Below are 112,035 nucleotides of genomic sequence, written 5' to 3'. Positions count from 1 at the left end.
AGACTTCCCTACTGCGTCGGCCCCTGAGCCCCTGGGCGGCTCGCTACAATGCCTTTTTCTTGTTTTGTTTTGAATTCCACTGGTTCCAAGGGTTGCTAGATAGCCTTATCGCTGGGCTGATTTCAAAGGACAGGATTTTTACAATTCAGGACCACAGCTTGAACAAGTATAAGCTTTTTAGGTGACGTTTTTTCTTGGCGCATTTGTAAGTGACACGGGGCCGGATGCCAGGAATCCGCTCCACTGTGTTCCTGCAGGAGTTTCAGACTTGACTCTTAGGTCATTAACTTTCGTCAGGGCACAAGGCGCAGTTTTAGTCGCCGATTCATAGAGACTCAGGCTCCAGAGCTGTCTTGAGAAGGGGAAAGGCCTGCTCGGGTTCGACCCCCAGACCTCCTGGCCCCCCTCTCCTGGAAATGGAAGGCAGAGAGTAGGAGACAGTCGTAAGAATTCAGAAGAAAGCACTATGAGGCTGAACAAAAGGCTCAAGGACCAGAAAATTACAATCATAGAAGTAATGTAAATAATTCCGGGGAAAATAGTTTTTCCTATTCCAGGAGAGGGGACACTAGGGGCCTGGGGACAGTGCCTTTAGTTCAAGGTCAGACAGGGGAGTGCCTTGAAAACCAGGGGTGTGGGCGTTCAGGAACGTCACAGTCACTTGTGGGGTGACTGTGAAGAAAGGAATCTTCCTTATTTTGGTTCCAGGAGATACAATGCCAGCACTTTGAACGTAGCCACGGTTTTTCTTTAATGTACTCTTTGCCCACTTTTAGAAAAGACCCTTATTTCGAATCCAGTCCTTTTGTTTCTCGAAAGAAACCTGGGTTTTGGTTATTTAATAGCCCCCACCCAGGCCCCGTGGGCCTCACAGACATTCCTGGGGAACGCCTCACCCGCTTGCCCACGTGTGTCCCCGGGAGCGGGGGGGAGGCAGGCACACAGGAGGTGGGAGGGGGGGATGGTGTCATTTCTTGGTTCCAGCTAAGTCAGTGCAACCTTTGGAGAAGACATCTTGTTTTTATTTCATCTCTGAAATGCAAACTGCAGGCTTTCCCTTGTCCTCGTGAATCTCATCATCTTGCCATGAGAACGTATCTGGTCCAAATTTCAGCATGGGAAGCACAGGCCTAAGTAAGAAAACATTCAGGTACCCAGGCAGCTGCCTGTTGCCCATAGATGGACTGTTCACACAGCTATTAACGGCAGCGGCAGCATTCCTGGGCCCAGGAGCCCGGCCAATAGCTTACTTGCACAGGCTTTGTGACAAGAAAGTCTGAGTAGCCAGGAAGTGGGATGTTTGCAGGGAAAAGTACTCCAGTCCCTCTGGGTCAGAACACGTCCACCTTGCAGAAAGCAAAGCTTTAATAAATCAAAAATATTTCGATAGTGAATGTTTCGTGTAACTATTTAAATAAATCAGCCTTACTGTGAAGCCTTGATGAATGATGATGCATATGTTTATTGAAATGGAAAGATAGGGGCGCCTGGGTGGCTCAGTCATTAAGCGTCTGCCTTCGGCTCAGGTCATGATTCCAGGGTCCTGGGATTGAGCCCCACATCGGGCTCCCTGCTCCGCGGGAAGCCTGCTTCTCCCTCTCCCACACCCCCTGCTTGTGTTCCCTCTCGCACCGTGTCTCTGTCAAATAAATAAATAAAATCTTAAAAAAAAAAAGAAATGGAAAGATAGTCATGCCATCCTGTCGAGCTGTATACTACCTGTCGGTAGTATCACCCAATTTGTTGTCTGTATTCCTATGCCTACAAGACAATTGTGAAGGTAACGTATTCTCTAGGTGGTTAGGTTTGTTTCGTTTGTGCTTGCCTGTATTTTCCATTCTGTGTATTAAGGAAATAATACGTTTAAAATAAAATTAAAAATTCAGTTTTTTTTTTTTTTAAAGATTTTATTTATTTATTCATGAGAGATAGAGAGAGAGAGAGGCAGAGGCAGAGGGAGAAGCAGGCTCCTGGCTGAGCAGGGAGCCCGATGCGGGACTCGATCCCAGGACCCTGGGATCATGACCTGAGCTGAAGGCAGACGCTTAACCGACTGAGCCGCCCAGGCGTCCCTAAAAATTCAGTTTTTGAGAAAAAGGGTATATTAATATCCGGGACCTAAAAGGGGAGCATTTGAAGCCATGGGTACGTATCTAAGTCAACAAAGGAATTTGGTCAGAAAATAAAGAAACAGATTTAGACCCATCAGCTGTTTGGAAATTTGAAGAACCTACTAACCCAGGCACGCTATCTAGTTCCTTTTTTCACTCATCAACCTTAAGAGTTGAAGATGGGAATGTGAGAAATTCATTTACTGAAGTATGACCATGTGATTGATACAGTTGGCGAAATTTTTTTTTTTTTAAGATTTTATTTATTTGACAAGAGACCTAGTGCGAGAGGGAACGCAAGCAGGGGGAGTGGGAGAGGGAGAAGCAGGCTTCCAGTGGAGCAGGGACCCCGATGCGGGGCTCAATCCCAGGACCCTGGGACCATGACCTGAGCCGAAGGCAGACGCTTAACGACTGAGCCACCCAGGCGACCCGTAGTCGGCAAACTCTTGAAATGTCATTCCACAGCCTGCCATGGTAGAAACACTAGTGTTTGGGTAAGAAAAGTGTTAAATCTAGTCAACGACCCATAGTTTAGGGGGAAATGTTTGTATTTAAAGATTAAAGTTCTGGGGAGAGGGCAGCTGGGGGGCTGGGGGGTGCGGACAAAAAAGATCAAACTTCAACCATTAAAGTTTTAAAAATTTACCTCTTCCACAATCATGAAAATGGTCTCTGCCTGAGTAACTTCTTCATGATAAAGTAATTTAATGAGATTTAACAAATAATGGTACCATTTCATTTTAAACATTCAAACTATGCAATTTTGATATCTGAATTCTAATTTTAGGCAGACAGGACCAGAGGTCACTGAGATCATTTTACAAAAGCCACTGTTATCCTCCTTCCCGCCCCCCTTTGCGAACATTTAGGAACACATACTTTAGCATTTATACCATCAAAAAAGAGATTGCGCCTTTTTTCCTATCATACACCCTGATTCTTCTCTGCTTCTGGATCACCTAAAGTGTGGCTTGTAATAAAACTTACTCTATGTAAACTTTTAAGGAACGCTACAGTATTCCCTATTTATTAAGTGCATTATATATGTAAATAATACGGTAGATCAAAACATTTCAACACTATCTGGCATAGTGTTAGCTATTAATGTTTATGGTTTACCGGTATGAGCCATAACACAGCAAGTTCATTTGATCTCTGTGTATAAGTTATTTTTCTTGCTATATAAAGAGCTGACAATACATGGTTTAAAAATTATTTATTAATGACTTAAAACTATTCATATATATATATATATATATTCATACAGTGGTCAAGGTACTAAAAGTTGAAACAAGACAATTTGGGGGAATTATCACGTTTTTTTCTTCTCCTGGAGATGGAAGTGGGAAAGTCAGAAAATTGCAGCTGGGAACGATCCACAGGAATTCCATAGTATTAAAGCTGAACAAAAAGCTGAACCACCAACAAGCATTTCTGGGAAAGACAAACCTTTGGTTATGTTCATGCCCGCACTCAAGCACTGAGTTATAATGGGAGGCAGAAAGCTTTCCTGAATGTTCCCCAAATGAATGTAGTGTAGCTGGTGAGATTTAGAAAGGTGAAACTGTATTTGGTAACCCAATTAAAATAACTACATTCTCCAGTTACTTACTGGGAAACTGGTATTCTTAGTATTTTAAAACTTGTCACAACCTGTCTAACATTGGTTTTTTTCTTCTTTTCCAAATAACTATAATCATCAGATTATAATATATATATATATATATATATTTTTTTTTTTTTTTTTTAGGCAGAAAACAAGGAATCACAGACTCCCAAGAATCTGGCTACTGTGGCTAATGCTCTTGCATTAATCCTTGAATTCAATTTGCCCCCTGGAGCCCACGTGTAGTGTCCTCTCAGGAGGACACCTGAGAAATAGACTAGATAAACCAACTACATTTCCCCACGTGTACATATTATGCTATTGAATCTGGGTCAGTTATTGGTATTCTAGTCCTTCCCTGAGTCTAGGGATGGGATGGTAGATATAATGTCTAAATCTCCTCCAAAGGGCTAAATTTCTAAGGGGAATCAAAGGACGGAGGCCAAGAAGGTCCTCCATGAAAATATTGGAGTGGCAGGCAGGGAAACAAGCAGACTACATCAGGTAGTACTGGTCACATCTGTGTACTAAGAACTACTATTTATGAATCACTTACTCAAGAAATACCTATTGCGGGACGCCTGGGTGGCTCAGGTCATGATCCCAGGGTCCTGGCATTGAGCTCCACATGGGGCTCTCTGCTCAGTGGGGAACCTGCGTCTCCCTCTCCCTCTCCCTCTGCCTGCAGCTCCCCCTGCTTGTTCTCTTTCTGTCATATAAATAAATAAAATCTTAAAAAATATATATATATATATATATGTATATAAATATTGAATACCTATTCTGAGCAAAAGTTATCACTGTTACATGACACAACCCAGGTCTGGAATGTTCTTTCCTCAGTGTGACTGAGTGGTTCCATTCAATATAGATCCCTGAATTCTAGGGTTTTGTCTTCAAGTCCATTATTATTATGAACAAATTCTTTATTTCACTGTCTTAATGGGAAGGGGATTTAATATTTCCTACGTGAAAATTACACCGTTGCCAACAATTATCAGTTACAAAAATTCCCTCTTATTTGTACTTCACCTCCAGTCAATATTCTTTTTGGCATTTACACCTTTAAACTGACAATATGATAATATCCTTCATGGTGGCCCTTTCTTACTCAGGCAAAACAAGTTGCTCCTGGTAATCTGGCCCTGGGCAATGCTGGCTGACCTCAGGGCATTTGCTCTGGCCACAGTGATCAGGTAACATTCTAAATCTAGCTAAATCACCTGAATGTGACAACTCTCTATGAAGCTGTTGGTGATGTTTCCGCAGGCCAAGTCCAATGTCTGTTTTTGGTAACCCAATTAAAATAACTACATTCTTACTAATCTTTCTAACTTTCTAGAGCACCTCAATTTGTTATCCACGCTGGGGAGTCCTCCAATCCGGTAAGGCATTGCTGAAATAACATTAAAAGATAACAACAACAATAGTAAACTACCATTTATGGAGAAAGGAACTACGATAAAACCTTTATAGTTTAGGAAGCTGAGGCTCAGAGAAGTATTTCTGAGATAAACCCAGTCTCTTAACCAGTAGTTTCCTTCAGAATTATCTTAATCTAAACAGCAACAGTCAACCAGCGAGGCATTCACTCCCTTAGAAATAATCTCCTAGAGGTTCTTCCAATCATCTTTTCTGATTTACTGGGTCCAGAAGTCGGTTTCCTGATTCGAATTTAAAATTTTACGTCCCTCCTCTTTAACGCAGTTCGCCTTCGAAGCTACCAAACGTTATTGAACATTTATAGATTTTTTTCCTTTCAAATGGTTATCAAAAATGTTCAAAAATGTCAGGCCTCCAATGGTAATTTTATCAGAGCAGATAATTTTCAACTAAGTGTTCAGAGTCAATCGATCTTCAACATATAAAGTTGTAAAACACTCTGCGGCCCAGCATTTAAACACCGCAAACTCAATCAAGCGCCAGTAAAATCATTGTCAATACCAGGTCTCTCAACCACGTTTTCCCCTCACCCCACTGGTGTAATGCTGTGAGGACTACGTTCGGAAGATAATTCAATTAGAGAAGACAGGGGTAGTCCCAAGATCAAGCAGAGAGGAAAGAGAGAGAGGAAAAAAGCGAATTTAAGACTAACACCTTCCAAAACACTGATAACCCTGCCACAGAGTTTTTAAAAACGCAGTCACTCGACACCCCAAAGCGGATCCTACAGACACCAGGAGATCCTCAGTCCCGCCGTCCCAGGACCCCCGGGACAGGAGCCGGCCAGAACACCCCGGCCGCGAAAACAAGTTCGCCCCGCCGGGTCCGAGCCCAGGCGGCGGCCGCGACGTCAGCGCCCGTCGCCCCCGCCGCGGGGACCACGGCCCCACAAAGGGGCACGAACCCCCAAGCCCAAAAGGAGACGGCAGCCGCTGCCGCCGCCCTCCTCGACCGAGGCCGTCAGCCCCGCCCCCACCCGCCGGGGCGACCCCCGCCCCTCGCCCTCGCCCCCGCCCCCGCCGAGGCCGCGGCGCTACCACCCGCGCCGCCCCTCCCCCACCGCAGAGCCAGCGCGAGCCTCCGCACCTCCCCCGCTCCGGCAGCCTCAGGTCCCGGAGACACCGCCCCCACAAACCGGGCTGCAGCCGCGGAGCCCTATGGGGGCTGGAGTCCGCGAGGCGGCCTTTGTGCGCCTCAGAGGCGGAGCTGGGACTACTACTCCCACAATGCTCCGCGCCCGCCCCCGCGCCTTCGGCTTCCCGTCGCCCACAGACTACATTTCCCGACAGCCCTCGCGGCTCTCCCGCCCTCCCTCCCGAGACACGAGCCGAACTGGGCGTCAGGTCGGGGAGCGGGTCGGGTTCCCGCTCGCCGCCGCCGCCGCCCCCCGCAGAGACTCTCCCGCCTCTCCCACCGCGCCGGCCGGAGGAGCTGCATCGCCAACTCTGCTCGGCCGTGGAACCGCCGGCCCGGGAGCACTGAGCCCGGGACGCAACGCGCCGAGCCCCCTCGTCACCTCCAGCCGGGGCGACCCCTCCCGGGTCCGCCCTCGCTCTGCGCGGCCGCCGGCGCCCCCAGCCCTGAGCGGCTCGGTGGCCCGGCGCCCGCATCCCGGGCCCCTGCACTCCCGTAGCCGCCGCCCCCCACCCTGAACATGGACTCCGACTCTTGCGCCGCCGCCTTCCACCCGGAGGTGAGTGAGGGCTGCGTCCCGACCGCCCCCGACCCACCCCCACTCCCGTCCTGCGCTCCCGGCAGCCGGACCCCCGCCGGCCGACCGCCGCCCTCCCCTCCCCCAGCCTTCCCTCGTCGCCCCCTTGGGCGCCCAGCCCCGCCCCCCACTCGGGCCCGCGCCCCGTTCTCCCTGCCGGCCCTCGCCTCGGCGTCCCTGCCGCGGGTGTCCGCGTCCTCCCGGCGCCTCTTCCCTCGGGCCGCCGCGCCCACCCTTCCCCGGCCTCGCGTAGCCCCGGGACCTGTCTGGGCCCCCGGCCTCTCCCCGCCGGCTTGGCTTACTCCTCCCCGGCCCCCGGGGGCTCGGTCCCAGCCGCCGCCGCCTCGCGTTCCCGCTTCTCTTAGGAGCCCCTCCCCCCTCCCGGAGGGGCTCGCGGTCCCCCTCGGACGGGGACTCCGCTCCGCGCGCCCCCGCCTTCTCCCTTAATCCCCGGGCCCGGTAGCCCGCGCCCCGCCCCCTGACTCCCGCGCGGCCCCCGCCCCCTCCGGCGCCGGGGGCCTAGTCCTGCCGGTCCCCACCCCCGTAAACACCCGAGTCGAGCCCCCCACCCTCGGCACTCTCTCCTCCCCCTCCGGGGCCCCCGCCCCCCGGCCGCGGGCTCTCTCGCCCCGCCCCGGCTCCCCCTCCTTCCGGGGATCGGCCCTCGGTTCTCCCGGGCGGCCCCTCCGGCGCCCCCGCCTCGGTCCCTTCTCCCCCCGGAGGCCCGCGGGGCTGGGGTGCGGGTCCGGCCGCGGGCGGGTGGGGGAGGCGGCGCCGGGCGCGTTCGCCCGCTGCGCTGCCGCCTCAGGGGTTCGCGGGCCTCCCGGCCCCGGACCCCGAATCCTGCCCGGCTTTCCGCGCCCCCTCCCCCGCGGGGTGGGCCCCGCACCTTCCGGGGCCGAGTGTCGGCGGGGGGCGGCTTCCGCGGAGGGCGGGGAGGGGGCCGCACCGCCATCTGCTTTTCCTAAAGGCGGCGAGGCGGCGAGGCGGGCGGGGCGGGCGGGGCGGGGGTGGCGCGGGTCCCTCCGCCCCGGGCCCGAGGGCGCCGCCGCCTCCCGCTCCACGTCCAGGCCCCTGACCCACTTGTGCGTGTTCCCCGCCTAAATAAAAGTTCTCCCCGAGAGTTTGAGGGCCGAGGGCTGCGGCCGGAGCGCGGGCGGTCAGTTCTTCCCGGGGGTGGGGGCAGGGTCTCTCCGACGCAGGAAATGCCGGGGACCGCTCCGAGGCGGGTGCTCCGCCAACCTGCGCGCCCCTCGGGGTCCGACTGGCCGGGGGTGGGGGGCGGAGGTGGTCTGCTAGAACCGAGTTGAGAAAATAAGAAGTGGAGCCCTTTGGAAGGAAACCTGCGGGCAGCACGCCGGCCACCGGGCCGCTTTCTTGGCCCTCGGTCCTGGGGAGGGGCTGGGTTGGGTCCAGGAACCCACCCCCCAATTTCCTGTCCCGCGTTCGTCCTTGCAGGGTGGTGGGACCCTGGGCCCTGGAAATGGTAGCGGAGCACGTAAGGATGAGGTTGGGGTGGGTACTAAAGTGCTTAAAGGAGACTTCAGTAAACAACGCTAGTCGAATAAGCCGAAATAAAGCAGAGTTGTTTTGCTTAGTAGCAAATAAGGGTTCTTTCTCCCGGAGCTGCTGTTCCTCAGGAGAAAAACCCTTCTTGTTGAGGGCATTTCTAGATTGAATGGAGACAGGACACACAAGCCAAAACCCTCTCGTATTTCATCCTCAAGGTGCAAGTAAACCCAGCCCGAGCATTTTTTTTTTTTTTAAGATTTTATTTATTTATTTGACAGAGAGACGCAGGGAGAGAGGGAACACAAGCAGTGGGAGAGGGAGAAGCAGGCTTCCCGCAGCGCAGGGAGCCAGATGTGGGGCTCGATCCCAGGACCCTGGGATCATGACCTGAGCCGGAGGCAGACGCTTAACGGCTGAGCCACCCAGGCGCCCCCCCAGCCCGAGCATTTCTGGTTTATTTTCTGAGTCCGAGAACATTCGGGTTCTGGCCCCCTGGATGTTGGGTGTTGCAGCAGGGGAGGGAGAAGTGGGGAGTGCTAGGAGGAGGGGGCCACACAGCCCTGGCTGGGGAGGGTTCAGGCCTGAGCGAGCTTTGTAGGATCAGGAGCAGTTGACTTCTGAAATCACTTAAAATACTTTGATTACAGCTGCAGCTGGACTTTATTTTCAAAATGGAAAATCTGTAGCAAAAAAGTAGTTATTAGAGCTCCTGATAGGCCTCCAGAGCGTGATAGATAATGTTGGAAAATGCCACGGGAGCACTAAGAAGTAGACTTTTCTACGTTTTTATCTCCTGCCCAGTTTCCCAGTGTGCTTGGCATAACATCACAATCCCCCTCCCTCAGCCTTCTGAGCGCAGTGTTAGTTCTTGACCCAAACCTACCTTATCTTGTTTCTTAGAGTGTTTGTAAATGTAGCAGTATATTTTCGAGTGGTTGACAATAAAAGCTCCAGCTGGCTTAGTTTTGTTTCTGGATTCCACCTACAAGTGCCTACTCTCAAGTACACCCCTTTTCTCGCCTGCTAACAGGAGTGCTCCCCCAGTTACAAGAGGCGCAGGACTGTGGAGGATTTCAACAAATTCTGCACCTTTGTCTTGGCCTATGCCGGCTACATTCCTTATCCAAAGGAGGTAATCTTCAGTGCTTCTGCTGGCAGTGAAACCATTGGCCGGGTGGGGGTTTGGGAGGGGGCTGCTGGGGGATGCCAGACGGCTGTCAGGTAGAAACCTTTCTTAAAAAGTTAGCCCAGCCTGGGAGGTGGTTCCTAAAAGTCTGATAGAAAACGCAGGCTTGTCTAGAAATGATTTAATAAACTTGGAGTGTTTGTTGGTTTGCAGATAACACGTTTGATGTCCATCTGCTCTGAATCTCCAGGGCTTATTGAGTGCCTACAGTGGCTGGGCGGTGTTCTTGGCCCTTACAATATATGAGAGGGGTGCTGTTGTTGATCCCCATTTTACAGATGCGGATGCTGGGGCCCAGGCCTGGGGTTCAACCGGATGGTTGGGCCTGGTCCACACTGTCCTTCCTGGTGAGCAGCTCCCCGGTTGCTGTGCGCACCATATTACAGAATCTTCAGGGACTTGGGGCCAAAATCCTGAATTTTAAAGGATTTTTTTTTTTTCTTGCTAAAGGGTAGGACTGAGGACCACTATTGTCACGGTGCTCAAACTTGTACAGGGCTAAAAAGAAAGGAATATGGTATTTCTGGGAGACCAAACCCCAGCATTGGCTTATCGTTTCTGTTTGCTGTGTACGTGGATAAATGCACTCTTTGTGCCACGCAGAATGTTGCCACTATTTGCAAATAAAATGCTTGAATGGTCTGAAGGAGCCGTAGGGATTAGCTCACTGCTTTGGGGCAGTTATTACCTAGTTTGATTTTGTAATATTTGGGGGTATCTCCAGTTTTTAGAAAGAGTGTCAGGAAATTCTCAAAACTAATTTAAATTCATTTAATTAAAAAAAAAAAATGCAACCCTTGGGGCCGCAAATGGAAGGGAGATTTTATAATCTGAGAAAGATAAGGGGGTATGAGAGGGTGTTGTTGGCATCTTTCTAGATATTTACTGGGCATCAAATGAGTTCCTGGCTCTGGGACAGGGGCTGAGGGCTCAGCAAGGGAAGGTTTTCCTCCTGGTGGGTTCACATTCTATCTGGAAGGTCATAGTAAAGTACTCATGACACCATTCCTAAAGAGCACTGCTTACGAGAGCCGAGAAGGTCACGGTTCTGATAGCCCTCGTCTGTAGTCCTGACCTGGCTGGAGGGTGGGGGTGCGGAGCCTGGGAAGCTCTGCTTGGGGCCAGCCCTTGTTGCCGGGGACTAGTCACACCACTCGGCCCCGGCTACCTGTGCTTCTGTCCTTTCAGGAGCTCCCTCTGAGGAGCAGCCCCAGCCCTGCCAACAGCACAGCTGGCACCATTGACAGCGACGGCTGGGACACGGGCTTCACTGACATTGCGTCGGCCGTGCCCCTGCCGGTCTCCGACCGCTGCTTTGGCCACCTGCAGCCCACCCTCCTGCAGCGAGCCAAGCCCAGTAACTTCCTGCTGGACAGAAAGAAGACCGACAAGCTGAAGAAGAAGAAGAAGAGGAAGCGAAGGGACAGCGACGTGCCCGTGAAGGAGGGGTACATGGGGAGCCTGTTGAAGCTGGAAGCCGCTGACCCCTACGTGGAGACCCCCACGAGTCCCACCCTGCAGGATATCCCCCAGGCTCCCGGCGACCCCTGCTCGGGCTGGGACTCCGATACTCCTTCCAGTGGATCTTGTGTCACGGTGTCACCTGATCAGGTCAAAGAAATAAAAACTGAAGGCAAACGGACTATTGTCCGGCAGGGAAAGCAGGTGGTGTTCCGGGACGAGGACAGCACTGGCAATGATGAGGACATAATGGTGGACTCGGGTGAGTGGCCCCTGAGGGGGTCCGAAGAGCGGTCCCTTCCCTGGAGGGTGACAGCAGAGTGTGCCCACCATCCCTAGAGAGAACGGTATCGGAAGGTGGACACTGAGATGTTTGGGAAGGGGGTGATTGCAGCTAGAAACAGCTGAGATTCCAGGACAGGCCTCAAAATAGAAAAATACATACAGCTTCTCAGTAAACATCTCACGGTTAATTCCTGGTGCCACACATTTCAGTGTCCTTGGTCACGCATTTACTCCACTGCCCTGCCCTTCAGTGGGTGTGTGTTGAGGATCAGGCTTCACTGCAGCTCAGCTGCTCTGCCCCCCGCGCCCCCGGGGGCTGGGGGAGGGACCTCGCTGGGGGAGGGAGTGCAGGCAGTGTTTGCTCTCTTCTTCACACACGTGTCTCTCCCTTCAGATGACGACTCCTGGGACCTCGTCACCTGCTTCTGCATGAAGCCGTTTGCTGGCCGCCCTATGATAGAGTGCAACGAGTGCCATACCTGGATTCACCTGTCCTGTGCGAAAATACGGAAGTCCAATGTTCCGGAAGTGTTTGTCTGCCAAAAGTGCCGGGACTCCAAGTTTGACATCCGCCGCTCCAACCGTTCCCGAATGGGCTCGCGGAAACTGTTTCTGGACTGACTGTTGGTGAGCGAGGAGAGCATGGGCGAGGAATCAGAAGGGACGAGGGGCCTTTTGGCTCCTCTTAGTTGAGCACAGAACTCTCAGCTCTGGTGCGGGCAGACCCCTGCCATTCAGGTGCCTAAGCAAAAGGGCGGGCTGTCCGGGGTAGGACCTGTATCTGCCAGTGACTGAATAAAATCCTTGTTGGCCAAAGCTGCTGCTAGAGCTGTGTTCTCTGCAGTGGAGGGGGGCTCACCACCCAAGTACAGTGGGTTCGGTTCAGCTGAAAGTGAGGGTACGTGGTAGTTATGAATTCTTGCTATCATTGTTAACAAACTCCGCCGGCTGGAACCAGCGCTAGCTGTTTTCCTGCTTCCGCTGTCTTGGGAGAGGAGATGTTCAGTTTCCCAGGCCTGTTAATGAACAGCCATACGTGTAAGCTTTTTCCCAAGTGTAAGTCTTTGACCGTAAGTGTCTGTACAGCAACCATCGAGCTGCCCCTACCTTCGTGGCCTGCCCTCTCCCTGCCTTAGCTGCTGTCTGTTTGTCCCTGCAGGCTGCCAGCTAGAGTCCTCTGGTCTCACTCTGAGCGGAGCCCTGCGGCGGTGGCTAGCTAGTGATCCCTCGGTTTCCTTCTGTTTGTTTAAAAGGGACAGTGTGTGGCCACTTCTTGGCGGAAAAGGGGTTGGTTGGGGGGGTTGAGGTGGCCCGTGTTCATAACTCAGTTTCCTGTTTTGCACGATGTAAAAAACCTGTCTTTTTTGCACGATATAGCCAAAAGTATTGGCAGATTTCTGCCGGGGTGCCCTTTCCAGTTGGTGTATGAGGTCTTAGGGGTGCCCAGGCGAGCTGTTTTCAAGCGAGAGGGCACTTGGATTCTGTCCTCCTCTCTTTCCCTCACCTTGTTCCAGTAGCAACGTAAAGCTTAGGCAGTCACGGGAACGGCGTTCCTCTACTTCGTGAGGTAGAGAAAACTCGAAGGGAAGGCCTCTCCTGTGGTTGATTCTTAGGATGCCCTCAGACAGGCTGGCCTGCTGGTTTCCCGGGGCAAGGTTAGGATTTGACGCCTTTTTTGTTTTTTGTTGTTTTGTTTTGTTTTGAAATTGGCGAGTGAGCGGTATGGTAACATTGGCCTCCAGGAATATACCACTGAACTGTGCAGACTTCCTTCGATCTGAACTGGGACCCTGGACCGGGGAGCCTCCGGTGCCAGCCCGGCCTGGAGAAGCCCAGGAGTTTGTGCCTGTAGCTCGCACAGGGCTCTGTCCGAGGGCCGTGTACCCTGGGCTGCCGCCGGTGGCTCTGGGGCCTGCAGGGACAGGAAGGCTCCCACTTTCTCCAGAGTTGACAGTGCTCTTTAGCAGTTCAAATACTTTTCTCAAAAACTTTTTTTTTTTTGGTAAGTAGATGGGTGTGTTTTCATACACATTGTTTCTCGTGAAGCATGAAAAGGGAAGAATGCCCAAGTTGGTCCTATTTATTTACAGCAGGGTGGACCCCCAGTCTCTCTGCTGGGGTCTTCATGTGGCACCTTCGTGCTGGGCTCCCCGGGGCACAAAGGGGGCTTGAACTCGAATTGGCTGATCGGAGCCCATGTTCTGCGCTAGTATCGTTCATGCTTCACCAGCCAGCTGCTTTTTGTTGTGTTTTGTTTTTAATTCTGTTGGTTATATTAACACAGAAATAGAGAGAAATAGTTTCTGAAACCCAGTTTATCGTGAAGATCCCCAAGGGAGAAGTTCTGCTGTAGAGAAAAACAGTAAGAAGCGGGCTTAGAAACCACCTTCTCCTCAGACAGCTGTCTGGCTCTGATGAGGGCAAACGTCCAGGAAAAGTTGGAGAGGAATTTGCCAAAGATCTGCCCCATGACATTGCCTGTCCAGTGTCTTCACCATGAGAATAGCCAAAGTTCCAAAGTGTTTTTCTTTTTTAAAAAAACTCCACGAAGTTTTAAAAGTGCATTTAAGAATATGTGTGATTTTAGAGCGGAACTGCCAGGCCTGGCGATTGCTGTATTGCTTTTAGAAGGTTGGATGCCTGGTGACACCTCTGGAAGGTACTCAGTAGTCCTTTCGATCTGTTTCCTTCCTTTCCTTTTTGTTCTTTTAACAGATCTCCATCCCTGTGGGTGGTGTCCTAGGAAGTCAGGACACCTTGGTTTTTGTGTTTGCTTGAGCTGGGCAGCTGCAATCAGCTTTATGCAAATTAGGCATGGCCCATCTAGGGGCTCCTGGTTGGTGGCTAATAAAGTGAGGGGAGGGAACGATGTCACCCCAAGAGTAAGCCTCTCCCATTGGCATTGGCCAGGCCAGACACTTAACATCGTTTACATGGTTCTGTGTGATTATAAAGTTTATGTGTATAAAGCGAAGCTGTTTCTGTGAAACTGTATATTTTGTAAATAAATATATTGCTACTTTGAGGTTCATGCCTAGCTTCAGGTGTTTGTTTTCTCTGGGGGAGGACAGTGGTGTTTCTGCTCCCTTCATCCCCTCTCCCAAACCATGATGACATAGAGACTTGGGGAGGTAAAGTCTGAGTTTGGTTTAGCAGGATGAAGCGTGCCCACAACCTTTCATACACTTTTCTAGTAAATTCTCCAGGATCAAACCACAGTATGAATAGACATGAATAGCTTTCGCAGTTTCATCATGCTGTGGATTAGCTTAAGCCCCAGTGAGTGGTTACCTGCTTTGTTAAAAGCTGCAGCCTCCTCCGAGGTTCTGCAAGCAGATTTGCGGTCTCCCAGGGGTGCTCATTCTGCCCCTTTACACTTGGGGGTCCCCATCGCCTGTCCTCTTTCTCTCACTCAGCTGTGTCTGCCCGTCTCTAATCTGGGACCCACTAGTAGTCAACTAGTACCTCCTTTTGAGCAGCCAGAATCTACGCACCAACACCTCTTAGAATCTTGGAAATCCTGGCCGGGTTGGGCGGTGAGCCCTGCTCTGGTTTCCAGGTGTCCGAGGCTGTTGGTGGGTGTGCCTTGGCTCGTCAAAGCGAGGAGGTGAGGGCCCCGGGCTTTCGCGAAGGGGTGGGGCTCGCACCGGCGGCGCTGTTGGGGCTGTCGGGCCGGGGCTGACTCTGGAGCACCCCTTGTCGTGGTACCCCGGAGCCCACCTGACTCGGGTGATGCAGGTCACAGGGAGCGCGCGAGGAGGTGACCCGGGAGCAGAAAGGAGGCGGGCGCGCCTCCGCCTTCCGGCGGCCCCCGCCCGGCCCGCAGGCCCCGCAGGCCCCGCAGGCCCCGCCCCGCTCGCCGGCCCCGCTCCCTGGCCCCGCCCCGCCCGCAGTCCAGCTCAGGTCCTCGGGCCCCGCCCCCCGACCGGCCCGCAGGCCCCGCCCCGCTCGCCGGCCCCGCCCCGCCCGCGGTCCAGCTCAGGTCCTCGGGCCCCGCCCCCCGCCGGGCCCCGCCCCGCAGGCTCGCCGCCGCCATCTTTGTTAGGGGCAGCTGGGCCTGGCGTCTAGAGATGCCGAAGTCGTGCGCGGCCCGGCAGTGCTGCAACCGCTACAGCAGCCGCAGGAAGCAGCTCACCTTCCACCGGTGAGGGGCGGGGGCGCCGTGGGGCGCGGGTGCCCGGCTGCCGACCCGCCTGGCCCGGCCGAGCGGCCGCGGCCCCCGCCGGAGCCCGAGGCCTGGCGCGCGGGGCGGGGACGCCAGGGCCGCTGCCCGGCCGCGGGGGAGGCCCCAGGGCGTGCGGCTGGCCCCTTCGCGGACGGGCCGGCGGCGCGGGGACAGGCGGGGTGGCCGGCGGCCGGGCGCCGCCTGGCCGGCTTGGGCGCGTGGGGAGCCTGTCGGAGAGGCTGAGCACGGCCTTCCCGCGGTCGCTCGGGGCGGTGGCGTGTGGAGGAGGCCGGGTGCGCCGCGCCCCGCAGCGCCTAGCACTCGCTGCAGTCCTGGGGGTTTCGCCCCCCACCCCCGGACTTGATCTTGTTCACAGATGCAGCCCGGAGCGTAGCAGGTGCTCGGCACCTACTGGCTGATGCGTTTCCGAACGAACGAGCGACGGTGGCGCCCGTCGGTGTGCCTGCCGTGCGCTGGCCACTCGGCTTGTCCCCGGCCCGGCCTCCTGTCGGGAAGCAAGGGGGGGGTGGAGGAGCGAGAACGGTCCAGGGTGTCGGGAGAGTGGGGCCGGCCGCGCCGATTGGCGGGAGGTTTTGGAGTCTGTCGTCACGCTCCCAGGGCTCCCAGAGTCGGCCCTGATGGGTACTGGGCCCCTGCCCCGGAGAGCTCAGGTTCCAGCCTCTGCCCCTTAGAGCACGACCCCCGGGGCCAGCTGCACTCTCTGTCTCCACTGCCCTCCCATCACCATCTTCCTTCGCAAAGTGAAGGTCTTCATGGAAGGAATAAGACCTACAGAAAAGCACACAAATTACAAGTCCACAGCCCAGCCCATTCCGCAAAGCGAACACTTGTGTGACTGCTGCGAATCCGAACATCACCAGCCCCTAGGGAGCCCCCCGCTGCACCCCCTCCCAGCCCCTTGTCCCCTCTCATCCCCAAGGGCGGCCGGAGAGTGGGGCGCTTTGGCCTGTGTTGAACTTGGCACGCGGAGTCCAGCACCATGGTGCTTCCCTTGTGTCTTCTACTCACGGCTGTGAGTCACCTGGGCGTCCTTCCTCCCCATCTCTCGAGGTGCTCCGCTGAGTGAATATACCAGAACTGACTTGTTCTACAGTTAAAGGGCATTTGGGGGCCCCCGTATCTTGGCCATCACAAGCACAGGACTGGGGACAGTTTTGCTGGGACGAGTCTTCCTGTGCATGTGTCTCTCTTCGCTTCCGTTGGGCACATCCCAGGAGTGGAATTGCCTCCGGCTACCTCTGCAATTCATTCCAGTCGGACTCTGGCCCCCGCCACTCCTGCAGAGGAGCTCTGCCAAGTCCCCGCTGGCCCGGCTCAGTGCTGGTCCATCCTCACCCAAAGCAGCTTCTCTGCAGCATTTGGCACGGCCGACCACTGACCTCTTGTGACTCTCTCCCACTTGGCTTCTGGGGCCCCCCTTTGACCTCTTCCTCTGTCACAGTGTCCCTTCTCGGACTCCTTTGCCGGATCCTCCTCCTTTCCAGCGCTAGCCTTGGAGCCCTTTGGGGGGGGGGGGCCATGGCCTTGTGTCCTCCCCATCCACACTCACTCCCCAGGGCTCCAGTTTCCCCCAGGCTTCACCACCCTTTACACAGGGACGGTCCCCACGCTGACGTCTCCTGACACGTGTCCCTTGCTGCTGCACTTCAGCACTTGGTCATGTAAAAGGCACTTCAGATTTAACAAACAGAACCTAAATTCTGATCCCCCAGGCCTGCCCCTCCGACAGTACCTCCCCTCCCATCTTAATACACGAAACTCCTTCCTTCTCTTTATTTTGCGGCTCACAAGCAAACCTTATTGCACCAGCTTTCGAAATGCATCCCCGGTCTGCCTGCTCATGACCCCTCCGCTGACACCCGGGTCGCAGCCACCAGCTGCCCACCCTCCTCTGTCACCCTCGGCCCAGAGCTTCCAGGGACTGCCCACCTGCCCGAGGCTGCCTCCTGAGGTCCTCACCCCTGCTCTTGCTCCCACCCTCTCAGCCAAACCCGCCTCTGACCACGACCCCGACATGCTGGGGGCCCCGTCACAGTGCCTTGGCACTTGCTCTTCCTTCTGATACGCACATGGCTCGCTGTCCTTCCTGCGGCTTCTGCTCAGATGTCACCTCTCAGGAGGCCTTCTTGACCACTTCCTACTTGATTGCGACGCAGTCTATGTCTGTTTGGTTTACTGTCCGTTTTCCTGTTCTAGAATGTAGGCTCTATGAGGGTGAGACTTATTCGTTCCTACTTCCCAGAGCCAGGGGCAGGGCCTGCACACGGCGGACTCCCCAAGGCACTAACAGGCTTGCCCTGCAAGTGTACCTTCGGAAGGTTTCCTGGCCACGTTTGTGGCCCCACATTGCCTACTGAGAATGCTGTAAACAGGCATGACAGAAGCTTCCAGAAATTGGATGTGGTTTAACAGAGCGAGGTCACTGAATTTTCCAAGGTGTCCAGTAAAATGCCATGTGGTGTTTTCAAAATTCCACACAACTCTGCCGTGCCAACCTGAGCCTCGCAAATTCCTTCATGTCTCCCTTGCCTCCTAGGTTCCCGTTCAGCCGCCCAGAGCTGCTGAAGGAATGGGTGCTGAACATCGGCCGGGGCAACTTCAAGCCCAAGCAGCACACGGTCATCTGCTCCGAGCACTTCCGACCCGAGTGCTTCAGCGCCTTTGGAAACCGCAAAAACCTGAAGCAGAATGCCGTGCCCACGGTGTTCGCCTTTCAGGATGCCGCGCAGGTGAACACGGCACCACCTCTAATGTCTTCAGCTCCAGCCTGCAGGGGTGCAGCCAGCAGCTGGGGCGGGCGTGGTGTTTGCAGGCTGAGAAGTGCGGTGAGGGCAGCCCCCCGGGGTTCAGAGCCCAGCTGCCCTGCTGGCCATGACCTTTGCTGTAGGTCATTTGCAATTTAAAGCCCCTTTAGGGGCGCCTGGGTGGCTCAGTCCTTAAACGGCTCAGGTCATGATCCCGGGGCCCTGGGATCGAGCCCTGCGTCGGGCTCCCTGCTCAGCGGGAAGTCTGCTTTTCCCTCTGCCTGCCACTCCCCTGCTTGTGCTCTCTTTGTCAAATAAATAAATAAAATATTTTTAAAAAATTAAAAAAATAAAGCCCCTTTAAAAATAGATCACGCATGGGGCACCTGGGTGGTTCAGTTCATTGGTTAAGTGTCTGGCTCTTGGTTTCGGCTCAGGTCATGATCTCGGAGTCGTGGGATCGAGCCCCGGGTCAGGCTCTGTGCTGAGTGTGGAGCCTGATGGAGGATTCTCTCTCTTTCTCTCTCTCTCCCTCTTCCCCCTGCCCCGCCCCCCCAAATCACGCCCTGCAACCAGAAGCTGAAGCAGCTGACTGGCAAGTGCACCAAAAGCTTGGTCCTCTATGCATTTCATTTTTTTTTTAAAGATTTTATTTATTTATTAGAGCACAGGCAGAGGGAGCGTCAGGCAGAGGGAGAGGCAGGCTCCCCGCTGAGCCGGGAGCCCGACGCGGGACTCGATCCCAGGACCCTGGCATCGTGACCTGAGCCGAAGGAGACGCCTCACTGACTGAGCCCTCCAGGCGCCTACATGCATTTCGTTTGCTGGGCGTCCCGTGGCTTGAGGCTGCACGGTGAAGACCTTCCCAGTGGCCGGTGGTGGCTGTCTTGCATTCAGACCTTGTCTTTTTCTTCCGAGTAGGCAGCGGGGGCCGGGAGCTGTGGTCAGGAAGCCCGACACCATGCCGCTCCCACGCAGCAGGTGGCGCGCCGGCTGAGAGCTCTGGGCCGCGCAGGGAAGGCTGCTGCAGGGGGAGAGCCGGAGGGAGGCCGGGGGGCCGCGGGGCCCAGACTTGGAGCTGGCAGGGGTTGGGGCCCGCTCGCCGACAGCGTCAGCTCTGGCTGGTTGGAGGGTGGCAGGGGCCACGGTTTGTCGGGGGAGGGGAGAAGGCGCCCTCCGGCTGGAGCCCCTGGTGTCGCGTGTGCCGTCGGGTTGGCCTGAGCTGAAGGGGGGCTGTGGTCGCGAGGGCGGGTGGCCTTTGCAGGCCCGGTGGGCTGAGAGGGTGGCGGCCGGCAAGGGCCAAGCCCGCTGAGCCCCCGGGGGACGGGGTGCCCTGATTCTCTGAGTTTGGCCCTGTGCATCTGGAGTTTGATTTCCCAGCGGGCCATTGGAGTGGCCGTGGCTCCTGTGGGGCGGCTCGGGGGAGAGCTCCCGGACTGCTGGACGTGGAGGCCCTGAGGGGGATTATCTTGAATTTCCCAAGTCCCAGAGGTGTACTGAGTCGCAGAGTGCGGGCGTCACCCTGGGCACGCAAGGCCAGCCGGTACCCGTGGGGGCCGATGGTACTGGCAGTGAGAGGGGAGGCGGTTACAGGGGTGAGGAAGCCTGAGCACATGTGCCCAGCAGGCCCTGCGTCGGGGCGCCTGCCCTCCGTCCGAACTTTGTGCCCGTCTGCGGGCTCGTGGCCTCCTGTCCAAGTCCATGTTCCCGTCCCCTGGAGGAGGGCCCCCCGACCGCTGTCCATTGTCCCCCCGCTCGCCTGGCTTCCCGTCGGGCCGGCTCCTTGTGGCTCCGGGGGGGGGGGGGTGGCACACGTGCGTTTGCTCTGACTCAGCTTCTCTCTCTGGTCGGCTCCCTGAGGGCAGGGGTTTGTTTCACAGCTTTACTCCCGACGCCGAGGAGGTTTCGTTGTCGCCGACGTGGAAGGCCTTTTGTTTTCAGGTGATACGTATTTGATTTTTATTGCGGTCAGAGCACGTAACGTGAGATCTAGCCTCTTGACCCACTTCCGAGTGTACGGTACGTGCTGTCAACCACGGGCACGGGGCAGGGCGGCGGGGTCTGGAACCTCATCGTCCTGATGGCCTGACGCTGCCCTCTGACCAGCCCCCTCCTCCGTCAGTGCCTGTTGCGAGTGGAGCTCGAGCACTTCTCATGCATTTGTGGTGAGATGTGAAGTGAGCTTAGTTTAACAGCTTGGGGGGCTGTCGGTGCCCGGCGCCAAGAGCTAGGGGTAGGGGCCGCTGCTTCCGGCCCCGTGGCTGGGGGCTCGGCCCCGGGGATGCCCGGGCACTGGCAGCAGGCCCTGAGTCAGAGGTTCTCGCCTAGGTGGCTGCCGCGCCTTGAGTCGAATTTGAGTCACCTCCTATGGGCCTAGAGTGTCAGGCCCTGGGGGACACAAAGGAATCAGGTCCCTGGCTTCACGGGGCCTGTTCCCGGGCCTCTGACCTAAGATTTGGGGACAGCTTCGGGGAGAGTGAGCCAGTGGGTGGTGCCGGTTCTGGGGGTGACCTGCACCCCCGGGGAGCCTGTGGACAGCGCTGTGTGTCTTGCAGCTGGTGAGGCAGAACGCGGACCCGGCCGGCGGGGGTGCACACGTGGACTCCTACAAGGAGGAGGTGAGTGCTCTGGCACGCCCCGAGTCAGGACCGAGGCCTCGGCGCAGACGCCGGGGGGGGCACGTGCCCCCCCGAGCCCCGGCCTGCACGGCTTGGTCATGCTCTCCTCACAAACCAGGGTTCGGATTCTGTGCTTTCCTCCCTGTTCGACAGCGGGCAGCCCAAGTTGCCTGGGGGGCTGGCTCGGCCCGCTTCCTGAGGTCTGATCCCAGGCCCGGGCCCGGGGAGCCTGTTGGTTTCTGCCGGGGCCTGGCCGCGGCCCCCGCCGGGAGAGCGGAGAGCGGGAAGGGTTCCCGGTGGGCTGCCCACTTCTGCCCTGCTGTCCCCAGGTCGTGCCCGAGGCGGGGCCGGCAGAGTGCGGCCCGGGGAGAAGGACTGCCAGTGCCCTCGAAGCGCTGCCCCCGAGCGCTGGCGGCGCCACGGAGCAGGTAAGGCCCGGGGCCTGGGGCCGAAGGCAGCAGGTGGTTGGCCGGTCTCTGCACACGGGGATTCGCTTCGAGCAGAGTGAGGCAAACTGGTGCCCAGGCCACGAGCGCCCCGGCCCGCGGCCCGGCCCTCAGGAGCCCTGTGCGGAGTCTGCGCCGGCCTCCGCGGCCCCCGCCTGTCGCCGTCCCGCGGTGGCAGCCCTGCTGGGCCCGGGCTCGCCTCCGCCTTCACGCGCCTCTGTCCTCAGGGCTTGCCGCAGAGACCGCAGGGAACCCCGGGCCCCGGTCCGCCGGCCAGCCCCACACAGCCGTCCGACCACAGCTACGCCCTCCTGGACCTAGATGCCCTAAAAACAAAACTCTTCCTGACCCTGAAGGAGAACGAAAAGCTCCGAAAGCGCCTGAAGGCCCAGAGGCTGGTGATGCAGAGGATGTCCGGCCGCCTCCGCGCCCACCGAGCGGGGCAGCCGCGAGCGCCGAGCCGAGCCGGGCGGCCAGGCTTCCCTGTCAGCGCCTCTGGGGCTCGGGCCGTGGCCGCTGAAGCGACAGTGAGGCAGGCCAGGCCCACCCCCAGCCACCTCAGGGGAGGTGCAGCCGCGCCGGCCCGGGACAGGAGCGGGACGGTGGGCCGGACAGACTCGGTCCTCCCGGAGGGGCCGGGGCCCAACTGTCCTTCCAACGAAAGCTGGGCGGGGGTCTCCAGCACCACAGCGTGAGGAGGCGTCCTGAGCCGAGGGGGTGGAGTGCGTTTCCCGAGGGGCGGCGGGGCCCAGGGAAGGACACGAGAGGGGGTGACGGCGCGGTGGCTGAGACTGGCCTCTGTTCTGAGGCGGGCCTCCCGGGGCCTGGCGTGAGTGATGGACAGAATAAAGTGTCTTCCTACGCTGCAGGTTTTCCTCCTTTATTTATAAACTCGGACAGGGGTCCCGTGTTTCTCGGAGTTTGTTACACCATTTGCTTTTACAAAAGACCTGCATTAGTCCCTGCTTTCGCTAACCCAAGGAAATCGGAGGGGGGTTTTCACTTTTACGACAAAAGGCGTAAAGCAGAAGATGCAGTCGGTGAGGATTCTGTTCCCCGGGAACTAGGCGTCTGCGCCTCTGGGCTTCAGCTCCGTTTTATGCAGCCCTTGGTAAGATGTGTCCGAAGGTTTCCGAAAAACCTGAGAGGTGATTTTTTTGGATCTGGGAACACTCAGACCAAACCAAACCAAACCAAACCAAATGACACCACACGACCTCCAGGAAAACAAGGATCCTAGCCTAAGTCACCTCCTGACTCTGGACTCCTGTTCCTCAAGCAGAGTCTAATGCGGAAAACTGAACCACGGCTTCCAGTTCAGCCTCATGGTTAAAAACGGGGCTTCGACAGTGACGGCCAGAGGATGGAATGAGGGTGTGAGGAGGGGGGCTCTTATCACTTAGGTATTTTGCTCACCCCTGAAAACGCACATACAGATGCACTGAAACACTATCCCCAGTTTTCAGGAAAGGTTTATTGTGGTAAGAGAGCGCCTTCTGTACAGTCCGTTTCAGACAAAATGAAGAGAATCGGGGCCCAAAGAGCCACCTGCCGTGGAGGGACGAACGGCCGCGTCCAAAGTCAGAGTTCACGCCACCTTATTGCACGATTTACATTCAGAGCTGCAGCTCAGAGAAAAACTTTATCAAATGGAGATAAATATTCCAGAATTTACGACCTGAACTGTTTTTGAAAACTGGAGGAAGGGGGTATCAGCAATTACTCTGGTACCACCGCAGAGCCTGATTTTAGCAGTAGCTGCGGGGCTGGGGGGTGGGGCGCTGTCAGACCCACCACCAGCCAGGGCCTCCCGGCTTCGAAAATGTTCTGCATCCACAGAAGAGGCAAGTGAAGGAAGAGGGGCTTGGGAGGCGCCACCAGTCCCCCCCCCCCGAGGAGGGAGTGGGGCGGGAGGAGGCGTGGGAGCAGCTGCGCCACCTGCTGGCCGCGCACGAGAAAGCAAGCGAGGCTCCGGCTGGCCTTGCTCTCCCAGCATGGGGGGGATTTGGCAGGACCCGGAGCCAGGGTCCTTTCAGTCCCCGGCCCATGCTTGCCCTCTCCTCCAAGCCTCCCTCCGTTCCTGAGCTCCAGTGTCGGGGGGGAGGGCGGCAGAGGCAGGTCAGGCTGAGCCATGGGGGCAGGCTGCGAGGGACATGGCTTAGCTCGCATCTGCCTTCTGCCACAAGGACACAGGTGGCCCCTGGGAGGAAGTGACCGGTGACAGGGCTGGGCCCTGGGACCGGGGGATTATACCACTCTGTCCCAAGCCACGTGCCAGTGGAATGATTCCAGAAGTTCGGGGGGGGGGGGGGGGGGGAGGAAGACATTAATTTCCAAAACCATTCGTTCTCAGATAAAAAGCAGATTTATAAACCCACACAATCCTCTCCAGCTTCACTGAATAATATTTCAGCAGGAAAAAGTGGTTTTTGGGAAGTTGACTAACAGACGCTCACTTGTTCTGGAGACCTCTGCTCACGAGAACAACTTCCTTCCTTTCCATTTTGTTTTCCATGCTCAGTGTGGATTTTAGGAAAAGTAGTTCACAGTCCTACGTGTGAGGGCAGGATGTTCCATAAATACCTCAAGACCGAGCGCTACTGGGTGGCTGCAGTCGGCACGTGGGGCTCGGGAGCCTAGAGTGAAATGACCAGTGCCCAGGGCCCTTCCCTCCAGGGACATGATCCTTGGGAAACAGCCACAGGCCGTGCCGCGGTTCTGGTCCAGGTGGGGCTGCCTCAGTCCTACTTACAACACCCATGAAAGCGGGGTGTCTGTGTGTCCCTCCACATAATTGATACGGTACCACCTTCTTTAGGAATAATATAAAATAAACACATCTGATGTCTGGGTTTTTTCCCTGCTTCTGAATTTGGAGACTCCTAGGAAAGGATTTTTTGCAGCCTCTTGTAAATCTGGTTTCTCAAGCAGTTTATCCATCTGTATCGATCCTGTGAGCTGTGAAAGACAAGACAAACTGAATGTATCAAAAGGCAACTGTTTCCATGCCCTCTTCCACCGAAGGGGTTCAGCCACCACCTGACCAGAGGCAGAATACAAGCTGCGGAGATTCAAATGGTTCTGGAACATACAGAAGCAGCTGGGTGTGCTTCCGGCCCAGCCACCCAAGCTGCAGTTTCCAAGCAAAGAGCTCACTGGAGTCCCACCGGGGAAGGGCGGCCGCCACCCCTCCTCAGGGCATCCCATCACGGGCTCTGAGCAAGTCACTCGCTCCCAGGCGGGTAACACGGCGAAGCTGGCTGTCACTCCACACTCTGGTGTCCCCGGTCCCCATCAGTGGTTGAGGGCCTCCCCCTGGTCCGTGCACAGGGCAGGCGACTGCAAAGGGGCAGCTACTCACACTGCTTTGGTATCCTAAGCGCCTCGTTGTCCAGCGCCATCACCTGGTGCAGGACGCCTCGGAACTGGTAAAGCACTTTCAGGTTCTTCTCCTCACCTACGCACGGGTCGTAGAAGCCGGGCAGCCCCGCCTGTAACAAACACAGTCTCACTCCACGGGACCCAAGACTGTTGTTTCAAGCCCAGCACCACTGCTGCCTGCTGCCACCTGAGGATCAGCGTGGAAGGGCCTTGACCTTCCTTCCCTCAGGAGCCGTCCACGGAAGATGCACACCGCGGAGCTGAGATTGTCAGAAAGTTGCCTGTTTAGCCCTAGGCTTCCCTCGCAATACAGACCCCTTCTCCCACGTTCGAGACCCCTGTCTTCACAGAAGCCCCGCCAGGACTCCTGAGAGAGCGAGGTGTTTGGCCTGAGCTGATCTGCATTTTAGTTTGCCTTTACCGTCCCCACCCCTGCGCTCCAGCATGAGCTTCCAACGTGCTACAGACTCACACTCTTTCTAGAACAAGGCAAGGAATGAGGAGAACGTAAGCTCCGTGAAGACAGGATGCGTGTTTTGTTCGCTGCCCTACCTGGCACACAGTAGGTGCTCAGGAAATCCTTGCTGCGGGGACGGGTGACGTGAACAGCTCCAGTGTGACTATAATTCGGGTGCTGGGCAGCAGGCCAAGCCAGTGCCAGCGACACGAACGGTTCCACCGCAACGAAATGGCCATGCCAAGGTGCCAGGCCGCCCCCCTCCACACAGGCCTTTCGTGTCTGAACCCCGCGGGCAGGCCCCGTACCTTGGAGGCCTCCGTGAGGATGAGCTTCGAGTCCTTCACCAGGCACTGCAGGGGCACGGTCACATCAATCACCTTCACCTTCTCGCTCTTCCTGCTCTTGTCGTTGACGAACTTCCCGTACCAGGCATTGACGATGATGAGCCCTGAGGATGGACGCAGTCTGAGCAGAGGCGGGTCTCTCACAGCCGGGCCGCAGGAGCGCCGTGCCCCTTTGAGACCCCCAGCGCCCACCCCGCCCCGAGAGAGGCCAGGCCTTCTCACCCATTCTGGACTCTTCCGCCTCAATTATTCTTCGGACAGATTCCTGCATCAACCGAACCTGCAAAGAACAAGGAGGGCCACTGTCAGGGTCCCTCCTGGGCTCTGCCTCTGGGTTCAGCTGTAGCATAAGCATGGCCACATTTTCGCCCCTCTGTTCACAAAGAACCCAGTGGTACCCCTGCATTTATGCCAGATATTTCTGTTCTGTCACCTAACAACAGTTCACTCAAAGGGAAGAAAAAGAGGACAGACAGGGCCCTCCGGTTCTTAGAAACACCTTGTTATGCATTTCGAGGGTAACTGCATCTCATCTTCAGGACCGGGCCTGGAGGTCCCGGTATTGTATCCCGCAGGGATTAGAAAGAGTGAAATGACCAGTGAAGCTGCCGGCCCCCGAGGCCCACGTGCAGAGGGCACCGTGATCCCCGAGCCCCGGTGAGAGGCGTGCAGCCGGAGTCACCCAGAGCAGAAGGACTTCGGGGACACGCCTGCGCAGCACTTACAGCCGCTTCTGCCTCTTGTTTCTTCTGCAGAATGTCGGTGGCTGTGCTTTCCCTTTGCTTTTCCAACTCCCTAAAGCGAGAAAAACACAAGCCACATGTTAGCGCGGACTGAGACAACAGAGCGCGTCGCTGGACCTGCGCCCAGCGAACAGTGTGAGCTCTCCCTGCATTCCTAGCTCTGGAGCTTTAGCAAATCTTTCCAAGCCCATCTCCAGCAAATCTGTTCGTTTCGGGCCTCTGCGGCTGCCCTTTCTTTTGTCCCTAGATGGCTCTCCCCTACCTCCTCACTGAAGCACATAGGAGGCCCGCTGCCGTGGGAAGCAGCCCCCACCTGAGAGGAATCTCAGCAGTGAGGGGTTGGAGAGCTGAGGACCACAGGGGAGGCCACCTTCTGGGACTATCATAGAACACTTGAGGTGGGGACAATGTTTACTGTTTTAGGTACAAAATATACCTTTTTCTTACGTAGCAAAGCACTGGGACTCCGGGCAGCGCAGCCCTGTCCCGTCAGAAGCCCTGACCCCACACACTCTTCTTTCTAGGCCTCAAGCCTCCTGGGGAAGCAGGGCCCTGAACTCCAGGGATTCAAACGCTGGAGGGGCCCCAAAGAGGAGATTCTCTGAGCTCAGCGACTTGTTACATCAGACTGTTGTAAGTAATGAATCTCAACCACCTCTCAGATGGAATGCTATCCCCCAGTGTGTTGTCTACAAGAAACTGCAAAATAAATGAATGTTTCTGTAATTTCCAGGACTGTGGTTAATGCACGCCTGTGTCTAAGAACTCAAACCCACTCCTGTGGAACTCAGTGCCAGGAAAAGAAATGGTTAGAATGAGGACGGGGGCCTTTCTATTTCCTGTGGTCACAGTGTAGAGTCTGCACAATTTTGTAAACTAGCTCTAACCCTTTCTGGAAGTAGGAGGGACGAGTGAAGGGGGCCCAGCAGCAGGGCCGCTAATGAGCCCAGTCAGCACCGACCGAGCACCCACTATGGGCCGAACGCCATGCTGAGGCTTCACATGTACGAATTAATTTTCCTAGTGACCCTCTGAGTAGGTTCTATAATTATCATATCCATATAAAACACAGGAAAACTGAGGCACAGAGTTGTTTACTGATGTCCCCGTGACATGTTAGGAACTCACTTCTCTTTTTGAGCCCTGAGGTATGGTTTGATGACCAGACGGTGAAGAGCAAAGTAGACCACGAGCGGCCCCACGGTGGCATAGAACACGGCGCTGGGAAGAAGCTGGTCCGTCAAGTGAATAGGGAAGAAGTAAGTTTGACTGGCCCTGTTTAGCCTGAAAACAAAAACGAAACAGAACACCCAAGATGAGTCAGGTTTCCAGGGAAGGGTAACGGAGGTCTCAGCCACAGGACGAGAACGCTCAGATACACAGAACGCCAGGTACAGCTGGTGTCATAATCTACACACCTTTTGGTCCCTATTCCAAAGTTTAGCTGCTAGACTTGATGTCTGTGACAGAAGAAAGGTCCCCTACCAGCTAACCTCACGGGCAAAGCAGTGACTATCACTTGTCCAGAGTGAAGGTGGTCTTAGAAGACAGGAGCGGGCACCTCCTGGGGTCCTGGAGACAGAGACCTCTCCGCCCTCAATTTATCTCATCGAAAAAAGTGGGTGAAGACTTCCAAAGTTGGCAGATCAAGGAGGTTCTGCTTCTAGTAATGGCTGAGTGGCTCCTGTTGGACCAGCCATCCCACAGGTAACCACTGTCAACGAAGACCACAAGCAACAAAGACTCGCGGGGACTGGAGAGCAATGCAGGCCAGCGGGTACACAGGAGGGCTGAGAGTCTAGAGCATGCAAAGGCACTGGTTTCCTGTTTTTTTTGACAGCTTTGAGCCCAAGGGCAAGTCTTAGCTGCTACCGTGTGGATGGTTAACACTGGAAAGAAATCTGCAGTCCTAGGAGATTGAAGACCCAGAGCTCAGAGTCTGAGGCAACCATAGCAGCTGGGAAGTGGGGGTCCCCCAACAAGGGAAATCAGAGCCCCAAGTTCTTTGTATAAATGTGGCACAAATCCCCAGCCTATCCCGGTCTATCAGTGGCCTTGGCTACAGGTGAAGTAATTGTGCTGTTCTAGCTGTTGCCACACACTGAGTCCCAGCTCACAGTCTGACTTCTGCCAAGTTAATTACCTTTGAAAAAGAAAAATCAACACTTCTTTGGGAATCGTAACAGAATAGACTCTCTACACTGTACTATTCACAATACCCAAGGTACAATACAAACGACTCTGTATACTTAGGTATATAACAAGCGAAAAAGGTAACGAACCAAGACTGACCCCAGATGACCCAGATACGGGAACGAGCAGGTAAGGATTTTAGAGCACTACTTTATGCCCAAAGACAGTATGCACTGCATGGGCTTTAACAGCAGACTGGAGGTGAGAGCAGTCCGTGAACTTGTAGACAGATCAAAAGAAATTATCCACTATGAAGAACAAAGAGAAAAATATTGAAGGCAAATGGGCAGAGCCTCAGAAACCGCTGGAACTACATCAAGAGGTTTAGAGGTAATTAGGGCACCAGAGAGGAGAGAATGGGGCAGGAATTAAGATTTGAAGAACGGCCTAAAAGTTCCAAATTTGATGTGGGACATAAATTTACAGATGCAAGGAGTTTAGCAAACCCCACGCAGCATAAATACAACAAAACCCACATGTAGGTACATTGTAGGCACAAACCGCTGGGAAAAAAAAAGTTAAAAAAAAAAAACCAACCCCAAACCAAAGCAAAACAAAAAGTTAAGTATGTAGGGATTAAAAAAAAAAAAAAAAGACATCGGGGCGCCTGGGTGGCTCAGTCGCTGGGCGTCCGCCTTTTGCTCAGGTCATGGTCCCAGGGTCCTGGGATCGAGCCCTGAATCAGGCTCTCCCTGCTCAGCGGGGAGCCTGCTTCTCCCTCTCCCACTCCCCCTGCTTGTGTTCCCTCTCTCGCTGTGTCTCTGTCAAATAAATAAAATCTTTAAAAAAAAAAAAAAAAAAAGACATCCTACTCAGGGGGATGATGAATCAAATGACCACTGATGTGTCATCAGAAAGACTGGTGGCCAGAAGCTGGTAGAATAACATCTTCAGAGCACTGAAAGCACAAATCTGTTAACCCTGAATTCTGTATTCAGGGACAATGGCCTTCAGAAGAAAAGCAACTCCAGAATTGACAAAGAACACTCAAAACGTAAGAAACCAAACAACCCAATAATAAAATGGACAAAAGATTTCAAGGAAGGCTTTACTAACAAAAAAAGATACGGGTGGTGAGTAAGCACATGGAAAGATGTTCACCATCTGGGACATCAGGTAGACGCAAATCAAAACCACAGCGGGACCCACTTACGTGCCTGCTGGAGCAGCCCGAGCGAACAAAGACGACCCTAGCAAGGGCTGGTGAGGGTGAGGAGCCACGGGGCTCTCTCAGGCTGCTGGGGGGAAAGTACTTTCTTATCAAGGAGAGCACACACCTCCCATTCGGCTCAGCATGCCTGCCCCTAGGTATTTACCCAAGAGAAATGAAAACTTATGTTCACACCAAGCCTGTATGTGAATGTCTACTGGCTTTATTTGTAATTGCTAAAAACTGGAAATAACTGAAATGTCTGTAAACTGATAAGCAGATAAACTGTGGTGGATCAACACAATGTAATGCCAAGTAACAAGAAAAAGGGACACACTACTGATGTACGCAGCCATAAGGACATATTTCAAATGCATTATGCTCATGAAAGAAGCACAAAAGGCTTCATACTGTATGATTCCAATTATATGACATTTTGAAAAAGGCAAAAATATAGGGAGTGAAAACAGACCAGTGGCCAAGGGCCTAGGAGACCTCACAAAGGCCAGGAGGCAATTTTGTGGGACAATGGAAATGTGCTATATCTTGATTGTGGTGGTGGTTACATGACTTATGTGATTGTCAAAACTCCCAGGATTGCACAATAAGACAGGTGAAATTTTTTTTTTTTTAAAGATTTTATTTATTTATTTGAGAGAGAGCATGAGATGGGGGAGGGTCAGAAGGAGAAGCAGACTCCCTGCTGAGCAGGGAGCCTGATGTGGGACTCGATCCCAGGACTCCAGGATCATGACCTGAGCTGAAGGCAGTCGCTTAACCAACTGAGCCACCCAGGCGCCCAAGACAGGTGAATTTTAATTTATGTAAATTTTACATCAATAAAGCTTGACTTTAAAAATTACAGCAATGATTACAGCTTAGTTCTGGGGTAGGAATGCCCACAATGAAATTATTTTAGGTTAATATAATGCAAAATAAAAATAAAACGATACATCTAGATAAAATATAATAAATTAACAAGATATAAAAGCAGAAATAAAGAAAAACTAGAGATATTTTCTTGGTAAAGAATACTAAGGTCATCACTGATAGACCTACACTATAAGAAAAGCTGAAGAAAGTTCTTCAGGCCAAAGAAACAAATAGCAGAAGGAAAATCAGATTTTTAGGAGGGGATAAGGAACACTGGAAATGGTTAAAAAAAAAAAAAAAAAGTGGGCAAACATGACTTTTCCCCCTCTCAATTTCTTTAACGCATATACATGTACAAATATATACATATAAAACTATTTAAAGCCAGAATTACATAACTCTGGTGGGGATTATAATGTGTGTAATTCTAATGCATATGGAAAGTACAGCATAAAGAACATGGGGAGGGGAAATGGCCCTAGAGGTTTTCAAGGTTCTTTCACTTTATATGAAGTAATACAATATGAAGTCTAAACAAATGATAAAAGGTTAACAATACGTAATCTCCAGAGCAACCACTAAGAAAAAAAACCCAACACAAAGAGGTATAGCTAGGGAACCTGGGTGGCTCAGATGGTTGAGCATCTGCCTTCGGCTCGGGTCATGATCCCAGAGTCCTGGGATCAAGTTCCGTGTCAGGCTCCCTGCTCAGCGGGGAGCCTGCTTCTCCCTCTGCCTGCCACTCCCCCTGCTTGTGTTCTCTCTCTCTGACAAATAAATAAATAAAATCTTAAAAAAAAAAAAGTATAGCTAAAAAGCCAATAGGTAAATCAAAATGGAATGCTAAAAATATTCAGTAAGAGAAGACAGAAGATGGTTAGAAGAACAAGAAATTAGAAGGGAAGAATAGAAGACAAATCATAAATAACAGGCCTAAATCCAACCATACCAATAATTACATTAAATATTAATGGACCAAGGGGCGCCTGGTTGGCTCAGTTGCTTGAGCGTCTGCCTTCGACTCAGGTCATGATCCCAGGGTCCTGGGATCGAGCCCCACACTGGGCTCCCTGCTCTGCGGGAAGCCTGCTCTCTCTCACTCCCCCTGCTTGTGCTCTCTCTAATAAATAAATCTTAAAAAAAAAAGAAAAGAAAAAAAATATTAATGGACCAAACACTCCAATTAAAAAGCAAGAAACTGTGAGAACGGATATATGCTATGAGACACCCTGTGTATATGAACATAGTGACAGGTTAAATGTAAACAGAAGAGGATAAACCACAGAAACAGTAAGCATAAGAAGGCTGTAGTAGCTATACGACTATCAGATAAAGCAGACTTCAAGTCAAAGAGCGCCGCTAGAGATGAAATTCACGAAGCCAAAATTGACAAAGGAAGAAACAGAGAATTCTAAACTCATATGAGGCTGAGGATTTTAACACTACTTCTCAGCAACTGACAGAAATCTGGTCCAAGTCAATAAAGTCACAGAACTTCTGGTTTCTGATGAATGTTGTCAACCACCTTGACCTGTTGGTATTTACAGAACCTATGACCAACAACTGCAGAATACATGTTCTTTTCAAGTGCATGACTGCCGGGGTCAATTACATCATGGGCTATAAAAAAGTCTCAATATATTTAAAAAGACTAATCATACAGAATATGTTCTCTGACCAAAATGAAATTAAACTGAAATCACTAATCAGATATACAGAAAAATCCAAATATTTAGAAATAAAGCAATATATTTCCAAAAGTGAAATTAGAAAATAGTTTGAATTGAATGACAATGATACAACATCTCCAAATTCATGGGATGGGGTAAAACAGGGTTTAAAGCCTTAAATGTTTATAATATAAAAGAAGAAAGGTTTCAAATTAATAACCTAAGGCTGGGCTTTAAAAATCTAGAAAAGGCAGCAATGTGAAACCAAAGTATGGAGAAAGAAGAAAGATCAGAAATCAATGAAATAGAAAACAGATAAACAATAGAGAACATAACAAAGCCAAAGCTGGTTCTTTGAAAGGTTAAGTGCTCCATCCAGACTGGTTAAGAAAAAGGGAGAAAGAACACAAATGACCAGCATGAGGAATGAAGACAGAGATCATCTATAGAGATCTAGATATTAAAAGGGTAAGGACTTTTTTTTTTTTAAAGATTAGAGAGAGAGAGAGACAGCAAGAGAGGGAACACAAGCAGGGGGAGTGGGAGAGGGAGAAGCAAGCTTCCCGCCGAGCAGGGAACCCGATGAGGGGCTCGATCCCAGGGCCTTGGGATCATGACCCAAGCTTAAGGCAGGGGCCCAATGACTGAGCCACCCAGGTGCCCCAGGGTAAGGGCATATTATGAGCAACTTCATGCTAACAAATTCGACAGTCGAAATGGACAAATTCCTTGAAAAAAACATAGTAACAAAGCTGACACAAGATTAAAGAGAAAACTGGAAAAGCCCTGTATATGTATGTATCAAGGAATCCATTATCAAAAATCCCCCTACAGGGGCGCCTGGGTGGCTCAGTCGGTTAAGCATCTGCCTTTGGCTCAGTTCATGATCCCAGGGTCCTGGGATCGAGCCCCACGTCGGGCTCCCTGCTCAGCGTGCGAGTCTGCTTCTCCCTCTCCCTATGTCGCTCCTCCTGCTTGTGCTGGCTCTCTCTTTCTCTCCATCAAATAAATAAATAAAATATATATAAAAAAACCAAAAACCCTCCTACAGAGAAAATTCAGTCTCAACTGATGGCACTGGTGAATTCTATGAAACCTGAGGAATAAACCATTCTTGGAGCGCCTGGGTGGCTCAGTAGGTTGGGCATCTGACTCTTGATTTCGGTTCAGGTCATGATCTCAGGGTCATGAGAAGGGAGTCCCATGTTGGGCTCTGCGCTCAGTGGGGAGTCTGCTTGAGATTCTCTCCCCCTCCCCTTTGCTCCTGCCCCTGCTTGTGTGTGTGCACGCTCTCTCAAAAAAGAACAAACCATTTTCACACAAAAACTTTCAGAAAACAGAGGAAGAAGGAATACTTCCTAACTCATTTTATCAGGCTGCCATAACTCATTCCAAAATCTGACAAATACATAATAAAAAAAAGAAAATTACAATCCGCATCCCTTATAAACACAGATACAAAAATCCTTAGTAAGATATTAGCAAATGAAATCAAGCAACATATAAGAAGTATTATATGTCATGATCAAGCAGAGTTTTCCTCAGGAATATAAGGTTAGTTTAACATTAAAAATTACTGATTCGCCAAATAAACAGAATATAAGAGAAAGTTAGCAAAGTAAGATAATCTGTTATTGTTGAACTCTGGGGCCTTCCAGAAAACTTCAGTTTATACAGCAATACGATCGGGACAATTCAGCCTGCTGACATGGGAAACTCGGCTGAAGTGAAAATGTTTCTTTCCGAGGAGGGAGAGTGGCATTCTTGGGATGAAAATTCAATTCAGATTATGTCCTGCAGTATCTTCACGGGAGAAGTATTTCACAACAGAAACGGAATCAGAAAACTGTGTCTCGTTAGTGGTCCCAATTTGGGAATAAAAGGGATTAGAATGCAGACAATCTGTCTGTGTGTGTGCCCTTTACTAAATCTCAGGGGTCCTCAGATCACTGACAGGAGAGAGGTCCGACATGGCTCTGGTCCTGGTGACCTGCTTTGGCTCTCATCTCCAAATGGAGATGAGGTGTGATGTGTTTCCTTCCTGTCTCTGTTCTCTCTCCCTCCCCTCTTCTGTCTCTTTGTCCATCCGTCTGTTATCTCCCAGAGCTCTCTCAACTGCCTGCTCCAGGAGTGTGGTCAGAATACAGTGGACACAGTTAAAGAGCTTCTGATGAAGGCCAGGGAGGTGGACGGACGATCAGAGGGAGATGGTGCAGTGGAGGATAAACAAGGGAAACTTTGGAAAGGGTTCACCTGGGGCAAAGTGAGGGGTACTGCTCTTAGGGGGTGACGAGGGATGGTGTTGGCAATTAGGTGACATCTGAGCAGAGACCTGAGGGAATCGAAGGAACCAGCCATGCTGGCATCTGGGGACTGAGGAATAGCAAGCACACAGTCTGGTCACAGGAGAGGGGTTGCTGTTGTCTGGAACAGCGTGGAGACCAGCGTGGCTGGAGTGAGAAGAGGCAGAGGGGAGAGGAGGGGTCAGCAGGAAGTGAGGTTCTGATCACAGAGGGTCCCAAAGGGCTCTGGCTTTTGCCCGGGATTGACGGAGTCACCGAGGGCTTCAGCAGAGAGCGACAACCCTGACTTCCATTCAAAGGTCCTGCCTGTGTGGAGAGCAGGGTCACGAGGTGGTGAAGGAGATGGGTCAGGAGGTACCGCAAGTAATTCAGACACCAGACAGTGGGGGGAGAGAGGGGGTGAGGAATGGCCACGTTCAGGAGCTGCGTTCTGAGGACAGCTGAGATGGTTTTGAGGTGCATTAACTTTGGTGTGTGGGAAGAAGAGTGACCAAGGCCAACTGCACAGAACAGCTGGAAGGCTGGGGCTCTGCTGACCGAGGGAGGCTCTGGGCAGAGCAGGTTTGGAAGCATCGGGAGTTGAGATGGGACGTTTGAGATGCTGGTGGAGATGCAAGCAGCGATCTGTAAGAGCAAGGAGGATACAGGGGCTGGAGGTCTGGCGGGCGGGCCAGGCCGGAGCGATAAATGTGAGCGTCGTTCGGTGCAGGAAGGTGCTCCAAGCCAGCAGGCTGAGGGGCCACCTGGGGACGGTGTCTACACAGACAAGGATCGGGTCCCACCGTGAGGCCACCATACACAGGTAACCAGCCAGTGAGGTTCGCGGACGGCACAGAGAGGCCGGCAGGCCGGAAGGCACGCCACCGGAGCAGGGGAGGCGGGTCCGTGCGGGTGGGGACCGGTACAGGGGATACGCTGAGGCGCCTGGGCGGGTCACGCGTGCCATCAGCGGTGGCAAGGAGTGGGCGTGCAGGGCCGGCTCCAGGGCCGCCCCGGGAAGGGAGAGAGGCAGTCGGCCGGTGGAGGGTCCCTGCCAGCAGGGATGCAGACCCTCAGCGCACACCGGGCTTCCGGACCCCTAGACACTGGCTTACACGCCGCAGACAGACGCAAGCGCATCTTTAAGAACAACGTTAGGAAGCAAAGTCTCTTTCATCCTTAACGCGGGTGAATTACAAGCTGCCACACAATCCTCGGCCACAAAGATCCAGCCCCACTTACTTGACTTTGAGAGAAACGCCCTGAGGAACTCCGACGCTGACGGCGGCGCCTAGGACGCTGTGCCGGGAGATCTTGCGCTCGGCTCCATACTCCACCACCGTCCCGAAGAAGCCCGCCCTGCAGGGAGCGCGGCCTGAGCAAGGGCCCCCCCCCCCCCCGGCGCCCCCCCCCCCCGGGCGCCCCCCCCGCCCCCCGCCCCCCCGCCCCCCGACGTGCCGCAGGCCTGCTTCCGAGCAGCCCGGCCGGGACTTACTTCAGCGATCCTTTCACGCGCGTCTGGTCGTCATCCTGGAATTTGTGCTGATAGCTGATCAGTGCAAAAGAGTGAGGGATTCCAAGCTGGGGAGACGGGGGGAGACGGGGGGAGACGGGAAGGCGCCGCTGAGCGCCCGTCGTGGGCAGGCCTCTCGGGCAGGGGCCACGACCTGACTGTGAAGATTGACTAGCGGCCAGTATTTAGAAACTGCGGGAGTTCACGCAAAAACCCAGTTTCCTGACTTCGCACGGAAACACCACATTCCGAGGCGAGGAGCCCGCGATCCGACGCGGCTGCAGGCGGTGGGCGCCGAGGAGCAGCTCCCTCCTGAGGCGGGGGCCCCTCACGCCGTGTCCCCGGACACCACGGTGGCGCCTGAGTGCGCTCCGGGGTCACTGACCAACCCGGGCTCTCTCCCATCCTGATTCTGTGGGCTTCTACTAGATACAGGTATCCCCTGTACCTGGCCGTCCCCGGCGAAGGGGGCACTTTGCTTTGGGATAACGGGAACACAGCTACCCTGGAAGCGTCAGGACAGCATCTCAACACCCTGAGCGTGTGTGCACAAAACCAGCCTCTCAGGGCCGCCACGGTGCTCAGATCTGGGGAGGGTGGCCAGGGTGAGGGACGTCGGGGGCACACGAGGGAGCCGCTCTGCCCTCACCTGCAGGGCCACAGTGAAGTGGCTGGTTTTGGTGTCCCGGACGATGCTCGTGTTCATGGCCGACTGGATACCCCACCGCCACTGCAGATAGCCCACCGTGTTCTTGTCCAGGTTCCGGGCTAGCACAGTGGTGAGGCCCGGCCGGATTCCACGGGATGAAAACTGCAGAGCACAGTTTGTCGTCACAAAGCTGGGGGGACACACAGATGGAAAGGGTCCTGGATGACACCTGGTTCTCAGCTGTTCTTGGCCCCTTCCTGTCAGGCTGAGCCCCAGCTCACGCTCCCTTCCATGAATCCCAAGCCGGCGCCCCGCAAGGAAACTGGACATCGAGCCTCTCTCCTTGAGAGGGAGTGAGAGGGTGCCTTGCTGCAATCTTCCTAGTAACCCTCCCTGCTGATGTGCACGGCCCACCTGATCCCATTCTACCGAAAACCACTAGGTCCAATCCTTCTGCAAGTCAGAATCACCTCGGGGTCGGGGGGAAGGCTGCACACTGGAATCACCCGGCTGATCTAAAAAATACTGATAGTCGGCTCCCATGCCCTGGCATTCCGATGTACAGGCTTGGAGTGTTAAAAGCTTGCCAGGTGATTCTAATGTGCGGCAAAGTGGGAGGACCTCTGACCCAGAGACCATCCCAGACCAATGAAGTCAGAGTTTCAGGGCGGGGGGCCGGGCATCAGTAGATTCTTCAGGATCACCCACGTGATCCTGGTGTCCACCCAGGGCCAGGCACTTGGAAGGCTAGTACAGCAAACCGCTTGCCTGGAAAGGCATCTGAAGTTTGTTTCCAAGGGAGTCAGCCCCACCTTCTGGTTAAAAAGGGGTATTTCATTTTGACGACAAAGGAATTCACACCACTTTACCCGAAGAGTTAAAAGGTGAGCAAACAGCCCAACATTCACCAGATTGCCAAAGTCTGGTTTCTTTCTCTTTCCTAAGCTCGAGAGGTGTCACTTTTGCCATTAAATAATAACAAATACGAGCACTCTGATCATATTGCTCTTGTAAACTTCCAGCAATTCCCCACGAATTGAGAATTTCCTTCTCCCCTCCACAGGGCCCGCAACCCAAACGTTCCCTTATTTCTTTCAAGTCACACCGGGTGCTAGCTGCGTTTTTCTGCTTCAGCCACAGGGGTCAGGGGAGGCAAGCGGGGAGGAGAGAGACCAAAGTCATCCTAGAATTTCAAGAGAGACAGTGGCATTTAAAAGAATCAACATGTAAGGACCGAGATCCTTGTTTAATTAAAGTAGTAAGACTTAGTCTTTTTATCCAGCATGTCCTAGAGAAAGACTGATTTGAGAGAGAGAAGAGAGATCAGCAAGGCAGGCACTGTCCTGGGAGACAGACAACACTCCACAGGCTGTCTGCCTTTTCGGGGCTGACGCTACACCCCCAACCAACCTTGTGATCACTAGTCCGGCCCTGCAAATAGCCTGGCCCTAGGATCAGGGCACCCTGAAGAGCAGATGCCGTACACTGACAAACTGGCATCCCTGTTTATACATCTGCATTCTCAAGTCTGATACACTCTGGGCACGATGATGACATTCAATTTCCAAACCTGTAAAGGCCGATGACCAGCAAGCCCGAGCCCCCCTCCCTGGTGACTACTCAACAGATACTCTGAGGCTCAACCAGAACAAGATGGCCAACAGCTTTCCCTCAGTGAAGTGTCTCCTGAATGTGCTGATCTAAGAATGACCTAGATGCTTGATAAAAGTACGGATTCCTGGGCCTCCCAGAGGACCCGACTCAGCTGGTGTGGGGAGTGGGGCAGGACTCTGTGCTCTCAGTCGGCAGCAGGGGAGACAGACCTTCGCAGACAAGTGCTTGGAACGTGTTAGGACAACATGTATGTATACTCTTTGTCTAAAGTGGTTAAAAGTGCAAATCCTCGTCTGACCCACTGACTCCAAGTCCTGCAACAGAAGCCTGTGAAGCCATGTTCTCACCCGCACACGGATGACCCCCCACACTGGGCCGGGAGCGCCTGTCGCTGCCTTCAGGCTGTGTGTTCGCAAGCTTGGTCTCCACCTGTCCCAGATGCCACACCCACTTTCTCAAGACCTTCCATACCCCATGTCCCACCCACCTGGGAACGTGCCTTTCCTACCCGACTGGAGGGCAGGGACTGGTCTTACCCCATGGGACGGGGTGGGTGTGCAGATGGAAGTGAAAAGCTTTCTTTTCAAACACAGACTCCATCCCAGGACTCCTTTATTTTCTCCCCCACAGTAAAGAGAATTTTATTTTACCTTCCACCCAGTTCTTTTAGCTGAGCTCACACAGGTAACCCAACACGGAACTAAGGACACCTCTGTGGTTCTAGAAGGGCAGCGAGTTACAGTTCTAGGAGTGGGATGTCACTGCAACAGCAAAGATGAAGGGGAGCTGGGGAGGGGGGGGGTGTCCCTTAACCCTCCAGCGTCTGCACATCTTGCTGATGACCAGGCAGTCTCACCAGTGCCTCACTGTTTAATACAGACCCTTTCCAGAACTTAAAACACATTCTCGGGGACAAAGAAATGATCCACAAGTTCATCAATACTTCAGGCCACTGACCAGCTTCCCTGAAGGTGCTTTCTCTCCAGTCTCTCCAGGCTCTCACAGCCCCCGGTGAACAGGCAGGAGCCTCATTCCCACAAAGGAGGAGACTGTGGGCCACAGAGCAGAAGCCAGGCAGCAGACGACCCTTCCCCACACCCGCCAGTCCAGAGTCTGAGCCACAGGCACCCTGCTTGGGCTCTCCGCCAGCGCCGCAGGATCTGCCCCTGGTGACCTTGCAGGACAGAAGAGGTAACTCCAGATGACCTTGACAAAAAGAATACACAGGTTCTAGTCTGCTAAATCCACAAAGACCATCAAAGAGGATTTCTCTATATTTACCATCTTGGGGTGAGATTACGGAACAGCTTCAGACCAAATAAAGGTCCCTGCAGATCCCCGGCTCCGAATTCTAACTGTTCAAAAGAGGAAAAGAGAGTGTGTTAGCAGGGTTTACTCTCACAGCAGCAACCCGTGTCTCAGGGAAGCACCCCCGGTTATAATTCCTTCTTTTAATTCAAAGCCACTGGCCCTTGCCAGGGCTCTGAAAGTAGGGGCTCAAAGATTTTGGAACCCAATGTGGGGCTTGATCTCATGACCCTGAGATCAAGACCTGAGCCAAGATCAAGAGTCGGATGCTTGGGATGCCTGGGTGGCTCAGTTTGTGAAGCGTCTGCCTTCGGTTCAGGTCATGATCCCAGAGTCCTGGGATCGAGTCCCGCATCAGGCTCCCTGCTCAGTGGGGAGCCTGCTTCTCCCTCTGCCTGCCGCCCCCCTGCCTGTGCTCTCTCTCTTCTCTGACAAATAAATAAATAAAATTAAAAAAAAAAAAGAAGAGTCGGATGCTTAACCAACTGAGCCACCCAGGTGCACCTGGAAGATTCTTAAGACCTCATCCTAACCTTCACCAAATGGAGGACTGTTTCCACAGATCCAAAGGAGGCAGGTTTCAGAAAGGACCCCTCCAAAGGAAACACTGGTGGCCTCCGATGGTCTCCCTCGCTCAGGTCAGAAAGGGAGACCAGCTTCTGTGCCCGGCCATCCGCAGAGCCGCCTGCTGCGGTCGGGTGCGGGGCCCCCTCCCCTGCAGCGCCGGCTTCCTTGTGTTCCCGATCTGCTCTGCTTCATCGCCTGCGGCTCTCACAGGTGACTGGAGATGGTCCTCAGGGGTCTAGAGTTAACCCATCAGCAGTCCCACACTCAGCCTTGGAAGTCCAGCCCGTTCTGGCTGCCTCATTTACCAGTCTGGGTGACTTTCAAGGCAACTCTTCAATGTTAATTTGACGCAGTTCAATTTGCTCAGCAGAGCTGGCTGTCAAATGGCCGCCGATCAGTGGACCAGAGCACTGATACGGCACCTGCCTTCCGAATTGGGCAAGAAAAGGGAAGAGCCTACAGGTTTCTGCTGAAGAGGAACAAAGATGCAGAGCTTCTCGAGGTTGTGTTGCTGTAAGTTGGCATCTCAAGGGAAATCTTCCTGCTCTATCCTACCTCTGAGCTGTCCAGCAGACAGGGGATTCTGTCTCCAGTAGGAGACAGGTTTTTCTCTTGGGGACAGTCACCTCATGCCAAGTTTGACATCTGGTACCCTGTTGTACAATGATGTGGCCAACCTAGGTCTTTTTGAGGGTTGGCTTTTAGAATGTGAATGTTCAGAAGTCAGGCTTTGCAGCGGATAACATAGACCCTGCCCGTCGACCTTCTTACCTCTCCCCATCCCTTTGCGGACGTGACTCGTCTAAGCGCGAAGTTAATGGAACCCCCTCCATTCCCATTCTGGGTTGAGAGGCTTCCAGAGAGGATGGCTGTGTCTGTAGCTGTCAAGGGTGCCTAGGAAATGATATTTGCTGGTAAGGAATGAGTCAAAGCACTAAGAAGCACAAGGACAGCAGTCTAACAAATACACTTCAAGTGTATGGCCAAAGGTGCAGGTGACCATGGCTTCAGGGTCTAGGGATGCACGAGGACCTCAAAAGGTTCACTTCTCTCCCACTTGGCCATCTGAACTGCATGTGGTCACCAAGGTAATGCTTTGCAAAAGCTTTACTAGGCAAATTTCAAAAAACCAGGGGAAAGACAAGGGCTAAATGCTGGTTCTTAGTGTACTGACAGCATCAGATGGCACAGTGGCTTCATCATGTGCCTTCCCTCCCATTGTGGGATGTCTGGGACTCTCCAGTCCTTGTTCGCCACCAGCACTGGGGAACGGACTGAATCCATGGTCCTACTAGCCAACCCTGGAAGCTCCACCAGAATGGCAAGTTTCCCAGAGTTAGGACTTCATCTTCTGGGTGGATGCACTTGAGAATAAACAGAGTTGAGGAGGCAGAGACCAACTATAAGCCTAAGCAGACCCGCTCACCACTGCTGGGCAGAAAGATGACATTTTAGTGATCCTGGGTTCAGCTGAATATTGTATTTTTTGCGCATGACAGAGTGTGCCTTAAAACTAAGACTGATTCTTGGAATTACCCATGGAGATCTGCTTTCTCGCCCAAATCTTCCCGACCTGGGCCTCTACTTCTCCCAGACCACTTGCACTTCTGCTGGGGGAGCCCTGCGACCTTGGGAGTTAAGTGCCCCCTGGCACTCATGCTGCTAACGGGTCAGCAAAGCAGTAACAAGCAAGGTTGTGCCTGGAACTTCTTTTTTTCTAGTGGCTAATTGCATCCTTTCATAAATAAAGATGAGAAAAACCACAGCTGCTCAGTGTGCTGCGCCTCGTTAACCTGAGCCTCACTGCACTCGGGTGTGTGTGTGTGTGTGTGTGTGTGTGTGTGTGTGTGTGTCTGGGCTTCACCTCAATGGACTGGGATATGTGCATCTTGTTAATTTCAATCTGTGGAAAGCCACTTCCGGACACATCTTCGTACTCCTCCTCATAGCGATCAAAAAGGTCAGTGGCATCGATGCCAACACTGATGGTCCCCTGGGGCAGAAAAACAAGCAGTCAGAGCAGGGGTGGTATTTGTGGAATGAAAGACAATCTACACTCTGGCAGCCGACGGTCCCCTGGGTGTGGGCGGGACTCCACCATGAGGCCCACGGAGCATGAATGTCACAGTTCACACCGAACTGCGGCAGAGTGTCACCGACTGCTGGGGTCAGAAAGCCAGTCACGTTGGCAGGCAAATGACAAGACAAGTGTTAGGAAAAGAAAAAACACCCACACAACTTGATTTTTAGGGCCCAAATAGGACCGACTTCATGGCTCTAAACAGATCACCTCCAGATTTAACCAGTGAATGCAGAAACCACCTAGACACGAGCCCCATGAATTAAACATTTTAATGTTTGATTCTCAACACTTTTTTTTTTTAAAGATTTTATTTATTTATTTGAGAGAGAGAACATGAGAGGGGGGAGGGTCAGAGGGAGAAGCAGACTCCCTGCCGAGCAGGGAGCCCCGATGCGGGACTCGATCCCGGGAACTCCAGGATCATGACCTGAGCCGAAGGCAGTCGCTTAACCAACTGAGCCACCCAGGCGCCCAATTCTCAACACTCTTAACATCATAAAACTACCTTAAAACTCTTTAAAACAGGGGCGCCTGGGTGCTCAGTTGTTAAGTGTCTGCCTTCGGTTCAGGTTATGGTCCCAGGGTCCTGGGATTGAGCTCCGTGTTAGGCTCCCTGCTCAGTGGGGAGTCAGTTCCCCCCTCTCCCCGCTGCTCCCCCTGCTTGTGCTCTGTCAAATAAATAAAACCTTAAAAAAAAAAAAAAGTGCAAACAAAATCAATTATGAATGAATGGGAGATTGAAAAATTGTTTCACCTTCTAAAATTAATTTGAGAAATAAGCTATGAGAAACAGAATACCATATTCTCTCAAGAAATGTGAGGCTAAAATTTGCTGACTGATATAAAATGCTCCATACTCGGAAAATCAATGTTTATTATTTTTTTTAATCATCGTAAGATTTTTCAAATGGGCATATATCTTAATCCCACATATAAAAACCTGACCACACACACATTTTTATTCAGTTCCCTGCAGCCCATTTTAAAAAACGGTATTGAGGCTGAATTTATATGTAATAACACAAACTGCACCCACCTAAAGTGCACATTTTGGTGAGTTCTGACAGACATGTAGACTTGTGAAACCAACCTCCGCAATCACGACACAGAACATTTCTGTCGCCCCAAAAGCAGAGTGGGAGCATGTGTTTTTCTCCCCGAGAAGGGGACACGCGAACAAAGACGTGAGGGGGAAGGCAGGGAGGAGGGCGCTGGGGCTGGAGCAGAGGAAGCACAAAGCAGAAGAGGAGGCTGCGGGTGGTTGTGGTGGGTGATCCGTGGACGTTGTAGCGAGGAGCACAGGAGAGGGGGCTCTATCCAGCAGATGACCAGTTGAACCCTACTGTTTCTGGTGGTTTAGCAATTATCCCAAATTTTCATTTTTAAACCAAATATTACCACCATCATCAACAGTTCCCTTAAACTAAGAAGCCAGACTGGGTTTGGTGCCTAGGCCTTCACTTGGTACCTCCAGCCTCCACCGTCTCGTCTAGCGGTGTGTGGGGTGCCACCGCCTCTCTTCTCTTCCCAGGTGAAATGTGAGCATCCCTTCACCCTCAGCCCAGCCCAGACACTTGCTGGTGTGGTGGCCAGGCAGTCACCTCCTCCCAGTCTCAGCTGGTGTGAGAAGTAGGAGATGCCGTTGCCCGTCTGGTACAGCAGGCCCGCGGCATGAATGAAGCTGGGGGCAGTCATGTGCACGGGAACGTGCAGGTGCATAGGAACACGTGTGGGAAACAGAGGTGGGCCGGTCCTGCAGGAGAAGGTAGTAGAGAGCAGTCTGAATACTCTTGCCACAGTGTTTTTCTTCTACTGAAAGGTATCATCAGGAGGTGGCATATTTTCTGTGAAGGGTCACCGTAACTATTTTAGGTGCTGTGGTTCCTTACAGTCTCTGTTGCAGATTCATCTCTGCTGTTGGAAGGGAAAGCTGCTCAACTACCCAGCAAGGGACTGACCCTGGCTGTGTTCTAGTTCCAGTAAACAGAGTAAACTCTGTTTATTCACCCTGAAATCTGAATTTCATACAATTTTCATGTCTCAAAATACTACTTTTTCTTCTTTCCTTTTTTTTTTTTAGATTTTATTTATTTATTTGAGACAGAGAGAATGAGAGACAGAGAGCATGAGAGGGAGGAGGGTCAGAGGGAGAAGCAGACTCCCTGCCGAGCAGGGAGCCTGATGTGGGACTCGATCCTGGGACTCCAGGATCATGACCTGAGCCGAAGGCAGTCGCTTAACCAACTGAGCCACCCAGGCGCCCCATCTTCTTTCCTTTTTTTTTAAGATTTTTATTTATTTATTTGACAGAGAGAGATAGCGAGAGCAGGAACCCAAGCAGGGGGAGTGGGAGAGGGAGAAGCAGGCTTCCTGCCGAGCAGGGAGCCCGATGTGGGACTCGATCCCAGGACCCTGGGATCATGACCTGAGCCGAAGGCAGACGCTTAACGACTGAGTCACCCAGGCGCCCCTTTTTCTTCTTTCTTAAAAAAAAAAAAAAAAAAAAAAAAAGCTCCAGTGTGGAGCCCAATTCAGGGCTTGCACTCATGACCCTGAGATCAAGACCTGAGCTGAGATCGAGTCAGACACTTAATCCACTGAGCTACCTAGGCGGCCCCCCTTTTGATTTTTTTCAACCATTAAAAAAATGTAAAAACCATTCTTAGTTTTTAAGTCACATAAAAATCGGCGGTAGGCCAAATTTGCAACTCCTGATGTAAATCTGTAGGACATTTGTTTTTTTTGGGTAATACTTTCTTTTTTGATAAATTCTTCAGGCAGGAATAAAATTAAACATAGTGTATGTTTAACAACAACAAAAATACGCACTCAATTTCCATTTTCTCAGGAAATTGATGAATTTGTAACTTCTATGAGATGTTTTTCAGTACTGATCATCCATCCATAGTGTTAATTCAGACCGTATGAAAATCAAGTCTTACATCTGCTCAACAAACTCCAGTGTCTTTAGTCTTCCCTAATAGTTAGCTGTTCTTTATTTTAAAGACCACGCCCGAAAGTGAGGTGTAGCAGCAGGGACTTACAGGTAACTGTGGATCAGATGGTAGTTCCTCTCCGTTAATTTCACTCATTTTTCCATTCTAAGGTTTATACCACGCACATAAAAGATAAAGCAATGGCTATTTATGCGTTCGTTCTATTAGCAAAAGAACCTCACAGCTGCTAACGATGCCAATTTTATGTCAGTGTTAACCAGATGCTTCAAACAGAAAATCAGTCAATCTTAATAATGGTTTGATTTGAATTATAAATGTACAGTATTGTCACCAAATACATATTTCTTATTTGTATTTACAGGGTTCCTGGCTCACTGCTCCTAAAACCCATGCAATTTCTGGTGATAAGGGTGATAAATGTATCCTGTTATGTTAATGACGGTGGCTTTTGGTCTCCACCCAAGGGCGGGGGCTGGTTGCCAGGGGGACCAACCAAGTGATTAGAGGGCTGGAACCTTCAAGTTCTGCCCCCAGCCTCCAGGGAGGGAAGAGGAGCCAGAGGTTGAAACAGCCAATGGCCAATGACTTAGTCAATCTTGACAATGCAATGAAGCCTCCATAGAAATCCAGAAGGACCAGGTTCGGAGAGCTTGAGGGTTGGTGGGCACAGTGGACGTACAGGGAGAGCAGGGTGTCTGCAGAGGGCATGCAAGTCTTGTACCTTTTCCCCAGACTCTGCTCTGCACATTTCCACCTGGCTGTTGATTCATGCAAGCCCCTCTAGTGAATTAAAAGATTCTAAGGAGGTGGGTGTTGGAATCTACAGCCCTGGGTCAGTTGGAAGCCCTGGGCTTGTGACAGGCATCTGAAGTGGGGGGTGGCTGCAGTGTTGTAGGAATGAACCCTTAACCTGTGGAGTCTGATGCCGTCTCCAGGCAGAGAGTGTCAGAACTGAACTGAATTTTTTTAAAGTAGGCTCCACACCCAGTGTGGAGCCCAACGTGGGGCTCGAATTCTCGACCCTGAGATCAAGGCCTGAGCTGCAATCAAAAGTCAGGCGCTCAACCGACTGAGCATCCAGGCGCCCCTAGAACTGAGTTGAATTCTTGCTGGTTGCATGCTGCCCCCATCCGCCATGCTGGAACTGGGTGGGAACCCTAGAAGAAATTTTACTGTAAACTCAAGTGAAAAAGTTCCACCATGAATAGAAAACATTGTTTTTGTGGTGATACTCAAATGCCAAAGTTGGTAAAGTACAGCGTTATGGTAAAAGTATCTTATTAAAGCAAGAAACCTATGCAGGAGAAATAACCTTAGGATCAGTTACAGTGCACACAGATGCATGATTGAATCAAAACAAGCTATGATATTCCACCGAGAGAAAATTAAGCTAAAGTGTCAAAATGTACAAATATTTTTGTGTATTCAGAATAACAATTTTTTGTGAAGCTGATTCTTTTTTTTTTTTTTTTTTTAGTAGGCTTCATGCTGGCCATAGAGCCCAGCATGGGGGGCTTGAACTCATGACCCTGAGATCAAGACCTGAGCTGAGATCAAGAGCCAGAGGCTTAACCAACTGAGCCACCCAGGCGCCTAAAGCTGATCCGGAATACAAAAAAATCTGTAGCATGTCAGTGTATTACAAACTGAATATTAGGAATGTCTGAGCTTTAAAGAGCTCCTTTTCAATAGACCCTGTAGCTTTTAAAATAAGAAACTGCAGGGATGCCTGGGTAGCTCATTCGGATGAGCATCTGCCTTTGGCTCAGGTCATGATCCCAGGGTCCTGGGATCGAGTCCCGCATCGGGCTCCTTGCTCAGCCAGGTGCCTGCTTCTCCCTCTGCCTGCCGCTCCCCCTGCTTGTGCTCTCTCGCTCTGTCAAATAAATAAATTAAATCTTAAAAAAAAGGAACTGCAATCACTGAAAATAAAGTGTGTAACTCGGAAATTGAGCTCTTGAGGAAGGACAAACTGAACAAATAAAATAAGAGCTCAAACAGTTTATTTCATTTGAAATTCCATTAATAGTATTTTGGACTAAATTTTGGTAAGAATTTTTTAGTGGAACTGTCATCTTTAGTTCATTCCATTCTATCCTGGAATGGAATGAAATTGAAAAGGCCTGCCTGCATTTTTGTGGCTGGGATGTAAATTTGATGAAGCATTCAAATATCATAAATAAAGACAATTTATAAAAAAATAGTGTCAAGGGGCGCCTGGGTGGATCAGTCATTAAGCGTCTGCCTTCGGCTCAGGTCATGATCCCAGGGTCCTGGGATCGAGTCCCCGCATCAGGCTCCCTGCTCCATGGGAGGGCTGCTTCTCCCTCTCCCACTCCCCCTGCTTGTGTTCCTGCTCTCGCTATCTCTCTCTCTGTCAAATAAAGAAAATCTTAAAAAAAAAAAAAAAGTGTCAAAAATATTCTGAATGGAGGCAAAAAGACAATACCCTATGAAAATACTTGAGCCAAAGTGTATGTTCCACAAAGATGAAATTTAGAATTGAGAGTATTTTCTCAATTAAGAATATTATGGTATACAGGGGCGCCGGGGTGGCTCAGTCGATTAAGCGTCTGCCTTCGGCCAAGTTCATGATCCCAGGGTTCTGGGATCGAGCCCCACATCGGGCTCCTTGCTCAGTAGGGAGCCTGCTTCTCCCCTGCCTGCCGTTCCCCCTGCTTGTGCTTGCTCTCTGTCTCTCTCTTTCGCTCTCTCTGTGTCAAATAAATAAATAAAATCTTAAAAAAAAAAAAAAAGAGTATTATGGTATATAGAAAAGAATCAAATTATGTTAAAAATTTTAAATTTACTAAATACAAATGTATTAAGATGGTAGGCAACTGGGGCGCCTGGGTGGCTCCATCGGTCATGGTCATGGTCCCAGAGTCCCGGGATCTAGTCCTGCATTGGGCTCCCTGCTCGGAGGAGAGCCTGCTTCTCCCTCTGCCCCTCACCCCACTCATGCTCTCTCTCTCAAATAAATAAAATCTTAAAAAAAAAAAAAAAGGCAGTAGGCAATGTTACAGAAGAAAAACAACCACACTGAGGGTACACTCTCTGGGAGAACAGCGGTGCCCCGGTGCGGGAGTGAGGATCCAGAGAAGGCCTCCCTGTGAGCCCTGCTTGCTGGCATCTGACCCCCGCACAGAGCCCTCTCCGTGATTCTGCACAGGACCGGTGACTCGCTGCCGTCCAGCGGAGTGCAGTGGGTGTGAGCAGTGCGGCCTTCAGAGCTAGGCCACAGGAAGCCTCGAAGCTCTCCTCTAGGCTTCTGGAGGTGCTTTCTGGGGAGGCCAGCTGACAGAACACTCCATGTCCCCCGAGCCTGCTATCTTCTGAGGAAGGCCAAGCCAGCCAGGGTGGGGAGAGCCACAAGGGAGGCACAAGAGTGCAGATGCTACCTTCAACACGCCCCAGCTGCCATCGAACTACACCCACATGAGGAGACCCCCAGCAGAACCAGCCAGCTGGGGCTGGTCAACCCACAGGACCATGAGGAAATCAAACTGTTCGTGCCACTAAGTTTTGGCAGGGTTGGTTAGACATAACCAGAATACAGAATATCAGAGACAACTATAACGGATAAACTGTTTGAAAGTATTTGAATGTATGACAAAAATAATTCTCCTTCCTTCCTTCCTCCCTCCCCCCTCTTCTCTCTCTCTCTCTTTCTGTAGGCTCCATGCCCAATGTGGGGCTTGAACTCACAACCTGAGATCAAGAGTTGCATGCTCCACCGACTGAGCCAGCCAGGCACCCTGCTTCTGCTACTTTTAATGTTCACATAATCAATATAATTTTAATAATTTGCTTTCATATATGTTAAGTATATTTAACGGAATAAAATTTTTTAAAAAGATTTTTATTTATTTATTTGACAGAGAGACAGCAAGAGGGGGAACACAAGCAGGGGGAGTGGGAGAGGGAGAAGCAGGCTCCCCGCTGAGCAGGGAATCCGATGCGGGGCTCGATCCCAGGATCCTGGGATCATGACCTGAGCCGAAGGCAGACGCTTAACGACTGAGCCACCAGGCGCCCCTAAAGGAACTATTTTTGAACAAACCATTTTATAGGTTCTCCAATGTAATAAAAACAGTGTTGGTCAATAAACATTCTTAATTAATTAATTATTTTTGAAAGATTTTATTTATTTCAGACTGAGAGAAAGAGAGAGAGAGCACCCACAAGCAGGGGGAGAAGCAGATTCCTTGCTGAGCGGTGAGCCCGATGCGGGGCTCAATCCCAGGACCCCGGGATCATGACCTGAGCCGAAGGCAGATGCTTAACTGACTGAGCCACCCAGGGGCCTCTATTTATTTATTTATTTGAGAGAGAGCGTGCTCACACAAGCAGGCGGAGTAGCAGGTAGAGGGGGAGGGAGAAGCAGCCTCCCCGCCAAGCAGAGAGCTCAACTTGGGGCTCAATCCCAGGACCCATGACCTGAAGCAAAGGCAGACACTTAACTGAGTCACCCAGGTGCCCTGGTCAATAAACATTTCAGAAAACTACAAAATTTTCATTATTTTAAGCACGCCCTTTTACTCTCAAAAATGTCCTGGTCTGGATGATGCATGATGGTCACTGCATCTACAGGCCACCGTGAGGATTCTGCTGACAATGAATGATGCCAGCCTTGGAGCTCTTCAAGCAGGATGACCTGGTCTGACCTGAGTTTTTGCAGGCTCACTCTGGCTGCTGTGTTGGGGGAAGGAGGGAGGCGGGGAGAGCAGGCAGGAGAGGCTATTCCGTAATCCGAGAGGTGCTGATGGCAGGAATGGCAGAAACCGCTGTCTTATGTATGTGGGTTTCATAACTGGCTGCCTCATTCAGCTTGTTAGTCCTGATAGTTTTCAGTTGGTTCTCTAAGGATAGGCAATCATATCTTACACCGAAAATTACAGCCCTTTCAACATTTACATCTCTTTTATTGTTTGTCAAATTGCGTTGGCTTAAAACTTCCAGAATAATGTTAAATATGCTTTTATTTCCTTTCCCAAAGAAAACTTTTAAAATGATAGATATTTGTGTTAACTCCTCACTGACAATCAACTGAGTCACCAGCGGGCAGAACAGCCTTTAAAAGTTAAAAACTATTGCTCACGTCATCACTTTTTCAACCATTTTGTTGTTTCTTTAAGCAAGGCCCAAATAACCAAATTACTCCAACGAGCCAGTGACTTTTGAGACTCAACAGCCTTTGGTGCTGATCCAAGTCTACGGGAAAGGACTAACCTAGAAAGGTCGAGAGAGCCGCCACACAGAAAGCTAGGCTCCAGCGCCAGCCACGGCTGATGAAACGGACTGTCCTAGAGACGAGTGATCACGGCACTGAGTTCACAAGGACGTGGCTTTTAATATTTTAAGGAGCGGTTTGGATGCCTGCCTTCTGCTGTTCTTCCATTTCAAGGAAATAACCTTTTGAAAATGGACTGGCCACAGCACCAGAACTGGGCAGCTTTCTTCTCTACGTCATAACCAGGCGTTTGGCTGCAACTTACAACCCACTTTCAAAAACTTGCAAGGCAATATGCTTTTATACGAGAAGTCACAGCTTTGAGGAATGAAGGTCAGATCCGAATTCTGACAGAAGATCAAAAAGATAAGGAAAAAGAAAAAGATAAAACAGATCTAATGCTGGATAAATTAATGAGCCAGAGCTTTCCCAACAACTTCTAGTTGAAGGTATGCAGGCTTGTGTTCTTTTATTATTAAATCACATTTTTCAAATAAAAAGAGCTTACAAAGGAAAATACTTGCACATTTCACCTTATTTTTCAGTAGAGCAGGGTCACCAAACTTTTTCTGTCCAGGGCCAGAGAGTATTTTAGGCTCTGTGGGCAACTACGGTTGAAACTACTCAAGTCTGTGCTGTCACTGGAAGCACCAAAGAGCCACAGGTAATACTGAAGGAGCGCTGCTGTGTTCCAATAAAACTTTATTTAAGAACATTGAAATGTTTCGGGCGCCTGGGTGGCTCAGTTGGTTAAGCAACTGCCTTCGGCTCGGGTCATGATCCTGGAGTCCCGGGATCGAGTCCCACATCGGGCTTCCTGCTCAGCGGGGGGTTTGCTTCCCCCTCTGCCCTCTTCCCTCTCGTGCTCTCTGTCTCTCATTCTCTCTCTCTCTCAAATAAATAAATAAAATCTTAAAAAAAAAAAAAGAACATTGAAATGTTTCATATCATTTTTATGTGTCACAAATATTCTTCCGATTTCTTAAAAACCATTTAAGATGTAATAAAAATGATTCTTAGCTCATGGGCTGAAGAAAACTAGACAGTAGGCCACAGCTGGCTGACCCTCATTCTACGGTACTTAATTCTGTCATCAGCGTATAAAAAGATGACAATGATGACAGTTATGAAGTCCTTTACATACAGTCATGATACACTGAAAAACTGTCAGTAGGACCACAACAGCTACAGATTCCCAAGTGTTGAGGAGCTGGAAGATTTACTCTATCCTACAGGGCAGTTTCTGCCACCCGGACTAGAAGTACCTGGACTCTGGGGAACACATCCCACTGTTTCAAACTGTCTCCAAACAACCAGGTAACACTGATAACAATGTAACACAACTTGTCAAGTGAATATGATTGACTCAGAGTCTCAGGATTTGAGCTCCTCAATAAAAATCACCAACTGATAAGATTCAAAGGTTTAAGGAGCTAAACACTAGAGGAAGTAGCTGGAGAGATCCCCTTTTACTCATCTATTCCAACCTCTAAACTACAACCCCACTGGATCACCGTCTTCCTGGATCGTCCAATGAATCATTCATGAGTCAACCCTTTTTTCTTTAACCATTACATAAAAATGAGCACTGTCAAAAAGATACCTTTTTACTCTCTCATCTGCAGACTACTGAGCAGTTCCCCTCCGCCCAACCCCTGGTGACCCCAGGTCTGCTCTCCAACTTGACAGTCTTTTAAAGATTTTATTTGTTGGAGGGAGAGAGAGAGAGAGAGAGAGAGAGAGAATGAGAATATCTCAAGCAGACTCTGCACTGAGCATGGAGCCTGACATGGGACTTGATCTCACAACCCTGCGATCACGACCTAAGTCAAAATCAAGAGTCGGATGCTTTACTGCCTAAGCCACCCAGGGCCCCCCCGACAGTCTTTTAATTGAAGAAGCTGCATTTGACAGTTGTGGCCACTTTCTTTTGTTCCTCTATCTCAGTGATTATGGACAAATAACAGTTTTCCAGTGCAATTAATTATCTCCAATAAATAAATTTGGATTTTTGGTTAAGCCAACAGGATTGTCTCTTGAAATCCTCCTTCCTCCCAAAGTGACACTCAAGGAATACCAAGAGCGACAGGATAAGAGGTGCTAACCAAGCCTTAGAAACTGGAAAAGAGGGGCGCCTGGGTGGTTCAGCTGTTAAATGTCTGCCTTCGGCTCAGGTCATGGTCCCAGGGTCCTGGTATCAAGCCCTGCATCGGGCTCCCTGCTCAACGGGAAGCCTGCTTCTCCCTCTCACACTCCCCCTGCTTGTGTTCCCTCTCTCGCTGTGTCTCTGTCAAATAAATAAATAAAATCTTAAAAAAAAAAAAAAAACTGGAGAAGAATGGAGGTGGTCATTGACTGAGCAGAGAAAGAAACCAGGCTTCTGCTGGCTCAGGAATGGGAGGGACCAGCACCTCAGGAGTTGCCTGCTCACTAAGGAGACAACTGACAGAGGCTTGCTCTTTGAAGAAATCAAAGGAAGGCATGCCAGGTCCAGCTGGGGGGGGCGGGGGGCAGGTAGGTACTGGAAACAAAGGTGACGTGGAATGGTCATCTCCCGACCTCCCACCCACACAGCAACAAGACTGCCGACAGCCAGGTTGAGAGACTGGGGGTTTCCTCTCCAGAGAAGTATCACCTGCTAAGTAGAAAAGGTGTGTGTGTGGGGGTGGGAGTCTCCATCCAAAGACCCCAGAGTTAAGGCTATCAGTGACAAGTCCTGCCAAGCCCATGGCACATCCCCTAAGCCTCACTGCCTCAAGAGCAGCCAGCCAGAGATTACCAGACATTTGAGGAAAACCTCCAACACGGAAGTCTAAAACTAAGTAAAGATCAAAAAGAACCAGAAAGAAGCAGAGGATACAAATGCCAAAGAAAATGGCAAGAAATGTCTAAGTAATATCCTTAGAAAAATAAAAGATACTGCATTAATCATAAAAAATAGCATTTATGAATGCTTACTAAGTGTCGGGGACTCTCCTAAGTATTTGACATGTATTATTCCATTTAATCTTTTCATTAACAATGAGGCAGGCACTGCTACTGTCTCCATTTCACAGATGAAGACACCAAGAACAGAGGCCGCGTGTCTTGCTCAAGGCCACACAGCTGGGAGGTGTCAGAGACAGGACTTGAACTCAGGGCATCTATCTCCACAGCTCAAGAACCAGAGCCCTACCTTGTACCTCCCCATGAATTTGAAAAACAACAAATTTGAGAAGAAGAAAGTTCTTGGATGTTAAAAAATACGGCAGGATTTTTCACACTGGAAGGAAGGGTGGAAAATAACCTAGAAAAAGAAACTCTCAAACAAGTAGATCTAAACCAAAAATACGCAAAATGGAGAAGAAAAAATTAGCAAGTGAGACGATGAGTCCAGAGGGTCCAATATGTGCAATGGAAGGAATGTGGACAGAAGGAGAGGAGAGCTAGGAAGAGAGAATGTGAGAAAATGCCCCAGGGCTACGGAGCCCGGCGGGGGTTGGGGTTGGGGTGGGGTGGGGGGGAGGGGAGCCCCCACTGTGGGCACCTGACTCCAGGGGCGCTCACCCGGGGCCTCCCATACGCAGCTGCAGGAGCCCAGACAGGAAGACCCTACAGGTTTCCAAAGGGGGAAAAGAACATCACACACAAGAATCAGGAACTGGAATGGGTCTTCTCAACACCAGTCCTAGAAGCTAGAAGACACTGGAAGGAGGTCTTCCAAGTTCAGAGGAAAAATGACTTCCAAACTGGAACTTCACAGACACACTTCCTAAACATGTGCATATCTATCTATACACATACTGTGAAAACACGCAGATACATGCTTTACACTTCGTTAAGTCTAAAGATGCAATCAAGACATTCTGAGTTATGCAAAGTCCACATTTCACCTCTGGAAACCAATGTGGCCACATCTCTTACAGCTGAACATTTGCGTATCCCATGACCCATCAATTTTAGATCGAGATGCTTGTGGACACTCTTGCACACGCGCACTAGGACACAAGCACGAGAACGTTCACAGCGGCAACGTCCACAATTGCGGAAACCCGGAAGCTAAACACCCACTCGCAGGAGGTATAAACTGTGGTGTACGGCAACGAAAACGACTGAGTCACGACTTCACGAAACACACAGACGTTTGAAAGAGTAGGAGGTGTGGGTAGAAAACAGGGCCCAGAGGACCACCTATAGCATGTACCATTTTTATAAAAAAGCTCAAAAACAATAAAAATCAAACAGTGGATTACTTAAGCATACATCCAATTTGTGACAAAATTTCAAAGGCAACAGAAGGATGGCTCCCTTTGGATGGTGTTTCCTTCTGGCAGGGGGATGGGGCAGGAGGGGGCCGTGGAGGCGGATGCAAGGTGTGGGCAATATTCTTGTCCCGCGGTGGGTTCCTCCATGTCTGTGACTACTGTTAGGGCCTAGACATCACACGTAAGCCTCTGTACGTATGTACACATGTAAGTACTTATGTTATTATTTTTTCTTTTAAAAGACAATAAAATGGGGGAAAAAGGGACAAAGAAATTTGGCTTCCAGGGATCTTCCTTAAGGAAGCTGCTGGAAGATGGTTTTCTCCACAGAAAGGGATCAAGGGAGCCCAAGGAGGGGAGGGAGGTGCTGTTCCATGTGTCTCCGGGCCTGGCCATGTCTCCTGTGGCTGCTCCTTGGGAACAAGGTGTCGCCTGAGTGAACAGAAAGCCATTCCCAGGAAGCCGGCGAGGGAAGTCGTGGGGCCCCTGTACAGCAGGCCAGAAAGCTGGGTCCAGACTGGAGTGGGAGCAGGGAGGACGGAGCGGGGCTTTAGGGGGTGCCACCGGGATGGGGTGAGAGTGACAGAATACCTAAGGAGTCTGAGGGCACTGGGGAACGTTCAGTCCTGACAGCCCGGAAACGAATTAATGACAGATTTAGAGAGAGCTCACCAAAGAAACCAAAGGAGAATTACTAACACCGTGAAGGAAAAAACGGTTTTAAAGAAAGGTCAGGTGGGGGCGCCTGGTGGCTCAGCCGGTTAAGCGGCTGGCTCTTGATTTCGGTTCAGGTCATGATCTCAGGGTCCTGGGATCAAGCTTCTTGTCCGGCTCCCTGCTCAGCGGGGTGTCTGCTTGGGATTCTCTCTCTCCCTCTGCCCCTCCCCCCTTTCTAAAATAAATAAATAAACCTTAAAAAGAAAGAAAAAAAGGAAGGAAGGAAGACGGTCAGTCAGGTGGTCGTGGTATACCAGCTAGCTCAGCTGAGCATTTTTTCACTTCACCTGAAAGGGGATTATAACCACACTGGGTGGACTGACAGACATGTGCGAATGGCATCCTTATCTTTACTGGCAGAAGGTCAATACTAATTGCTAAAACTGAAAAAAACAGAGAACAAGGTAAACACGCAACTCAGGAATACAGAGAGGTGTCCGAAGCAAGAGCTCAGAGAGCCTGGAGTGGCACCTCCGGGGCGGGGGGCAGGAGCAAGGCCTGGAAAGACGGGTGGGGAGGGGAAACTGCTTGTTTTTGTAGTACGTCGAGTAACCAACTTTCTAAACTACTTATGCATTATTACTTGGACCACAAAAAAACAAAAAAATTTCCCCACACCTCAGACTTCAACAAAACTAGAGTCTCCTTAAAAAAGATTAAAATCTCGGGGTGCCTGGTGGGGGGCTCAGTCAGTGAAGCGTCTACCTTTGGCTCAGGTCATGATCTCAGGGTCCTGGGATGGAGTCCCCACACTGGGCTCCCTGGTCAGTGGGGAGTCTGCTTCTCCCTCTGCCTCTCCCTCCACCCATGCTCTCTCTCTAATAAATAAAAATCTTTAAAAATGATTAAAATCTCAGAAAGGTCTTATATGCATATTTCAAAATCAGTAGCCTTCTTGTGCCCGTAAGTGTCAAAAGTTTCCTCCTCAGGAAGAGCCAACGTAATCAAATGACTACATTACTCACGGGCAGGGCCTGGAGCGGGAGACACACCCCCACCCCCCCAGAGGTCATTAAAGGGACTCCACCCAGCCCGGATGGGAGCACCACCTGCCGGCCTGGAATCCACTCCCACACCGACTCTGTGAACAGCCGGGAAAACTTATTTTTATCTTAATTATATAACTCCCCCCACCCCCCACCACTCTGGAAGATGTAGGTCCTTGTTGCTCTGTGTTCAGGATGAGATGGTGGATAAAAGTGCGGTTTCCTTTAGTCCCCAGCAGCCCGCCTTGTTCACTGCTCCTTACACCAAGCCAAAATCGTCTTCGTGCTGTTGGTTCTGTTCTCTCAAACTGTCACAAATTAAGACCAGTTGCTGCTTCTCCACAGGGGAGGGCAAGATGTGCCTCTCTGAGCTCAGCTCCTACTAAGTCCCTCCACCACTGCTCCAGACACACTGGCCTCTCTGTTATTCCTCAAACATACCAGACCCACCACATCCCTTTGAACTGGCTGCTCCCTCCATCCAGAAGGCTCTTCCCCAATCTCCACACGGTACTCTTTTCTCCTCACCTTTGTTCCAATGTCACTTCCTCAACAAGGCCTGGGTACCCTATTTAAAATTGCAGTCCTCCCCCCCTTACACCTTGACCTATCTTCCTGCTATAGCATTATCACCTTCTGACATACTATATAATTTATGTATTGTATTTACTGCGTATTACCTGTCTCTCTCATCTAGAATCCACGAGGGCAGGGTCTTGTCTGTTATCCTCTGCTGCATGCCCACATCTGGAACAGGACCTGACTCCTTATAGGCACCCAATTTAAACTGCCTTGTGAATATATGAATCATCTTTACCTTACCCACCCCCAACCCACAAATATTCTAAACTGTTGTTGATATTAAGCCCTGTCAGTGAAAGACTACCATTTCCCTCCGGCTCCCCTTCTCTGAGCTAGCACATTTCACCTTTCCATTCTAGTTCACTAGGATCTTTTAGAATCATGGTTTTGTCCTCTGGCCTTGGGTCACCTGAGACTATGACAGACACATCTTCACTGACATCATTCATAGAAATTCCGAGCATGCCAAGTGACAGCCTTTCTCCCACGATGAGAAGCTTCTCACCAGGCTGGAGATGATGCATTAATCAACCCTCTTTGAGTAGAATCAGTTGTTCATTCAGCCAGGAATGTTCCGTTCTGAATTATTTTCATGTTTATATTTTGTCTGGCCATAAGGATAATGTGAGACATTTCTGTCAAATGCATTCTCAATAACTAATTGAAAATTCCCCCCAAAGAGGCAACTGCGTGAAGAGGCAATGTGCAGTCTGCCTGTTTTATAGCTGGTGAGCCCAGGGTGGCTCTTGAGACTCTCTCCGCAGATTCACTGTGAGATCAAAGTTGGAACCTGTGTTGTCGGAGGTCATGGAGGATCAAATGCAAACTTACCAGAGTTTCCAAGGATGCACCCCCCACCCTCGCATAAACAGCAGTCTCTCATTGGGACATCTTGATTCTGAGCGGCGACACGGACAGGATGGGGGGACAGCCTCCTCTGGGCCTCCTGCAGCTGGCCCTTCTGCAAAGACTCTGCCTCCTCGGACTCAGTCCCTTCTTCTAAGACAACGTCCCAATTTCTTCCCTTTCGGTAGCTGCCTGCTTCTGCATATGGTAAATCGCCCCCTCCTGCCATCGAGCACAACAAGCATATGGGTTCAAACAGCTTTTCTTGGGCACGATTCTCCTGCCAGCAAAGCCGAGTCGGTTTATGACATCACAGCCATTTCCACTGAACAGACTGAAGTCATAGCCACGGGCTCATTCGAATGCCTACAATCATTAGCCATGGCCGCCAAAACACAGCTTTTTAAAAACCCTTTAAAAATAATTCAGTAATGTAATCCTGCATCTTTATGAAAACATTTTGGGATTTAAAAATTTTTGACTGTTATATGTCTTCCTTGATACATTATTTAAATTCTTTTCCTGATAGAGCTGGATCCTATTTTTAAGCTACTGCAGGAATCAAGCTGATAAACTGGCCTTTCTAAAATCAGAAAGGAGGTCTTGCCAGGGAGTTTATGTGACCCTCTGAACGGCGACAGGAGAATGGACATAATGCAGCGAGCCCCCTGAACTGTTATGTAACAGGGTCAGAAAGCAGGCAGTCCACACCCTCAGAGGCAGACAAGGACAGCTCCCCAACAGTCTCTGATTTAATGCTCTGCTTCACACGGGATGGGAACAAGTTCATTAGAAGGCGATAATAAAGTCCAACAGCGCTGCCTGAGATCTGTCGTCCTGACTCCCAGAGTGGCTGCCATCGGAGGGAGAGAAGGCTTATGGGCATTAACAAAGAAAGGAATCAAAAGAATCAATATGAAGTGAATGTGGCACAGAACAACCCAATTGTGGGATCTTAAGTCTTTAAAAGGCAAGAAATGTAGATGAATTAAGCCAATAAAACAGAGATCCTGAAGATGGAGGGAGGGTGGCCAGGATGGTCCAGCTAGAGTCCTGTCACATGTGGCGCTCTGGATGTGCATGAGCCTCGCCATCTGTCCCAGCCGTAAATGCCCTCCCAGACTTGCTCAATGCCAGGGCCCAGGACATCCTGGGACGGATTAAACTCAGGACTTCGGGGTCTTTTGACCCCAAGTAGTGGGTTTTGTGGCAAACCTTCCATTTCACACAAGGGGAAACTGAGCTAAGACAGGAGAAGTGGCCTGACCCAGGGCCCAGAACGGGAGGGAGCAATCTGAATCCCAGTGCAGGGCTCTGGACTCCGAGTGGAAGTTCTGCCACGCTGTCTCTGGCATCCGTGCGTGTGAGTGCGTCTGTGCATGCATTCCGCTGCTGGCTTGCACAATGGAGCTGGGGACCGTGCTCGTCATTTCTGAGCCCCACAGTGCTTTCCCAGGCTCATTTCACATAAACCAAGACTCATAGGTAGCTGGGCACGCTGAAACACCACCGGGCCAAGGCCACAGGCGAAGGGGCCATTTTGAAATCCCAATCGCCAGACCCCATCCAAACCCACCCACCACGGGCCCAGAACTGCCTGACCAAACCAAGTGCTTCCCATGCAGTGCTGGAGGAGACACGAAAATGAAACTGAATTCTTAACTTCACTAGTACCAAACAAGTACCACTATGCATTTATTCAGCAGGTTAGTCTGTCTCTACTAAATTAACACCTATTTCCTATTTTTTAAAATCATATCCCAACTTGGTATGGTAGGAAGGTCAGATGGCTTCATTAAAAAAAAAAAAAAAAAAAGAAAAAAAGAAAAAAGATTTTATTTATTTATTTATTTGAGAGAGAGAGAAAAAAAAAAGAAAGAGAGAGTGAGCGAGTGAGGGGAGGGGCAGAGGAGGAGGGAAAGGGACAAGCAGACTCTGCACCGAGTACAGAGCCCTACACAGGGCCTGATCCCATGACCCTGAGGATCACAACCTGAGCCAAAACCAACAGACTGAGCCACCCAGGCACCCCCGGATGGCCTAATTTTACAGACAAGAAAACTAAACATAGGTCACGTGCTTTGCTCTGGGTCCCGCATCACTGTGTCAGAGTCAGTATTTCCAATCAAAGATTTTTCCCACCTGACCTCTTTGCCTGTTCTTGGTACATACATCCTACTGGAAAATCCCCACCCAACAAACTCTTGCTGGTAACAACGGAGAGAAATACCCGTCCAAGTTTCAGATGGCAGTACCAAAAATGGTACCTAGCCTGCCAGTCCCTTGGGACAGGTCAGTGCTGAGCCTGATGGTCATCGGCAGTGTCCTTCCCCTGTGGTTTTCTTAAAAGAGGAGACTGCCCCGTCTTCTTAGGATAAGAACATTCCAAACCCTTCCACTTATCATGAAAAGCAAAACCCTCAGAAATGGAATCAAAGATCCAGCTCAAAACCTCTCCTCGAAAAGCTACACAGCCAATATCTGGTTATCACTCAGGATTTCTGGTTAGAAAATGTCTTATTTATTTGGAAGCAGTTTATGCAAGTAGCAAAGTATTAGGAATTTTACAATAACTTGCGTGCTTGTGTGAAATGGTCACAGCTGTGCTCCCTCATTCCACAGAAACATGGCCCGGAGACACATTTCCACAGAATCCCAGTAAGCAATCACTGCACACACCCAGATGGCCAATTTTATCGTAGGACACAGAGGCTCAGGCTACTGTGACGTTCTCTTTCCCCTTCATTGCTCTGAATGCAGCAAAACTCCAGCCAGCACAGCAAAGATACCAAAGCAAAAGCTCGCTCCTGCCAGGCTCCCACCCCATCTCCTCAACCCTCACTCCATCTGCCAACGCCGGCCTTTCAAACCAGACCTCCTCACAGTGCGCGGCCCTGACCACTGGCTCCGCAAAGGTACCCCATGAGCATGGTTCAGGGCGCCTCAGAGATCTTTAGCGCTCCCAACTATGTCACCCGCCCCGAGTTGGCTTGCCTGGTGTTTCAATTCTCCACCTGCCTATGACCAAAAGCCGCTCTCCACCATTGACGCCATCATCTGTTGCAGGGAGGCTGGGTAGAAAGGAGAGGTGTGGGCATTTATAAATATACTTTGAAATGCAGGCTTCAAATAGATGGCAGTGTTCTGAATATACGGTCCTCTAAATGCTGTAGGAATCTTTAAAAAATCCACTTTCTGGAATATATTTGATCAGAAGTTCATATTGTCACACTTCCCAGTTGTATACTAGCATCTGTTCTTTTTCTTTAGGAGACTTTCAGGCTGCCTGCCAGGCCATCCTGGCCACACTGATGGAGTCTGAGTCCCCTTATCAAGCACACTGAACAGGAACACTGGGCCACATTTGATTAGCCATTCATACATCTGGCACCTCAAATTGACTGACACATAGGGCTGGGGCATGCACTCAGAACAACGTGCTTCCCTAACGAATCAAAGGACAAAGATACCATATGCGGGACTGAGAAGTAGCTCTCAGACTCAGGCACATCGCTCGGTCACAGGACTCAAACTCCCCTGGGGACTTGACCGAGTTAAAGGCGTTCATCTTATCGCTGCCAGAAGAACCTGGTGACTGATGTTCATGGCACTGTTGTCCAGAGAGGATAAAAGCCTGGGCCCCTGCGTTAAGGTGGTTTGGAAATGTCCCATGCCCTAAGTGGTGCAGGGAACCTCGCTGCCTCAGTGTGGTCAGGTGCCTGCCTTCTCCCTGACAGAGTCCTCTGACTGTCACCCATCAAGGGCTTGGGCAGCTCGACTACAGGGAAGGGTCTCAGGGACCCGGCCTGTGCTGTGGTCGGGGATGTCTCCTTGGCTTTGGGGAACCATGGGATTGGTTTTGTCTTCCCTGCACATGGTCGAAAACACTTTTCTCCAGCTCCTGAGCAGCATCTTTGCTGAAAGCCACCAAGAGCTGCTTTCCATAAAGATGCCACTTAGATAAACAAAATTTTGTTCCACCAATTTTGTATGTTATTACCTTCGGGCTGGCTTACCTTGGGGTTGGTGCGCTGCTGCAGCCTCCGCTCCTCCCTCTCCCTCTGCAGCCGCTCAAACTCCTCCCTGATTTCCGCCGGCGTTCTCCTTCTTTCCACCACCTGCAGGAACAGTCAGGGGGAGGAGACAGTTAAGGACCCAGAGAGCGAGGAAAGAGATGACATCGTTAACTGTGGCGTGTCCGCGTGGCCCGGGCTCGTGTTCCTTTCCCCAGGACTTTAAGAACGGCAGTGACACCCCCAACGGGGTTTTCTCCCATGGACACAAGCCCTGGTGATGCGAGGCTCATAGCCACACCCACTCAGCTCTGCCCTCATCATCCCCAGGGCCATGCTTTTCCTCAGCTCTCCGGAGAGACAGAAGCATGACTTCCTTGGTTTCAGTAACTGATCTCTGAGGCTGCAAGAATCTTACAAAGAACACGTCACCTTATTTTTTAATTATTTCTTTTGAGAGCGAGCGAGCTCACACACGAGCATGGGGTGGGCAGTGGCATGGGGTGGGCAGTGGCAGGGAGGGGCAGAGGGAGAGAGAGATCTTAAGGAGGCTGCACACCCAGCACAGAGCCCCATGTGGGGCTCAATCACACCACCCTGAGATCATGACCTGAGCTGAAATCAAGAGTCGGACACTCAACCAACTGAGTTACCCAGGCTCCCCAAGAACACATCACCTTAAGTCTAATGGTCTAAACTTCCTAATGAGTCCCAGGGCAGACAATAAACCTTAAAGATGAAAGCGAAGGGCAAAGGTGCCCACCAAAGCTCTGCCGTCTCTCCCCAGTGCGCTGGGACCATCGCTAGAGATGCTTCTGAGCTTAGACCACGGTCTTCGGCCATCAGTCCTGGGCGTTTTTTACAACTCTTCCGCCTACACTGTGATACGACCCTGAGAATGTATGATGTAAGATGCACCTTAACATCAACAGTTCTCAGGTACTGAAGGGCAGACCACATGAACACTGGAGATTGCACAATGATGTCAAACTGATGAGAAAATAAGGCATTCCACCTTGGCTTTTCTTAGCTCGTCATGAAGTAGAGATTTCGAAGAGGCAAGGAAAGGCCACCGTGGGCCTCAGGCCCCACATCTGTGAAAGAAGAAACCGCACCACGTGATTTCCAGGGTCCAAAGTGCCATAGCCTGTGAGAAACACCGAGAATTGGGGTGGGACAAAGTCAGGAGCTGGGTGGGGGGGAAAGCCCAGAGAGCACATTCCCCGAGGCAGTGGAAGAAACACAGAGGAGCCTTGAGAGGCTGCTCACAGAACAGCTAAAAAGGGAGGTGATGTGAGAAGAAGCAATCCTGGAAATCACAAGTTTAAAAAATTGTTTAAAAAAAATACACGCTTACAGCAAAAAATCAAAATAGTACAGAAGGATATAAAGGAAACAGTGCAATTTGCCTCTAGCACCCTCTCTTCTCCACCACCCTCCTTCCTTCTCACAGGCTAACATCTAGTTTTTATGTATCTTCTGGACACCCTCCGTGCACACATACATACATGTGTGTATGTATATTCTAACGTAAATGGGTCATACTCTAGGTTTTGTGCCCCTTGATTTTATTATTCAGCAATATAGAAAAATTAATATAAAAACTGGCTTATCCAAAAAAACCACTGTGAAATTTGTTCACTACTCCTTTCAGGAAGTAAAGAGAAACAAATAAAGAAAACATTTTCCCCTCTAATAACCCAATATAATCAATAATTACTAAAAAGGGGGCAGTGGTTCTTTTAAAGGAAGTTTTTTTTTTTTTTTTTTTTTTTATTCATGAGAGACAGAGCGAGAGAGAAAGGCAGAGGGAGAAGCAGACTCCCAAGGAGCAGGGAGCCTGATGCGGGACTTGATCCCAGGACCCTGAGATCATGACCTGAGCCGAAGGCAGACGCTTAACCATCTGAGCCACCCAGGCGCCCTCTTTTAAAGGAAGTTTTAAAGTAAAAACACAAAAATCGTCCAAGAACAAATCCAAAGACCTCAATGGCACACCAGGTCACTGCTCTGTGGCCTCCCAGCATCACCCTCGGTCATACTGAACGGATGCAGAGGCTCACCCCGATAGTTCTCTGAAGTTGAGGGTGTGAGCACCCACCCCACATCCCTAACCCTGGATGGAGGGGTGGGGGTGCTCAGTGCTTCAGCTTCCCTCATATCCCTGTCTCCCGTCAGCTTCCCCTTTCAGCACAGGGGAAAAAAGCAAAGGAGCTTCAGGGAGATGTAAGTTATCAACTACTCCATTTAACCATGAATATCAAGGAAGATCAGAAAAAAAAGGATTTAAAATATTTTAGAAATTCTTCCTGACCTCTGAACCCTAACTTGCCGGGCCATTGACTACGGAACCTGCCAGGGGTGACCTGAGTGATGCATGACCAAGGTCAGGCAGGGTCTGGATGGAAGCACCCCCCCCCCCCCCGGGTCCCAGAGTAATCCGGCTACTCTACCTGGACAAAAAGGGTTCACACTGAATATCCTGTCCAGCAGGACACTGGTGTTGATAATGCAGATTAAGCACAAGTTTGATGAGCCAGACTTTAACCAGCAACACAGACTCCATGAATATGCCTCTTTCCTGATGTTTTTTAAATACACAGATTTGTAAGATTCCAGGAATTAAAAGACTGGAAAGCGTCAGGCTCCGCAGAGGCCAGAACAGAACAAGATTTGTTTTCAGAAATTCTAGAGCTGTCTGACCTTTGCCGACCGAATTAATAGCTGCAAATTCCTTTCTCTCTGCCACACTCTGTGATAAGCTGAAGAGGCAAATATTCCAAAGGTGTGAAGTCATTCCATTTCTAGTCAATTTTACATAGGTTTGGCAAACAGCTGGTGCATAATCAGAGCTAACTGCAAAGTCAAGACGGTTGGCACCTCCAGAGCAGTGAAGAGCTAGGCAGGGCAGGGCAGAGTCCCGCTTCCAAGGCCCCAGACATCCTTTGTCCTCTCTGCCCTTTACACGAAGTGCACCATGGTGGAGAAGGGAGGGAGACTGAGCCAGCTACAAGTCACTTTCCTCCATCTCAGCCACCCGTAGATAGAAGCACCCAGGAACACAGCATCTGGAACTGCACGCCAGCTGGTAAATACCAGACATTTTCCATAACAGAGCGGATCACGTGCAGCCCCTTAATCTACACCCCTGTATCGTTCACCTTAACCGTCCATTCACCAACTAGGTCCATCCCTGTGCTAGCCAGAAGACTGATCTGCCTCGTGGAAGAGGGGGCAGGGATCCCTAAAAGCAAGGCAGTGTGGTGGAAGGACAGAAGGTAGGCTCTCCCACACTGCCTCTAACCTCCTGGCGGCCTTGGGCTGGGGAGGGGGGGGGATCACTTCACTTCTCTAAGCTTCAGATCCCTGCTACAGATAAGGGGTTAAACTACAGGATTCCTAAGGGATTGTCTGGTCTGAAAATTCTGATTCTAGCTACTTGACTTTGGTTTTGGACTAATTTTAGAAAATTACTTAGAACTTTAGGAAAATTGCAAAGACAGTACAGGACGTTCTTGTACACCCTCCCCCCAGCTTCCCCCGATGTTAACACCTCACACAGCCACGGGACAGCAGCCAAATCTCAAAGCCAACCCTAGAGTACTCCAAGGAACTGAACCCGGACTTTCTGGATTTCACCAGCTCTTCCACTAACATCCCTTACATGTTCTGGGATCCAGTCTAGGGGCTTACATTTCTTCATCCCGTCTCCTTAGTCTGTGAGAACTTCTAAGTCTTTGTTTTCATGATCTTGACCATATTGCAGCTCTTCCTAATGCAGGTTACTTTCTTAGACACTGTAAGACTGACGTCAAGGAGACAGGGAAGAGTGAGATATGGATAACGTCAGGGGCTGCTGACAAAAACTAGACCGTGGGCGGTCTGGGCCAAAGGATGTGATCGAACATCTGCCAGTGCTGAGTCAACGAGCTCTCTACTCCACCCGCTCACTGTTACCGGCTTCAACACCACCAAGCATTCCCAGCTCAAAGGTGAAGCTTGCCATTCTGAAGCCAATTTCATTTTCAACGTGGGTATCGCACAAACACCGCTAACCAACTTGGGTAACTAAATGGCTGGTTTCACTGGTTTCACAAGTGGGGATCACTTGTACCTCTGCATCTTCTTCCTTTGGAATCCTGCCAGAGAATGACAAAGGCTCTTGAAGGTTAAAAGAAAAGAAAGGGTAGGAGCCTGGGTGGCTCAGTCGGTTAGGCATCTGACCCCCCTCCTTTTTTTTTTTTTTTTTTTAAAGATTTATTTATTTATTTATTTGAGAGAGAGAATGAGAGACAGCATGAGAGGGAGGAGGGTCAGAGGGAGCAGCAGACTCCCTGCCGAGCAGGGAGCCCGATGCGGGACTCGATCCAGGGACTCCAGGATCATGACCTGAGCCGAAGGCAGTCGCTTAACCAACTGAGCCACCCAGGCGCCCCAACCCCCCCTCCTTTTTTAAAGATTTTATTTATTTGTCATGGAGAGAAACAGAGAGAGCACGTGCGCACAAGCAGGGGGAGCCGCAGGCAGTGGGAGAAGCAGGCTCCCTGCTAAGCAAGGAGCCTGACAGGGGGCTCGATCCCAGGACCTTGGGTCATGACCCAAGCCAAAGGCAGACGCTTAACCAACTGAGCCACCCAGGCATCCCTAAGTGTCTGACTCTTGATTTCAGCTCAGGTCATGATCTCAGGGTTGTGGGATCAAGCCCCCCATCAGGCTCCATGCTGAATGTGGAGCCTGCTTGGGATTCTCTCCCTCTGCCCCAAACCCCTGCTTGCTCTTGCTCTCTCTCTCTCTCTCTCCCCAAAACAAAACAGAACAAAACAAAACAAACCTGAAAACTTACTAATGGCTGAAAGCAGAGCCAGTACCTTGTGCAGCCTGAATAAGCTCACATTTCCTCCCCAGCACCACCAACAGCAGGCAGGCTCTGACATCTTGGGACTAAAGGCGTCTCAGGGGCTACGGTTATGACAGCGCCCTTCTTCCTTCAGCGACTGCTCATATGTTCAGACTAACAGTTATGTGGCCAGTGGATATTGTGAGCAATTTACAGAAGTTGAACAAAGAACACCAGTAACAACAGCATGAAGGGAACTCCGTTCCTCCCAGGGGAGGATGCTCTGACTGAAGCAGGAGAATCCTCATGTTAACCAGTGGGGGCGGGAGGGTCTCCTTGAAGGAGTGACGAAACGAGCCCCACAGAACACTCTTGAGTTCATGAGACTCTTCCTTTACAGCATGAACAATGGGCTCCATTTTCCCATCGTATGTTAGGCACTGATATGTGTCTTAGTAAATATCTGGGGAGGTCTCTTCAAGTGCTCTTCCTTGAAGGCATTTTTATCTTCAGTGAAAGCTCAGTGTCAGGGCAAAAAAAAAAAAAAAAAGCCAATTCTGATCGATGAGAACTTGATTTCCCTATAAAGTAGCTTACTAAAATATCTGAATATAAAAGCTTATCCATTCACCATCTGTGACTGCCTACATACTTTTATAATCATTACTGTGTGTGTGGTTTTGCTTTGCTTTGTTTCTAATGGGGAGATAATTTGGTTTGGCGACAGGAAACCACGCAGTATTTTGCCAGAAGATGTCACCCTGCCGCTCCATTAAGTTGGCTGCTAATGCTGGGAATTAACAACCCAGACTCTGAAGGGGGGGCCTCCAGCCTTTCAGCGGCCCTAACTGCACCCATGAGAAACTGTAACCGACCCAGGTCTTCAAAAAACAAGGGAGCTTGAGCAAGCGTACAAAGGGTGAGGAGAAAGTCGGTAAATACAACGGGATTCTATTTTCCTTTCAGGATGGAAAAACGCTAAGCTATTAGACCTGACGCTCTGCTACAGTGAACTAGTGTGACGTGAAGCACGGCTGTCTCCATCGGGCCAAAGGCCAGGGATCAAATGCCTGCTGGAGCCAGGTGGGACAGACGGACGGAGGGCAGGCCAGCTGTAAGACGACAGGAGGTGCTGAGCGCTGGGATGGGGGACAGCAGAGCCCACTCTCGGGGCAGAGGCTCCTCACAGGGGACTTCAGAGACACTGCTACCAGATTTTCTGAGTTTTCCAAGAGAAGACAGACAACTGGATGTTTATGCAAAACCTCCCATTTTTAAATGTTAGCAACTGCAATTTATTGCGTGGGCACCCAAAACCTGGCCACGGGTACAAGGTGGCCCATAAGCTACCAATATTAAGCAGCAGTGGCAAGGGACCTAGAACCTATGTTGCCTCTCTTGTACTCCTTATCCGAGGCCTGCAGAAGGCTCTGATACTAGAGGAGACAGGCTTACAGGCTTGAGATTAAATACCAAAAGAACTTTAAGGGTACTTTATACGGTGATGAGAGAGAAATCAGCGATGGCCAATTTAACGCTAACAACCTCCCACCATTTCTTGGGCATCAGAACCAAGTTTCTTTAATGAAATTAAATCATAACACCTACATGTTCTCATTGCAACTTAAGAGTTTTCCCACTAATTCTCATACTCGTTTTCCCACTTAATCCTCGTGCCTTCCTGCTGCAGACAGTAACGCGGACGTGCGCGAGGCTCTGATGGAGGCGGCAGCAGAGCGAAGGAGCACAGAATCGTGTGAATTTTAGTGATTGTCTTCATACAGCATGGCTGCCAGGGGGAGCTTATTTCATGATGGGCAATTTAACCCAGCAGTTCTCAACTTTTCCCTGCTTCCATTTTGTTCACATGCACAACACGTGACCAACACGAACACATCCCAGACCCAGGTACTGGTAAGCTGGGGCGGAGAGAGAGCACAGAACCGCGCCGGGTGGCAGGAAATGCATGTGGAGGCAGAACTGCGCTCTGCAGAAACGGTTCTCCATCAACCCTCCAACCGGCCTGTGCCCTCCCCGGGGTTAGGAATTACTGGCAGGGTCTATACCCTTTGCTTTTTACCTGACAGGTCAGGAACTGAGGACAAGCTGGATGACTGACCTGCCCAAGTACACAGAGGTATGCAGAGGAATAGCCGAGCTTAGAACTCAGTCTCTGAGACCAAAATACCAGTGAGGAAGGGATTCTAGCGTCTCCCAGTATTCTCACACACATGATCCCAGAGTGTGGGATCGGAGGGCAGTTGTTCTGTAGATGCGTGAGGACTCCTCTGGGACACCGGACTCGAGGTTTCTCTTACCTCCCATCCTTCCATTTCCAGTCCTCTCTTCCCATATATATCATAGATGGCCCTGGTCTGGGGGTCGCTGAGCACTGCAAATTAAGAAGCATGCATGTTTAGAGAGCACGGAATTCTCCTTTCAGACCTGGCAACAACATCATCAGGTAAGTCCACCTCTTCTTTCCTGTCCAACCCCAATCTAGCCGAGAGGCCCTTTTCATCTCCTCTGCATCTTTCCTCCTAACTGCCTCTCAGATCTGATCCAGGATGTGCTGAAAGGTGGACACAAATGAGAAATATTGGGTTTTTTGTGTCCAAGCCACTCTTAATTGTGAGGTGCGGAGGCTGCACCCTAGTATCACTAAAAAACAGTTGTTTTTAACAGAATTAAGTTTCCACCGCAGTCTATAATGGACCTGGGCTTGAAAGAGTTAATTCCAGTTTCTAAAGCTTATTCAGATAGGCTCTGATTGTAGAAAAAGGTGATTTATTATTTGCTCTATTATAGAGTTTCACTAACTCCTAAGACAGGCTCCCCCTATCTTTCCTCTTTTTTATAAATCATTTAAAGCCACAAACACTTTTCAACTATGGTGGCAGCCACATCAGTGAGGGACGGAGCTACTGCAAGGTCGTCCAAACTGAACATAAGTGTCAGGAAATCTAACAGTTGTCCCCCTTCTCCTCTGCCAGTTTCTGATCAAGACCTTTGAATCTTGTCTCCCTTGAGACTTCCCATATATTTTTAGGCCTAATTAAAAAAATGATGTAAATGATTCTATCCATATTCAAATCTAACGGGGAAGAAAGAAATGCTGACCACTGGAAAACGTGGGAGGCAGACTTCTCGAGCTAATCTGTAGGATTTCACAGAGAATTATTTATTGACAGCTCTGCTTTGGTCTCTCCGTCAGGATGAACACTGGGGCCAGCTCTGCCTGCCGCAGCATTTCTACAAGCTCCATGAGGGTTTTCTGTTAACTCTTCCCCGAATCTCCAGAACCACACGAATGGGCTATGTGGGTAATCTGGACAGCAGTAAGATTAACGCAGCCATTCAGACAGCAGAATACGATAGAAGGACCAGGCTTCTGGTCAGGACCGCCGCGGAAGTGGTCTGACTGGAGTTAAGTCCGCTGAAGACCCACCACTGAGCTCAGACACGCGCCATGCGCCATGGCCCAAGTTGTTACTCCTCAGTAAAATCTAATTTTCTGGTAAAACCATAAAGTGAAATACAGCATATGCTCTTATGTCTGCAACGAGAAGTCTTTATTCTGTAAAGAAACACATTACTGATTTTTGGTCTAAGGAGCAAATCACCGAATGGCTCTGATTAATCAACTTATTTTACTCGGTGTGTAACCTAAGAGTGAATTATTATTTTTTAATTTTTATTTTAAAACTGTGGCAAAATAAGCATAACAGAGAATAGATTTTAGTGACTTTTAAGTGTCTGATTCAGGGGTGTTGAGGACATTTACGATGTTAATGTGAACACCACCACCACGTGGCTAGAGCTTCACCACCATCTGCAACAGAAACTGGGGACCTATCAGTGACTTGAACGTTTCATACACAAATACATCACAAAATTTTCCTTCTGAAATACCTGAGATGTAAGCATAAAACCCTGCATTACTTGATTATATACTTCCTGTTGGCCTTCTTAAGATCATTTTCCTCCTTTTGTTAGAACCTTTCCTAACTGAATGCTCCGGAGCCAATAAAGTCAGGGTCAGAGGAAAAAACGTTCCTGTACATCTTCTCATAAAAAAAGAGAACAAAGAAGGCTTGTAGGTAGCGATCAGCCTTTTACCTCTAAGAGTTCCCTTTAGAAGAAAGCCAGCGAGCGATTTAGAGCCCGAGTGCTCCCTGCAGCCCAGACCCTGTCTTCTGCTCTGCCCGCACTCTCATTTCCCACTTACTGGCCACATATTGATTTCCAAAGCAAAATACTACTCTTTCAAAGGACCCTGTCAGTAAAAAAGCACTAACCTAACCTCCTCTCTTATACACCTCTAAGGACTCTCTTTCTGTCCTCTACAAATCAAGTCTCTTAAAAATCGAGCAGCTGTTTCCAGGGCGTCTGTGTGAAGCCAAGCCCTCCGCTGACCTTCATAAGCCTGGTGAACAAGGTTAAACAGTCGTTCTGCTTGTGATTTGAGCTCTGGGTCTCGGTGCTTGTCGGGATGGTAAAGCATACACAGCCTCCGGTAGGCAGCTTTCAGCTCTTCAGAAGAGGCCTACAGAAAGAAAAATCCAATTAGAGAACAATCAATGCTCCTTAAATATTATCATTATCAGAATCAGCCTTGAAATGGGAGCCTGTCAGCCACTTTCCAACCTGTCTGCTCTCTGCACACGGGACATAATGAAGTTAAGCTTTATTGCTTCAATAAGGCTTCTTTTTTCCACAGTTAATAAAGTGATCAATTATGGACATCAATAGCAACTGTGTTTTGCTGGGAAATGCTGCTATCAGAAGTGTCTCTAACACTGGTTCATTGTGCTCTGAGCTGAAACGAAAAACGTCAGAGACTGCTTACTTTTTAACCTAAGTTATTTGAAATAAATCATACCAAGGTACTCTTTTTTTTTATTAAGTGATTTTATTTATTTATTTGACAGAGAGAGAGACAGCGAGAGAGGGAACACAAGAGAGAGAGGGAGAGAGAGAAGCAGGCTTCCTGTGGAGCGGGGAGCCTGATGTGGGGCTCGATCCCAGGACCTTGGGAGCATGACCTGAGCTGAAGGCAGACACTTAAGGACTGAGCCACCCAGGCGCCCCATATACCAAGGTACGTTAACAGAAAATTGGTTCAGATAGGAAAAAAGCTGTACACCACTAGACACAAATGCCATGATCTTATTCAGTTTTCCGACAAAGGAAACTCAGTGAATATTTACCCTTAAAAAATCAAAGACAAGGGGCGCCTGGGTGGCTCAGTTGGTTAAGTGACTGCCTTCGGCTCAGGTCATGATCCTGGAGTCCCTGGATCGAGTCCCGCATCGGGCTCCCTGCTCGGCAGGGAGTCTGCTTCTCCCTCTGACCCTCCTCCCTCTCATGCTCTCTGTCTCTCATTCTCTCTCTCTCAAATAAATAAATAAAATCTTTAAAAAAAAAAAAAATCAAAGACAAAATTGTAAAGCCAACACATGGCCCCGGTTCAACCTCTAATTCCAAAAGGTAGTGCAGAAAGCAGGCAAAAATGCTTTGCTATCCCTCAGTAGAAACAAAAGCCCTCCCTCCCAAAACCAAAAGAGCCCTCCCCAACACATGCGCCTCCCCAGTCCTCACACGTCCTCAGTTTGAGGGAGAACATGGACCAGGCGAAGAACAGATGATATGGAGTAAATAAAATGGACTCCACATGTGCTTTAGCCACACAGAAGGGAGGGACGTGGGGTAAGGACAAAACCCACATTCTACTTTGTGGGCCACACAGCCACCGAGAAGTTCTCAGGAACAGACTCCCTCAGAGGCCCTAGGAACACTGAGCTACCTATCTGGCTAGCCCCTTGGGCCTGTTTTTGGGAAGTATTAGGTCTGATTTTGTATCAGCCTCAGGGACCATTCTGGTCCATCAGAGGTGATGCTGAACGCGCAGCTCTATCCAGATGATCGGTCAAGTAAAGAACATTTTATTTTGGGAGGCAACTCCCTCACCATTTTGACAACAGAAGCCCATTTCTGGGTTGCCGACAACATGCCAGAGTGGCCTGAAAAACCAGCCATCTGGGCAGAGGACTGGGACCAGGTCCCAGGTGACAATGCTGGGACTCACAGTGCTCTAGGAGGAGGTCTCAGAACATGTATCTGCAGGGAGAACCATCACAGGGACTAATCAAGAGATCAAGGTACAAGGGAACACGTTACATGTTACACCATTATTTTTCTATAATTTCTACAACTTTTCAGTATCTTCCAATTCCAGGACTCATGAGTTTTTTTCACTAAGGAAAAAAGGCAAAACTTTATTGTACTTTAATAATTTTCGGCACAAAATTTAAATGCTTTATATGAGATTAAGTTATTCAGATGCTAGAAAATCAGCAACGTTGTGCACGTTTACTAGAAGTTTTCTTCTTTTTAAAGATTTTATTTATTTATTTGAGAGTGAGCAAGGGAGCACAAGTGGGGGGGAGGGGCAGAGGGAGAGCGACAAGCAGACTCCCTATTTGAGCAGGGAACCCAATGTGGGGCTCGATCTCAGGACCCCAAGATCCTGACCTGAACTGAAGGCAGACGCTTAACCAACTGAGCCACCCAGGTGCCCCTCCTAGAGATTTCAAACAAGGAATTCTTAAGAACTCCAAAGGAAGGCACTGCATGTGACTGGTAAGATGTGTCAGTCACACGTGCCCAGTGCCCCCTCAGTGCCCTCCCGACCATGTCTTCACCTCTAGGCCCACAGCTGCTTCTTCTGGGGAGGAGGTGGCTGGCTGGCTGACCTCTCTGAGCCTTTCCAGCTCTGACTTCACATGATCTGTTATCCAGAAAAGACAGAGCCATCTGTGAGCCCCTCAGCCTGTGGTTTAAAACAGACACAGACCTTCGCTGCTTGTCTGGACAGAGACTCAACAACACACAGTTTTAAATCAGCAGCTCCTTGGAGAGGGTCGAAGACCTTGTTGACTGAGCATCCCTTGGCCCCTAAAAATCAGGCAGATGTCTGCCCCATTCTAGCACTACTGTCTTTCTTCCTTCTTCTCTCTGGTGCAGCCTCTGAAAATTACACTATCGAACAATTGGTAGTTGGCTGCCTTCCCTCTTTCTCTCCATCTGCTCATCTACAAGATTTCCTCTGTGGTGACACACTGACCTCCAAGTTTATTGGTGAAGAACACAGGCTTTGGGGGCAAATGAGCTTTCTGACCCTTAGCGTGCTTGCTCACCTGCAAAAGGAGACAACTCTCAGGGATGGGGAGACAACGAAATGAGTGTGTGACCATACAGGGCTTCGTAGAGTGCCCGACACACAGCACAAGCTTACAAGTGTGGCTCTTGTAAAACCTTTTCCTTGTTTTCTCAACTTGCAACTGTGGACAAGTAGTACCTCTCTCCTCAAAGTCACTGTGAGGAGTAAATGAAGTAAGACCTGTATAGTGCTCAAAAATGCGGTGCACACAGGAGGGATCTGATCACTCCAGCTATCATAACCCAAAGTGAAGCTCGATACCTCTCGAAACCGGAACAAATCAGAGAGAAGGCGTCACCCTGGCACGGGGTAGCAGGAACACTCATTTGTGAAGCAGTCCCTGTTTGTGAAAATTCACTGAGCTGTATGCTTACGACATGTGCCCTCTTGCAGATGTATACTCTGTTTCAGTAAAAAACACGAGACTCCATAGAAGAGATGTGTGTCCACATTCCCGTGTTCGCAAATCTTCTTTCTTTCTCCTACCCTTGGCTTCTTTCCCTGCCAACATCAATCATGCAATGCATTTCTTGCCACACTTGGCCAATATGCCCCCTGTACCAAACCTCATTGTTTTAAGCAAATAATAGTTAACTAAATAAAATAGATCTTCTCCAGGTAGGTTTACCTATGTAATGATGTAAAAGGGGCTTGCTCCTTCCTAAACAGCAATTACAGATTATTTTCTCTCGGCAAATTTTAATTGTTCTTTCCAGCATCTCATAAAAGTTACAAGTGCACGATTAGACAGATTTGGCTGACTTCTAGCTTAGGCTGCTGTTTCCTGGTTGTTAGAATTAAACTAGATGACAAGAGGGTAGAATATCTAATCTGCAAGACCTTCTGTAATCATATTAATAAATGGCTTAATGTGCTATTGATTAGGTAATAGAAATGAGAAGTTTCATTTTTAATAAATATTACATTCAATAGGTTAGATTGGGCCTTTCATCATAACTCAAAAGCTAAGGTCACTGGGTCGATATTTCATAAATGATAAACTCTTTATCATAAAAGTACTGATATTTCAAAATCTGTGATATCATTAAAAATGAAACCTACAGTTGCATACTCATTTCTAAAATCCTATATAAAATTAACAGGTGTATTGTGCTTTTAAGTCTGAAAAGTTTCATCATCTCAATCATCTGGTTCTATTTTTAATGTAAAGTAAAGTAAATCTATTATAAATTCAACCTCATAGATCATAAAACTCACAGTGAAAAGGTCCTTTGTGACCTGACCATAGAGTTTAGTGGTCTGTTAAAATGGTTGGATTCGATGCTATACGGTACAAAAATGACATTCCCTGCAATAAGACACAGAAACAAAAGGCTTACAGATTAGAAAGGAAAAAGTAAAACTCTGTATTTGCAGATATCACTTACATGGGAAATCATAAAGACCCTACAAAAAAAGCTACTAAGTGATGTTATAGCAAGGTCATGGAGTACAGGGTCAATATGCAAACATCAATTTATTTCTACAATCTAAAAACTGAAATTTAAAAAGACAATACTGTGTAGAGTACATCAACAAACACGAACTGCTTAGGGATGGATGTAACGAGTGTGTGCAGGACATGTCTGCGGGCAACCCAACACAGTACCGACAGAAACTACAGCCTGGAAACAACAGGAATAAAAGCGTCTTCATGGACCAGAAGGGTCAATATTATTAAGATGCCACATTTTCCCAAAACAAGCTACAGATTCAATGCAACCCAAAATCCCAGCAGGCCTTCTTCTGTAGAAATTGACAAGATAATTCTAAAATTCATGTGGAAAAACAAAGGATATGGAGAAAAATAAATTTAATTTTCCTAGTTATTTTATTAGCCAAAATAGCTGAAAAAGAACTGGCGGACTCCCATGACTGGGTTTTAGGATTTACTACATGGCTCTGGGAATTGAGACAGTGTGGTACTGGTGAAAGCTGTGTAAGTCAATAGCACAAAGGCAAGTCCACAAATCGACCCCCATACAGAGCCAGGTGGTTTTTGACAAAGATGTCAAGGTGGTTCAATGGGGAAAAGATATCCTTTTAATACATGATGCTGAAAGAAAGGAACATACATATACAGAAAAATGAACCTTGACCCTTACCTTGCGTCATATGAAGGGGGCACATGGAGACCTTCAGAGAAACAAAGACAGATAAACAAATGCTGAGGGAATTCATTACCACTAAACTCGCCCAGCAGGAAATGCTCCAGGGAGCTCTGCAGGTTGAAACGAAAGGATACTAGACAGTGACTCAAAGCCATATTAAGAGGCAAAGGTCTCAGTAAAGGTTAAACCCACGGGCAATTATAAAAGCTAGTGTTACCGTGAAAACGGGTACTGACGCCACATTTTGTTTTCTTAATAATTTAAGTGACTAACACGTTAAAAAAAATTATTAGACTAAAGGCTAGTCCTTTGTAACTTTGGCTTGTAACTTCACATTTTGTTTCTACATAATGTAAGAAACTAAAGCATTACAAAAAACAATTACTAGATGGAGTGCCTGGGTGGCGCAGTCGGCTGCGTGTCTGACTCTTGGTTTCAGCTCAGGTCATGATCTCAGGGTCGTGGGATGGAGCCCCTGTCGGGCTCTGAACTTGGCAGGGAATATGTTTGGGATTCTCTCTCCCTCTCCCTCTGCTCCTCCCACTTGTGTGTGCGCTCTCAACCTCTAAAATAAATAAATCTTTAAAAAACCCCAAACAATTCTAGGTTATCTTTTGGACACCCAACGTATAAAGATGTAATTCTGTGACATCAATAACTGAAAGACGTGGGACAGTGCCGTATAGGAACAGAGTTTTCCTACATTACAGAAGTTAGGTTGGTATAAATTCAGTTAGAATGTTAGGATGTTACATGTAACCACAAATCACAGAATACATGTGAAAGGAAATGAAGGGCGCCTGGGTGGCTCAGTCGTTAAGCGTCTGCGTTCGACTTGGGTCATGATCCCAGGGTCCTGGGATCGAGCCCCACATTGGGCTCCCTGCTCAGCGGTGCTTCTCCCTCTCCCACTCCCCCTGCTGGTGTTCCCTCTCTCGCTGTCTCTCTGTCAAATAAATAAATAAAATCTAAAAAAAAAAAAAAAAAGGAAACGAGAAGCAGTTAAAACGTTTCACTATAAAAAACTGGCTAGGGCGCCTGGGTGGCTCAGATGGTTAAGCGTCTGCCTTCGGCTCAGGTCATGATCTCAGGGTCCTGGGATCGAGTCCCGCATCGGGCTCCCTGCTCCTTGGGAGCTTGCTTCTCCCTCTGCCTTTCTCTCTCGCTCTGTCTCTCATGAATTAAAAAAAACAAAAAAAAAAATTAAAATAAAAAACTGGCTAAACACAAAAGACCATAATTTGGAACTTAAAGGACAAAAAAAGATACAGGGCATAGAAAGGAAACAGCAAAATGGCAGAAATAAGGCCCTCCTTATCAACAGCTACTTTAAATGCCAATGGATTAAATTCTCCAATAAAAAAAGAGATTGGCAGGATGAATTAAAAAAAAAAAATGACCCAGCTGTTTGCTGCCCACAGGAGACTTACTTTAGAACCAAACACACCAACAAGCAAAGAGTGAGAGGACAGGAAAACATTCCTTGTAAACAGTAACCAAAAGACAGGGGCGGGTCTACTAACATCAGACAAAACAGACATTAAACGAAAAAACTTTACAAGAAACAAAGAAGGACAATACATGTATCAATACAAGGTTCAACTGTTACCTAATAAGAGATTGTCAAAATATATGAAGCAAAAATGGACAGAATTGAAAGGAAAAATAGACAGTTCTACAATAATAGTAAAATTTCAATATTTTCCTTCAATAACGTAGAGAATAACCAGACAAAAGGAAGGAAACAGAGGACGTGGACTACATGTTAAGCCAACTAGATCTAATAGACATGTACAGAATATTCTACTCATGACAAGAGAACATGCATTGGGATGTGTGCACATGGGATGTCATGTATGTGGGAAGTCTTAAAGAACCTAAAAAGCTACTAAGTGATTTTAGTAAGGTAATGGGCTAGGGGGTATCAATAAAAAGTTCAATATAGCAAGAAGATATATGTCCAGCCATCAATTAAGTCTCAACAGATTTAGAAAGATGGATGTCCTAAGTGTCTTCTCCAACTACAATGGGATGGAGTTAGAAATCAGTAACAGAAAGAAAACTGGGGGCGCCTGGGTGGCTCAGTTGGTTAAGCCTTTGGCTCAGGTCATGATCCCAGGGTCCCGGGATAGAGTCCTTCATTGGGCACCCTGCTCAGCAGGGAGTCTGCTTCTCCCTCTCCATCTCCCTCTGTGCGCTCACGCTCTCTCTCTCTCTCAAATAAATAAAATCTTAAAAAAAATAACTGGAAAATTCACACATTTGTGGAAATTTAATGACACATTCTTAGATAACTAAGAAGAGATTGTGAGGGATATTAGAAAATAGAGATGAAAGAAAAATAAAACATACTGAAACTTAGAGGATGCAGTAAAAGCAATGGTGTGGGGGAAATTTATAGCTATAAATGTTTACATTAAAAAACAGCAAAGATCACAAATCAACTGATGAGGGAACAGAAAGCAAGCTGAGGACAAAGCAGAAGCTGACACCCCACAACCCTCCCCACCATGGGATATAGGTGACATTCCTCAGGCACTCCCGGTGGCCCTAAAGGAAAAAGGGAGATTTCAAAAGAACTTTCATATGCTAAAGAGGACCAACAAGATACTGGAGGCCTTGCCATTGTCAAGTTAAGGTTGTTTTTTTCCCTCTAGCAAGGCATTAACATTAAGATAGCTGGGAGATTCCTGGAAAATGTCACACACGTCCCACCCAGGAGTGGGGGGTGGGAGGAGGTTGCAGGGTGTCAGCTTATGCTTTGTCTTCAGCCAGCCTTGTGCTCCCTCATCACAATGACCCAATATATAACTAAGGAACTAGAAAAAGAACAAATTGAACTCAAAGCTAGCTAGCAGAAGGAAATAATACAGATCAGAGCAGAGATAATAAAATAGACAATAAAAAAGCAACCCAGAAAATGAATGAAACCAAAAGTTGGTTCTCAAAAAAAACAAACAAACAATTTTTTTTCAACTAAATTGACAAATCTCTAACTAGCTTGCCTAAGGACAAAAAGAGAAAAGATTCAAATTACTAAACTCAGAAATGAAAGTAGGGATATTACTAGTGATTCTATAGAAAAAGGGTTATAAAAAAGTACTATGAACAATTAATTGTCCATCAACAAACTGGAAAACCTAGATGAAATGGACAAACTCCTGGAAATACAAAACCTACCAAGACTAAATCATAAACAAAATCTGAATAGACCTATAATTAGTAAGGAGATTTAATTACTAATCAAAGCCTTTTTTTAAAGATTTTATTTATTTGACAGACAGAGACAGCAAAAGAGGGAACACAAGCAGGGGGAGTGGGAGAGGGAGAAGCAGGCTTCCCACTGAGCAGGGAGCCCGATGCGGGGCTTGATTCCAGGACCCTGGGATCATGACCTGAGCCGAAGACAGATGCTTAATGACTGAGCCACCCAGGCGCCCCGTAATCAAAGACTTCCTGACAAAGCAAAAAAAGCCCTGGACCTAATGGCTTCACTGGTGAATTCTACTAGAAATTTAAAGAATTAATCGCAATCCTTCTCCAACTTTTCCAAAACAGCAAGGAGGAGGGAACGCTTCCAAATGCATACCAAAGCTAGAAAAAGAGTACAAGAAAACTACAGACCAATACCCATTATGAACACTGATGCAAAAATTCTCAACAGAACACTAGCAAACAGACTTTAGCAGACTAAAAGGATTATTATACACCATGATTGAGTGGGATTTATTCCTGGAATGCAAGGATAGTTCAGCAAAAATCAATCAATATAATACACTACACTAAGAGAACGAAAGAAAGAATCCCATACAATCATCTCAATTGATGCAGAAAAAGCATCTGACAAAATTCAACACCCTATCGTGGTAAAAACATTCAATAAACTAGGAACAGAAGGAAACTACCTCAGCATAATAAAAGCCATAAAGAGCTCTTACAACTGAAGACAGATCTACAGTGAACATCATACTCAATGGTGAAAGACTGAAACATTTTCCTCTAAGATCAGGACCAACACAAGGATGTCTGCTTTTCTATTCAACGTAGTATTGGAAGTCCTAGCCAGAGCAACTAGATAAGAAAAAGAAATAAATGGCATGCAATTGGAAAGTAATATAAACTCTGTTACCAGATTGTATGATCTTATATGAAGAAAACGAACAATTCCACCCACCCCCCCCACACAAAACCTATTAGAACTAATGAATGAATTCAGCAAAGTTGCAGGATACAAAGTCAACACACACAAATGAGCTGCATTTCTATACACTAAAAATCAACAATCTGGAAAGAATATTAAGGAAAATAGTTCTTTGTACAATAGCATAAAAAAAAAAAAAACCTTAGTAATTAACCAAAGAGGTAAAAGATTTTTTATAATGAGAACTATGACACACCACTGAAAGATTTAAAGAAGACATAAAAAAAAAGAAAGACATTCCACATCAATGTATTGGAAGACAATTAAAGTGTCAATACTACCCAAAACAACTAAAAGATTCAATTCAATCCTTATCAAAATCCCAATGACAGTGTTTGCAGAAATAGAAAAATCCACCCTAGAATTTGCATGGAATCTCAAGGGATCCCAAAGAGCCAAATAATCTTGAAAAAGAACAAAGTTGGAGGATTCATATTTCCTTATGTCAAAGCTTACTACAGAGCTACAGTAATCAAAACAGTGTGGTACCAGAATAAAGACAGATATGTGGACCAATAGAACACGAGAGAGGGTCCACTAATACCCATTCACATATATGGTCAAAAGATTTTTGACAAGGTGCCAAGACTACTCAATAGGGAAAGGACAGTTTTTTCAACAAATGGTATTGGGGAAAACTGGATAGTCACATGTAAAAGAATGAGTAGGACCCTTACTTAACGCCATATATAAAAGCTGATGCAGTTGATTTTTGTGTTGACTTCATATCATGTAACTTCGCTGAATTCATTTATTAGTTTAGTCACTAAAAATGGATGAAAGACCTAAATGTTAAGAGCTAAAGTGTAAAACTCTTAGAAGAAAACATAGGCCAAAACTTTCATTACATTGGATTTGGCAATGATTTCTTGGTTATAACATCAAAGGCACAGACAATAAAAGAAGAAACAGACAAACTAAACTTCTCAAAACTAAGAACTTCTATAAATCAAGGGATACTATCAAGAAAGTGAAAAAACAATCTATAGAATGGGAGAAAATATTTGCAAATCATATTATCTAATAAGGAATTAATATCCAGAATACATAAAGAACACTTAAAACTCAACAAAACCAACCACCTAATTAAAAAATTGACAAAGGACTTGAACAGACAGTTCCCCAGAGAAGATACAATAATGTCCAATAAGCACATGAAGGATGCTCATATCACTAATTATTAGGGAAATGCAAATCAAAGCCACAATGAAATACCACTTCACACCCATTAGGATGCTATTATAAAACAAACAGATAATAACAAGTGTTGATAAGGATGTGAAGAAACTGGAATCCATGTAACACTGTTGGTGGGAATGTAAAATGGTATAGCTTTCATGGAAAACAGTGTGGTAATTCCTCAAAAAAATAAAAACAGATTTGCCATATGACTCAGCAATTCCACTTCTGGGCATATACCCAAAAGAATTGGAAGCAGGGTCTCAAACAGATATTTGTAAACCCGTGTTCACAGCAGTATTATTCACAATAGCTAAAACATGGAAGCAGACCAAGTGTCCATCAACAGATGAATGCTTATCAGCAGAATGTGGTACAAACATACAATCGAATATTCAGTCTTAAAAAGGCAGGGAATTCTGACACATGCTATAACATGGATGAACCCTGAAAATAACATACCAAGTGAAATAAGCCAGTCACAAAATGATAAATACTATATGATTCTACTTAGATGAGGTATCTAGTAGTAAAATATCAGAGACAGAAAGCAGAATAATGCTTGCCAGAGAGTTTGGGTGGGGGAGTAGACAATTATTGTGTAATGGGTAGAATTTCAGTTTTGCAAGATGAAAAGACTTCAGGAGACAGATGGTGATGATGGTTGCACAACATTATGTATGTACTTAATACCACGGAACTGTAAATATCGGGTAAGATGGTAAATTTTGTTACATGTATTTTACAACTTATTTATTTATAAAGATTTTATTTATTTATTTGACAAAGAGAGACACAGCGAGAGAGGGAACACAAGCAGGGGGAGTGGGAGAGGGAGAAGCGGGCCTCCCGCCGAGCAGGGAGCCCAATGCAGGGCTCGATCCCGGGACTCCAGGATTATGACCTGAGTCGAAGGCAGACGTTTAATAACTGAGCCACCCAGGCGCCCATATTTTACAATTTAAACAACTGAGGGGCACCTGGGTGGCTCAGTTGGTTAAGCGTCTGCCTCCGGCTCAGGTCATGATCCCAATGTCTTGGGCTCGAGCCCCAAGTCTGGCTCTCTGCTCAGTGGGGAGCCTGCTTCTTCCTCTCCTTCTGCCTGCCATTCCCCCTGCTTGTGCTCTTTCTCTCTGTCAAATAAATAAATAAAATCTTAAAAAAAATTTTTTTGGAAAAAAAACCCCTCAAAATGAAAAAGACTTAAATGTGAAAACTAAAACCATAAAATTTCTAAAAACATAATTCTTGTAACCCTGAGTTAAAGATTTCCTATACAGAATAAAAGAAAAATATTTGTAAAATATGTATCTGATAGACTTGTATCCAGAACATATGAAGAGCTCTTACTGAAGAAGACAACCCAATAAAATAATGAGTAAAAGATTTAAACGGAAACTTCAGCCAAAGGTAATATAGGAATGGCTAATACGTACATGAAAAGACATTCAATATTGTTAGTCATTACGGAAGTGCAAATTAAAAACAAAAGTAATACTACTACACAACCACTCGAATGTCTAAAATAGAAGACTGAGAATATTAAATGTGGGTGAGGATGTGAAACAAAATAAACATCATTTTCAAAAATATGAACAAAAGCTTTGTCATTGGCATAGAGACAAAAATGGCACCAATTCTTCTCGTCAAAATAGGTTAAAGGAATGAGTCAATGGCTGTTTTTCCTAGTGGAATTACCTTAAAAAACCTTTATTAGAAAAGTATACATATTCTTCATGGATAAAATGGAAAATATACATAACGTTTTAAAATAAAAATTTGTTTTTTCTGTAATAGAATTTTATAATCCCCCCCCTTTTCAGTTAAAGGTCTTTGTGAGGTTCTGTTTTTGTGGCTTTTATTGGTCATCAAATATTTTCTACATCATCTTAAATGGCTGCATAATATTTCAAATATGGCATTATCACAGTTTATATAAGGATTCCCTATGAACAATTTTCATTTGTTTTCAAAAGGCTGGAGTGGACATCCCTACAGCTAAAACTGTGTGTGCACCCATGATTATCTTTTTGCAAATAAGTTTCTAGAATTGTTGGGTTAAAGGCTGTAAGATTTCCGTTTTAGTCTGCTGAACTGCTCTCTATTAAGTGTCTAACATTTAATTATTTTAAAATTTAAAAATTTAATTTTATCAAAGGGATACATAAAACAGTTTATAAATGGAACTACTAGACTTACAAGCAAAACGGCATTCATCCCCACTCCTCAGGTGAGAAGTACTTTAAAATCTCTCAGCATTCTCCTCATTTATATTTCTAAATCATATGCTTATACTTGTATCCTTAATTTTATTTTATTTTTTTTTTAAGATTTTATTTATTTATTTGAGACAGAGAGAATGAGAGACAGAGAGCATGAGAGGGAGGAGGGTCAGAGGGAGAAGCAGACTCCCCGCCGAGCAGGGAGCCCGATGCGGGACTCGATCCCGGGACTCCAGGATCATGACCTGAGCCGAAGGCAGTTGCTTAACCAACTGAGCCACCCAGGCGCCCTGTATCCTTAATTTTAAAAGTTTAGGTTTAATCTACTTATTATGAGAATTTAGTTCTTTCACTTCTGTTTCTTTCCCCTCCTTTCTACATAGTTTTCACAACTTTGATTCAAATCAATATGAAATGTCTTTTATTTTTTTTAATTGCTTTTAAAAGTTTTTTTTTTTTTTTTTTTTTGACAGAGAGAGAGAGTGAGAGCAGGAACACAAGCAGGGGGAGTGGGAGAGGGAGAAGCAGGTTTCCTGCGGAGCAGGGAGCCCGATGCGGGGCTCGATCCCAGGACCCTGGAATCATGACCTGAGCAGAAGGCAGATGCTTAACGACTGAGCCACCCAGGCACCCCTGCAATGTCTTTTTAAAAACTTAATTATTTTCCTACTTTCTAATCATTTATTTACTTACAAAAACAAACGTTGACTAAATGTCTACAGTGTGCCTCAGAGGAATACAACATAAAAATTTCACTTTTAGGGCGCCTGGGTGGCTCAGTTGGTTAAGCGACTGCCTTCGGCTCAGGTCATGATCCTGGAGTCCCGGGATTGAGTCCCGCATCTCCCGCATCGGGCTCCCTGCTCGGCGGGGAGTCTGCTTCTCCCTCTGACCCTCCCCATTCTCATGTGCTCTCTCTCATTCTTTCTCTCTCAAATAAATAAATAAAATCTTTAAAAAAAAATTTAACTTTTATTATGACTATGTAAATACAGTTCAAAGTTGAATGAACCAGTATACTGTGATTATATTTCTTTCCTATTTTTAATTTTTCCTAGAGTTAAGAATTGCCTCATTTTTTCCATTTGCTTTAGCTTTCTATGTATCTATCACAGATGCTTCAATTCCTCCAAGTAAACTACTTATAGTAGAGACTTCTAATCTTCTTTTCAACACAAAAATACAAAATAGTTCAACAATTCCATGTTGTTGTTTTTCCTGGGAGGTATTCCTCCCAGAGATCTCTGCATTGTGTCAAATGTTAGGTCTTTGCTAAACAAACTTCATCCTAGGATTTCCCAGTCACCATCCTCCAGGGTATCTTTCCTGGGTCAGTCTCTTCTTTTTGGTATCCTATGCCCTTTCTCTTTCTTGGTTTTCTTTTTATTTCAGTAGAGTTCAATCTCCAGTAGTTTCCTTTACAAAGGTTGGCTGGGAGGAAACATTTTTTAGACTTTACATATCTCAAAATGTTCCCTTTTTTAAATTTTTATTTATTTTTTTAAAGATTTTTTTTATTTATTTGACAGAGAGAGACACAGTGAGAGTGGGAACACAAGCAGGGGGAGTGGGAGAGGGAGAAGCAGGATTCACACTGAGCAGGGAGCCTGATGCGGGGCTCGATCCCAGGACCCTGGAACCATGACCTGAGCCGAAGGCAGACGCTTAACGACTGAGCCACTCAGATGCCCCTGTTTTTCCTTTTTTTTAAAAGTAAGCTCTACACCCATCATGAGGCTCAAACTCAGCACCCTGAGATCAAGAGTCACATGCTCTACTGACTGAGCCAGTGACGGGCCCCTCAAAATGTTCTTATATTCTGCCTTTATACTTGATAAAATAGTTGGCTGAGATAGAATCCTAGCTTGGAAATATTTTTTCTTCAGAGTTTTTACTGTATTGTTTGTTTCATTGTCTTCTAGCTTATACTACTATGGCTGAGAAAGGTTAATGTCATCCCAATTTCCAATCCTTTGTTTGTGACCTGTTTGGAAACTTTTAGCATGCTCTAACCAATGACTCCCTTAGTTCGGGTCTTTTCTCTCCCACTCAGCGTGCTGGTTACTTAACTGGCCCTTTCCTCCTAGAGTCTCGTATCTTTTAGTTCTGAGAATTTTTCTCATATTAATATGTCTTCACTTTCATTTTACTTTAATGTGTAAGAGATGGTCTTCTAATTTTTAAATTTTACTTTCATGGAGATTTCCTCAACTTTATCTTCCAGCCCCTCTACAGAATTTTTATTTCTATCTTTACTTTTAATTTCCAAAATCGTCTTTTGTTTACATATTTTTTTAAAAGATTTAAGTGCGAGCAAGTGAGGGGAGGGGCAGAGGAAGAGAGAATCCTTAAGGAGACTCCCAGCTGAGCACAGAGCCCGTCTTAGGGCTCAATCCCAGGACCCTGAGATCATGACCTGAGCCAAAACAGTCAGATGCCTAACCAACTGAGCCACCCAGGCGCCCCAGAACAAGGTAATACTTTTATTATTAATTAATTTATTTTTTCTCTTTTTAGAGAGAATGAGAGAGAGAGAGAGCACATAAGAGGGGGTAGGGTCAGAGGGAGAAGCAGACTCCCTGCCGAGCAGGGAGCCCGACGTGGGACTCGATCCCAGGACCCTGGGATCATGACCTGAGCCGAAGGCAGCCGCTTAACCAACTGAGCCACCCAGTCGCCCCCAAGGTAATACTTTTAAAAGAAATAATATACAGGGGTGCCTGTGTGGCTCAGTCAGCTAAGCGGCCGATTCTTGATTGCCTCAGCTCAGGTCATGATCTCAGGGTCATGAGATCAAGCCCTGTGTGGGGCTCAGCACTCAGCTGGGAGACCCTCCCCCCACTCGTGCTCACTCACTCTCTAATAAATACATAAATAAAATCTTTCAAAAAAAAGTATCACCTTGTTATTTCTTACATGTAGTATCTTATTTCTCTGAAAACAACTGAGTTTTCAAACTCCCTGCACTGTCTGCCTGCTTCATTTCTCTTTGCCGTTTGCACGATCGTAGAAATTCACATCGCAGCATTCCTTCAAACATTTATGTTCTTTGCTATCAATTTATACCTAACAGTAAAATAATAGGGAGCTATCTGGAAGCTCTATGTGAACAGGCCTTGCCATCTGATGAGCTGCTTTGTGAAATGCCTGTGAGAAGACTGGGAAGTTTCATTTGGTGGTATTTTCTCTTCCATGGGTCAGTTTCTTCAGGGAAGGATGTAGAGAACAAGGAAAATGCTGGAAGTCTCACCATGCAGGATATAATCACTCATATATTCCCTGCTTTTGTAAGGGTGCCATTCTCCTCCTCCACCGTGTCTATGGCTAGGATCTGAAGCCTTCCTGGTTCGGTTTCTCCAGGGAATGATCCTGTCTCCTGGCTGGGTGGGCCAGCACACTCATCTCATCAACACTCAGTGCTACCATTAGAAAGAAAACAATCTTTGTCAACATGGTAGAAAAAAATGGGTACTCTATTTTAAACTGCATTTGTTGGGTGCCTGGGTGGCTCAGCTGGTTAAGCAGATGCCTTCACCTCAGGTCATGATCCCAGGGTCCTGGGATTGAGCCCCATGTCAGGCTCTCTGCTCAGCGGGGAGCCTGCTTCTCTCTCTCCCTCTGTCTGTTGCTTTGCTTGCTTGTGTTCTCTGTCAAATAAATGGATAAAATCTTAAAAAAAAAAAAAAAGTGCATTTGTTTACTATTGAGGATGAACATTTCTCCATGTACTTATTTACATTTTAGACTTCTTTTATGAAATAACCCATTTGTTTCCTTTGTATTGTTTTCCTATTAGGATAGTCTTTTTTTTTTTTAATTTCCAAGAGTTCTTTATATATATTGGAAATATGAATCTTTTATCAAATAAATATACTGCATGTTCCTTTTGAGTTTTTAAATTGTGTTTTTTTTAGATTTTTGTTTTTTTTCTTTGAGCAAACACAGAAATTTCCTGCTTTTACAAAATCAAACCTATAAATTGTCCCTTTTCTGATCTCTGCTGTGGTATCATGCTTGGAATTGCCTGACTCCAGTTTCATCATATTTGCTTCCCTTCGATAATGAAGCCATCGAAGAAGCTGCTACATTTTCACTCAGCCAGATTCTAGTGAAGACCATCTCTGTAATCAACGTGATGGCAGACACACTCAAAGCGCATACTGCCACTCTGCTTTTATTTCCTACCTTCATTTAACAAAGTGAGCTAAAACGTGTGAGGAACACCAGCATGTCTGAACTGTGATTATGCTGGTCAGTGGTTCTCAGGGTGTGGTGTGGGGCCCCCTGGGAGTCTGAACCTTTTTAGGAGGTCCACAGGTCAAAACTATTTTCAGTAAAACAAATAACACGGAGCTATTACTTGCCTTTTTCTCATTCTGTCACGCGTACAGGGGGATTTTCTCAAGGCTATAGGGCATGTGATGACATCACTGCTCCGATGGCTAATGGAATGTGTACTTATACATTATGTTTGCTAGTCATTTCTTAGGTGGCAGTTTTACAGCATAAATAGATTTCAGAGATTAATTCAACTGGTTCTCAGTTCTTTCACTGTGTGGTTGCTCACTACTTTTTGTTCTATCTGCTGTGATGTCTGTATATCTGTACCATTATTTTTTCAATACATAGCTATTTTGAAATCCTTCAGTCTTCCTTATGCCGTACTGAAACTGAAATACAAGTACACTCTGTTTTATTTTACAACATTTTGTCAATTATTGAGTTTTAATTTTTAATCAAAGTCAATAGTTATAACCCAAGTAAACAAAAGTTCAAGAATTAAAAAATGTAAAGGGGTCCTGACATCAAGAAGTGTGAGAATTACTGGGTTTGATCATATTGTGTTACCAAACAATTCAAAAATCACATAGGTTTATTTCTCCTTTTACATGGCCATCTTAGGTCAGCTGGTACTCAGTTGGCCGTGTCCTCAGGTCCCAAGTTTCAAAGAGCAGCCACCTCTGAACCACTGCCAGTAGCCAAGGCAGAGAGGGAAGGGCAGGAGCAGACCCTCTCTGGCTCACACCAACATTTAAACGCTTCAGCCTGAGGGGCGCCTGGGTGGCTCAGCCTGTTAAGCAGCTGCCTTCTGCTCAGGTCATGATCCCAGGGGTCCTGGGATCGAGTCCCACATCAGGCTCCCTGCTTCTCCCTCTGACCCTCCCCTCTCTCGTGTTCTCTCATTCTCTCTCAAATAAATAAAATCTTAAAAAATAAATAAATAAATGCTTCGGCCTGAGCAGGATACATATCACTTCCATGCATATCGTTGGCTAGAACTAGTCCCAGGGCCTCACTCAACCACTGGGAGACCAGGAAGTACAGCCCTACCATGGGCTGGACAACAAAGAACCAATAATGTTCAGTGCACAGCACTTAAAACTAACACGATAATATTTAATTCTGTACTTTGAAGACCTGATAGAGCTTGCAAGCAGCAACTTACACGTCATACTTACATCTATTTTAGGAATCGGAAAGCCACTAGGTCTGCTGAAGCCCATACTTTCCAGCTCAAACTTCCAGGCTGTCTCTACACTGCCGTATTTCAGGAAAGCTCCACAAACTATGTTCAATTGGATTTTGGGAAGTTTGCCTAATTACCACAATTGACGATTCATTACATTGTTGATTGTTCCATGACAATCTGAAATAAACTGTATCAGCTAATAAAACCTGTAATTTTTTATGATACTTGGTGCTCATACAATTTAAAGGAAACAGCAGATTTCAGAGCGAATTAACACCAAGACAGCATGGGTGCTTTGTGCTGAGTAAGAGCTGTTTCATGACGAGGAGGGGTGTTACAGATTACTTGGTGTCACTGAGGAGACCAAGGCATGTGCTCATCAGGCACTAAACTGGACTTGGAAAAACTTCCTCCTTCATTTTGAAAAGGTTCCCACTGCACAGTTTGAAGCTTCACACAATAAAACCTCTCTCACACACAGCCCTGCCATCTTTTGATGCCATTTTCCCTGCTCAACACAGCCTTCTACAATGTTCATTTTCATGTGGAACATCTTTGGAGGATCTGGAAATAAGCTGGGGTTGATGTGCAAACGGCAAGACTCCGACAATGTACGCAGACTCACCCTCAACCTCGAGCACAGGGCAGACTGTACTAACTCGTTCTGCCTGACCCATCATTGTAAGGAGCATCTCAAGTAGAACAAGATTTGTGAGACTAACCTATGTAGCCTATCCTAAACATTCAGCTCTGACGGAAAAAAACGACAAAAACAAATCTAATCCATTTGAAACGTATTTACTTTTTACTAATATTACTGATGCTAGTACAAAAGGTGATAAACAAGTAACCTTCTCCCACTGCAGTAAAAAACTGAAGAGGAACAGAATGCCTGCCAGATGAAAAAGGACAAGCCCAGCAGGGCAAGCCCTCTCTTCCAGCACCGTCCCCGGTCTCTGCGCACCTTAGCTTACTCCGAGAGTGAGCATAAAGGCATACATTTGAATTTGCTCTCTTCCTCTTGTATCTGACTTTGAACAATTTTGACAAGTAAAAATTTAGACTTACCAAATGACAACTGATAAACTCCTACCAATAAATTCCTCTAGAATGATTTGTTGCCAAAATTGCAAAGTGATCTTCAACACAGATATTCCACAAAGTAAAAAGCACCTGGACAAGGTGGGTGTGATGTTAGCAAATACTTAACTCTTCCAGTCAGTACATTTACTGAATGCCTGCCCTGTTCTAAGTACCGCAGGAGGTACAACAGAAATATAATATTAAGATTACAAACTAGGTGTGCATATGTGTGTTTCCCCTAAAAAACCCATGATTTAACTAAACAGTAAGACAAAAATGCTACTATTAATGGTGGAGAAATAAGTTCAGGGTAGTCAGAATTGAAAGAAAACTCCATGAAGGAGGAGGGATCTAAATGGGAATGCGAAAGGTAGATTTTGATTTGCTTTGGTGTCCAAGATAGGCTGGGGCTTTTCAGGGGAAAAGAACATCCTGAGGAACAGGCCAGTGTTGGAGACAGAGAGAGAACACTGACCAAACTGACATAAGAGCAAAGGAGTCTAAGTAAGACGCTGGCCGGAAATTAATTTGGACATCCATCCACCTGCTCATTCATTCAGCAAACACTGGCCCTGTACTAAGGGATATAGTGGTGAATCAGATAGCCGCGGTCCCTGACCACATGATGCTTACTTTGCAGTGGAGGCAAGCAGAACGTCATCATAAGGTAGGCAGAAAACACATTAAACATCTAATTTATTAACATGGATCCAGGTGGGGCACCTGGATGGCTCCGTCAGTTGAGCGTCTGCCCTTGGCTCGGGTTATGATCTCGGGGTCCTGGGATTGAGTCCCGCATCGGGCTCCCTGCTCGGCGGGGAGGCTGCTTCTCCCTCTGCCTCTGCTGCTCCCCCTGCTTGTGCTCTCTCTCTCTGTCGGATAAATAAATAAAATCTTAAAAAAAAAAAAAAGATTTAAAATGGATAGAGCAGTTTGACCTCTACCCAATAGTCAGCGGGAAGCCACAAAAGGTTTCTGGGTAGGGAAATAATGTGATCAGTACTGTTTGTTAATATTAATTTGGTACAGCTTGACTACAACTGACAAAAATCAAAACCAGAGAGACCTAGAGAAAACTATGGCAGAAACGTAGGGTTGAGGTTAGGAGGGCTGGTTGGTGGCCCAGGAGTCAAAGCGGAAACAAAGGATCAGAGTTGGCTGGGGGTCAAGAGGAGCCTTTGTGAGCTGGGTGGGTCTGTGGGACAATGTAAAGGGGCTCAGTCCCATATGGAGAAAACAAACCAAAGAGCACATCTGGGGTTCTGGCTCAGATGTGTGGGTTGGGGAGAAACTGAAAGCATCAGGCTTTGGGGCGAAAGGTGAATCTGAACACCTAAGTACAACATCCAAAGGCAGGTGGAGATGCAGGAGAAGCAAGAGATTGTAAAAAGAGCCAAGCTCAAGAGGCCCAAACCTGGGGAAATTGTGAGGATGGAGAAGGAGTACCTGGCAGGGCAAGGAAGGAGGACAAAGATCATCCTAGAAGCCAAAGCTGAGGGGGCTTGAAGGCTGTCGTGGCAGCATAGATGCATCCACACAAAATGCTCCTGCTGGTATTTTCCCATTTGAGGCTTTAACACTCAAAACACCTTGAGATCGGCACCGAAGCCTCCATTTTACCTCACAGGTAAAAACAGTGAGGATCAAAAAGACTAAAAGTCTGGTCTGAGAGGGAGAGGGAACTTTCCAGACTACGGCCCCCTGACCCAAAAGCTAGCTGAAGATTAAGTTTAGCCTGTGTGGCCCGGTCCAGACCAAAGCTCGGTTCACAGAGTGAAAAGCTGCAGAGAAGGAGCAGGTACTCACAAAGCATCTATCACACAGCGAGCTCATCCAAACTGTGTGAAGAACTCTGACAAATCAATAAGAGCATTCCGTATTAACTTTTATGCTCATGATACTAATAAAATATACCGGCATTCACTTTACATAATAACATGCCCATTACTATGCTGAGCACTTACATGCATTCTTGCTTAATTTTCCCCAAAGCCCTAGGATAGTGAAATTATTGTCTGGATTTTATGGATGAAGAGACGGGCTCAGAGAGGGTAAGTGGCTTGCCTCTATCAGGCTGCTAGGAAGTCAAACTCAAACCTGACTTCAAGGGCTTCACTCTTTAAGCCGCCAACCCCTTTCAAAGCTCCACCATCAACTCTGCCTTTCCAAATAATCGCCATCAAAGGTGCATAGGTGTTTCCCACGGAGGTGCTGGGCTAAGTGGTTTCAGCTGTCCTTCTAGAAAATCCCTGAGCACTGCCACAGCTTTCTGGAGTACAGGGGTCAAGTGGACATGCTACATGAAAAGTCAACCTCCTACAGCCATTTTATTATTTAAAAAAAAGTACTTTGAGAGAGCGAGGGTGAGTATGGGGGGGGGGGGAGCAGCAGAGGCAGAGGGACAAGCAGACTCCCTGCTGAGCGCTAAGGTCCTGGTTTGATCCCAGGACCCCGAGATCACCAACTGAGCCGAAGGCAGACGCTCCACTGACTGAGCCACCCAGGCGCCCCCTACAGCCATTTTAGATTATGCTTTGGAAGGTAGGCTTAAGAGAGAAATCATGAGTAAGTCAGAAAAGCTAAATAGGAGGTTGATCAAACAATTCCAAGTTTCTACAACTAGAGGTAACCTAAGTCAGTTGTCATACATAGAAGGAAAAAACTTACAAAATTTACAGAACTCATTACCCCCAAGATGGCAATATAAATCCCCAAAAAAGATTAGGCAATCAGTAATGACAGAAGTCTACATACTAACGAAGAAAAAGGCGGGCCCCGGTCACCTTCACGGTTTATGGGGTGGGGGAAATCCTGTCCTCCATGCCCACTTCTGCTGACGACAGAATGTGAGAAGAGGAGCCAAAGAAGCAGAAATGATTCCTGATCAGAGGTCATTCCAAGGGCTGAGGAGAGATTTTCTGACTATTGTACAATTTGGTTTTCATTTCTCTTCCTGGTCATGTCCATATGTGTATTTGGTGCCCTTGAGACACAACAGTAAATAAAAAGGCCAGCATCTTAGAGGAAAATGAGCCCCAGTTCCTTTCTGGGTCAGAAGTGATGGTTCAGATCCTATCTTCACATAAAGAGCTTGGCTTATTTTTTTCCAAAAAGCCTGACCTTATACTTTCTCTCGTCCATGTCCATCTGTTATATCCTGCCCACTCATACAGACTTCTTGTGGTTGAGGTCTGCTGGCATTTTACTACTGAAGAATGTTCTGGCTCCTGCAAACTAGGGAGGGGACACTGTGTACACGTTGCATGCAGAAGTGGTTCCAACAGTCCAAGAGCCAAACAGGACCCAGCTACCAGGGATGAACTTGGAGGAGGTTCCAAGCGCCTTCAAGGGAATGGGAGCTTTATAAAGTGTGGGCCACAGTGGCGGTAATAAAGCAGCAGTGTTCCCAATGGTCTTCTCCCCTCCTGGTGCCCCCTTTTAAGCTTTTATGCTATTTTATTTATTCATCCCTGTTAGTTGTCTTAAATCCTTTCTTTTTTTTTTTTTTAAGTTTTTTTTTTTTTTTTTTTTTTTTATTCATTTGAGACACAGAGATACAGAGAGAGAGCATGAGCAGGGAGAGAGGCAGAGGGAGAGGGAGAAGCAGGCTCTCCGCTGAGCAGGGAGCCCGATGTGGGGCTCGATCCCATCATGACCCAAGCCGAAGGCAGATGCTTAACCATCTGAGCCACCCAGGCGCCCCTCTTAAATCCTTTCTTGAACAAGGTAGGGTATAAATAAAATCAAAATGAAAGTTTAATAAAAGTAAACACTAGAATTCCACAGCCAAGCAAAACACGTTGTGCGTCCCATTATTCTCCTTATCCATTGTTTACTACTGAACTCACAGCAAATATAAAAGCTCTCAATTCTTTTTTTTTTTTTTAAGATTTTATTTATTTTTTTGACAGAGACACAGCGAGAGAGGGAACACAGGCAGGGGGAGTGGGAGAGGGAGAGAGAGAAGCAGGCTTCCCGCTGAGCAGGGAGCCCGATACGGGGCTCGATCCCAGGACACTGGGATCATGACCTGAGCCGAAGGCAGATGCTTAACGACTGAGCCACCCAGGCGTCCCATCAACTGAATTCTCTTTAACAAAGCAAAAAAAAAAAGGCATTTTGGTAGATAATGCAGAACTAGAGCATTAAAATTTCAAGAAGCAATTGTTTAAAATGTCCAAAGCAGAAAGGTAATAACTAGCTTATGGTTCATTAAAGAAAACACATTTTAAAATTTAACCTCATGGTGTTTGCTAATCATATTATAAAATGACATTTGGACCTAACTGGCTAACCTATGAACTCCCTCCCCACCCAGAAGCAATACCACCAGAAGCCTCCCTGAACTCTACCTTGGCACCCTCCTGACCCAGTGCTCTGTCTTGTCGCTCGGCCTCTGATCAGGGAGGTCCTCCCCTCCCTGCCTGGCCCCTTAGCAGCTGACAGCTCACAAGGGTTACAACTCTGGGTCCCACTCTGCCTTTACCTCAGACACTCACCGTCTTTGGGACTATCCCTTCTCCACTACTCCTGAGCTTGGCTCCACCTTCTGGGAGCTCAGCTCCTCCCCCCTGCCCTCCCCACGAAACTCATGACTTTGCAGAAGCAGAGTTCTGAGAGATAGCTGTCTTTTGAAGATAAGAAACTCAGTATTTTGAACAGAAAGAGAAAAGAAACCTTTAGGAATTCATAACCTGACGCTTAGCATAAATTCTGGCACTATGTTTTTTTATTAATATAACAGATGGATAGCAAATTTAGCCAGGATCAGGTTTACCAAAGTTTTCTATGTACATGTATGTCTTTTAAAATAAGCAAAACCTCATGCTTTATCAAATTTCAAGAAATAACAATAAATACTAAATGAACATCTACTAGTACAAGGCAGTGTATACATATCCCCGTTACACGGCAATGCTCCAATATACAACATCCTGGCTCACAGTAAGTTCCTAATCCATTACTGCCTGTTCCCTGCATTTCAGTGTCAAAGAAAACAGGAAGCAGAAAGGGTGGACTACTGGCCCAGAGGCAATATCCGCGCCCCCGCCCCATAAAGTTTCTGATACAGGACATTCTGGCTGCAAAGCTGTACAGTGTTGCCTCCTACTCAGTAACCTGGAAGTACTGCAGCACATGAATAAGCAGAGACTTGAAGAGGTTAAATGATTTGTCACCCAGGGGCAGTGTGGGCTGCGACTCCTGCTCCTAGTGACCTTGTTCCTCAGCCTCTTCACTTACGGGACACCTCAGGAAGGGGATCATGTGCGTAAGTTCGGTTTTTGGATAACCAAGGCCTAATACTACCTGCTGAATGCACACGTTTTAAGCAGAGTCACTGTTATAAATTTTGAACTTTGAACATAATGTAGTTGATGGGAAACTCACTTAAGGAACGACCTTCTCCGACCTATCTTGATATCTCTCCTTAAGATTAAATTACCTGTCCATCACAAGGTTAGATAAGCAACAGACGAGTGAACACACAGCATCTTGCTGCTTTAGGAACCTAAGTGTGTGCCTGGCTTGGCTGATAACATCTACACTCAACTTCTACAGACATCCAGGCCATCCTGGTTGCTGGGCTGCGTGAAGTCCCCCTAGGTCAATCCGGACAGTGGCTAGTAGACCTTCCTCTACTGCTCCAGCCCATTCCATCTGCAGTCCAAACTTGAATGTTTAGTCCCACTCTGTGACTGTAACCTCCAGCCAGAGAAACCCAGACAACCAAAAACTGTGGAAAGACCAACGTACTCTAAACCAGGGAAGGAATGAAAGTGCTGGGACTCTGGGGAAACTTTTCCTTGGTGGGTGACAATTTTGCAATTCTAGTTTCAAGGCTGGCATGGGAGGATGAAAATCCCAGAATACTGACCTCCATATATGGATTGCAAGGAAAAAACCTTTTCACGTTAAGTTTATCTTTTACTTAACTATGCTTTTTAAGTGTTTAAAACTTGAAGAGACTGGCCCCTTTAAAACTAAATTGATTGGGACCAAAGATCTTAAAATGGGTTATAAACACTGCTGAATGTCATGCATAAAAATGAAAGTTTCTTTTAATGGTAATACAACACTGATGAAGTAGGAATTTGAATCAATTAGGAATAAATTCAGTTTAGAAGGTGTCAATCAAAATGTCTATAAAACGTATAAAGATCAAGAAAAACTCACTGGTCAGGAATCCTTTCTCCAAATAAATTTTGGAAAATCATCTCAAATCTCAGATCAGTTAGATTTTAGGCACCTGATGACACATTTGACTACACTAAACCAGAGATGCCAATCTGGTTTTAATGTGCCCAGTTAATGATAACTTACTCCGTCTGCTCAGTGTGACAAGAGCTCTACTCTGTAAACAGGAAATCCAGAACGGTGGAGAAAGGGAATCATTAAAGATCAGAGTCTTGTTTAGAGAGGCATTTGGTCCTGTCTAGCTGTCTGCTTCACTCTCTGAAATACAATATGAGGGGATATTTTGAAGTTTAAAACCTGGAAAAAGAGATTTGTAAGCTGATTTTTGACATTTCTTTCTTTTTTTTTTTTTTAAGATTATTTATTTATTTATTTATTTATTTATTTATTTATTTGTTTATTTATTTGAGACAGAGAGCATGAGAGGGAGGAGGGTCAGAGGGAGAAGCAGACTCCCTGCCGAGCAGGGAGCCCGATGCGGGACTCGATCCCGGGACTCCAGGATCATGACCTGAGCCGAAGGCAGTCGCTTAACCAACTGAGCCACCCAGGCGCCCCTGATTTTTGACATTTCTGTATTACTCCAACTGTAACCATACATTAGGCTTGTAATTTTTAAAATTTTAAATAGAACTTCCTGGTTTTGTGTCAGGTTACTTCCATTTGAGATTTCTAAGGAAAAGTCTCTGAACTTCCTGAACGCAGTGTTGAAGGTACTCTCTTGAAGGTACTCCGAAGTACTGGCAGGAAGGGGATCTTGCCTCCTTAACCATTAAGGTAAACTTAAATGGCATCAAGCTATAGAACTAACAGCAAATACATCAACAGGTGTAAGAGTTAATACTACTTCCATAACTCTCCAACTAAATCATGCTATTTCAACTACAGGTTTCTGATTTCTGAACCTCGCCATCCTATTAAATATCAAGTCCAGAGATCACCTTGCGAGCTTTTCTTCCAGTAGAATCTTGAGATAAAAGCTGCACACCCTGGGCGCCTGGGTGGCTCAGATGGTTAAGCGTCTGCCTTCGGCTCAGGTCATGATCTCAGGGTCCTGGGATCGAGTCCCGCATCGGGCTCCCTGCTCCTTGGAGCCTGCTTCTTCCTCTGCCTCTCTCTCTCTCTGTCTCTCATGAATAAATAAATAAAATCTAAAAAAAAAAAAAAAAAAAAAAGCTGCACACCCTAACATTTCACACTGACTTTGTTGACAAAGAGAACGCAAAGTGACTTCAGCGAGAGAACATGTTTTATAGGGATTTCACACATAGCCATAAATATGAGAAGTGCCATTACTCATTGGGAAAAGTAAGATTTTTTAAAAGAAATATTTCTTTGGTTCCCATTCATCAGTCCAATAAAAATGACAAGTCTTAAGATTCCAGCAGTTTCAAGGGTATACCTTTGACTAATGTTTACTGAGGACTCTGGCCAAGCCTATTATTCTAGATCTTTTTGATCATACGCACCTGCCTAAGATTCAGTAAACCTGGTATATGGGTAAATTACTGCTCAATTACTGATAACCCAGACTATAAATGAGTGGTAAGTAAGGCTGGTTTCAAGGGTGCCTGGGTGGCTCAGTCGGCTAAGTGTCTGCCTTCAGCTCAGGTTGTGATCCCAGGGACCTAGGATCCAGCCCAGGCAGCGGGCTCCGTGATCAGCGGGGAGTCTGCTTCTCCCTCTTCCTCTGCTCTCCTGCTGTCTCTCAAATAAATGAAATCTTTAAGATATTTATTTACCTACTTATTTGAGAGAGAAAGAGAGAGAGAGAGAAAGAGAGATGGAGAGAGCATGAGCAGGACCCTGGGATCATGACCTGAGCCAAAGGTAGATGCTTAACTGGCTGAGCCACCCAGGTGCCCCATAAATAAAATCTTTTAAAAAAATTTAAAAAAAGAAAAAAGAAAAAAGAAAAAAAAAAGAAAGGCTGGTTTTCAGAAAAGCCAGTTTCACTTACTGCTTTGCTTCTAAGAATTGGAGAAAACTTAGTAACTAGCCAAACAGCTTCATTCAAAGGGAAAGGAACTGAAGGCCAAAGAAGTGATTTACCCAAAGCCTCACTGTTTTTTAGTTACAAGAACCTCCAGGTACCTATGGCAGCCCTAACATGATTTGCAGTTCCCCCAGATAGTCCACTGGATGCTTTCCTAATACAAGGTGGCTGATAGAAATTGTTATGTGGGTGCCAAGGACACAATACCAGAATTGGCAGCTCTGTAGTCTGGTAATAGCAGCAGAGTGTAGAAGTCAAGAGCTGAGGCTCCAGTCAGACTTCTGAGGGCTGAATTCAGGTTGCTGCACTTTCTCTTGGTCTTACTTTGAGCAAGTTACTTAACCTCTCTCGGCCTCAGTTTTCTCAGCTATAAATCAAGGGTTATCGCAATACTTACCTTAGGGGCTGGGGTGAGAATTATACAAGGTAAGGTAATAGGAAATGTTCACTCCGCGTTGTGGCCCTGCACAAAGCAGTACTCAAAAAATGTTAGCTATCACTGACGCCATGCACACCAGCACTTACGGACAACACATATTTGACCGGCTTTGCCTAAAGCAGTCAGACTTGGCTAATTATGATCACTGGGAAAACTGAAATGGAATTAAAGGTTCTCTAAACCCAGCAGCTTGGAGATAAACGATCCACCTTATGACCTGACCTTGGAAGCCTTCCTGCCCTTCACGCTGATGTCAACTGGACTAGTCAACAAGAAAGGAAACTTGCTGGGCCCCTACCACATGCCAGTCACAGAGTGAGACTCTTTTACTGGGTGAGCAAACAGGGTGCAAACACTTGGCGTGTGGAGAGGGGCGCGCAGGCTGAGGCCGTGGTTGGGGCACCGCTGCTTTCCTGGCTTTACAGCTTCTTCCTAAACTGCGACCTCCGAATTGAGGCTGCAGGTACGGGAGGCTCTTCCTTCAGTTTCTGGACAGCCGCTCAGGGGCGAGGAGGACACAAGACACGTGCCTCTGGCCCTGGATTCACGTCAACAGCGGGACGTCCCCACGAATACTCGGGAACCCTACAGACACCGTGGGAAGGTTCCCTCGTGGCCTTGACCTTGGTGCCTGAGGCTCCGTTTCCCATTCTGCCGGCCGGGGGTGATGACACGGCCCCTCGGCCGAGGCAAGTTTGTGAGCCGGGCGAGGCACCGGGTCCTGGAGGGCCGGGAACGCCACTCCAGTAGCCTCCACCTCGGGAACCCTTCCCGTCTTGTGGGTACCAGGGCCTCTGGCCTTGCCAGGACGCGGCGCCCCGGCCGCCGGGAGCAGGGGCAGAGGCCGGCCGGCACACCCCCGGCGCAGGGGTCGAGGCAGTGGCGACCGCCCGGTCGGCTGGCGGTCGCGCATGTCGGGCGGGGTCACGCGGCCTCCGCGCCGGGTCCCGGCCGCCCGCGGCGGGGTCGGAGAGGTGGCCGCCAGCCCGACCCTCCCGGACCACCGGGCACGGCCTGCGCCCAGACGGCGTCCCGCCGCAAGCCTCACCTCCCTGCGCACGTTCAGCAACGAGTAATAGTCTTCATTGTCCAGCTCCTCCTCGCTCAAGGCCGTCGCCATCTTCGCAACCTTTCACCCCGCCAAACCGGCAAGGCCGTGCCCAAGAGGGACCAGCGAGCCGCGGCCGCGACCGCGCGGGCCAGCCCGGCTGCGCCACAGCGGCCCCTGGCGGACCGGAGGGGCGCTGCCGCCGCCCGCGCGTCGCAGCCGCGCGCCTGCGCCCTGCGTCCCCGCGCCGCCGAGGGCGGGACGCGGCGGCCGGGGTCCACCACGTGCTGCCCGCGGACCCAAATCCCCGCCGGCGTCCCGGAGGTTCAACCGGGACCAGACAGGGAGGCTACGGTCACACCTGGGGGGTCGTCCTCTCTGTTCCCCGAGACACCTCCCTTGTCCCCCACGCCGCATCCCAGTGCGGGGAGCATCCTGTCCCAAACAGCCCGGCCCAGGCCCCCCACGTGAGTCCAGCCTGGCCGGAGGCTCCTCGAGGCCCCACTTGCTGATTTCTCTTTACACAGAAAACCTCTAGAATGGGATTGATTCCTGCCTCCGTTGTTCGTCTTTTCTCCTGGCCATCCAGAACCCTGCCCAGAGGACGAGCCTCCTCGATGTCGTTTTTTTGTTTTAATTTATTATTGCCCTATATTTAGGAACACCTGGCCATTTTTTTTTTTCTGCTGCTTAACTGACAAGGCAATACCCATTTGGTTCCTAATAGGATTGCCTCTGGCAGGCATCTATACCTACAGTCCCTATCCCAGAGCCCTCCTCTTGTAAGTTTCTACCTTATAATTTAGCGGTGCAGTCTAATTGATTTCAACCTGGTGCCTCTTGTTTGGTGCATTATTAAAGATGTCTCGGTTACAATCATCTAAATAATTTAAATGTCTTCGAAATGATGCAATTATCAAGAGAAGGTGGACCGCAGAGCTTCCATGCTCTTGCCACCTGTTTGGTTCATGCTGACCTGTACCAATTACTCATTATTTCTCAGGAACGTTTGTTGAGCCTTAACTAGCGATCGGTTTAGAACTATCCCTGTTGCCCTTCCTAAGCAGGTCTCCTGGGAAGCCCCAAACACCTGTCTGTGGATTTGAGAAGTTGATTTCTTTCTCTTCCTAATTTTTGGCCAGATGTTCACCATCTGGGCCTGTGTATGGTCCCTTCCAAGTTGCTCAGCCCTCTTAGGGTCTTTTGGCATGAGACAAGTAGGTGTGCTGAGGAGTGTTGAGTCAGTCTGGAGCTGACCTCAGCCCAGGTTGTTAAAGGAAGAGCTATTCAGCTGGGTGAGGCTTTTCCACAATAGCTTTCACAGACACTCACATCCCATCTGCAATTGCAGCAATTTTTTATGGTCTTTCCTTTTTTCTCCTTTTGCAGAGCAGTGATTAGGGCTAAGCTGCTTGCTGACATTTGTTGGTCTTTAATAAATTTCTTACAGGGGAGCCTGGGTGGCTCAGTCGGTTAAGCAGCTGCCTTCGGCTCAGGCGTGATCCCAGGGTCCTGGGATCGAGCCCCGCATCGGGCTCCCTGCTCTGCGGGAAGCCTGCTTCTCCCTCTCCACTCCCCCTGCTTGTGTTCCCTCTCTCACTGTCTCTCTCTCTCTGTCAAATAAATAAATAAAATCTTTAAAAAAAAATAAATATCTTACAGAGAGGCTGGGGGAAAAAACTACAACGTTGAGACATTCCTTCTTTCCTTAGGTTTGTAGACATTAATTGGACCGTAATGCTCAGTTGGGGGGAGAAGTTCCTTGCCATGCTTCCTCTGCCTTGGAAAACACTGCGTCTAGGAATTATATAAATGGAACCCAGCATATGTTTCCGAGGGCCCAGGTTTGTGTTTCTAGGATTGAGAATGACCTGGTTTTGATCATCACTCAAACAAAATAAATAGTGACTCAGGGATGCTCTGTATTTGTCCCCTTTTGGGTGCATGAGACTTTGTATTATGGTTACTTGGAAAGTGGATGTGGCAAATGGAAAATGAGCTTAGATACACCCCAGGCCTGAGAGTAAATTTACTTCGGAGGTTGGCTGTTTTGTTTCTCCCTCCAAAAACCTTAATCTCTGATGGGCAAAATAATGGAAAGCGGGAGCAGTACAAATTGATAAGTTACCACACCCATACGGCCACCGCTCATGCCAGAGCAGCTGGCGAAACTCAGCCACATTAACTCACTGCCTTGCGTTTTTGTTTTCTCTTTGTTGGGTAAAGCCACAAAGCAGTTTGTAACTTAGCTGCAAAGCCAAGCCTAATATACTTACATAATATATTTATATAGCTACATGTGTATGTGTTATATATAGAGAGATAATCATTTTGGAATTCTCTCAGCTGTAAATAGAAGACAAGGACATTTACCTTCACCACCATTTGTATTCAGAATGACCCTAGAATATTTGGCCTTCCCAGCACAACTATTAGGAAGCAGGCTTCCTCTGTTCAATGACTTGATCTAGTGCCGGGGGAGGGAGGGGAGTGGGGGCTCCCTTCTAGCATTAAATATAGGACACTCAGATTTGAATTTCAGATATGCGATGAATAATTGTTAGTATATGTATACTAATACTGTATGGGGCATATAAATGCTAAAAAATTCCATTGTGTATCTGAAATTAAAATTTAACTGGGCACCCTGTATTTTTACTTGCTGCATCTGGCGACCCCAACTGGAAACCCTTCACTCCTTCCACCTTTTCCAGAGTAATACTTGTGAGAGATGAGGTAAGTAGCTTGACCCAGCCCTTTCTGCAGTTGGGCTGAATCCATACCCCTTCTCTATAATTCAGGAGAAACATTTACCTCTAATCTTTTTATTATTCTCTTGTCATTGAGTCCAGATTGGGATTCAGTGCTTGCTTGCCATTCATAGCCTGTTCTCCCTTTCCCTCATAAGCTCTGATAACCCTGTTCAGAGGAGTTAGGGGAAAATGATTCCTTAGCTGAAGAAAAGAAGGGAGAGTGTGCAGACATTCAAGAATTAAATTTTCTTGATGGTGTCCCCTCCCTTAGCATTTCAGGGACTTGTCATTTACATCTTTAGCCAAGATGATAATTGCAGAAGGGTTGAGTCACCCAGAGGAAGGGCCATACCTGCTGTGTGAAGACCGTTGCTGAGAGGGTGCAGAGCTAAACCCCAGAGGCAGCCTCTGGCAGGGATGGACTGGGGGTTTTGCGACTCACCAGTTTTAGATCTCACCCTCCCGACAGAGTGTGCATCTCCAAAATCTCCAATTCAGAGCTTCTGCCTTTGGAACTCAGCATTCTACCTGCAATGTCATCCATCCATCGTGCCAAGAGTGCTAGTTTCCCCTGCTGTTTGCAGCTTTAGGTCCTTGGTCCCTGCGTGTTAATCCATCCTAATCCATCAGCTCCCTGCTGGGGTCCCCTTTTGATCTGCTTTCTTGGTCATTCCGTGATATCATAATCCTTTGACCTTTGGCTCTGTCCACTGCATCCATTCTCAGTTTGGTTTCTCTTTCTTATCTACCTTTCTGCACTCCTCCCAGGCTGTCGGGAGTAGCTGGGGAAAGTCTTGGAAAATACAAAGTTGATGCTATCTGACTTCAACGGGCCCCCAGTGTTACTTGGCAATCCTATTACATTCATCTCTTATTAACACTCTATAAATTCCCCACAGTGTCTACTCAGCTTATCTTTGAGTTTGGAGACAACATCCAGGAATGGGAACTGGTGTTTCAGCAATTTATAAGAAGGAAATGGTTTCTGTTTTAGTGGAATTCACGCTCTAAAGGGGGGTGGGAGGGAGGTACTGACAATAAACTAGTTAGTTAATAAACAAGATAATTTCAGATGCTACGTACTATAAGTAAATTAAGACACAGTGATGCGATGGTGGGACATCTCAACGGGAGGGAGGTTAAGTTGGTTGGTTGGTTGGTTAGGAGAGATCTATCTGAGGAGGTCATTTTGAACTGAATGATGGGAAGGATCCAGCTTTGCAAGACCTCAAGGAAGAACTTTCTGGTGTGAAGACTCAGAGATGGGACGAAGTTTGGTATGCTCTAGGAACAGGGAGCCAGCCAGTGGGCACAAAGCTGATGCAGGTTGGGGAGAGCAGTAGGAAAAGATGTTAGAGGAGCTTAGTCAGGGCGGGCTCATGGAGGCTAGAGGTCAGGAATTAATTTTTTTTTTTAAGATTTTATTTACTTATTTGAGAGTGAGAGAGTGAAAGGGAGAGAGATCAGGAGCAGGGGGAAGGGGTAGAGGGAGAAGCAGGCTTCCCGCTGAGCAGGGAGTCTGATGTGGGGCTCGATTCCAGGACCCTGGGACCATGACCTGAACTGAAGGCAGATGCTTAACCGACTGAGCCACCCAGGCGCCCCTAGAGGTCAGGAATTTAAATGTTATTCCAATCACAATGGGGAGCCATCAAAGGATTTTTAAGCAGGGAAGTAACATGGTCCGATTCCTGCCGCCCCCACCTCAAGGATTACTCCAGGGGGACAGGGTTAGAAGGAGCAAGAATGGAAGCAGCCCCTCACCCTGACCCCGTTAAAGGTTATGCAGTGTTCCAGGAGGAGAGGGTGGTGGGCTTGCACTGAGACAGAAGCATGGGGCTGGCAGGCATAGACTACTCTTTGCACTGGAGTCAACAAGAACTGCTGATAGGTTGGGTCTAGGGGACGGAGGCGGGGAAGAGAGGAATCAGCAGTTACTCTTGCATTTTGGTTTGAGCTGCCAGATAGTGGATGCTGCTGAGGAAGCAAGGGAAGATTTTGGAGGGAGTCACAAAGAGTTCTGTTTTGGAGACGTAGAGCTAGGTCTTCGTTAGACCTCCACATGGAGGTAGCACCTGCTGCTTCTTCCTTTCCACTTGCTCTTTTCACCTCTTGCAATCAGACCCTCGTTCCCATTATTCATTAGCATTCCCTCCTCAAAGTTTCCAGTGACTTCCTGAGCCCCAGAGGCTGTAGCATCTGTTGAATTGCAGACAGCCTGGACCTCAGGCAGCTTGTAGGCATGTCGCCCCTCCTTCACTGTAAGCTCTCCACCTCTGCTTCACTCTCTCTCTCTCTCTACCTCCATGTTTCTCTGCGTCCATCCCCCTTTCTTCCTCTGCGATCTGGGATCACACATCTTTCAGCCTTATACCTCCTGATTTTCTTTTCTTTTCTTTTTTTTTTTTTAAGATTTTATTTATTTATTTGACAGAGAGAGATACAGCGAGAGAGGGAACACAAGCAGGGGGAGTGGGAGAGGGAGAAGCAGGCTTCCCGCAGAGCGGAGAGCCCGACGCGGGGCTCGATCCCAGGACCCCGGTATCATGACCTAAGCCGAAGGCAGACGCTTAACGACTGAGCCACCCAGGCGCCCCTACCTCCTGATTTTCTTCATGGAGCTTTTTTTTTTTTTTTTTAAAGATTTTATTTATTTATTCATGAGAGACAGAGAGAGAGAGGCAGAGGGAGAAGCAGGCTCCCAAGGAGCAGGGAGCCCGATGCGGGACTCGATCCCAGGACCCTGGGACCATGACCTGAGCCGAAGGCAGAGGCTTAACCATCTGAGCCACCCAGGCGCCCCTGGAGCTTTGGTTCTAACCAGAAAAAAAAAAATTAATCTCTGAACCATTCTTGAACTTGTTCTTCATCCTTTCTTGCATCTCTGAGCTTCCAGGAAGGGTCATTGACCTTCAGCCTAAAAATCTGCCTCGTGGAAATTTTTTTTTTTTGGGAGGGGGGGTTTTCTGCTGTTGAACAATGCTCTCAGCTTTTGTTTATCTAAAAATATCTTTATCTGCCTTTATTAGTATTAAAGGATTTTTTTTTCCTCAGGGTAGAGGAATCTAGTTTGGCAATTATTTTGTTTTCCAGCACATTGTTTCCAGTATCATTTCCCTTCTTTTAGGCATCTGCAATTGCTGCAGCGAAGGGATGCTCTTCTTTTGGAGATCTCAGTTATGCACGTTAGACCCTCTCAGTGTATTCTGTATACTTTTTTTTTTTCCTAAAGATTTTATTTATTTATTTGACACAGAGAGAGAGAGGAATCACAAGTAGGCAGAGTGGCAGGGAGCAGCAGAGGGAGAAGCAGGCTCCCCGCTGAGCAAGGAGCCCGATGTGGGACTCGATCCCAGGACCCTGGGATCATGACCTGAGCCGAAGGCAGACGCTTAACGACTGAGCCACCCAGGCGCCCCAATTCTGTATACTTTTTAAGAAAGTTTTTATTTATTTATTTTTGAGAGAGAGAGATAGAGTGAGTGCATAAGAGGGGCAGAGGGAGAGGGAGAAGCAGACTCCCCCCTGAGCAGGGAGCCCGATGTGGGGCTCCATCCCAGGACCTGAGATCATGACGTGAGCCGAAGGCAGCTGCTTAACCAACTGAGCCACCCAGGTGTCCCTCTGTATGCTTTTTTAAAAAAGAGATTATTTCTTTAATTCTTTATTTGAGAGAGAGAGAGAGAGAGGAGAGAGGGAGACAAGGAGACTCCCCACTGAGCACAGAGCCTGATGTAGGGCTTGATCCCACGACACTGAGATCGTGACCCTGAGATTGTGATCCCGAGATCACGACTGAGCCCAAACCAAGAGACGGACGCCCAACCAACTGAGCCACCCAGGCACCCCTATTCTGTATGCTTTTTATTCTCCCTTTTGTGTCTTCTTTTTTTTATCTCTTTGGCTTCTTTGTAAATAGTTCCCCATGAGCAATCTTCCACTCCTCTATGATTCTCTCATTTTCATAGATTTTTTTTTTTTACTGCTTCATTGAGGTATAGTTTATGTGCAGTAAAATGTGCATATTTAGAATGAACAATTTTATGAGTTTTGACACATGTATACGCCCATGAATCCATTACTATAATTAAGATGATGAACCACCAATCTGCTACTTAGCATTGTAGACCAGTCTGCATTTTCTAGAATTTTATATATGGAACATACATCCTGCCCCATAGCTATCATCCTTCCTAGACTGTCACTGCAGTGACCCTTCCCCTTTCCTCACTGTGGGCACCCCTGGTTCCTGAATGCCCTATTTCCTAATTGTTTGTTTCATTCCTTGGCTTTGATGGAGTGAATCTTCCCAGCTCTTTTGAGACCTTGGATGCCCTTATCTTACCTTTATATATGATAGTGAGTTTGCTAGGTAGATAGTTTGACTGGATACAAAAATCTAGGTTGTAACGATTTTTCCTCATAACTTTAAAGACATTGTTTTACAATCTCAGTTTCCTGATGTTGCTGGCAATAAGATGGATTCTATTCTAATTCCTACAGCTTTGTAACCGTTTTTTTCTTCTTTCTTTGGAAATATTATTCTTGTTCCTGGTTTTCTTTTTCTTAAAGATTTCATTTATTTGAGAGAGAGAGACAGAGTGAGAGAGGGAACACAAGCAGGGGGAGTGGGAGAGGGAGAAGCAGGCTTCCCGCTGAGCAGGGAGCCCGATGCGGGCCTCGATCCCAGGACCCTGGGATCATGACCTGAGCTGAAAGCAGACACTTAACGACTGAGCCACCCAGGCGCCCCTTGTTCCTGGTTTTCTGAAGTTCCATGCTGATGTACCTTGTATGGTCTTCTAAAATTTATGGTGCTTATGGTGTTATGCATTCAGTGGGTTCATTTCTGTCCGTCACTTCTGGAGAAGTATTTTTGATTGTTTGATAACTGAATTCCACTTAATTGGTTTTCTTGGTCTGTTCTTATTAGATCTATGTTTATCGTGATATCAGACCTCTTAGACTGATTCCCACATGCTTTTTATTTCCATTCTTTTGTCTTTTTGGTCTTTGTTGGAGATCCAACTATATCTATCAATTTTTTTTAGTGATTTGTAAAATGTTTGTCATTATATATACATATTTACGATTTTATTTATTTATTTATTTGAGAGAGAGAGAGAGAGCTAGAGGGTGAGCACCAGTGTGGGGAGGGGCAGAAGGAGAGGGAGAAGCACTCTCCCTGCTGAGCAGGGAGCCCGATGTAGGGCTCGATCCCAGGACCCCAGAATCATGACCTGAGCCGAAGGCAGATGCTTAACCGACTGAGCCACCCAGGTGCTCCATGTCATAATATATTTTTAAAGAATTTCCAGAGCTCTTTCTTGTTCTTTGATTATTTTTTCTTTAAAATAGTTTCGTGTAGGCAATGTGTTCTCTCACATCTCTGAGAATGTATCTAAGTTTTATTCCACCTTTTGTATTTCCTCCTAGTTTTTGTATTTCTCACTTTTTGTATTTCCTCCTAGTTTTTTTTTTTTTCTGTTTGTTTTGGCCTTTGTGTGTGAGCGTGTGGACTTTCCCCAAAGCTCTGGTGATCCTTGGCTGTCTATTCGTGGGAGCTCCATGTACATGTTCAGGACTACCCTTCTGGTGGGCTTCTTGGAGAGTTTCGGGTAAGGTCCCCCAGATGTCAGATCTGTAGGTCTTTTCTCTTGGGTGGACTGGCTTTCCCAGGGAGGAGTCCTAATTTCCCTGGCCTGGGGTAGGTAAAAGCTCCAAAGGGAAGGGAGTAACATTTTAGAATGATATCTAGTATCCAGTGATGCTCTGATATCTAGACTCCAGAGCCTTTTCCTGGTGAGCCTCACCAGATAATAAACCTCCTGCGGGGTGGGGGTGGGGGAGTAGTTGCCTGGCTGGGTAGATTGGGGAAGGATACATGGGGTTCTAAACTATTCTGTATGTGGACTAGCAATACCCTTGTCCAGCCTCCAATTCCTGAACCACTCCTGGATCCCGTAGCACAAACCAGCCCACTTTTCCATTGTCTTCCCTCACCCCATAGGCATTTGGCCGAGTGGAGAAAGCTGTAACCTAAGTCTGTTACAAAGGGCCCCTCCATTTTACATCTTCCACATTTTTGTCATATGTTTCATCCCGTGTCATCTCCTCTCCGATGCATTGTGTTTATATGTGTTTATACTTGTTTAATTCCTTTATTATCCGTTCATTGGGATTTCTGAAGGGAGAGAAGACAAACTCCTACATGTGTTTTGTCAGTTTTAATCCCAGTCTCTTTGTACAACATAATGTCCATTTGTACCACTTATATTCCAGTGACAAATTTCTGTAACTTGCACATTTATTTCCTCTGTTGGATTGTAAGCTCCTGAGGCAAGTGCTTGAAATAGTTTGTGTTTATATTTCCAACAGTGTTATGTGTCTGGCATCTAATAAGAGCTTAAGGTACATGCATGTATTTAATGTGTGCCAAATCCAAGAGGAAAGAGAGCTGGAAGTGAAAGATGATGGAAGGGGAGAAGCAGAGAGATGATTTCATCCACTGATAGGCAGGGAGACAGAGCTCGGGCTGGGACCCCAAGGATCCCCAGAGCCGAGCAGAGCCAAGGGAAACCCTGAGTCTTTCTGGATTGGGATTGATCAGCCTTCTCCCCAAATGTCCCTGATCTCAGCAAGTGCATGGCTCTGTAGTTTGGTAAGCTGCCCATCTCCCTTCCCCATCTTCTCAGGAAATCCACGGAGAGAGGTGGCTTTGTCATGGAGGGTGGTTGGCTGGGGACCTGTCTTGACCACAGAGTCAAGTCAGGAAGAATGTCTTCTTTTAAATTAAGTTCTAACTTCAAAGAAAAACCTCTGTGTATTTTGTTGGTTGGCTGGTTATTTTATTATTTAAAAAATTTTTTTCTTTTTTTTTCTTCTGAGTAGGCTCCATGCCCAATGTGGGGCTTGAACTCACGACCCTGAGAGTAAAAGCTGCCTGCTCTACCGACTGAGCCAGCCAGGCACCCCTATTTTATTTTGTTTTAATTTGTTTTTATATGTTTTTTTCCCCCCAAACACTAAGAACTTTATTATCTAACAAGAGGCCCAAAGCCAGGTGATTCTGGAAGCAGAGAGATCAGCTGCTCAACTATATCATCAAGGGGGAAGGCTCTTTCCACGTTGCTCCTGGCATTCTTGGGAGTTGTGTCTGCTTAGGCTGGATCCTCTTACAGTGCCTGGATGGCTGCTGTAGGTCATTAAAGAAAAATACATGAGTATTTTCTCTTACAAAAATAGCAGGAGTCCTTGTAGGGAGGGGGGATGAGGAGCTGTTTAATGGCTATAGAGTTTCAGTTTTGCAAGATGGAAACCAATCTGCAGATTGGTTACACAACGAGGTGAATGTATTTAACCCCTGTTGAGCTGCACACTTAAAAATGGTTAAGGTGGTCAATTTTATGTTGTGTGTATTTTATCACAATTGAAAAGAATTTAAAAATATGTTGGGAGTCTTGACCTCTTGGCTTTGGGTGACTTTTAAATCTAGATATTTTTATTCCTGATCTCACTGCCATCAAGAAAGCCAAGCAGTAAGCAGAAATGTTGCCTGTCAGTTAGAGATCGAAAGTTCTGGAACTCATCTGAGAGTCACCACTGCTCAAGGCCAACCTGACACGTCGTGAGGGTTCACGTTGCATTTCTGAATGAGTTTTCAATGTGATGGAGGCGTGACTTCAGTAGTAGACAGTGGCTGGCTGAGGCCTTCATTCTTCAGCGTTAAAGCTAAAGATACTTCTATAAAGATCAGAGCAAGGCAGGGGCACCTGGGTGGCTCAGTCGTTAAGCGTCTGCCTTCAGCTCAGGTCATGATCTCAGGGTCCTGGGATCGAGCCCCGCATCGGGCTGCCTGCTCAGCGGGAAGCCTGCATCTCCCTCTCCCACTCTCCCTGCTTGTGTTCCCTCTCTCACTGTGTCTCTCGCTGTTAAAAAATAAATAAAATCTTAAAAAAAAAAAAAAATCAGAGCAGGGCTTCCAACCTCACTGCTATCAACATTTGGTGCTGGATAAGTTTCCTGTGGGGCTGTCCTGTGCACTGTAGGAAGCTTAGCAGCATCCTGGCCTCTACCCACTAGATGAGCAGTACCCTCCCCAGCTGCGACCACCAAAAATGTCTCCAGAAGTCCCCTGGGGGACAGAATCACTCTGGTCGAGAACTCTGGGTTAGAGGTGAGGACACTGGTCACGAACCACAAGGACCCTCTTCTCTGACATCGGCTTCTCTTACTCCGGGCACTTGAAAAAAAAAATGTCTAGCTTCTAGAATTTAATGAATTGAAAAAAAATATTTAAGCTACCATTTATGGAATATTTCCTATGTGCCAAACACTGTTCTGATTCATCTCACTGAATTCTCCGATGTAATTCTTTTTTTTCTTAAAGATTTTTAAAAAAGATTTTATTTATTTGAGGGTGAGAGAGCGTGAGAGAGAGAGAGTGAGCACAAGCGGGGTGGGAGGCAGAGGGAGAAGCAGACTCCCGGCTGAGCAGGGAGCCTGATGCAGGGCTCGATCCTAGGACTCCGGGACCATGACCTGAGCCAAAGGCAGACACTTAACCAACGGAGCCACCCAGGCGCCCCTCCTCTGATGTAATTCTTTTTTTTTTTTTAAAGATTTTATTTATTTATTTGAGAGAGAGAGAGCATGAGAGGGGGGAGGGTCAGGAGGGTCAAAGGGAGAAGCAGACTCCCTGCCGAGCAGGGAGCCCAATGCGGACTCGATCCAGGGACTCCAGGATCATGACCTGAGCTGAAGGCAGTCGCTTAACCAACTGAGCCACCCAGGTGCCCTCTCTGATGTAATTCTTAATAGCTTCACTTGAAGGAGAAGGAAGCTGGGCTCAGGCAGGTGCTTGTCCAGCCCTCGGAGCTCGTAAATGGTGAAACCGGATTCAGATGCAGGTCTGTCTCTGTTTATGACTGCCTTGATGTTTAGATGTTTTTTTTCTGTTTTAGATTAATTCGTATAATGATGTTTCAGAGGACTTTGAGCCATATGTGGTAACGTCAGCTTTATCTTATACTTCCCTCGGACACGTGGTGTGAGAAGATGTTATCGGGGACCTGTGAGGGCGGGGAACGTTCTGTTGCGCACTCAACAGCTCTGAGTCCAACATCAAGTGTCTGCGAGTTAGGGGATAGTTACCTTCTTGCATCCCTGGCGAGACAGATGGCTCGGGGGCCCAACATAATCCAACTTCCCAGTCGAAATACTGCTTGAATGTCCCTTAACCAGCAGAGGGCAGACCTGTGGTCCCAATCGACAGAAGTGGGCAAAGAAAATTGTTCTTGAAGGTTTGGAACGGAAGGGGAAAGGCTTGGGAAATTGGCAGCTGCATCCCTTGCTTGTCCAGAGCTGGGGCCGTTTTTTTATATTTTTGTGGGCAGTGTATTTCCTTGTCCTGTTCTTTAAAAAAGTGCATAACCTCCTTCCATAACGATAACGTAAAGTTGGAAGATCACCTGAACTTTGCTTTCCTCCTCCTGACTTACCACTATTAAGCTGATCTTGGTCTGTATTCCAGTGTCACAGGGGCGAGAACTGTCTCCGC

At 48.1% G+C, this 112,035-nt stretch overlaps 3 protein-coding genes across 3 annotated transcripts; 2 read left to right on the top strand and 1 right to left on the bottom strand.

Annotated features, from left to right (window-relative positions):
* The first annotated feature begins 6,476 nt into the window (after positions 1–6,476).
* Positions 6,477–14,349, top strand: PHF13 (PHD finger protein 13). Its single transcript, XM_035019901.1, has 4 exons — positions 6,477–6,856; positions 9,417–9,518; positions 10,761–11,295; positions 11,713–14,349. Exons 1-4 carry the CDS (start codon positions 6,818–6,820, stop codon positions 11,937–11,939), a joined length of 903 nt encoding a protein of 300 aa, XP_034875792.1. The 5' UTR covers positions 6,477–6,817; the 3' UTR covers positions 11,940–14,349.
* A 1,020-nt stretch (positions 14,350–15,369) lies between these two features.
* THAP3 (THAP domain containing 3) lies at positions 15,370–22,176 on the top strand. The gene is made up of 5 exons (XM_035019900.1): positions 15,370–15,462; positions 18,041–18,233; positions 20,804–20,866; positions 21,196–21,294; positions 21,540–22,176. Exons 1-5 carry the CDS (start codon positions 15,389–15,391, stop codon positions 22,005–22,007), a joined length of 897 nt encoding a protein of 298 aa, XP_034875791.1. The 5' UTR covers positions 15,370–15,388; the 3' UTR covers positions 22,008–22,176.
* A 590-nt stretch (positions 22,177–22,766) lies between these two features.
* On the bottom strand, positions 22,767–99,840 carry DNAJC11 (DnaJ heat shock protein family (Hsp40) member C11). Its single transcript, XM_035019898.1, has 16 exons — positions 99,724–99,840; positions 70,974–71,103; positions 68,876–68,949; positions 61,724–61,825; positions 41,924–42,052; positions 40,831–40,953; positions 39,466–39,539; positions 36,571–36,760; positions 35,904–35,989; positions 35,651–35,767; positions 27,369–27,524; positions 26,223–26,292; positions 25,720–25,777; positions 25,459–25,601; positions 24,674–24,803; positions 22,767–24,270 (listed from the first exon to the last, which is right to left on the bottom strand). The coding sequence occupies exons 1-16, from the start codon at positions 99,793–99,795 to the stop codon at positions 24,245–24,247; spliced, it is 1,680 nt and encodes a 559-aa protein (XP_034875789.1). The 5' UTR covers positions 99,796–99,840; the 3' UTR covers positions 22,767–24,244.
* Positions 99,841–112,035: the final 12,195 nt, after the last annotated feature.

Source organism: Mirounga leonina, unplaced genomic scaffold (assembly GCF_011800145.1).
Source record: "Mirounga leonina isolate KUSES-001 unplaced genomic scaffold, KU_Mleo_1.0 Mir_173, whole genome shotgun sequence".
Lineage (NCBI taxonomy): Eukaryota > Metazoa > Chordata > Mammalia > Carnivora > Phocidae > Mirounga > Mirounga leonina.
The sequence above is the reverse complement of the archived record's forward strand: the minus strand, read 5'-3'. Positions and strand labels throughout refer to the sequence as shown.

Coding starts and splice junctions, on each gene's coding strand:
- THAP3 (XM_035019900.1), top strand. CDS start 15,389: ATGCCGAAGTCGTGCGCGGCCCGGCAGTGCTGCAACCGCTACAGCAGC. Junction 15,463..18,040: donor AAGCAGCTCACCTTCCACCG/GTGAGGGGCGGG, acceptor CTTGCCTCCTAG/GTTCCCGTTCAGCCGCCCAG. Junction 21,295..21,539: donor CTGGCGGCGCCACGGAGCAG/GTAAGGCCCGGG, acceptor CTCTGTCCTCAG/GGCTTGCCGCAGAGACCGCA.
- PHF13 (XM_035019901.1), top strand. CDS start 6,818: ATGGACTCCGACTCTTGCGCCGCCGCCTTCCACCCGGAG. Junction 6,857..9,416: donor CCGCCGCCTTCCACCCGGAG/GTGAGTGAGGGC, acceptor GCCTGCTAACAG/GAGTGCTCCCCCAGTTACAA. Junction 11,296..11,712: donor GGACATAATGGTGGACTCGG/GTGAGTGGCCCC, acceptor CTCTCCCTTCAG/ATGACGACTCCTGGGACCTC.
- DNAJC11 (XM_035019898.1), bottom strand. CDS start 99,795: ATGGCGACGGCCTTGAGCGAGGAGGAGCTGGACAATGAAGACTATTAC. Junction 61,826..68,875: donor TGGAAATGGAAGGATGGGAG/GTAAGAGAAACC, acceptor CTGTTCCTGCAG/GTGGTGGAAAGAAGGAGAAC. Junction 24,271..24,673: donor GCTTAGGATACCAAAGCAGT/GTGAGTAGCTGC, acceptor TGTCTTTCACAG/CTCACAGGATCGATACAGAT.